General features: G+C 40.0%; 7 protein-coding genes across 10 annotated transcripts; 4 read left to right on the top strand and 3 right to left on the bottom strand.

The window, feature by feature from the left end:
- Nucleotides 1-1,870: 1,870 nt before the first annotated feature.
- Nucleotides 1,871-19,276, bottom strand: ccdc40 (coiled-coil domain 40 molecular ruler complex subunit). 2 transcript variants are annotated; one of them, XM_084930352.1, is made up of 19 exons: nt 18,887-18,927; nt 17,194-17,333; nt 16,702-16,795; nt 16,468-16,583; nt 16,209-16,292; nt 15,246-15,465; nt 14,476-14,633; nt 14,242-14,364; nt 12,127-12,248; nt 11,783-12,026; nt 11,499-11,681; nt 10,426-10,671; nt 7,938-8,151; nt 7,688-7,857; nt 7,507-7,598; nt 6,933-7,047; nt 3,999-4,187; nt 3,758-3,916; nt 1,871-3,361 (listed from the first exon to the last, which is right to left on the bottom strand). In XM_084930352.1, exons 2-19 carry the CDS (start codon nt 17,320-17,322, stop codon nt 3,122-3,124), a joined length of 2,898 nt encoding a protein of 965 aa, XP_084786478.1. In that variant the 5' UTR covers nt 17,323-17,333; nt 18,887-18,927; the 3' UTR covers nt 1,871-3,121. The 2 variants fall into 2 exon arrangements, with proteins under 2 accessions (XP_084786478.1, XP_084786479.1); XM_084930353.1 differs by having other exon boundaries at nt 17,194-19,276.
- Nucleotides 19,277-20,339: 1,063 nt separating this feature from the next.
- On the bottom strand, nt 20,340-53,842 carry LOC146384903 (testis-expressed protein 2-like). 3 transcript variants are annotated; one of them, XM_084930348.1, is made up of 13 exons: nt 53,627-53,842; nt 53,067-53,158; nt 35,574-37,098; nt 34,827-35,027; nt 34,327-34,651; nt 33,983-34,221; nt 33,475-33,639; nt 32,573-32,672; nt 26,490-26,616; nt 25,045-25,158; nt 23,744-23,953; nt 23,314-23,434; nt 20,340-22,120 (listed from the first exon to the last, which is right to left on the bottom strand). In XM_084930348.1, exons 2-13 carry the CDS (start codon nt 53,132-53,134, stop codon nt 21,971-21,973), a joined length of 3,345 nt encoding a protein of 1,114 aa, XP_084786474.1. In that variant the 5' UTR covers nt 53,135-53,158; nt 53,627-53,842; the 3' UTR covers nt 20,340-21,970. The 3 variants fall into 3 exon arrangements, with proteins under 3 accessions (XP_084786474.1, XP_084786476.1, XP_084786477.1); XM_084930350.1 differs by having other exon boundaries at nt 25,045-25,152; nt 53,627-53,841; XM_084930351.1 differs by lacking the exon at nt 53,067-53,158.
- A 212-nt stretch (nt 53,843-54,054) lies between these two features.
- Nucleotides 54,055-55,759, bottom strand: LOC146384902 (myeloid-associated differentiation marker-like). Its single transcript, XM_084930354.1, has one exon. The coding sequence runs from the start codon at nt 55,486-55,488 to the stop codon at nt 54,613-54,615; it is 876 nt and encodes a 291-aa protein (XP_084786480.1). The 5' UTR covers nt 55,489-55,759; the 3' UTR covers nt 54,055-54,612.
- A 6,579-nt stretch (nt 55,760-62,338) lies between these two features.
- LOC146384901 (perforin-1-like) lies at nt 62,339-71,529 on the top strand. Its single transcript, XM_084930347.1, has 3 exons — nt 62,339-62,574; nt 66,011-66,546; nt 67,651-71,529. The coding sequence occupies exons 2-3, from the start codon at nt 66,167-66,169 to the stop codon at nt 68,810-68,812; spliced, it is 1,542 nt and encodes a 513-aa protein (XP_084786473.1). The 5' UTR covers nt 62,339-62,574; nt 66,011-66,166; the 3' UTR covers nt 68,813-71,529.
- A 3,661-nt stretch (nt 71,530-75,190) lies between these two features.
- Nucleotides 75,191-86,701, top strand: LOC146384900 (perforin-1-like). The gene is made up of 2 exons (XM_084930346.1): nt 75,191-75,726; nt 85,531-86,701. Exons 1-2 carry the CDS (start codon nt 75,191-75,193, stop codon nt 86,699-86,701), a joined length of 1,707 nt encoding a protein of 568 aa, XP_084786472.1.
- A 464-nt stretch (nt 86,702-87,165) lies between these two features.
- On the top strand, nt 87,166-91,713 carry LOC146384899 (perforin-1-like). The gene is made up of 3 exons (XM_084929952.1): nt 87,166-87,207; nt 87,408-87,943; nt 90,321-91,713. The coding sequence occupies exons 1-3, from the start codon at nt 87,166-87,168 to the stop codon at nt 91,489-91,491; spliced, it is 1,749 nt and encodes a 582-aa protein (XP_084786078.1). The 3' UTR covers nt 91,492-91,713.
- A 16,309-nt stretch (nt 91,714-108,022) lies between these two features.
- LOC146384898 (perforin-1-like) lies at nt 108,023-111,538 on the top strand. Its single transcript, XM_084930345.1, has 3 exons — nt 108,023-109,012; nt 109,118-109,653; nt 109,868-111,538. The coding sequence occupies exons 1-3, from the start codon at nt 109,004-109,006 to the stop codon at nt 111,033-111,035; spliced, it is 1,713 nt and encodes a 570-aa protein (XP_084786471.1). The 5' UTR covers nt 108,023-109,003; the 3' UTR covers nt 111,036-111,538.
- Nucleotides 111,539-113,189: the final 1,651 nt, after the last annotated feature.

The raw sequence follows: 113,189 nt of genomic DNA, 5'->3' as shown, positions 1-113,189 counted from the left end.
CCTTATATACCAACCGTCAGGGCTCATGATATGGGCTTTTTCTGCAGCCATAAGACCTGAGCGCTTTGCAGACACTGAAGTCGTCTGTATACTCAAACCCATGCTGAAGTTTTTATACTGTGTATAACCCTCAGTTTTAACTTTACAAAGTCTGAGTGCCACAAAGTAAAAGCACATCATTGCACAGCAGTGGTTTGTATTATGGCTCAATACAAAGCTCAGTTTTTCCGTGACTAATAATAGTGACCATGGTAATTTTTCTGAAATAAATCTATTATTGTGATGAAAATCTGAACACTCTATGCATTTCTAAAGAAAACTAGCATGTTTAGAAATGCTATGTTGAAAATGTCTTGCTCTATTAAAAAAGCACTTAGGAAAGATTTGACAAAAATGTTATTGGGGGGCGTGCTAGTAATTTTGTCCTCATTGGTAGCTCAGTACGTAAAGTGGCAAAATAAAATGAAGCTGCCAGAAGATAAAACAGAATAAAATAAATTCCTGCATTAAAAGCTAAATAACAAAACTGCTTGAAATTGTTATGAGGAGACTCGTGTTCTTCAGGTGCTGCTAACCTGATGGGTGTACACATCTGTACTTGCTTTAAACATTCATGGATAAAATCACCACTTATACTGCAGGTCATGTAAAAGCTTTCTCCCTTTTAGTTTAGCTAGTGTCAGTTGGGTGTGTCTGAGCGGACACATCATTTACAAAGAAATTGAATTCTCTGTATCAGCTGCATGTTTTGCTAAACCTGTGCTATAACAGTGTGATGGTGAAATACTATAAGGTTTTCCATGTGCTTTGCAAGAGTCTGCTATTTGAGCAGCAGGTTTCACAGCATTGCAACATTACAAGGCTGGTGCTAACCTGACTTTAGGTTCTTTTCTCTGCTCTGTCACTCCAGATGGTATGTGACAGTTCTGTCCCTACTACGTTTTTGTGTCATCTTCAACTGATCTTCGACATCAACTGATAAGGAATGAGAAAAAAAAACAAAGCATGTGCACTACTGACAATAGAAAACCAAAATAAGCTTGCGTCAAGTTGCACCAAGTACTGATAATATAGCGTTTTGTGTACTTTAGGGTATGTGTACCGTGTAAAGTGGCACGTTTTCCATTTGATCAACACATTACCACGGCAGTATGAAAAATATTATATAAAAAGGTGTGACTGTGGAATATCAGGCTATTTTAAAATAAATATTTTTAAGTGGAATCCAATCTAATAGTTATGCGATATTTTATGATACATACTTAGTTATAAAGCACTTTTTTTAAAAACACAATTTTGACAAAGTGCTATACAAATCACCAAAACACTACACAAAAAATCAGCAAGAACAACAGTAATAAAAATACTACAGTAAATAAAAGCTAAGAGTGCACCACTCTCATTCGGATTTAAAAGCCAAAGAATAAAAAAGAGTTTTAAGATATATTTTAAAAAGAGGTAACAAGGGGGCTGGGCAGGGAGATCATTCCACAATTTGCGAGTGAAAAGGCTCGATCACCCCTGGTTTTTCAGAATTGTGTTAAAGATTCCACTTTACCGTCGGTGAAAGCATTAACGTGGCTGCCGTAGCCTGATGAAGTTGACTGCTACAACAAAATGTGAGAATTTCTTCCAGGACTGAGCTGAACAAAGGCAGTTCACTCCCCTGGTGATGAGTGTACTTACTGTTTCTTGAGTGTTTTTGAGTTACTGAACACTGTTTGAAGTATATATCATTTTTATAATTTCTCCAGTATGAAAGCAAGCAGAACTGAAGAATGAAAAAAAATACACAACAGAGATTTATATATTCAGATTAATATTATTATGTAATGTGGAACACATGTTTGACAAAATATCTGCAAAACTGTAAATGTAAAGTTAAAGGTTTAATGAAGAAGAGAAGGAAATGAGCTAAATACAACTGTTATGACACAGTGAACGGAAGCTGTTTCCAAGGTTGCTCAATCTGAATTCTTTGTGGGTTTTAGAGCTCAAAGACTTCAGAAATAGTTAGAAATCCTCCATCCATCATTTTCAACAATAGAAGATGAGACTATGAATACAGGAAACAACAGAGAGCTATTACTGTCAGTCTATAAGTGATGCAAGTTTGCTTTCAAACCAGTTTGTCTGTAATCAAAAGTTTAGATTTGTGACCAGGACAGCCTGGAGAACAATACTGAAGTCTACTTAAAAGAAATCTCATCTAAGAGAGTTCAAGCTGAGCTGAAGAATAAAACTGGTCACACCAAATATTGTGTTTCAACAACATCAAAACTCTATAAACTTTGACTTTGCCTTATATACTTAGATTTACTTATGTATCTTTTAACAATACCTATTTTTCATAGCAAAACATAAAGAACTAATTGGTGGCTTTAAGATATTTGCACATTACTGTATATTTGTGACACAATGGTGAATGCTCATGTTAAACATGGCCAAAGACTGAGGATGGTGTATGTAAAACTAATCACTGCCAGGCTTCAGTTTTTGTGTGTGAGTAGATATCCCCAATATGGAAGTTTGTGAGCACAGACACTTCACTCATCTGCTGTTCAAACATTCTGTTTGTAAGTTACTGCTGTACGATGCTGCAAATGTTGCCAATACCAATGCAGATACTTTGAACCTATAAAGGCAGCTTATGTAGGGCAGAGCAGTGTGTCATGGATTACCAGATGAATCGTCATCAATTTGTAAATTCAGGACATATTTTAATGATCACCAAAGTACTGTGATTTTTACTTTCCACAATAATTAGTTAATACAACAAAAAACATCTTTTTGCTTTTCAGGTATTTTGTAACTGGCTTTTTGGAGACCCGGAATTTAAATGTGCCAGTCTAAAAAGCCCTTGGGGTCAACTTTAACACAATTCAGTGGGCCACATAATTAACTTTGAGATTAGAAACTTCATTACCTTTTATTTCTTAAATTTTTTCACAAACAACATTTCAATGCATCAACAAAACCACACATCAATATGAACAAGCTGTCATCCTTCCCTGGCTGTTACTTATCTAAGCTTTCCCTTTTTTCACTCACATGTCATTCCTGTGCATTGTCCTTCCAGCGCGCACTGTCACGTCATCTTTTCCTGACTTTGGGATGTTTCCTATTCCACAGCCCGTGCATGTTCAGACAGTGCTCGTGACAGCCTGCGGAGCGCCCCCTGATGTTGGGGGAACTCCTCACATACGCGGTGCAAGATGGTGCTGATGGCATGCAAGCGCTCCGTCTGCCTCTGCAGGGCGGCTTCCACGGATTCGGGGGTGGAGAGTGCTCGATAGCTGCCTTCACACACTGTACGCAACCTCTTGGCCCGACTCTGCAGAGCCACTAGGTGTCCTAGGTTCTAGAGAGAGGGAGCGATAATGACAGAGTAATGACATATTAATCAAACAATGAGTAGTTATATTTTATTCCTGATAGGTCGGATAAGTGTGAGTATTTTCCAAGAGTGGAAACTGTGATGAGCAAGTTCTGTGTACGTGACCCAAAGAAAAACAGGTTAAACATTCTCACCACACCTTCATTAAGTTGTGCAATGGTGACAGTTTCACTTCCCATTAGACATTTGTATTGACACATACCGGGTATCATTGCTCCTTTAACAATAAAGAGTGCATCAGATTAGAAGCCAATGAAAAGTGGATCACACCCTCACTGTACATGCAACCCAGTGCAATTCAGAAGAATAACAATTTTAAAGTACAATCGCATATTCACATTCACAGTCTGTGACCCTTACCCTTTCTTTGGTATCCTGAAGATTAACAAAGTCAGAGTCGAGGATGTAACTGGTGCTGCACAGTTCTGTGAGATGAGTCTTCCTCTGCGCGATCCTGTCTCTCAAACTTTCCTTCTGTTTTTGTAGCTCCCCAATCACCTGCTCATACTCTACCACTTGCTGAAGACAAATCCTGCATGTAAGATAAATGCTCAACCTGCTCCAAGCACAAATGAATTAATGTTCCGTCAGCCTCTTTTACCTTGTGTGCTTCCCGGATCTTGCGCTGTAGGCCCTGTATAGAGAGGCTCAGGTCACCCTGTGTAGCCTGTTTGAGGGAGTTCCTCATCATGGCCTCCTTGCGCAAGACGATGGTTTCCCTTCTCGCCACTGTTGCTTCGCTTTCCCTCAGCAGGCATTCCCGTTGCCTCATTAGCTGGCTGAGTCGCACCTGCACAGACACAAACACACTTTGGGTAGAATTCACAAACATTAATCACCCTAAGAGCAAATTGTTATCCAGCGTTCTTACAACTTAGTTTTACGACTTTCAAGACAATTTTAAAAATATCACCAAATGAAATTCAAGTCCAACTTCACGTTAACCAACACTGCCTTTAAAACTACATGATATATGTAGCCTCCATGTGACAAATGTATGACCAAGATGACTTGGTAACTCCGTCAGCTCCCAAACAGACAAAAAACACACTACAAACTAGCAATAAACAACTGAACTTAAAATCTTATGAATAAAGATTTAAAAACAAAACAAAAAAACATAAACAATCACAAAGAAAGAACAATACAGTATCCACATCTGAACCAAAGAGTAAAACAGTGAAATGTGGATTATTAAATATTAGGTCTCTCTCCTCCAAGTCTCTGTTAGTACATGACTTAATAATTGATCAACAAATCGATTTACTCTGCCTTACAGAAACCTGGTTGCAGCAGGATGATTATGTTAGTTTAAATGAATCAGCACCCCCGAGTCATTCTAACTACCAGAAACCTCGAAGCACAGGCAGAGGGGGCGGTGTGGCAGCAATTTATCACACCAGCCTATTAATCAACGAAAGACCCAGACAGACTTTTAATTCATTTGAAAGCCTGATGCTTTCAAATGAATTAGGACCAATTCTGTTTACATTATACATGCTTCCCCTAGGCAGTATCATTAGAAGACATAGCATACATTTTTACTGCTATGCAGATGACACGCAGCTCTATCTGTCCATGAAGCCAGGTAACACACACCAATTAGTTAAACTGCAGGAATGTCTTAAAGACATAAAGACCTGGATGGGTGCACATATTAAACAAATATGTAAGACTGCTTTCTTCCATTTGCGCAACATCTCTAAAATTAGAAATATCCTGTCTCAGAGTGATGCTGAAAAACTAGTTCATGCATTTATTACTTCCAGGCTGGACTTCAGCTAATCCAAAATGCTGCAGCAAGAGTACTGACAGGGACAAGAAAGAGAGAGCATATTTATCCTGTATCGGCTTCCCTTCATTGGCTTCCTGTTAAATCCAGAATTGAATTCATTGTTTGTTGGGTTTTTCTCTGTATCTATTATTGTACGATCTACTGTACAATATAAAGCGCCTTGAGGCGACTGCTGTTGTGATTTGGCGCTATATAAGTAAAATTAAATTGAATTGAATTGAAGTCCAAATCAAGCATCAGAATGGGAAAGAAATGTGATTTAAATGACTTTGAACACAACAGTGAGTTCACTACCCTCAAACAGCATCTACAGATTTAATCCAAAAGAGCACCTTTGGGTTGTAGTAGAACGGGATCATAGATGTGCAGTTGGCAAATCTGCAGCACCTGTGTGATCCTATCATGTTGATGTGAACCAAAGACTCTGACAAATGTTTCTAGATTCAAAAAATTGAAGCAGTTCTGAAGGCAAAAAGGAGCAATACAATCAAAAATATTTGTATTTGTTGGGTCTATTAAAAACATTTGAAAAAATCTGCCTCCTAATGTGATCCCAGTGTTAGTTCTTTCAAAACTGAGTTTACACTGAGTTAAAGTATCTATACTTTAATTTTGCAGTTATACATTGTATGCCTCAGTAGTTCATAATGAGAAAGCAAATGAGCCATAAGATCTAACACATTTACAAAAAGCTTTAATAAGATGTATTTTTGCGGCTTTCATATCTTCCTTCACCTTGTCTCTTACAAGCAGGCACTGATTTATATTCTGAATATAATCTGAATATATCAGTATTATGTGCTGTAATCAGACACCAAACTGACAGATTTATCTGCTTCTATAGAGAAAATAACACTACTGTGAGTTTGGAGGAGCTTGAGATAATTTTTTCCCCGAGGAGGTACGAGAAATAAAAAGACTGAGCTGTTAGTTTTCACATCCGATTGGACCTGGAGCCCTTTTTTGTCTCAGATACCTTTCTTTGATGGAAACTCCTTATATATAAAATTACCCTTGCTTAGAGGTTTAACAGCCTTGAAACTATGACTGATAAAAGTGTCCACAATATAGTTCAATCTTCCTTTACAGTGATACCCATGTTGAGCAGTTAATGCTTAATTAGATCATGCTGATGAAATCATTTTAATGTTAAAGATTGTTCAGGTAATGAGTAAACTGGAAATGAATAAGACTATGTTTACTATTCATTCATTATTCATTTCTGATCATATAATTGAGCTTTTAAATATTTATTCCATCTAAAGAAGAACTGAGACTGAACTGTGGGTTAGGAGAATCGTTACACCACTACTGATGCTGTAAAGTCATATCCACATTTTGTTTCTATTCTTTAAGTTGTAAATTGGAAAATTTGCTGAACTTCATTCCTGATACATGAGCTTTTGAGGCTTTTTCCCTTGAAAACTAAAAAAACATTGCACAATACATTTGTAAGCAATAAATTATAAAAAAAATTGCTGGATGAAGAAATTAAAACTTATATTAGCAAACTTATATTTATTTAATAAAATAAATTGTCAAAAGGTTCAATAAACAGTGAATTTTCCCAAAATTTTTTTTCAAGGGTCAAAGTGATCAAATGCATTTCAAATAAAGCATATCCCACTCTTATGTGTTTATGCATTGTACATAAACAGCACATTTGCACATGGCAGGCTAAGGCTAAAATGTAGATGGCAAATCAACCTTATAGTCTGTCTGTAATCGTACTGTGTTTACCTCCATACGATGTATTTCAGCTTTCATCGTGTGGCTTTCTCCCTGCCCCACATCCATAGCTGAACGCATCTCTTTTACAAGCTGTGTCTTCTTCTCCCACAGCATGATTTGCCGCCTGTATGCCACACGTGCCAAAGAAAAAGAGAAAATACACACAATTGCAGAACAAAGTACACTATTCCATTAAAAATCAAAGTGTTTCTCTGAGTATGTGATTCTTCCGAAAATAACTCTGCATATTTAATGAAGCCCTGCAAAATTTTACCTTCATACTATGAATATGTTTCAAGTTAGAGGCATTTGAGTTACACAGGGCTGGGTTGGAATTTGGCACTAGGGCTGCCACGATTAGTCGACTAGTCACGATTATGTCGGCTATCAAAATCGCAGACAACTAATTTAATAGTCAATGCGTTGTTTGAAGCTTTGTAAGATCCTGAAAGATGCATGAATAAGTAGTAGGACTTAAGAGTTGAGAGAGAGATTTAAGAGTTGATTAGCAAATCAACTCAATAATAAATAAATTGAATATGTTTAAGTCAGAAGAAACAAGGACAAAGAGAAAGTGACTGACTCAGCTTCCACCAGACTGTTGAGGAGCCTCTCCTTTTCCTCCTGCGTCTTCTCGACTTTCATCTGCATCTTAACGGCCTCCCTCTCTGCATCCTGGTCACATTGTTTTAGATAAAGTTATATATTAATATAAAACAGAAGAAAAGAAGAAAATATAAAATGACGAAACCCGCCTGTCATGCCTTAAGTCTGTGAATGAAATCTGTCTCCATCACGGCGTTCTCCTGCTGCAGAGCCTGGCTCAGTTGTCCTTTCTTGCTGAGCAGCATGTTGAGCTTCAGCTGATCACGCTTCAGCATCTTTGAGCTCTTCTCCAGCTCAGCCTCCTCGTGGTGCTCTGATTCTATCTGACCTGAAAGGGTTAGAGTTGGTGTGAGAATGAAGTGGAGATAGTAGCATACAGGTTGTGACTTGCACGTGCGTTCTGCATACTCTCAAAGTAGAGTTTCGTCTGTTGCCATCCTGTGTACTCCGCCTGCAGTTTGAGCAGCTCCTTGCTGTTGGCTTCTATCGTTTGGGTCAGTCCCATCAGAATCCCCTGTCGCTTCATCCAAAGCTGCTGGTCGCTCTTTATATTTGCTGCCAGCTCCTCAATCTGAGCTATTATTGACTGTATCTTGATGTGCAGAGGACCGAGGTCATCATGCTGCAAATGCAGGAAAAATAAATTAAAGCTGGCAGCCTCGTTTTTGAAAACAATTCAAAATGACACTGAATTATTTTCATTCACTTTCTACTTTTAAAAGCATAATTGATCAATTGAGAAGTTCGAACTTGGCTCACGATTTCCTTCCATCCCAGATTTTAAAGGATGGGTTCGATGTAATTGGCACTGAAACCACAGCACTGAAACGGCATTGCTGAGGGTTTTCAATGATCTTCTTTTAATTACTGACTCTTGCCCTGCCATTTTAATTTTATTGGATCTGTCTGCTGCTTTTGATATGGTAGACCATAAAATTATTTTAGAGAGACTGGAACATGTTATAGGCATCAAGGATTCTGCCCTTAATTGGTTAAAAAACTGATACATGCCTTTGTGACCTCCAGATTAGATTATTGTAACTCGCTCTACTCTGGACTCCAACTTGCTCACCTCCAACGATTACAGCTCGTTCAGAATGCTGCGGCTCGTCTCACAACCGGAACTAGAAAGTTTGCCTCTATTATTCCAGTGCTCTCTGACTTACATTGGCTGCTTATTAAATTTCGTATTGATTTTAAAGTTCTGCTGCTTACTTGCGTCCTCACACTCCTCAGCCTCCCTGGGAGAGTCTATGCCAGGGTGCTGGAGAGGAGAGTCTGTCAGTTAGTCGAACCTTGGATACAGGAGGAACAATGCGGTTTTCGTGCTGGTCGTGGAACACTGGATCAGCTCTTTATCCTCTCGAGAATACTTGAGGGTGCATGGGAGTTTGCCCAACCAGTCTGCATGTGTTTTGTGGACTTGGAGAAGGCATTCGACCACGCCCCTTGAGGGGTCCTGTGGGCGGTGCTGGACAGACACCCCATAGACACCTATGGGGTGTCTGTCCCATTGCTACGGGATACAACCGTTGCAAGAGCTTGGTCCGCATTGCCGGCAATAAGTCGGACTCGTTCCTGGTGGGTGATGGGCTCCGACGGGGCTGCCCTTTGTCACCGATTCTGTTCATAATTTTTATGGACAGAATTTCTAGGCGTAGCCAAATGGCGGAAGGCTTTCCCTTGGGTGGTCTCAGGATTTCATCTCTGCTTTTTGCAGATGATGTGGTCCTGTTGGCTTCATTGGCCTCCAGCTCACCTTGGAATGGTTCGCGGGGAGTGGGAGATCGACAGACAATTGGTGCAGTGGCTGAAGCGATACGCACGCTGTACCGGTCTGTTGTGGTGAAGAGAGAGCTGAGTGTAAAAGCAAAGCTCTCAATTTATCGGTTGATCTACGCCCCTACCCTCACAAGGTGAGGGGTAGTGACCGAAAGAACGAGATCGCGAATACAAGCGGCGGAAATGGGCTTCCTCCAAAGGGTGGCTGGCCTCTCCCTTAGAGATAGGGTGAGAAGTTTGGCATTCGAGAGGGGCTCAGAGTAGAGCCGCTGCTCCTCCACATCGAAAGGAGCCAGTTGAGGTGGTTCGGGCATCTGACAAGGATGCCTCCTGGGCGCCTCCTGGGTGAGGTTTTCCAGGCATGTCCCACGGGGAGGAGGTCCGGGGGCAGACCCAGGACACGATGGAGATATTATATCTCTCGGCTGGCCTGGGAACGCCTTGGTGTTCCCCCGGACAAGCTGGAGGAGGTGGCTGGGGAGAGGGAGGTCTGGGTTTCTCTGCTTGGGCTGTTGCCCCCATGACCCGGCTCCGGATAAGTGGAAGAAAATGGATGGATGCTTACTTTGAAATGCCTAAACAACCTTGCCCATGACTATCTCATCGACCTTCTCAGTCTCTATGCTGTCAGCCATTCTTTACAATCATCTGGTCAGTTACTTCTGGCCCAGCCCAGGCACCGTCTGGGTGATCGTGCTTTTGCCTCTGTAGCATCAAACCTCTGGAATAGTCTTCCTGCTAGCATTCGTGCCTCTGACTCCATCCAATACTTTAAAGCACGCTTTAAAACTTACCTATTCAACCTGGCTTTTCCAACTCGCTAATTCTCACCGCTCCTTAATTGCTGTATCGCTACTCATTTCTCTGGATAATCATGATTTCTCCCTATCTCTACTTACTAATGTGTTTGTTTGTTTCTCTGTTTTCTCTATTTGACCTTGTTTTAATCACTTACTGTTCAGTGCAATTATTTACCGTTATTCCTTACTGTGAAGCACTTTGGTGTACCCCCTGGTTTTCAACGTGCTATATATATATAAAATTGCATTGTATTCTATTGTATTTATTTATGATCTTAGTAACAAGAAGCCACAGCTTCCCCACAGCCACTCACCCCAGTGGTGGCCGCTATTTGAGAAATCTTCTTGTTGTATCCGATGATCGTTGACTGCTTCTGCTCGATGACTCTAACAGATGAAGTAAGCTTAGCCTCAATGGCTGTGATTAACTTGTTGTACTTTGTGATCTCCTGATCAAGGGCCTCCTGAGTCAGGGCCAGGCTGTCCACTCGCTGGCTGACCAGCTGGCTCTCCAGCTTCACCGCCAACACCTCCTCCTCTGACTGCTTCAACTGGTACATCTAAAGGGGGGAAAGGAATGATGAGAAGCACATAAATCTGATATCTTCACATATTTGTTTTATTCTCTACACATTTTACATTAATTATTTGCTGCACTAGCTTATTTTCTTTTTTACATTTTTGAATCTTCCCACACTTATTGTTCAATATCTGGTTTCAGGATACGTGTGTGTTTGTATTTATATGCTAGAACAGTTTAGAATAGAATAACACTGATTTATTTGTTTATTTCTATATTGTACATATTTTACAAGATATTCTAAAAGCTCATTTTCATCTTTAGTAGATGATGTACAGAAAAGAAAAAAAGAAAAAAGCTAGGAATCAAAATGGAAAATGTAATTCTGTCACGTAAAAGCATGAACAAAAAACGTTAATATTAGTAAAATAATAATACTGAAATTGAATAAAGCTAATTTGACAATATATGAATAAATTGCATTAAAATCTCTATGGCTCTATAGTGTACATTAACCTTTATACATGTACTTATTTAACACCTGTTACTACTACTACTACTGTTACTAATCCTGTAGAGCTGTTGTTATTTGCATTATTCTGTCATTTCAAACCAAAAGACTTCATCAGTTGCTTGTGAATTCTCTCTCTTTCTTTATCTATAACGTGATACTGCTGGAGTGTGTCTTTCACTAAAACAAGCCCAAGCCAAAGACCTGGACAATATGTAGGGTATAGTGAATAACACTCTTATGATAATACTAGAGATATCAAAGAAAGGGGATTTAGTGTGAATGGTCTGAAGAGTGTTATCATAAGAGTGTTATGACAGTCTAAGCATTTCGAATACTTTCCTGCTTTTAGTTACCTTCTCTTTTTTGAGTCTGGATATCTTCTCGGTGAGCAGTTGGGAGTACTTGGCAGCGTTGTTGTGGAGGAGCTTATGCTGCATGGAGCTCATGATGTTGTTTTCCAGCTCCAGCCGTGCAGAACTCTCTTTCTCCAGATGCTTACTCTGATCGTTCACTTGAGCCTGGAGTGACCCAAATTCCTGGAGAAATTAAGGGTGAGATTAAAGAAAGACAAAAACAAAATCAGGCAGTGTAATGTTTCTAACCTTGTACCACGACTGCTCTCTGGACAAACACTGACCTTTGAGAGTCTAGCGAGGGTTCGCTCTGTCTCCTGCAGAGTGAGGAGGAATGTGCTGTAGTGGGCCTGCAGGGCCTCTTGCTGAGCCTGCTTGTCACTGATGAGCTTTCTGGTAGTGGTGCAGTCCATTTGAGACCAATTCAGCTGCAGTGTCAGTATCTCATTTTGCTCCTGCTCTGCATTGATGGACTTCTTGTAGCCATCAATGTCCTTGTCCAGCAAGATCACCTGGTGCTTGGTTTCACTGAGAAGAACAGAAAAAAAATGAATGGCTGCTCACTTTTTGCTCTGTGTTACTTTTGAATAAAAAATCAAAAACAGCTTCCCACATCCATCAGTCTCACCGGATGACTTCCTGCATCGCACCGAAGGCCTCGTCTCGTCTCCTCAACCCCATGAGGCAGCTGCTCCACTGCTGTAGCAGCTGTTTACGGGCCACCAACAGTGACTCCATCTCCATCTCAGCCTGCACAAAGATGTAAAAATGAATGACTGATGTTGTTTGACGACTGCCATAATCAGAGAATTGTTATTTCGTTCATGAGTTAGTAAACCGAGACAAAAACATAACCTGTTTGTCTTTTTCTCTCATCCAAATATTTTTGTGTTGACTGTATCCATTTACATCATTAAATCAACTAGTAAGATACACCCACCAGCCACTTCATCAGTTACAGGTAGTTCAGGTTGGACAAACTTGCCTTCAAAACAGCCTTTTTTAAAATTGTGGCACAGATTCACAGATGCTCTGTTGGACGGAGATGTGGTGACTGCTGGAGGCCATCTGACTACAGTGAACTCGTTGTCATGGTCAAGAGTCCAGTTTGAGATGTTCTGAGTTTTGTGACATGGTTCAACATCCTGTTGGAAGCAGCCATTAGAAGATGGGTAATATGTGGTTGTGGTCATAAAGGAATCAGCACCAACAAGAGTCAGGTAGGTGTGGTATTTCATCAGTGCTCAGTCGATACTGAAGGATCAAAGGTGTGCCAATAAAATATCCCCTACACCATTATACCAGCACCATCCTGAACAGCTGATACTGTGTGAATTGCCTCCACTTCCTGTTCTTATCTGAAGGGAGATTCACCCTTAGTGATTTTCTGCTGTTGTATCCCATCTGCTTCAAATCATGCCTTCAGAGGTGCTCTTTCTGCATACTTTGGTTCTAGCAAGTGTTTATTTGGCTTACTGTTGTCTTCCTATCAGCTCAAAGAAGTCTGTGTCATGATCCTGGGTCTTATGACCCAGCGGTTTCAGTTTTTGTGTTTTGTTATTTTGTATTATGGTTTGAGTCCACCTTGTTAGTTTAACGTTTTAGTCCCTAGATTGTTATGTTTAGCTATTGGTTGTCAGATTTCCTTGTGTAATTGCTCCTATGTCTCCCTCTGTATATTTGTGTTTATATAATTCTGAGCTCCTGTGCCTTGTTTCACCTCGTGTTTTGTCCCATGTTTCCCCTGCCCATGATGTCAGTCCTCTCTCCGTGCTCTCTCTCTCCCCTCCTGTCTGTGTCTCTGTGTTTTTCTGTGTTACGTTTAAGGTCTGCACCTTGGGTTAGTATTTTCAGTTCCGTATCATCCCTGTCTTGTTATGCGCAATTGTCCTCAGCTGTGCTCCCATATGTTCCCACCTCACTCATTACCTTCTGTGTATTTATGTCAGAATCACCCTCTGTTCCATGTCGCGTCATCCCTCATAGCTGTGTGTGATTCTCCCTGTGTCTCCTTGTGCATATTATAATTAGTTTTTCCCAGTTTAGTTCCGTATTGTCGTATCGCCTGTTTCCCAGCAATAAAGCTGTGCTTTTGAGTTTACTCCCTGTGAGTTTGCGTTTGGGTCCTCTCCTGCCTGCACACAGCCGAAACATGACAGTCTGGCCATTATCCTCTGATCTGTGGCATCAAACAATTTGTCTCAGACCACTGCTGCTCACAGAATATTTTCTCCTGGTTGTGCAGTATATCAGCAGTTTAAAAAAAAAAAAGACTGGCTCATGTGCTCCAACAACCATGCCACGTTCAAGGTCACTTAAATCACCTTTAAGAGACCTGTTCTGATGCACAGTTTGAACTCCAGCAGGTTGTCTTGTTCATGTCTACATACCTAAATGCAAGTACTTGAATGTGAATCCATATATCAAGGAAAATTTTCACTCAATCAGTCACTGGATAAATGAACTGGACTATTGTTTTAATGTTTTCAGTTTTACTAATCGATATAAAAGCAATATTCACATCAATGAAATATTTATTTGCTATGGGTACTATGAAAGTTGACACTTTTAATAGTGAAATCACCCACCACTAACTAGCACCTTATCTCACTAGCTCACTATTTTGCTTTTATGTCCAAAAAAGGTCTGGTGGGCAACTAATTCTTGTTAAAGCTGCAGGGATAAAGTGCTCATCTCTTCATGTAAAGATGCAGCATATAACCTTTTATGGCACAGCAGTTACCTCTGAGAGAGCCTCTTTGGCTGTCTGTGTCTCCTCTGCTTGAGCACTGGTTTTGGACTCATACATGGCTATCTGCTGCGTCAGCCTGTCCAACTCCTTTGTTAGTCGCTCCACATATAAATCCTGATGTAACAGATGAGTATTTTCGCTTAGTTAAAATTATGTTAATATACCAGATAGTGTATATATTGACAAATACAATCAAATCGTAATAATTTACATGTGAGTGTCTACCTGCTTTAATTTCTGGTCTTCTGCCTGGGTCTTCTCAGCTCTCGCTTTGCGTCTAGCGTTATTCATGGTTTTGACTTCAGAGCGCAGACCTTCACTGACTCCTTGGATGAAGATGAGATACTGTGTCATGCTGTCTAACTGTGCCTGTAGCTGGGACTCTGAGGGAGGACAGAGGAGAGAGCATAAACATAATGGCTCAAATCATAATTTCAGAAACATGAACAGATACAGATGTTGCCTTTCTGTTGCTCAAACAGTATTACATAGGCCCAACAAAGGCTGCTTTTAAAAGGGAAGGATTAAAAAATTCTGTTTATATTTATTTTAACTTCTTAACTTGCGCCATTGAACTTTTAGGGTTTCACATCCATCAGATTCTCACTTATACTAACATAAAGCCAAATGCATAAAAATAGTTGATCTTAAAGCTTCAGCTTTCTGGCTGAAACGTGTAAACCTAAGGGGTGAATATAAAGAAGTTGCATAAAGTGGAATCCTAATGTAATTGAATTTTACAGCATTTTATTTAATTTTACTGCAGGCTGAGTAACAATCATAAGTAGTACGAGTGAACTCACAGTGGAAAACAACCCCAAACAGAGAATGAAGCTTGATTCAGATGGAGGATAACAGTAGCAATAAAGTTCTCTTTAAAAAAAAAAACGTAATCGTAATGTGGTCATTGGGACAGACATCAAGAGTCATATAAAATCAAAACTAATCCTGGATCAGCACAAAGACACAACCTCTAAATGACAGTCCAGGCTCACCATTGGCTCTGGCTTCGCAGACCTTTCTGGTCATGCTGGAATGTTGACTCTTTATCTCCTCCAGCTGGTTCAGAGCCTGCTGGTGTTTGGTTTCGGCTTGTGTCTTGGTCTCATGGAGGTCATGCAGCCTGTTCTGCTGTCTGACCAGATGCTCCTGAATCCTGAAGACCTCCACACCTAATTCCTGATTGTGGCTAGCATCATCCTTCGCAACTGCATGCTGATGGAGGAGGAGAGCAGTTAGAAATCACAGAAAAATCAATAATTCTAGACGATAACCGACTTTATACATGCTTTTATGTTGGGTACTAAAATGGCTTTCCTTCATCCAGGACAAAGCCTGGTATTAAAGTACTGGTTCTACTTATTAGTGGTTGCCGGTTGGAACTGGAACTGAAAAAGATTTTATTGTATTTGTAACTTATTTCCAACATTGTAACCCTTTTGGGGACATTTTAAAAATAAATCTGTGACCTTCAAACATTATTCATTATGTGAACATTATGTGAATCCATTATGTGAACATATTCAGATAATGAGGGGAACTCTTAAAACGTTTTATACAAAGTGCTTTAAATTTCAACTCATTACATATGAAATATACTGTACTATAAATCAGTATTCGCTATATATACCATACATGACATTTAATATATTGTGTTTGTCATCATTACCCATTTGAGTGATGAAGGCTTCACACCTTAACCCTGCAACAAGTGTTTTTCTTGGAAAGGTAAACAGTTTGTGGGTGTTGCACCTTTCCTAAACACCTGTCTTATGTAATACAGAGGATGTGAAGTGTTCTGCAGTGGCCATACAGTTCTACAGCACCATCTTCTGGACATTTAAATAGAAAAGTTGCATTTGTTTGTATAGAAACTAGCTTGTTTGCTCCTGCATGTGTGAATCAGTGTATTAACTGAGCAAAGATGGAGAGAGTTTTTGGTCAGAGAAGTGGCTGACCTTTTCCCTCAGTGTCTGGTTAATCCTCTCCAGCTGTTTTCCAAGCTGGATTGTCAGAGCAGCTTGTTGTCTTCTGACCACGGGCTGCCAACAGATTAAATATAGTATCAGTAACGTCCCAGTGGAAGACAAAGATATGTAGTATTAATGCTTCACATCCATCATAATTCAATTTTCTTTCTGATGAGCACTAAGACAAAAATCTATTCATTATTTAGTAAACACTGGTCGTGTAAAGATTAAAGGTGAAGCTACAAACATGCTCAGGATCAAGAATGATCAACTCCTCTTCCTCGTCTTCTGGCAGTGGCTCATGATCCTCCATCTCCTCCGATGTGTGTGAACGGTGAGCCATCTGAGCAACATCCTCTTGCACTGAAATACAGTGAAAGGCATCATTTAACCAAAAAATAAATAATCATGTAAAAAAGGGTACATATTGCTATAGAATATATAGAAATATTATCCCACAGAGGATTAATGTGGGACTTACTTAAATTTGTGGCTGCAGGGAGGTTTTCATCCACTACAGTGAGGTCAGGGTAACGCTGGGCAGCAGGGCTCTCTGGCTGTGGCAGTGACTGAGCCTGTGAGTCCGGAGACAAACATAAAGCATGAATAGAGCTCCTTAATAGCTGCTGTGATTCAGACATTGAGAACTGTTAGACTGAAGATGTCAAACATGAACCTGCCCACCAAAGGGGCCAATCTGGTTGAGTGAGTGGTTTTGCAAAATGTAAAATTTGCAAAGAAGGAGGACACACTTCTTTAAGAATGGATTCTGTCATGAGAGTCCAAACTGCTGATTCCATTTGAGCCATATGACTAACACTACTGCAATATTTTATGCATCCAACAGTTAAGACTGTGAGTGCAGCAGCACAGCACCTGGCCAAACATCCAAACTGCATCAGTGTTCAATGACCTGTTGCTAAAATAGCAACAAAGTAAGGAAACAAAACCTCAGCAGATACACATCTCAAACCTCTTTGTAATGTGAGGCAGTCGCTCCACTGTCTTCTTCAGCGTCGTCACTTCCATCCTGCAGGTTGGGATCTGTCTCATTTCGGGGGGAGCTTTCCTCCCTTCCATCATCATCTCCTGGGTTCTGCATTGGACCTAAAACTTCACATGAAGACTTACATTTTCTCCAGGTGACTAATATGTGTATTTGCCCCAAATGTCAAAGGCTAATGGTGAGAGAGAGGGCTTTTGAGAAATTTTACGACTTTTTTCTTAGCAATGCTGAAAATATAAGAGCAAATATTTTAACTTGTGGTGCTAATCCCTTTTTTATTAGTCAGCTATTGCCACGTTTGAAGATTCTGAACATGTTTTCTTTTCTCAGATGTCATATGACATGTTTCACTTCTATAACAGATGTCCTACCTGCCATCTTGGTTTTTGATTAATAGGCTGTGGTGTTCTCTCAATTATAAATGCAAAACTGCCAAACAGTAGTCCAGTCATTCTTAAAGAAGCAAAATTTGGAAGTGGATGTCTGGAGTCTATAGTCTTTTGGCTAAACAATATCTATGAAATCTTTTAATCAGTATTAAATCTTCTCTCTTGAAACTGAAAAATGATATTCTAGTTGATACCTGTTCAGGTGGTATTTTAGTTTTAGTTCTGCTGAACTTGAGTGCTGCTTTTGACACCCCCATCATGACTTACTCTTTGAGTGCTGTGTTGGAGTCAAGTTTTGACTCTTAAATGGTTTAAATCTAATATTAAACTCAGAAATTTCTAGTTAGCACTGGATAATACACTTCTGCACCAGCATTATCACATCTACAGGTACACAGGGGTCGATTTTTTTTATGTCCACGCTCCCTCATGGTCAAATTATTTGTCAAAATAGCATCAGTCTAGATTTTGCAGCCTATTTTACCTTTGAATTGTGGAAATGTTATATAAGACTGCTCAATGAGTTTTGGATATAAAAAATACAGCGTCCTACGGTTTCTTACACTTAAATGAGTGCAAAACAGAGGTCATATTGTTGTGTGTTGCCCTTCCACTAAGGTCCGTATAGGTCTGCTTCCCTACCCTATGGAATCAGGGTGGGTCCTTCGTAATTAATAAATAATAATGATCAGAAACAATCATTATCTCTGTCAGTGCGCCCCAGGGCAGCTGTGGCTACAATGTAGCTTGCCATCACCAGTGTGTGTATGTGTGTGTGAATGGGTGAATGACTGAATGTAGTGTAAAGCGCTTTGGGGTCCTTAGGGACTAAGTAAAAGCGCTATACAAATACAGGCCATTTACCGTTTTTCATTATACACAATGAAATTAAATTAGCAAATAGATTGCACTCATTATTGATTTTTACAATTTCATGTGTTGACCAGAACTCACCTTATATATTCAAGTTTTTCTGAGCCTACTTGAAAATGAATAAAATATCAAGTGGAAATCTGAAGATTTCCGGGCTGGGCTTATGGGTAACAAATACCTTCCTTGTATTTAAAATAAGCTATGTTTCTGTATTCCTGCTAGCTTCGCGCTAAGTCCTCAACAATAGAGAGGGTTTGTGAGGATCACAATATAATAACTGTCAACCTAACTTTGGCTCTTTAATAGTCAAAAGAACAATTTAGAGTTTGCGTACCATTACCATCGTACTATATCGTACCAATGATATCATTTAATTTTGCATTTAGGATACGACTTACCACGGTAGCGTTACGGGTACAGTCGATAAAGGTTACTAGGCAACCGTAAACTTCCGTAGCTGGCGTCTGCGCAGTCTCAGTCAGACACCAGTCGCTGTGGAGTTTTAACACACAGGCAGCGCGTAGGATGTACGCGCTTATTTACGACCGCTTACAGAATAAAAGTCATTTCTAGGAGTTACTGACATGTTCAAAGCTAATTTCTTAATGCTGTGGTAACATTTTATCTCCAGCCAACAAGTGTGAGAGGCCTGGAGGAGCCTGTAAGAGAGTAGACAAATATTTAGATGCAATTTGTGGCCTCATTTTGGGCAGTGATCTTTGTTTTGATAACCACATAAATACGGTTTAAGTACTGCTTTCTATCACTTAAAGATTATATCTAGGACTATAAAATTCCTGTCTCAAACTGACTATGAGATGCATTCATCTCATTCATGGGTTTAAGTTGGTTATATTATTGCAGCACTCTATTTGAAGGACCAAATCATCAGCACAACATCTCTGGCTTATTCAAAATGCAGCAGGCAGAATCCGTACAGGTAGATGGAAATTTGACCTCATTAAGTTAGTTTTGAAGTTACTTCACTGGCTCCCAGTGCTATATATACACATTCTTCTATTAGTTCACAAAGCTCTCAATGGTTTGGCCACCCAGTATGTCTCTGACTTGCTGACTGTCAAAAACCCAGACAGGGTCTTTTAACTGTTCTCAGAATCAAATCTCAGTCTGTTGAGGGTGCTTTCAGTTTTCTGGAACAAGCAGCCTGCTGACTTGAGATCAAAAACAGACTCAAAACCTTTTTGTTCACACAGGTCTAGAGTCAATAAGTTGTTGTTGTTTCGCTTTGTTCTGTCTTTAATGTCTTCAGTGTCCGTGTTAAGCACATTCAGTCTCATGTATAAAATGTCTTGTATAAATAAAATTGCCAGAAGGAGAAAAGAAAGGAATAGGGAAGAAGTGTTCAGTGAATCAATTCCACTTCCTGTCAGTTATGATCATAACGAATTACAGTAGTCCAGCCCAGAAGTAATAAATGCATGAACAAGTTTTTCAGCATCAGAATATTTCTAAATTTAGTGATACTGTGCAAATGGAAGAAAACAGTCCTACATATTTGTTTAATATGTGCATTGAAACATATCCGTCTCTTGATGGCAACAGTTATAAAACAGTATGTAAGGACTGGAAAAAGTTACAACTAAAACTTCCAGACGTGTAAGAAAACAATGAAGCTCTTGAGTTCTTTACCTATAATACCTTTAGGTACAATAAAGAGATGGTTACAGCTCCAACTATAAGCTTTAATAAAAATCAATGTGATTTAAGTGATGAAATGAGCCCAACATCAAATTATTATTCTACTATGAAAACAAGACCCACTGCTAGAGAAGATAAACTAAGCATTTGCAACCCAAGTTGTGAGAATCCAAAGCAAAAAACAACAATAAAAAGCTTTGACAAGATTTATTTTGCTCTATAAATAAGGCAGATACACATAATCACTGGATTTGGCTTTAAAATTAAAATGTAAATTTTAAAAAGTCATGAATAATTCACAGATACAAATAACTTCATGAGCTTTACATATATCATCAAAAAATTCTCTTTTAATTCTCTTTATACCAAAAACATTGACACAAAACCTGAAACCATAACCCACTTAGACTTCCAAAATACAAGGAAAAAAAACCCCTCAACATTAACGCATGTACTGTAGTACATCTGTAAATGTCACTTCACAATGCTTTGTCAATACAAGATGTGTACCTGTGAGCAGAAAGAGCAGTCCAACTCTGGGCCTAATTAAAGGACTTTGGTTAAGATTAGAAACACAGTTAAAAAGAGCTTTTTTTTTCTTTTTTCCCCAGAAGGGTGCACATTCTTGGCAATAGGTTTATGAACCAGTCTGTACCTTAGCTTCACTGAAGTGTCCTTCTACATACAGTGTGGAGGTTAAAGTCGTTTTAAAGCACTGTCACATATCTTAATTAAAACTGTTAAGTGCATCGATAAATAAGCCACTCGGCTCTCCGTAAGCCCGATTATCAAATAGGACATGTCTAAAACGATATGCAAGGTGAGCTAGTGTTTATCATAAGAAAACCTTCATTAGTATTTGTGCAATAATTTGCATATCCCAGTCAAATTTATGCCGGGAGAAAAGACATTTCCATTCAAAAACAACTGAAGCCACAAACACCCGTACGTACATTCAGCAGACGTGTTACAGGGCTCTTACTTCTCAGACATACACTTATAGTCTCTATCATTTTAAATTCTATGTAGCATTTCTAACATTGCACTTATTTGTTGCGTACTTGTCATAAGCATTAAATTTACGTTGTGAACGACAGTTCCTACATGACGCATGTTTGCTCTTGAGCATTTCTTCCATGTTAACACGGATAACGGCATCAGTGGCATTAATAAAAAAAAAGGAAAAAGAAAAAAAGAACAGGGTTTGGCAAGTGAACGGGGTGTTCAAGATCTGGTCACAGCACAAATCAATACTGTAAGTTAACACCTGATTAAAAGTCGTTGACACAAAGCCACTTAAAGGTTTAATCTTTTCCGGTAAATAAACATCAAGTATCTGATTTATTTCGCCTGTTTCTCTAGAAAAATCTACATACATCACGCTGTGAGCACCACTTGCTCAGTCTCTAAACTAAAAAGGCCTACCATGCGCCGTCTCACTGTCTCATCACGTGCAGGCTGTAAGGTATGTGGTGAATGCTTTCACATTGACATGTTCATAGCACATTATATACTTATATGTTCTCCTCTTATTAGCTTAACCCCCTCCCGGTTTTGAGCCAAACATGACTCCCTTCATATGTCCATCCCTAAACTCTAAAAGACAAATCAATCTATCCTCTGATAAATACCACTTAAGGGAGCAGCAAGCAACAGTTTGTTTGTCATTAGTGTTTATTTGGTCGACTCTACCTTGTTCTTGTAGAATTCATAGTCTTTTCTATGGGAATGTGTTCGTATTACAGTAGCGTCAGACCTATCGACTTTGGCTCCGGTTTCCATTCTAAGACCCTGTAATAGTTAGGAAATACTGTAAACAATCATCATGGCTGGCTGGTGCTCTCCCTCTCTGGCTGGGAAGGCTCTGGGTCCACTGAGGGTCCAACTAAAGGGCCACCAGCTGTGCGTGGGTCCATGGCAGAATGCATGATCAGCAGCCACACGTCATCCATGTTTGGCATTACAAGGATTTTCTAAAAGAAGGAGAGATAATGGACAGGCAGTATTTAATATGCTTGATTCAGCGTGAAACCTAAAGTGAAGTGGTTAATTTGCCCAGTTTATTAATAAAATGCACTCATATTCCTAGTGCATTAATAGACTAGACTGAAAATGGGTGGAAAATTTGAATAATTTCTAGTCTAAGGCGCTCGGAAAAAAAGCCACTGGACTTTCTTGAACACTACGCACTTTAAGAAACTTAAAGACGTCCAGTCGCTTTCTTCCAAGCTGCTTAGACTACCACGACCTGGAGGACTGAGAACCGACACAGACAAAATAATTTCTAGTATTTCTAGTTGTTTGAATCATAAATAATCAGATTGTTTATTTAAAACAACTTGAGATGTGATGTTTTTGTGCTTTTGCAGACCCACTGTGATCTAAAAAAAAAATATATATATATACACATATCATGACGAATCAGTTATTTGGAAAACAGAGATATTGATCAAATTCCATTTAATGGATCACTCATTAAACGGAATTAATTTGACAACAAATAATACATTTTTAAAAAGGGACAAGAGCAACAGGTGTGCTTTACTTTGGCTTATATTTTCCAGTTCTGTCATCAAAATTACATCGTTTTGTTTGCCACTTGCAAAGTAGCTTGTGCATCTCAACCGTGTGTCTTGGGTCTGACTGAAACGTCTCCATTGGTAGGTGTTCAGGAAGCATCTTAGTCAGATGCATGAACCCACTGAACTGAATCCCTTTGATGTGAATTAGCAGCAGCTCCCTAACTAACATGCCAGATAAGTAAAAACCGGCAAAAAGGTAATTAAGGAGCTGAAATGTTGACTTTGTAACAATCTACAGCTAATGATGTTAACACTTGTTTTTAACCTCCACTCCATTACAAAAGTGCACGCACCCAAAAATGTGTCTCAAGTGCATCAAATCCTCTAAACACCATCTGCTGTTGTCATAATTGTGTGCATGGTCGAGGACTACAACTGCTGGCATCACTGCCTTGCTCTACACTTTACCCTACATACTAATATGCATACATACATCCATACATAGACGAAGACCATAAGCACATCAGCAAAGTGTGTCTTTTTAGCTCTACTGTACTGAACCATAAATAAATGTTGCTGTGCTCCGAAGTATGACTGTGTCAGTGACTTACAAAAATTAAAGAAAAATGTTGTGTTTACAATACCTCGAATTCCTGCTTCAGTTTTTTCTCTATCCAGTCTGTGACATGAGCCAGAGTGACTTCTCTTTCTCCCAGTTTAGGTCGTGCCTTCAGTTCCAGGTGAGGTGGTGTCCTGAAGCCATACCTGCACCAGAAAACAATCAACACCCTCACCATCACGGCTAACGACTGACATATGGCCACCACTAGAGGGCAGTAAGAGACTGTATAAAGAAATACACATTTATTTAGCTGAGTAATTCCACCTGTTCTGGGTATCCTCACAGTTTACTTAATAAACAAAGGTAGTTGGATTTAAGTTTAGGGTAAAGGTATCTGGAGTCTAAAAAAACTGTTTACAACAAATGTGTTGTTGTCATTCTGGTAAACCTGCACCTTCACTCTGTGTATTCCACAGGTTACACAGCAGGACAACAAGACTTTCTTCACATACCATATCCTGTCAGTAGGAGGAGGGGGAATGTTGACTGCCAGTGTTCCTTGGAGCTCCTGCACCTCCACCGTGAGCAGCAGCGGTGTGTTGGACACTTCTTCCATTTTCTTTTTGATGAACTCCGTCTCTGTGGCCTTCTGGAAGTATTTGGACTTTGTGATCTTGTCCACAAAGCGCATGATCTTGCTCGATTTATGTCCTCCAACAAAGCTGTATTTATTAAAAGGAAGATTTGGGTTAAACAATGCAAACTTTCCTATAGTCCAGTAATTCTATTTTTTCATTTTTATTTCTTCTATTATTTAGTTTTAGTGAAAGTTTAGTTAAGTTTTTAGTGAAATAAATACAGATGTGACAGGTGAGATTATTTTAGAATTAGTTATCAGAAATGAATTACACATACATTTTTTTAGACAGTCTCAGTTCCAATTAAATTTAACCAGTACTTTTGTAACCTGAAGTAATCTTAACACTCCTGTTTACATTTACAGTCCTTTGATTACAAAAAGCACGCCCCTTTACACTGTCGCGAAATCGATCAATGTAGAGCAGTGTCACAAACCACGGAGGCCCCAGAAAAGTGCAATCAAACGGTGAGTTTATTAACAGCCCGGAGAAAACATCAACATATGTCTTCTGACCAAAATACATGTTGTGGATACTTATAAAGCAGTGGGGTACACGCCCCCCCATGGCGTCAATGACAGATTAAAATAGGTTCCAGACATTAGTCACAGTTAATCGTACATCTTGTACATCTTTAATAGCTATAAACAGACATAGAACTTCTCTTTTCTATAACACCTTCCATACAAGGTAATAAACTTCAAGCCCTCAGGGTCTCTGGGGCTAATTATTGACTCTGGTCATCTGTTGCCAAGTAGAGTAAAATATAGTGAGACTCCAAATGAGTTAAGGCCTCAGGCCTGACACATTCCTAGATTATATGTGTTGTAAGCATGCATTGCAGTTATCCTTCTATGTTCTAGTTTCCCTCAGCATGTATCACCTGGACAGTCACGCCAGTGAAGCTTAAGACCCTTAATGAACCGAACATCAACTCAAAATAAGCACAGATATGCAATGTGTATAAAATACTTCCAACCGTACTTGTAATAAAAGTTAACATAATGGAAGGATCCTCAAATGGACATCTTCAATCAACAACTTTAATGCAATATCAATACTGTGAGAAATATTATTAAATGGAATAATGCTGTAAAGAATGTTATTAATGCAGTTATAATGATGCAGATTATATGGCAGCAATAAAAGAACTTCTGTATCTCCACAACACTCACCCCTCCGCTCCAGTCAAATCATTGGAAACATCTGAGGAGTCTTCCTCATCTGATGAACCTGCGCTGGATGACTCTTCATCACTGTCAGCCAAGCAGTAAGTTCGTGGCCTGTATCTAGAAACACATGAACAAATAAATGAGGATTGTAATGTGCTGGCGTCTAAGCATTTATTAACAAATGCAAACGGTTTTGCTTTGTGCTTTTTATCGTTTTTAATATGCCATCTATGATTACTCACATGCACACATGCTTATAACGCTGTTTTAATAAACAACTTAGTAAGTTACTAAAAAAGAAAAACAAAGCTTCACGAGAATTATTTTCACAATTTTTCAGGTGGCGTACACCTCGTTTCCTCATGAGACCTTGAAAAAAAAGCCCCCTTTCTATTATTTTTGGGAATCCCCAAACACTCATATTGTAGACCAGTGGTTTTAATTTGCACCATTTACACCAAAAGGCAATGGAAGATTTGACAGGACACCTGTATCCGTATCTGTCATGTGACATGTTCTCAGTTCTTCTTTTGATTGAACTGTGAGACAGAGGAATTTTTGACAGCCGACTTTGGTTCAGGCCCAGTGGTCTAATCACTCTCAGACGTGATGTTTAGTTTCCAAATGCCTCTTTGGCATGCTTGGCAGAATGGCCAATGTCTCCTGACAGCTGCTGAAATCCCCGAGCTGACTAAAGCCAGAAGATAGAAAGATTATTATTTTTTCTCTTGTCTTTAGATGGTGGGTTATCTGTATGGTTAGCTGAAGTTTGCTCAACACAAGAAAAGTGATCCTTTGACAGGAGTGACTGGATGAGAAATGGATGGATGGCACAGATAACTGTCAATACATGACCTTATCCTTATTTAATGTCAGAAAATCAATTATTTCTGCTGTCAGATACTTTTTACTCTTTCAAAGCTTTCTAATAACTCTTGACAGTAGTACACAACATACCAGGACTTGAAAAAAGTGGAATCTGTGCCTCCTGATTTGTATTTACATTAACATACTAACATGTTACTGCTCTGTAGTGCAAAGACGTAATCTGAGGGATGAAAATGGAGAGAGATGAAGTAAAAGCTAATGAGATTATAGCTGGTATTAGGAAATGACGATTCCCAAACTAAAGAAACTGTAACTGGAAAATGAAAGCTGATGCTGATTAAAGCACTCACCGAGGGAAGAAATGCATCCGATTAACAACCCCATATAGGCAGAATCCAAAGTTAACAGCAGGGAAAGAGAAGGGTGGGGGGGGATAGGAGACAGAAAAGACAAAACACTGAGAGAAACAGGTGAGGTACCGGACAGTGTACTAGATACTAAAGACCACAAGCGTCGTTTAAGTCCCAGGAGAAAACCCCCCCACAAAACTCTGCATTAAATCCAACAAAGGCTGTTCCAACAGGTGCACACAGTATTGTGGTGGAGATAGACTGTCTTACCCATCTTTGCCAAATTCGCCTGGGCGCAAGCTTTCTCCCTCCTTGCCCAGGCGAATGAGGTTCATCTTGGTTTCCAGGGTCATCAGGAAGGAGCCACTGTAGGTCATCTCCAGGTCAAACCACAGACCTGAGGGGGAAAAAAAAAAAAAAAAAAAAAAAAGATTATTAGGTAGGTCGATATGAGGAAAAAAATGTAAGATATGAAACTGCAAAATGTAAGATTTGCAGATCACTGTTATATTGTAAAAAATGGCTTCCCAATCCGAGTCTATTAGTGACAGTGGAAAGAAACATAATTACTAATTTTGAAGCTAAAACATTGAGAATTTTCCAGGTCACAGTCATCCTCACCACCTCTCGTCTCAGTCTTACTCTCACTATTCTCATCAAGCTGTGCTGCTCTTTCTGTGACACCTCTCATTCCCCTCCAAGCATCACTAAAGGGAACCCAACTGATTTTATTTTCTTGATCTCTCTGCTTAGATGAGAAAGACACACTGAAGCACCCCGAGAAAGAAGGGAAAAACTGGAAGACATCCTTTAAACGTAGGCGGAACAGTTGGAGAGCACACAGCCTTTCCCTAAGCCCCTGTTTGATAACAGCAGGGAGATCTGGCTGCAAAAAACAGGGCTCTCCTTTCCCTCCTCTTTTCTTGTTACCTCTGTACTACCAAATTTGCTGTAATCTGGATAGTAGAAACTTGTCGAAAATCTCCGTAGAAAGCTTGGCTTGACTGGGGCAGAGTTCTTTCCCCCCATGTTTCCCCATTTTTTTCCACCCCCAATTCTCTCCTCTTAAAACAGAGTCACATGGTCTTTGTGTGCAAAGACTTACTATAAACTTGTTAGTGTTGTTTCTCTTGGCACCACTAGAGGGCAGCAAAGTTTGAGAGATGAGGAACTGATGAACAGCAGTAGGGAGCCAAAAAGTCCACAACCTGGGTAGTTATTTAACAGCTTCGTGACAACAGCCCATCGAGAACAGGCTTTTAAATCTGAACAGGCTTTTAAATCTGAGTAAATATGCATTTAAGGACAGACGATGAATTAAGGGTCTAATCTGAAACCTTTTTCCCTACAGTGGGCTCTGGTGGGCGAGACAGCTATTGTGGGTCAACTTGGTCCCCATCAAACAAAAGTGATCTTTTTTATCCTTGACGAAACATTTTTGGGATTGAAAAAAAAAAGTGCAATGTAATTTGCATGATATATGACCTTCACAGTCATCAGTTCTATACGTGAGGGAGATTCTTGACTAATGTGTTAGACCACACTGTCCAACATCATCATTAAAAACACCAAAAAAGGAAATATCTTTTGAAAGAATAGTCTTTAATCCCTGCAACAGAGATACAGAGACTTGGAGAATCAATGTCAAGGTGCACTTAAGCTGTTCTGGAGCAGATGATGGCCCCACACCTTTACAAGTGTTCTAATAACTGGAATGTTGGTGGTTTGGTTCCTGGCTGCTCAAGTTTATGCCTTTGGCAAGATACTGACCCCTAAAGGTCCTGTAACATTGTGATGCAGGAGAATGCTCTTTTTGGTTGATGCTGGATCTGACTTTAGCACATTTCAAGCACTTTTTCTTATCACTGCAATGCAGATAACAATCAGTTATATCTCTCCTTTAAGGACTAAGTTGCAGATCTTGCACAGGTGCTCAGACGTTGGGATGGCTGACAGTTGTCTCCACTTTAATGATGGGAAAACAGAAGTCCTTGTTTGTGCTCCCGACACTTTTGTGGTAGGTAGGTAAGGTAATGGAAACTTTGTATCCTTGGTGTGCCAAGTGAAGTTCCATTGTGTCATGCTGAACTGGAGCTTGATGATCATGCCTTTATATCCATCACATTTTGATTATTGCAATTCACTGTTAATTTGTCTTAATAAAGCTTCCCTAAGTTATTCAAAATGCCAGTGGGAGGTTTCTGACTAAATCTTCTAAGTACTTACGCGTCACACTGTTGCTAATTTGGCTGCAATGGATCCCCATTAGCTTCAGGGTTTTGATCCTGGTTTTGAGTGTTAGAGCCTCTGAAGTGCTATGATTGGTCAAAAAGACCAAACATGCTGGGATGTTAATATAGGTTGTTGCTTAACAAATCATCTGTAATACAGATATTTCGGCTTTGGATACTTGTTGTTGCTGTTTAAGTATTAGTACTATCAAAATGGAAAAGTTATGATGGAAACTTGTTCAGATATTAACAAGAGCTGACATGTGGGAAAGTACACACAGGACTGAAACTGCATGCTTTGTTTTCACTGTTTTGCTGCCTTGATACCGTTGGTTTGTGTTAAATGACTAGATAATGCCATAAGTTTGCTGTGCCAGACAGAAACACAGAGTTAAAGCCGTTAAAGACAAAACCAAAAGTTGAGGGGGTGAAAAAAGGACCTGGAACAAATGAAAGTACAGAAAGTACAGAGAGTTAGTAATGTCTGACAAAACAGCTGGTTAAAAATAGACAGGAAGTCAGAAAGACTGTGAGGCTGAAAGAACAGCTTCGATCAGCTGAGCCTAGAGGGCATTGATGGACCCACCAATTTTGAGAGGTGTGAGCTGAGGCGGGTTGGGTTAGGGGCACAGAGTTTTTGTAAGTCTGGACAAAGAAGATGACCTCGGTGCAAGCAGCTGGATCAGAGCAGTGCTTCCCTAATTGGGGTGAAGCCCCACCAAACAAACTGCAAAGAAATACCTTCACATATACAGGGAGGCTACTTGTATTCTTGTGTCCATCAGAAACTGACATTAAAAAAAAATAAGCATGTAAAAACAAACATGCATGAATACAAATGTGCAGGCACGCAGATACAATTGCTTGCCAAGACATGCACACATGCACCGCTGAAAAGATTCATCGATCCATTGCACTCAGCAGGATTGTTACAGGAAGGAGCGGCATGAGACGAGATAAAGGCAGAACCTGAGCTGCCTGAAGGATTCAGCCCCTACAACACCAGTGGAAATTTCCAAAGGAAACCTAAACTGACCATTTTGATTGCAAGTTTCCTAAAAACTGAAATACCTGGCATAAAAATAAGATAAAACACTTGCCCCCGACCTCCAAGAAATATGGCTAAAACAAAAATCAAAAAAATCACAAATTTTAATTGAATGTAAGTGATATCTGTCAATTCACTTACTGTCTGTGATAAAGAAAAGAAACCTCTGGCAACCTTAGCTGTTTGGGGAGTAAGTGCAATAAAAACTGACAAAATATCAACATCATCAGTGAAAACGAGCTCCATGCGAACTGATTATGTTTAGAGAGACTTCTGATGGGTGTTTTGTCTGGAACTGAACCAAGAACTACTGTTGCCATCTCAGCTGGAGACACAATCAATTCCTGCCCTTATTATAGAGTTATGTGAGTGCTGCTGGAGTGATGAAAATGAAGCAGTGACTCATAGCGTCGGGATGAGAAAAGAGTGAGTACAGGCACAAAGAGGAAGATGAAATGAAAGGGAACGCAAGGGGAAGAGAAAACCAGGAAGAGAAATAGAAGATTGTGCATGCGAAACAGATGAAAAGAGAGATCAGTTACAGAATGTAGAATGACAAAGGTTACGTTGTACAAGGGAAAGGAAAGCTCAGTGTGCCTGCATTACTGAATAGTCACAGAAGTATTCATGTAAAAGCTGCTTGTGCTCTAGAACATGCATAGTTATGCAGAGCTAAGACCTCACATAGCTAAGCCTCGATTTATCTGGAGCACATAAAACCATAAAACCTGCTAAAGTGCCGTGAAGTACATCCTGCTTGTATGGACTGTGCTGTATATGAGAACAGAATTAAATTTCTTTAGACTTCTAAACAAAGCCTTAAGCTTTAAATAAGTTGTATTCTGTACAACAGTCTGTAGCATGCCTGCTAAAGGGTTTTTTGTTGTTTTTTGCATGAATCAAATGTTACTGTACACCAGTTCCACTCATACATCCATACAGTTAGCCGAACTCAAGACAACAATACAGGAGCTCAGGGTTATGAGCTCCAGTATTGTTGGTCAGATAATCTGGCAGCAACTCGAGGAACAGAGAAAAATGTGAGCTTTACTGAACCGACTCCTGCCCCTGCCTGACAGACTGAGTGAATAAACGGCTGTTACTGCCCAGTACAAAAAATTCTATTTTGCATGTTCTTGAATGGAGCAGTTTTTCTTTTTATAGGTGTTAGCAAAGACTTGTGTTATCTCCTCTGGGTTATTTTTTTTTTTTAAATTATAATTAGCAGCAACCACATCCAACCACAACCACAGAAGTTATACCAGGTAATGATGTGGCCCTAACTTGCATATGTTGCTGTTTCTACTGCTGCTATAAAATACTTTTAAAAAGACCTGTACTATACTACATATTATATCATCATTATATCAAATTTTTATTGTTGGACTCTAGCGCAGCAGTCAAAAATAATCCTTATTTATTTGTTCTGGGTCTTGTTGCAGCCCCTCGTTTTTCCACAGTGCAAAAAACTCTTTTAGCCCTCGATCTGGGCCAACATTCTTCTGATTGGCTCGCCTCACAACTAGAAGGACTAAACAGCAGTCGTGCTTGGATATTCCAACTCACTTGAGGCAACTCTTGTGAACTGATGCAACAAAAATTTAAATAAAGATGAAAAAGCTAAGTCGTTCCAGTTTAACTAGTTCTTTTTTGTTGTCTATAGCACCGCGTGCATCTCAGTGTGGACAGGGTTGCTTTCAGTAAAGTTAGCACAGCGTTCGCCGGTGTTGTTGTTGTTTGGATGGAGAGCGCAGTCTCAGAATTGTGAACTTATTAGTCACAGCAAAAAGTCTGGCAATGAGACCCACGGCCAATCATGAGGCAAAATGTCATTTCTGAGGTTTTTTTGTCGAACAAGCTTTAAAAATGACATTATCTAAAGTTTTGACAGTTTAAAGTCTGGAAGTTTGGACTGCAGAGGCGTCTGCCACCAAATATAAAAAGCAAAGTCATAGCAAAAAAATCTGAGTAGGAGTTTTTGTAGAAAGAAAGCTTTGACATATAGTGTCATGTTTGCTTATGAAAAACTTGTTTATGTGACCTAGAAAACTACAGTAAATAAAACTAGGCTACAGTCCGTTTGAGGTTAGTCACATTCATGTTTGACAAGAGATTACAGTGACATTTATAGTAGAGCTGATGTTCAGACAATATCAGCTATAGATAACAGCTACTCTAAGTGGTACTGAACTGTCTATATTTATAAATGGTCAAATACGCCAACAATAAATCATAAATAATGTTGCTGAATATGTCTTGATTTAAGTTGTGTTTCCATAAGTGAGATTTCCAAAACGGAGCAATTTTGCAAAAGTAAAGTTACATTTTTTTTTCAGTTTGTACCATGGAGACATCTCCAGAACTAAGAAATGAAACCAGTGTTTGAGTGCCAAACCCTGCAGTTCGTAAATGGCCACTAGAGGAAGACCCTGACAGCGAGACTCACATGGTAAAATGCCCAACTTTACAGCAGATCACAGACATGTTCACAGCATGCTACAAAATATGATTTTGCTCACCAACAGTCAACTGTCATCCTATCATTGTTAGTAAAATTGCAATATTTAATCTGTATTTTGCTTAGCGCTAATTAGCACTGTATCTTAATAACAAAGCTCACTATTGTTAGCCATTAAGTGTTAACAAAAGAAAAAAAATCCCCTGAAAGCTGGAACCCAGATCTGTGACAGCTTTATACAAGCAACACCAAACCACTTGTAACTTTATAACAAAGATTAGAAATTTACCCCTTATCTTTGTTATCTCTATAATGGGCATAGCTATCTGACTATGAATGGCCTGTGTGGAGGTGCTGTGTTTTTAAAAACACGAGATACTCGAATGTTCTCCGTGGCAAATATTGCACAATAACTAGAGTCTTCTGAGAGAGAGAGAAAAAAAAAAAGTGCACAGAGCTCATGTTTGCCAGTGCATCTTGTAGTTGTTCACTTTGTGTGTGTGTGTGTGTGTGTGTGTGTGTGTGTGTGTGTGTGTGTGTGTGTGTGTGTGTGTGTGTGTGTGTGTGTGTGTGTGTGTAAAAGTGTATTATGGTTCCAAATTGATTTCTCTCTTGCCTCGATAGTTAATGCAGGGTTTAGATGCCCTGAGGATTCTGGGAGTGGTCGAGCCCATGTCCAGTTCTGTCAGGGTGAGCTCATTCATGAAGTAAGGCAACTGAAAGACACAAGCATACAATTTGGCTGAAGATACTCTCTGAGTATACTTAGTAAGCAATAACAAAACAACAAACAAAAAACCTTGACTACAGCAGATATAGACGTTAGTGTATCATTTTCATCTAAATCAGTATCAAAATATTTTTCATGAAGTGAAATAGGTTTTGCTTGGGGGGACAGGATTAGAGTGAAACTGAGGGGCCGAGCAGCTTCTTCTACTGCACTAAACTGCATGTGGCGCTGTAGAAGGGGGGGGGGGGGGGGGGGGGGGGGTCAGGATCGAGACAGCTGAGAGGGGGTCTCCAACTTCTGTTTTGATTTCGACATATTCACACAAGCCAGTTTGCTGCATGGTGCAGCTGCAAGTTGTGGTTAGAGTGGGCGTCTAGTTCACGGAAGACGCTAGCCGGTAAACAACAATTGAACTTTCAAAATATGAGTGGATGGATGTTTGGATGGATGGTTGGAGGCGGGGAGGGTTTGAAAAAAATACAAAACAAAAACATGACTCGCAAAATATACCGAGGAGGCCCCGCCCAATAAAGTCTACATGTGCAAAATGCTGGTTAAGGGATAGAATAAATGATGCAGTGCCTCTTTCTCTCTCCCTCTCCTTGTAAACCCGGTATGGAGCTTCTGCACTGCATCACACACACACACTGACATTTGGAGTTTGTTTGTCTCTTCTCTGTGTGTGGCCAGACACCTGTTATCAACAGGAAGCTGATCATGACTCCTTTTTCTCTTGTATGCCTGTCTCGATCCTAAAGGGAAAAGGTTATGTGCTTTGTTCCACACACCCGTATTTTGCTGAGCTTCATCTGAATCTTCTTGGAGACCTGTTCAATCCAATAGGGCTCAGTCAGGAAGTCCCAGAAGAGCCGGCCTACAGTGGCATTCACCCAGGCAACCGAATCGTCCTCTTCTCCGTCGGGCTGCACCTGAGCCGATGTGGTGCTCTGAAGCTTAAAGACAGAGCAGATGAGTTACTGTAAACACCACATAAACCTTTTATCCCAAAAGGGATCGCAAAATATCACCCAATCCCCTAACAACACAACATATTGTGCCCCTCTTATTAGGAATACAAATAACTTTATTGATCTCAAAGGGGAATTCCTATGGGTACAATGTTGCAAGGATATGTACAAATGTAAAATGTATTATTATATGTCACAAAATGATCTTTTTATTGCGTATAGTCACTGTTTAGTCCAACGAGGTTACACCGCAAATGAGACAACACCTCAAAAAGGAAATTAGAGAGAAATGTGTTACGAGTATGAATGTGAAATGAGTATGTGCTACCTTCTTATCAGCTCCAGGGCTGCTCTGTGGACTCTGAAGAACAGGGCTGGCAGCTGTAGGGCTGACTGCAGACTCTTTAGGCATTAAGGAACCCATGTAGACACTGTAGTCCAGCAGAGGCTTGGTTTTGGCACTGCCCACTGTTGTGGAAGAGACTGATGAGTCTTTTGACTTGGTCTGAGATGTCAGGGCTTCATCCAGACTGCTGCGGCTGCTGTTGCGACTGTGACAGCTCAAAGCTGTGGGCCACAGCAAAAGTAACAAAGAGTTGATGAATTCCTGCTATAAGAGCATAACTATATTGTAAGAATAAATGACTTTCGGCCCTTTTAGCCCTTACTCACCCTTCTTAATTCCTACAACACTGGAACTTTTCTTCAAGCCCACCTTTAGCTTAGAGGCTGACAGAAACCGCTGGAACCACTCCTCCTTATCCCTGCCAGTCCTTCCAAATAGGTAGAGAGTCAGAATGGAAGAAGATGATGATGATGATCTCCGCTCTTGGAATGCCCCTGTTCCCTCTCCTCGCTCCCGTGTGCCCTCACTGGCCTCCATTCTTTCACCTTCTGCCTTTGACATGAAGTCATCCTGCCTGCCAAGTTCAATGCAGATAGGGTATTTTTTGTTCCAGACTCGCTTCCTGGCGAGACCCTGAGGCACGAGATACACCTGAGGGAAGAGTTTGGTTAACAAAAAAAGATAATAGCCAAACTGAAAAGTTTGATTTCTTTAAATTTCTTTTGATAACAATTTCAAAATTTATAAAAGACTTATGATACATTAAAAAAAGTTAAGCTGGAAGAATGTATAAATTCTGTTCTAATGTATGCATGTAACTACTTACTTTGCTGTATGTAAGATCATAAATCTTCTGACTGATGTAGTTAACATCAGGTTTTGGTTCATTGTGTGAGGCACGGCGGGCGATGTTGTGGTTGGGTTTAGACAGTCGAATGATGGATCCCTCCAATCGGACAAACACGGACTGCGTCAGTGTGGCATGATACGTCTCTGGGTCATAGTTCTGTATCTCATTCATCCAACCCTGCAAAGATATACTGATTTTACGTGGAGTTGATTATATTTAAGGAATGTGTTGCAAAATAGTTTTACTAGAAAAGCTATTGCTATCCTCACACACTGTATATTCTTTCCAGAATTCAAACATGAAGAAAAACCTTTTTGGAAGAGCCACAAACACAGAGACAAAATCAATCACTGTACCTGGAAAATGGAGTAAACTCTACACTTATGTAACATATTTCTACAGTGATTGAAAAGGTTACCCAAGTATCTCCATGAACCATGTGTCCTACCCACCAACTGAAAGTACAAAAGGCTTGTTGTATTCACTTTCTGTGGCTGGCTTTTAAATTGATCTGGATATAGTTCTCCTAGGATCCTTCTCTACGTTTATTTGCTGCTTTTCGCTTTGTTGTCGAGAAGAAAAAAATGATCGCACAGCTGCTGTAACTATGTACAAATCTTTCCTGAAGGAAAGAAAATATGTTGATAAATGTAGATTATGTGATTTGAAGTTTGTCTGAAACAAGCCATGTTGGCTCCTCTCTGTTGAAAGCGTTTCACTGACCTTATAGATATCTGGTTCCTTAATGTCCAACTTGGTCACATTGAGCAGCTTTCCATGCCGTCTAGGTCCCATGTTGTTCCCTCCAGAACGTTTTGGTCCTGCCAGCCACACAAAACCAATGGCTAAAAGGAATCCCAGCTCAATCCCAAGCAGCACTCCTCCAATATAACTAGGCAGAGGCAATATAAAACACCCATAGAGGAGTAGAGTAAGGATGATGAGAGTATAGTATGGAACACTAGGTAGGGGCTCAATATATTCAGATTCATCCTCGCTGCAGGGTTCAGTACTACCACTTAGTGGCACTTTAGTTAGACTACCGGTTCCAGTATTATCAGTTTTATCAACACCATCACCTTCTGTGTCTGTAAAAGTCTCAAATTCCTCATTGGACAGAATGCAATAGTCCTCTTCTGCCTGCTTTGCTAGAGCAGACATGTAAAGCAAAGATGATTTGCTGGGACTTTTAGTGGCAAAGGCAGTGCTCAGCGGGGATTCTGCTGAAGCAGAGGCCTGTCTGCTCGGGCTTTCACCCTCCCAGTCAGTTCCTTCTTCCTCCTTAATGCAGTAATTATTGTTAGTCTCCATTGGACCATTGATAGAACCAAGACTTGACAGTTCTGTGGCACTGGCAGAAAGTACCTTGGGCCGGTAAATGCTGCTGCCAACTAAGTTGCCACTCTTTTCATCCATGATCTTACTCAACAGCTGAAGCGGTTCAGAAATGGCCTCCGATAGACGACGCTTGGTGTCTTCGATTCGTGCCTCCACTTCTGAGACTTTGAAGAAGCTGCGGTTATCTGGTGATGTCAACGGTGAGGAGGGGGCAGTTTTAGAATCACTAGCTGATGACATGGCAGCAGATGATAACCGGGACTGAGCAAATTGCTTAAAGAGTTGCAGGTTAAGGCGGGATTCTGGAAGACGGTAGGATGCTGACGAAGAGGACAAATCCTGGGATGTGTCTGAAGACAAAGATTTAACGAGAGTCTTCATGAGATGCGTGTGCCTTAGTGATGGTGCGGGAATAGAGGAAACCCCATCACGTGACTCGGCATCAGAGGAGATGGACTTCGCTAGGCTTAGAAAAGGTTTGTCACTGGAGGGAAAGCTCAAAGATTTTGTAGGAGAGGAGTTTGAAGTTGAGGCTGAGGACAGAGTCTGAGTGGTAGAATTGATAGTGTGATGTCTTGAAGGGGAAGAAAGTCTGGATGTTTCAGGAATAACACCAGCTCCAGCTGCAGAGCCTGATGGCACCCCATCAAACATCTCCTCACTTGCTTCTAAGGCTGTCACGATATCTGAGTCATACATGGCAGCTGAGGGAGTGGAGACAGTTGTACAGTATAGCTCTTCTTCCTCCTCCTCTTCCTCCTTCCCAAGGGCTGAGAAGTGGATGGCAATGTTCTCCTTTGACAGAGGCCGCTGGACATGGAGCCTGGGTGTGAAGGCAGGTGGCTGTTTATCCGTGGAGTGAGTACTCTCTCCATGGCCAGGATGCCGGCTGGTCATCTCAATACTCCCACTGAAAAGAAGGTAGAGAGATTTCACTACACTACAGCAGGAACGGTCAGTCCATTAAACAATTAATAATAGTAATAAATAGAAAAATGTTGGAAATTTTTCCAAGATAAATCAGCAAAGATGGTCCTGATACAAACGCTCATTAAGTATCAAGCTGTTTTAGCTGTTCTTTCTTTAAGCACAGCTTCTTTAATTTGATTGACACTTAAACTCAAAAGCAGAAGGCTTAAAAAGTGGGTGGGTGGAGAATCCATGCTTACAGTCAGAGCTGTCTGCATGAGATGACCATTTTAAAGATATGCAATATGACAATACAAATCTTCAAATCCATGCGAAAGCTATTTAAAAGGACATGCAAACATAGGGGGTATTATTCCACAGTAGGAAGTCAGTAAGGGAGCACTTCCTTGTCAGTGCATCAGCAAATCCCACTGAGCAGTCTGAACACCAGCACAGATGGGGACTAAGAGCTGGGAGACTATGTGAACAACCAGTCAGTCCTGATCAAGCTTCTTGCGATCAGCATCGGAAGCATAGATATAGAAAATGTGCGTCTATATCTATTACTGTGTGGGTGCTCAAAGAAAAAGGAAAGAAAGAAAAGGTGTTTTACGGCTCAATCAGTTTTGTTATGTCAGACTTAAGAGGCAATCAGGCATCTTAAATTACCACCAAAACACATTTAGTGATTAGAACCAGACGTCTGACGCATTACTTGCTACCACTAACGCTTCTTTCAAATACTTAGCAAATGACTCAGCAAAAATCAAGGAGCATCCTTAGAAGTAATCACTGCCAAAGTCGATAGGCTGAAGAAGATTTTCCAAACAGTATACGTAACATGACTGACATTTTTAATGAAATATTCAATTTTATTAATACAGCGCCAAATTACAACAACAGTCGCCTCAAGGCGCTTTATATTCTAAGGTAGACACTACAATAATACATGCAGAGAAAAACCTAACAATCAAATGACCCCCTATGAGCAAGCACTTTGGTGACAGTGGGAAGGAGAAACTCCCTTTTAACAGGAAGAAACCTCCGGCCGAACCAGGCTCAGGGAGGGGCGGGGCCATCTGCTGTGACCGGTTGGGGAGAGAGAAGGAAGACAGAATAAAAGGCATGCTGTGGAAGAGAGCCATAACACAGGACTTCAAATTGACCCTATTTGGCTTTTTCTTATTTTCATATGTACCATTGTAATGGTGGTTGCTCATATCAAACAGTTTCAAATAATGAAGTCAGGGTATGTACAAGTAATCCTTTAGGACAAAAGGTTTATGCTTCAGAGTCTTTTCTTCCCTACTTTTAAACCTGCATGATATCCTATCCCTAATATCCCGAATTTGACTTTTGTAGACTTACAGGTTTGGTCTCCACCCATCGACTGTTCTAACCCTCCGTTTGTAAGGGCTAACCAATAAGAAGAAAGCTCATTTGAAGGCAGATGAGTCAAAATGGCTAATTTATGAGAGTAAATGAAACAAGGGTCTATACCGAGACTTCATATCTGGATGACCAAATTACCACTACCACCAATTCAGCCCTGAGATCCTTGCAGTTTTGCCTGTACTGGATAGAGACAGGAATAGACAGGAAAGTGGGGAGAGAAGGGGAAGACACATAGCAAAGGGCCGTGGATCAGACTTGAACCCAGGCTGTTGCAATGTGGCATATGGTCAAAAGCTCTCAAAGAAGGTGGAAACTCAGGGGAGGAGGGTCGTGTTAATCAAAGGACAGCTGGTGTTGAAACAGTGTTTTGATATGTAACCGAATAAGAATAAGTGAAACGATATTGGAGCTTACTTTGCTGGATTTTATATAGAATTTCTTTTTTTTATAAAATGACCTTCTGAGTACATGATCGGAATAAACTGAACAAAAACAAATAAGTATATGCAACTGCAGCATTGTATTGCCTTGCTACCAAATTGCCTACCAAGGGAAATTACCAGTTTAACTGTATTTGTCCTTGGAAGTTTCAGGATGGCAGCTTTATTGAAGTCATGGATCAATTTTCAGGTTTCCATATGTCAGAACTTATGGATTTAGGCCTAGTGTAACATAAAACAAGGTTATTACAGTAAAAAGAATCCACTGTAGAGATGCTTTTTTTTTTTATTACCAACACACTTACTTGTTGCTATTCAACACTTTGTATGTGGCTTATGATAAAAGTCAAATGACAACACTGACACACAATTTGCAATTACTAACACTGTAACTAATGATTACAAGTTGATACAGTGACTTGTCAGTCTAACTGCTGGCTCTTTACTTACATCCTCTGGTAGTCAAAACAGAATTATGGTAATATCCTGTTGACATTTGGCACTGGCGTCCTTGTGCTTTGTCTGGATGACAGAGGTGGAATGAATGTTGGCTCACTCATTTACAGACTCAACTTGACCACTCATTGTCACATGGGTCACGAGTGAGCTTGTTACCCAGTCAGGCAGTCTGCCAGCCACCTCTGCCCCCAGTTAGACAGCCTTCAGTCAGCAGCAACACAATGAGGCCATTTCAGTGGACTGCCAGCTGGACATGAATTTCATTTTACCATACAAGACTCTAAAGACCTGGAAGTTTTTGCCAGCAACACATTAGGATTATTGATAGTGGGTAACTATGTACTTGTTTGGGTCAGACTTGAAAGCTGGTTCTATCTCCTAATCAAGCACTATGGAAATGCAACAAACAAACAGCTCAAAAAAAAAAAAAAAAAAAAATATGTGGGCATGTGCTGTATATTTACATATTTATGATTGGCCTGTCCATCAGAGGCTGTATCTGTACACACAAACCATGGAGATTCCTGTTTGTCTTGTGTCTCCAGAGTTTTTCCTTGAGCCAATGTCCAGACTTGGTGGACAGCGAAGAATGAATAATGCCACTGATGCTGATAAAGCTAATCAGTGAAACAAGCCAGCCTCATTAACCCTCATGTTTTGCACTCATTAGCGACATGTTCACAGTTCACTTCTTTGTAAAGCAAGCATACACTGGCAAGGAGAAAATCTCCACAGAGCTATTGCATGCACTGAATGGCTATTCATAGCATTGCTTGTTTAGTGTTGTTAAAATGAACTGGAGAAAAATCACGTCACCTTAGTTCCTGTGCTGTAGCTTCATTCATATAATACCATACAAAAATCTGTACCAATAAAGGAAAATAAATCATGCTAACATGAAAACAGACACAAAAATACATACAATAAAAATAAGATTTGTATCCTTATTTATGTTAAAAAAAAAAAAAAAAATGTCACACAGTACTGACTATAATACTGAGAGGCAACTGACTGTAGTTTATAATCCTTGTCATAATCTTAACTATTAGTGTCATTTGTCTTATTTATTTGGATGCTGCAACATCTGACAGCAACAAGGAGCTTAATAAAGATAAGCCTACACTCTACAATAGTAAGCATAATTCCTTTAATGCATTATTTAAGATTCATGAGAAACTATTATCACAAATCAGTTAACCATTAAAAAAGGCGCCACCAGGTCAGAGGGCCTGGTGGCGCCAGTGTCCGGCAGCCTCGCCTCTGTCAGTGCACCCCAGGGCAGCTGTGGCTACAATGTAGCTTGCCATTGCCAGTGTGTGAATGTGTGTGTGAATGGGTGAATGACTGAATGTAGTGTGAAGCGCTTTGGGGTCCTTAGGGACTAGAAAAGCGCTATACAAAATGCAGGCCATTAAACAACTACTGTTTTTATACAGTTTTTGTGAAAATGGACAAAAAGATGTGAATAACTGCTGTGTTTATTCTATCATGAACTAACATTAAACTGACTGGTGAACTGAGGGAAATAAAGACAGCTGAATAGGTGATGTGTCAGGCAGACCTAAATGATACAGTGTGGACAATAAGATGAAGAAAGTGAAATTATGGTGAATGAATATATTTTATAAGGGAATATAAACAAGCGCAGTTAAAACTGAGGGCTGCTATCAGACTACCTGACTTCTGACCACTGAGTTCAATGAAAGTTCACAACCAGAACAAGAAATTTCACAATGTCAAAATATTGAATGTGGGAAGTCCCCAAGTGAAGCAGTAAATGCAGTCACATGATGGAAAAAAATTTGGTGCCATAAAATCTTTCTTCTTCTTCTTTTTTGGGGTTAAATGGCATAATTAATTCATCAATGATCCAACATGAGGGCTATAAAAGCGAGAATATGCCTTTCAACATTATTTATACGCCATCATGCTTGAGGAACTTTAGTTCTCTTAATGGGGACAGTTATCATAGTAGCATGACTCAGTGTGTCCAAGCACAGGACCGCCTCCAACATGACCTCACCAAAAACTTCAAATCACGCTTCATCAGCATGTCTGGAAATGCTAATGTGACTGTAAGGAAGTGGAGAAAAGCCTCCCTGGTACATGTCATGTGTCACTTACTTCACCTCTTTCTTACAACACATTCACAGTTCGATTTGCTAATTTGTTATACTCATAAGACTGTGGTTCTATCAGCTTTAGAATTTATTTTACAGCTAATAATTTAATACACTAACTTCTAGGTTTCCAGAAAGAAAAAGACTGTCCAACGTAAAGTATTACCCAGGTGAATCCAGAACAAAAGAAGTCATACTTGGCACTCGGGGAACAAAAATTATATTTCAACTGATATATACGTATTATAATCTTGTGAAGTGTGATTATTCCAAATAAAGATCAGCCAAAACAGACGCAAAGAAAGTATAAAACCTTTTTAATGCCAAACACCCACTGTTTAAAGGTCACAGTGGATACCAACACAGTGGAAAACACTGGCTTATGGGTCTTCAAGTGCCTTAACTCTGTGTGTGTGTGTGTCTGTTACCTCGCTTTATGACCTCAGTAAACTTTCATGATGAGTTTATGATCTCAGCTGCTAGTTTTAAGTCTTACTGTGAACACCCTGACGTTACATTATAGTGACTATTAGGATCCACAAGAACAATAAAGCAGGATACGCTTTAGGGCAGTCCTACAAATGTGCAATGTCTCTTGATCAGCTCTACACTTCTTACAAAATCTTCTATGTTTAATGACATGTACAGAGAGATAGCCACTAAAACATTACAGCATAAAAATAATAAAATAATAAATTAATAAATCTGACTAGTAGAATGTACAAGTATACAGAATTCTGTAGTTTTAGTGTGCTGCACAAAATCTGATTATTGTTCTCACTTCTATACACTGCAGGGTGTTTGTGTTTGTTGCAACGTCACCTTCACCCTATTTTTCAATGTGAATAAATAAATATTTAGCAAACAACAAACCATCAAGGAATGACTTGTGCATGAGTGACTAGGTTTTGAATTTTGACCTAAAGTTCCCTTTTTTCATTTTTCACATTTCAGTCACTTCTTTAATTATGTGCCTGACACCCAAAATACGGTGGAAACACCCGCGAACCTCATGTTTCCTCCCCCACGATGATCAGTATGATCAGGCACATGATGGACATCATTTTCTCAAACAATGTTTTCCCAAGTCATGGTCACCTGTTCACTTTTCTCAAAACCACTCATTTGTAACTGAGTTATAATTAAATGTTCAATTTACGTTGATTAAGTAAATTGCCTCTATGGTATATGAGAAAAAAAAAACAAGACCGAAAATGATTTTTCTGAGCATTTGAGCCTAAAATAATCTTAAATTGGGCTAACAGCAGTTCCACTGATTGCAGCTCAGTAACTTCACTACAAGAGTATTTTTGCAAGTCACCGTGCTTGATGCTCTCTGCCAGAACAGCACCACAAGCCAACCCCCTCAGAGAATCTCAAATGTCATGCTCCACTGTTTCAGATAATCAGCAGCATTAAGATGACGCTTGCTAAGGGATGGAGATGAAACTACAACGGCAAAACACACCAGTAGGAGGCATAATGAAATCCCAGAACACTTTCAAGTTGCCAGGGAAGGGATTAGAAGCAGTCCCGCTTTAAATCCAGCTGTTTATTTGCAGAGTTAATAGCTTTCCCAGTGCCGACACTCACGGCTAAGGAAAGTGTCACACCCCATAAACACTAATATCAACATTGCAGAAACAATAAGTAATGGGTACAGACATCTAATAGCTGCACACAACATTTTATGCCTAATTTTTTGTGGCAGATAATAAAAACTAATGTTGAAGTGGGAGAAATGACTCAACTCATTTCTAGAGAATGGCTCCCTGTACCTCTATAAGCCTTCTCTCACCACAGCAATATGTGAAGGTGTAAGTCTGCTCAATAACTTGCCTTTACGGTTCTGATTCTTGTGCCCTGATTTTGTACATATTTCCACAGAGAGACAAGAGAAGAACAAAGCAGAAGAGCACACATCAAACAGAGTAGTATGGCACTGATGTGGCTCAAGTTAAAACAAAAGCTTTCTGAATATTGCAGTGCGAGTATAACAACAGAAAACTACTGAGGCACCGTGTCTTCTGCTAAGATCATACCTCATGTTTATTAGACCAATATGTAGAAAAATCAGTTTAATCTTCATCAGCCTTCAATAAACACAAAATCAGACAGAATCAAATACCAGCCCCAACACATCTGGCATGGTATATAACTCATAGATGGCACTAAAAAAAATAAATAAATACTGGTCGTAGCAAGTGGTACCCCTAGGCCTCAAGGGCTGGTGTTCTGCAGGTTTTAGATGTGTGCTTGATCCAGCACAGCTGATGTAAATGGCTAAATTACCTCCTCAACATGTCTTGAAGTTCCCCAGAGGTCTGGTAATGAACCAATCATTTGACTCATCATTTGATGCTGACCCAGGGTGACATCTAAAACCTGCAGGACACTGGCCCTTGAGGCCTGGAGTTCCCCATCCCTGACCAAAGGTTTCAATTACAAAATCCTAAGTGACTTCCTTCTTCTTTATCGCATTCAAAAGATTTTATGGAAACTTGACCTCCGACCTTGACGTCTCTGAGATTCGAACTTGTCTGATATTTTTAGCAGACGCAGCTATGGCGTCAATTTGAAAGTCCTAAGTCACTTCATTCTCGAGCTTTCCCATTCACAAACCTTGGTTTTCATGCTGCCCGCCCACTTGGCAGAGTGTTATCAACACTCCGTGAGCCTTTTATGGGTCAGGGGTAAAAAAGCAGAAGCCACAAACAAGTCAAAATAGTACAAGTAACAAATACTGAAGGATCATTATAAATTCAAGAGAAAAGAAAAACATGCCAAATTTATAACATTGCATTAGCATATATAAAAGAGTAGCCCAGCAAATCCACATTAACATATCAAAAGTTTAAAACTTTAGCCGATGAAAGAAAAAAGGCAGAAAGTCTACCTCGACGCTCTGTCCTGGAAACTCATTAGTGATCAGCGACGTTACAATCCAAAATGTTTCAGTTGAAGAAACCGGTTACATGGTTCAGTGTCACTTCTAGAGTGACTGCTTTAAAAGAGGTTGGGGTCCCATGATCAGCTTGATTGTAATGTATAAGAAATGAATTTCTTCATTTTGTATGAATATTTGAGTGATAGGCTGAGATTTTACTCAATTTCTGACACAGAAAAGGACAGCTGCAGAAACCACAGACTGTTCTTATCTGTGACTGTGCGGTCGTGTCAACAAGCTGAAGGTTACAGGGATATCCACACTGGGCTTTAGGTTTAACTTTCAATGACAAAACTGACATAATTCGGACTCTTAAAGGACGGCTAAATATTCACAGAAGCACATACTATCACATTGGTGTGGGAGGATCAGGATGGCCTGCATTTGAATATGGCCTGCATTTGTATAGCGCTACATTCAGTCATTCACCCATTCACACACACATTCACACACTGGTGATGGCAAGCTAGATTGTAGCCACAGCTGCCCTGGGGCGCACTGACAGAGGTGAGGCTGCCGGACACTAGTCCAACTTTATTCAGCAAAGCATCTCGAACAGTGGGTGGGTGGGGTTTCTGTGCACGTCTACCTGAGATGCACCAATCAGGGACATGCGCTGTCACTGACATCATACAGATTTGAGAGTAAAAACAAACGAATAAATCTTTAAAATGGTGCGTTTAGAGCACTCTAAAGCCTGAGCTCTTGGTTTCCACAAACACCTTTTTGTTTCAAAACATTGGCTTGTTTAATATGGGCTTTTACAAAAGTTATTTCTCTAAAATGAGGCCATCTTTGTTTCCAAAGCACAAAAGTGGGGCATGGGAATAACAACACAAATAGCAAAAATCTTACTCTAAGCATCAACATGGAGTCATTTCAAGTGCTGGAGACAAACAATAGCAGCCCAACAAAACAGAAACTGTTCTGAAGAATGTTGAGGAACTGGTGCGACAGGCACGGACTGAAATGTTAGGCACTGGTATCACTGCAGGTACCAGCCCTCTCCGAGCACTCCTCGGCCAGCTAAAGCCACTGAAATCACACAACCAGCATAAAGCAATGAGAAAATACGATTATGCCATTGATATCTGAAGGTCAGTGTGCTCTTTTATCCTGCACAGTCAGGATAAACACAAACTACCAACAGTGATCATATTCTGCTCAGGCCTCACTCGTCACTGCTGTAAAACCTGTGATGAGCGAGGCTTCTTTAAATTCTAATGCTACAGTCGGAAAGGTGAACGAGCCTCACTCATTGGCCCTGATTAAAACCGAGAAATCAGTAGTGTGTGAAATATGACGTCCATAAATTATATTTGATTTCACCCTCTGCTAAACTCCTTCCAGGTGCAAAGTTTCTGATGGCACTTTATCAGAGAGTATGTGCCATGCTTTGAAAATATATACCATATACACTATAAAGGTTAGTATGACTGTGGTTGTGATTACTACTCATGCAGTGTGCAATCATAATGCATGATGAAACTGAATGATCCCCAAATTAAAACTATATTAACTACAGTTTTAATTTGGTTATTTATATATTCCGTCAGACACTTGGGAATTTACATAGCACCTCTAAGTGACCCATTCACACAGAATTTGTGTGCACATTAAGGGCTTTAGTCATTTCACCATTAACCCAACATGCAAATCTGTAGAAACCACACATGTACAGGACATGAAGCCTAAACCTTTTTTTTCTGAGGCAGTATTGCTAAGCAGTGCACATTTAATGTTAACTTATCCTGCACACCAGCTCCACATGACGTCAGGTTTAGACTGGCTAATAAAAGGGTCCCATTTAAACAGTTTGTTTTATGATTATATTTTTAAGCAGGTAGAATCAAATGCTCAAAGGTCTAAGCTTTATAACGACAGTATAATAAAACTTCAGTATATAGCTTCAATATATAATATATCAGTTAAGCTGTGCACACAAGACTGCCAAGCTTTTAATATGTGAGTAACAACCTTTTATAACTACAGAAAGTACAACTAGCTTACATTTTCCCATCTTTCTTTGCAAATATGCAGGCATTTTTATGACAGTTGGCACGCAATAGCTTGGTGTTATGGATCAATAGAGTGAAAGAGCACGAAGACTCATGAAGAGCATGTGACGGTCCGTCTATCGAGACTAGGAAGTAAAAAAAAAAAAAAAAAAGAAAAAGAAAAGAAAAAAGCCTGTTTTCAGCAACAAACAGAGAGAAAGGCAAAGAACAAGGCCAACAGCAGGTTTTCAGAGCACAGTGACCCCGGCGTTACACAACCACATCTACCCAGACAAATCACTATTCTCATGATTCACAAACAAAGCACTTCAAATCCAATTTATACTTGCTCCTATGTATTTCAAACCCTGCCAGTTGTTCCTGCTAAATAATGCACTCCTCACTTAACTGCTTAAGCTCATCAACAAGCCCTCATTATTTTTGAATGAGCTTCTTGGCAGCAGCGGTGACAAAACGGTAACAGATCCGCCTCTCTGCTCCAGTCACAGAGACTCGTTCAGCTACAGCCCCAACTCCCAGGAGACATGTCACCTTTTATTCTTTCAGTGTAAACTAAACATTTGTGACCTACAGCACTTTAAGTAGTTTTAAAGCTTTTGCTGCTCTTAACCTTTTTTAGCTACTAAGCAATAACCCTGAAGCAGCGAGTCACACGGGCAGTTCTTCCTGTAAAAAGCGAGACACTGATTAGAGTATGAGGATTACTGTTTTATTGCTGAAGAAGAAAACCACATCATGTTTTGTGCAAATGCTGTTAAGGCAAAGGGCTCTTTTCATAAGACCCTGACCTAGTGCTTAGTTTCTGAGAAAACTGATTAAGTAATAATGGCATGGGTCTCCTCAGGATTCAGCACAAACCCTTGTCAAATGTCAACATAATATTTTAACTAATTTTCTCAAATTATGACTGAAAAACTGATAATTTCTCAGAGTTTAAGATCATTTTAAAGCGTAAAAAGCATCCCTGAGGAGTTTTTTTCCCCCCCATCTATAAACTGGGACTGTGGGTTTTTCCTGCTTCTGATTCCATCCACCACAACTGTAAAAGGCAGCTAATCTGTCTGCAGTAATTACATTTCATGCTACTCAATGCAGTTCCATAACAGTGAGCTTCTGAGGCCCACGTGAGACATCAAACGTTGCTGAGAAGCCACTTCACAAGCCAATAAAAGATGAAACAAACTAAGGATTACAGATTGCACAGCTGCACATTTAATCAATAAAACACTGATGATTTTAAATGATTTCCAACATTTGATGCAATTAATAGAAAATGTAAAATAATGTGGTAAAAAAGAAGAACATTTTCCCTCTGAGCAGACACTGTAATTGTTGCCCACTTGCACAATGAACAGAAATAAAAAAAACTTTAGCAAAAGCCGGGGATGCTGTAATCGTGTATTTTTCAGTGCTGGTCAAAGCAATAGGAATCAGGCAAAGCAGGTCCCAGCCAAACTGTGATGACAAAAGACCACATTGTGAAACTGTGAGAGAAGTTCATTGGAGACTGAAATAGCAAATGACTGCTTGAAACTGCAAAGGAGTGGCTTTAATTTTATGAAGCTGTGCTGCTCCTCTGGGCTGACATTAAAACTGTAAATAAATTCACAGACTCTCAGAAATCTCTCTGATTTTTGCTTTCATACAATCTGTTGCCTGCAGCTTTGTGAATTTGCCTCAGTTCCAAGAGAGAAATATTTTTAGAAAAGCTATATTTAAACACCTCCCCGCCCCCTACCTTGCCCATGTCTCTCTCCTCTGGTAACAGAGGTGATTATTATGATGGCAACAGTGAACTGAGTGTTCAGTACTGTGCAAGCAGAGCACAAGTGAGGCAGAGCCTGAAATCACCGATGGCTGATAGTGTGACACATTCTCCTGATGTCCCAGTAATGGCTATTATTCCAGTAAGGGAGCGGCACCTGCTTAAGGCGTCTGCTGGCACCTGCATCAAAGATGACGGAGCTTACAAAAGGTTCCTGGCTTTACTACAGGAAAGAGCTAAAGTTAATGCCAACATAGATTTAATTCTTAGGTAGTTTATCATTTAAAAAAAAAAAAAAAAAAAAAAAAAAAAGTATCAGGGCTACATTAAGAACAAACTATTATCGATCACTTCAAGAATCAAGTCAAAATTTTGAGATTAAATTTGTAATTCTAATTCATTGTGGTGATGAGTATGTGGATGTTGAAAACATGATGCAGAAAGCCGAGTCTGGTCAAAAAGCAAACAACAACAACAAAAAACCCCACACACAAACTCAGAGGAGTGGATTCGTACAAAATGAAATGGCTGGCAGTGCACAGATGCAAGGTTATCAGTGGTTAAACCCTCATACGATAAAGAGGGTGTATGTTGTATCACAAGACGGCCAATCATTTTGTTTCACTAACTCGTCAAAACAAGGCATTTTGCACGGGGTATTGCAAATGTGGCAGTTTGTCTTGAAACAACAACGGTAATCTCCACGCTCCCCATTTCGAGCTTTTTTTCCAAGAATAATATTTAGACTTTTCTTTAACTTTGAATCTCAAAATTTTGACTTTATTCTCAAAATAATCAACCTCATGTTTTTATGTTAATGTGGCCCTAATACTCTGTCGTACAGTATAGTTGCCCTGCCATGGAAACTACTGATCAACATCACTCTTATCTACTGAAGTCTCAATGGACTTGTATAAAAATCAACAAATCACACCCCTATCTGGAATTCTTTAAGCTCAACAAAGCCTTGGAAATTGATCTGATAACAGAAAAAAAAAAAATAAGTTGCCTGTAACAGCACACTCACATGTGACAATGGGCTCGGCTTATTGCCTTTTACATTGTTGTAAAGATTACAAACTATTACAAATCTGGGCCACGGTTCATGGAGAAACACTGGTTTCCTTTAACAGAGGCCTTCACTCACTCATTGTTTAACTGAGCAAGCTGTAAATCACAATGAGAGAGTGTACCCTGTGTAAAACTGCCCCACATAGCCTTAAGTACAATAATTTCATGTCAATATTTTGTCATGTTAACTCCCAATCATCTGTCTTCTTCAAGGCTTTGTAGGTACAAATGCCACCAATAAACTTCCTGCCACTTGGCAGCTGTCTTGGAGCACATCGGGGTAGTTATTTTGTGTATGATACATAAATTATTTTTAATTCTGGTGAGTGCCAGGACATAAACATTTATGAAGAAAAATCAATCACAAGCCAAACACAGAAAACCAAAACAAAAAAATGATAAGGTTTGCTCACCTCACCCATTTTTCCGTCAAAAACCCTTTTTTTTTCTTCCTAAAAGTTTATTTTATTTCATTCAGAGAGTGTCTGTTTCTTTTTCCCTTTTAAAAAATAGTTTTATTAAAAAAAAAAAAAAAGTGTGTCTACATCTCAGCTGAAGAAAAATCTGATGTAAGAAAAATAAAAAACGAATATTCCTGATGATCGAAAAATAGATTTGGTCTGCTGAGAACTTGGAAGACAAGAAAGTGACTCAAAGCTATGAACAGGTGTCGAGTCACCAGGGTGCAGGCACATATGAGCAGCACATGCTCTTTGTCTCACAGTGAAAAATGAATAAGTCAAACTCTATTAGAGGAGCAACACTAAGGAGGTGATAAAGACACACAGCCACTACCTGTTCTACTGCATTACAACAGCATCAGAACATGTTTGGCTCGGAAAGTAAAATATCCACAACACAAACTAGTTGATGTGTGTTTTACCAGTCGGTACAGAATTCTGTTTGGGTATACATGTGGAAAAGGCTTCCATTTTGAACGGCTTTCATTCGGCAGTTTTATTTGTGACATGCTTTCTGAGACAGGAAATGAAAACGTGATCCAAATCATTTAGATATGCTGCAGACACACTCAAACCCTAAGCCTCGTTCTGTCGCTCACAGGTGTTACGGCAGCTTTTACTTCTCCTTTGGTTGCCAAAATGACACCTTTCTCTCTGCATCCTTTCAACCACATTCTGTCCTTTAGTTTCAGCACTTTCAGCATGAATTCTTCCTACAGGTGCTGTCTGTGCTGCCGAGGTCTGAGCGGCTTTTAATGTGTTTGCTGACATATGCCAAATCAGGCTTAGGATACAAAGTACCTTACTTCATACCATGTAGGCTTCAAAAACAAACAAAAAACAAAACGCCACAGGTTGTGGCTCTGGATGCTTCTCTCATGTTTACGTTCAGATTTTTCTACATTTCTGCTATTCAGGCCACCGTTATTACTTATTCAGTAAGTCACTCATCCAAGTGATTTATTGAAGAGGTTACTTGGACGAGTAGCCAGATGTTTCCCCCACAGGAAACGCTACGTTCAGATGAACAGAATCAACTTTTTGAGTTATTAAATTTAACTAAAACTAAAAAGCAGAGTTAAAAGAAACAAAAAAATAGAGTTTAGAGAGATGAAAAGTAACCAAACAATTATTCTGTAGTCACAAAATCAATGAAAGTAAAGAAAAAGTGTCTTTAGTTTTAATCTTTTACATAAAGCATTAAGAGGCTTTGGTGCACATATTTATTGAGAACATAAGCATGAATGACCTAACTGACTGCCTTGACAAAATACTTTATAATAATTATATTCTGAAATTCTTCTTAAATCATACAAGTACATCCCATACCAACTACCAATAAAATAATAAAGCTTCAATTACATAAAATTTTCTAATAAAAAAAAACTAAAATGAAATGAGAAATACCAATTTTGAAAATTAACTGAAATTAATTTAATCAGAAAAAAACCCTATATTAACTCTGATTCAGACACGACCATATCCGTTACATATATCCTTACCAGAAACAAATACAATAAAAAACATTTCTGACAATGACAGCCTACATCAGACCAAACTTTTCATGTGTTAAAACCAAAATGTTTTACATCTATCTTATTCTTTAGCTACATCTAGAATGGGTTCACTTTCTTATACAGACATATGAACATTATAACATGATGGCCACAAAAATCAACATAAACATTACGACTACAGAGTTAACTGATTTGCATAAATGCCTAAATACCCGACCAGGAAGAGAGACCTTAACGTTCACTTTTTTTGCCACCTTGAAACAGGCTTAACTGAAGTCAGCAGGAGTCTGGCTGCATTACTCGAGCTCTTTTAGAACAGCCTCATGCAAATCTTAAAGTCAAATTCCTCTGTGAATTATCGTGAATAACTGGCTCAACAACACAGCTAACTGCTACGCTTTATTTAAGATCTACTAAGAGACAATGTGGCAGTTAAGGAACAACCTGCAAAAGAGAACAATGCAAGTTTAAAGAAGTGGAAGCCTAAAGAAGATAGCATTATTGGATTACTTGCATTAAACCTGAAACTGAACATGTGTTTAAAGGAAAAGAAACATGTTCTGGTGTGCGGGCTTTTACCACAGCCTGTGGGTATTGCTTTGAATATAATTTCACGAAGCAGCAGCTTTAGTCATCTAAAAAGAATGACTACATGACTTGAAGCTTCTTGAGCACCAAAACAATAAGCTCCATGAAGAGGTTTGGATGACAACAAGTGAAATCTTATTCCTTATAACACTATGCAGCACTAGTGTTTCTTTTAGTATGAGCAATGGCTACTTGACAAAAGTAGTATTGTTCTCATATAACCTATAGAGACCACTGAGAGGAGCATAGACTTTATACAAAAGATGGAAGTAAGTTTCTTGTCTAAAAAGTGAAGTCGATGCATTTTTGCACTCTTCAGGTTGCATAAAGTAGTTAATTTGAACAGAAGTTTACAGCCTTTTGGTCTACTTTACCATGTGACTGGGAAGTTACTGTGGTATCACTCAGTTTCTGAACCTGATCCACCTCGCCTTGTCAAAACGCTAAAATCAAGGCAAGAAAATGGTCATGTTGAGGCTAACCAAGGAGTGACATGACGATGAGCTACATACGTTTTTATATAGTGTCTATGGTGACGAGTAAACCAGTTAAATGAGAAGAAAACATGCACTGCAAGTCTAAGAAGTTATTTTTAAATACAACCTTAAGTCAGTATGTGCAAAACAAAAAATAAATAAATAAAACCAAACAAAATAAAACCCAAGAAAAATGGTAAAACTCAACTTTAACTATCTGCGTTTAAAAGCATTTGCTGAAATGTAAATTTAAAGTCAGAGCTTCAGAAGGGAGCCTTGGGCTCATCTCTTTTATTTGTATGTTCGAATATAAGACTCCATGCTTGCGCAAGGCTTTTAAGGACCACGGTGCTACCAATCATCTGGTTTTGTGACAACATGTTCAGTTTTGTGAATGACAAAGCTGGGAATCCCGGCACTTTAATCCTATGTGGTAAGACAAACACACGTTTCCACTTTATCTTCAGGTCACCAATACCTGAGGCCTGCTTCTAACTCAGAGGTTTTATCTGATCCCTATTCTGTGAATGCCAGCTGTTCTGTAATACTACTCAGTTCTTCACCACTCAGAGCTATGTTTGTCCTTCCTGTCCTCCACACGCACTCTCTCTTAAGCTTTCCTCTTTCCATCTAGACTTTGGTCCCACTGAGGTAATTTGTAGCTCAGGAAACCGATCAATAATGAGTCCAAATTTACTGGCTAAGTGCTTACCTTGTATCCTCAGTGCCATTCAATCCAGCCTGGGACTTGCATCTGCCTAGAGCAGAGTCAAGTATCATATGTCCATGGTGCTCATGGGGCTTCTGAGAAACACAAGAATTAAAGGGCCAAAGATAATTATGGCTGTAAAAAATATAAACACAGAGACCTAAAATATAAAGGGAGTGTGTTCTTCGTAGCTCAGCGTTTAGCTGGTAGCCATTTGTGGATGGAATATAACCATATGGCAAAATATAGGCTTTGACAGTAGGAGTTAACATGAGGATGATACTGGGAGGTGTTATATGGACTAATATGGGTACTAACACGGACCAATGAAACCAGACTGTCTTGTGATGCAAGTAAGACAACTAGCACACGACAGCATTAACTAACACTTATTTTCACTGCCATTAGCCCAAACATGACTTAATATCCAACCATAAACAATGAGTGGACGGAAAATAATAGTTTTCCTGTTTAAAACTGAATCCCGAATTTGTTCCCAAGTCTGTTTTTAGACGAGCTTATTTCACCAAACTGGAAAAATTTGTTTCGTAATGATAGCTTACCGTTTGTGGGAGTCTCCATGTTCGCCTGGACACACACGAAAAAAGCAAAACTTCCAAACGGGCTCCAAAGATTCACGCACAGTAATGTGTGTGTATTCAGTTCCACGTACCAACTTATTTCGACCCGTCTTCTACCTCACCCTGTTGACAACGACTAAACTGCACTTAGTTCCTTAAAGAAGAATGGAAAAAAAAAACGCTGGAGTCACGGGAGGCCAGAGTAATCGAAACCGAGCAGCCGGATAACTCCATTGCAATGCGGTTTGGGATAGCCAATCGATGTTTTGATAGAGCTGCTTTGCAAGCCTGAGCTGGTGAGGCAGATGTGTAAGGTAAACAGTGTAAAATGTAAATAAGTCGGGAACACTAGTGTACAGTTTTTTTTCTGGCTTATCTTGGAGGACACAAAATTTACTAAATTGAAATAAACTCCTTTTGTAGATTATCATAAAAGAAAAAGAAAGCAAATCCATCTTTTATTTTGCCCACGGGAGTCCTGTGTGCAGGCTAATCAGTTAAAAACAAATCTAAGTGTGTGAATAACAGTCACATCTAATTAGTATTTAAGAGCTAAATGCATTAAAGAAGGATGTGATTTACAGCAGTTTTTATCTTCACAAAAAGGCGCAGCTGACACCTGCTGAAAATTAACATTCAGTGTAATGTACAGTTAAAAGTTCCCTCCTGTGATTTAAATAGTGGTACTCTGCTAATGTCGTGTTGCCATCTAGTGTTAGCAACTGGCAACTGGCCCCATTAAACTGATGGTACTGCAGGTTGTGTTAAGGTATGTAATAAAAAGAAAATTAGTCTTTCATGTATCAGTTACATTGGAAACAGTTTTATTCTGAATAACTCATTTACAGTTTGATTTGTTAAGCATCATAAGTAACTGTTTAGGAAGTTAATTATAGTTATACATTCAACATGTTATTTTCCCCATATTACACCCTTCAGAACACTTTTCACACAATATATGAGGACCTTCACATACGACCCCTGTCACACAACAGTTTGATGGAGAAAGCGAGATCCACTGTGTAAGCTAATAGTGTAATACTGGATATAACAGTTTCCATAATAACCAGCTGTTGTGTTATGGCGTTTTTGTTTTCATTCAGCTGCAGTATCTTGGTAAAACAAATCACTGTGGCCAACATGTAGAGCAGTACTCCAATTAGGGAGAAGCCAGCCAAAAATCTGTCAAAAGGCAGAAGACATCGCCCAGCAAAGTCACCTAGTATAACCACCAGTGTAATTAGAGACATGAGGATGCAGACACCATATGACACACCAGAGACCGATAGCTGCCATGCTACTCCATTACGGAGTTCATGGACCATCTCCACAACCGGAGGTATGATCATACAGCCCCCCCATAGCTGGATGATCTTGAGGAGACCCGGCATGGTGCTCATGTAGCCTCTTTGCTCATGCGCTTGGGTGCGGAGCACAATTGACTCTGAGGTATAGGCCAGGAAGGTGAGACCTGAGGCCACTGCAGCCGCCACAGGACGTGGTAGTTCCCCCTTATGATCCATCACCATCCAAGGGAAAATCACAGATGTACTGAAAGTCATCAGTGCCCCCAACACTGCCACCGTCATAGTTAGGTTCTTCCAGGATACTCGGATAAGACTGTGAAACTGGATGATGCTCAGGATGTGGATGAGCAGGGTAATGGTGAAGAAGAAGCACCAGATGAACATACAGAAGATCCTAAAGGTTCTGTTCCAAGTTGTGTTACTATGTTCCACAGAGGCCACAAGACTGAATGCTGTGCAGGTTGTTAGGACTTCCAATGTGCGCACCAGGAAAAGGGGACTGGTGAAGTCTCTGGCCTCTAGTACAATCACAGGCATTGTCACACCGTGCACTCTGAGCGATCTAGCATCCAGCAGTATATTTAGGCGTCTTGAACAATACCTCAGTCTCAGTTCCTCAAGGTTTATTTTTTTTTTATATCTTGTAGTTCAAAAGTTCAGCCAGCTTGTATAAATCCACAAATATCCGTTTAATCAGGGTTTTGAAGAATAGTCCAGTAGTGTCCATGGAAGCAGTTAACTCAACAAGATCATAATAATACAAAAAAACCTATTAAATCTTGAAATTATTTCACTGTCTTCCTTACGTTCTCCAGCACCTAAATATGTGTAAAATGAAACTTCAAAACAGCACCTCTTGGAATATATTTTGAAGCACGGTTGGTGTCAAAATAGACCTCGCCTACTTCCTTTTTGAGGTTGCAGCCGTGCACTTTCAGTCTCAGTGGAGGTAGGTGCAAATGGCCACAATAAAAAGCAAATGCAAACAGAGCAATCTTCCTCCTACCTTCAGTTCTCATGAAGCGTTGTTCCTTTTTTCTTCTTCTGAAGTAGCAGTAATAAGATAGAGCGGGAAACTGTTCTTGGTTTTTTTTTTTTATTGTTTGAAGATGTATGTCGTGCATTTGTTTTAGGACAATATTCATTGATCTGCAGAGTGATGTAGATTATTTAAGAGTTGCTTGGTGGATCTGTTTGTGGGTGTGCCCTGCTGTACTCTCAGGGGAGAATAGGCTGATATTGTAAAGAGCATCTGTTACCCCCCTGCCACTACCACCCCACCCCTCACTTTTTTGTAACATTTGGAAATAAGTTGTGTTGAGAGCTAGAAGAAAGCTGTAAACATTTTACTGCTTGATTGCATCCATGGGTGTGACTTTGTCTAGCATACACTGTAAATAGATTTACAATGTAGAATCACTGTGTGCGTGCATAATTATCTGCATGCATGTTTTCACAGGGAAGATATAAAAGTGTTCCCGTGTGTACATGTATTTATACAAGCACAAGATAATCTCTGTGGAAATAACCAATCACTTTGCCTCTGTGTTTTGCCACATGTCCTGTTTGTGTTATATATAGATGCTGTATACGCCATTTCCCCAGTTACCGCAGTCTCAAGAGCAAAAACTTTGACAGAAAGCTAAAGACACATCTGATAAGCAGCTGAGGTAATGGCTGTGATGCGTGTATCAGGGTTTTGAACACATCTGTATATAGCTTAACAATAACCCAGATCTAAGACCAAGGCTTGTCTCAGTTTCAAAGATAAGTTTCAGAAGTTCCTTTTTTAAAAATCTCTTTTTATAAAGATGTTACTGTAAAAACCCACATGATGAATGGCTTACATTTCTGATTCCTTATAGTGCCCTCATGTGGTAACAAAATGAAATGCAACTTTTTAAACTTACCACAGAATTTCAGTAATGATGGAAGGCTGTCTGTAGTTATGGATAAGCAGCAGCAGAGGGTGAACTTGTTTATAATATGAACAAAGAAAATCCACCTTAAAATTCTGAGTAATTGCACATATACAGTAGTTTATACCCTAGTAGTTTTCCATTCAATTACAAGAATTTAATAGATGGTTTTAAGACAGGGAAAATTAAAAACAGTTCAAGTTCTTACAATTTACTTGGGAAATGTGGCAGGTTTTCATCTGAAACCCTTTTGTCCTGTCATCTTTTATATACTGAATTCCCCTTTCTGTAAACTCCTGGTCATTGTGCTATCCTCAATGATGCTTGATTCATAGTGTAAGATCATTTATTAATATTAATATGTGAATGAAAACTTACAAAGAAGACTGGAAACATTAAGCTTGCTTGTTTTAAAAATGGTTGAGCCATATGAGTCTAGTGTGAAAAGTGTGACATTTTGGTTCATGTGTTGTAGCAGCTTTGCTGTTACCAAGTAGGTATATGGCAACAAAGAGAAGAACTGTGCCATTTTTATTCTGCTTAAATCTGTCAGCTGATGCATTTATTTGTTGCATTAATTGACTTATAAACTTTGCAAAGCAGAATATATGAATACCAGTCTTTATATGCTGTTATACTATTTTAGGGATGCATCTGCAAACCTGCAGCACTGACAGTGCACGGTTCCACCACATCACAGGAAGTGATGTCTCTCTTGCGATGACTGTGAGAGTTGTTTTTACTCTGAATGTTATTAGCACGATTCTCTGAAATGCCTTCACATCCCATGTAGCCTACTGAGTTTAAATAAAACCTTTACCCTCTGATCGACATTGTGATGATAACCTGAAAATTACAAATAGTACGACAATAAAAAAAGGCTTAACGTACATTTCACTACATATGTTTTTACCACGTACTTAGTACAGTATTGAGTAGTCAATCGCTAATGGCTTGTACCATTTCCTGGTGATTTTTTTTTCCTCAAATTTTGATGCCTTTTGTTTTTATGATTTCATGGTTGCGTTTAGTTTTGAGTCTTGACGGCTGTAAGTGGTTGTACAGCTAATTATTTTATTACTGAGAGGTTCTTTGATGCTTGGTGAATCATGAGAGATATTCTAGCAGCCTGAGCCTATGGTAGCATAACTAAGCGGCAGTTTAAGCTCCAACTTTAGCAAAAAGGAAATTTTAAACTCCGACAAGTAGAGCTTTTTCTGACAACCAAACTGCTTCCATTCTACTTGTAAAAACTAGCATTTGGCTAACAATTCACTGCAAAGCAAACTAATAAGATGCAGTGTTGTGATGTCTGAGTACCATTCTTTTTTACAATAAATAGTATTGTGTGCTTTTATTCCGTTGAAATCCTGAAAGTAAGTCAACATTAACATACTAAAAACTTTTACATATTGCGAACTTTGCAGTATGTTTGATCATGTGTCAGATCAGTCTTTATATTTCTTTTAATAAACTGTACTGTACTGTTTAGTCAGAAAAGTTGCAGCAACAACAAAGCACAGTTCACACTGTTAACACGGTGTAATTTTAACACTGAATGCCTAATAATTCTGTGAAATGTTTTCCAACACCATGTATTGACAGTGTAAACACCCCCACCTACCCACCCCACAGACACGCACATGCTCACTCTTACCCTCAATCCTAGTTTAGACAATTTGAACTTCATCATACTATTAAACCAATAATAGACATGAACTTTTTTTCATGATACCCTTTATTAAAATCTAGTCTGATGGATGTAGGTGGTAGTGTAAACAGCGTTCAAACGAAAAACACGAAACAAACCATAAAAGCAGACTTCATATGCACTTTTATTGTTAACTGGATGGAAATTTTCGGTACAATTCATGGCAAAAATATACACATACTGCAGTGTGCCAAGAAATCAATAAACTCACAAGGACAATGGTAATATCTCTTGACTGAATTCCTCTTCTCAATGACAAGATCATTAAAGAGCACGAGCTTTCTTTTTTGCTAAAGGTGGATTTAACTCTGAATAAGCTTTAAGCTGGAATTGTGTTAATGTTTACTGACTTCTTACCAGGAACTGCATTAGAAATGTCAAGTTGGCTTCAGTGGTTTTACTGCAGAAGAACTTAATCTTGAATTCTTAATGTGTAATAAAAAACAGTTATAACTAAAATGGTGGTTATTGATGAGACACATTTATAAGACAAATATGTGCTATAATTGATATAAATCTAATGCAAGCTTAATAAGGTTTCCCTATTCAGCTAAATTAGTCAGATTACATCAGACCACAAAGTATTGAAAACAAGATAAGCTAAAAAATAAACTAAAGAAAGATAAGCTGCATTTGAATAAAGGAAAATGGTGTAAGTACTTGGTTTATGTGGTATGAGAATAACACAGTCTGTGTTGGTTGAATACTACGGGTTGGTTGTGTATTGTTTAAGACCCTGAAATGTGTGTTACCGTTAGGGCATCTTATATATTCTAACTCAAATCGTGATGTTCTCTGTAGTCTAATCAAATAGTTTTTGAGCCTAATTCTAACCAGGCAGTGATTAAAAATGAAACAGTAGGTGAAACAGAAAACGAACTGCGGTCTCCAGCTTCACACTTTGGCCACTGTACCTGGTCACCTATGGCTATTTTAGGCCTTTGTTGGGTACTTGGTGGCTCCGGGGTGTCTGACTGAGTGTTTAGGTGTGATTGGTGAGCTGTTTCCTTGGGGGATGTGGCCAGGGGTGGCTTGGGCCTCTTTGTCATGTGGTGGGGGCTCTGCTAGGTGTTGGGTGGTACTCGGGGTCTGGGACCCCATCCTCAGCTCGTGCTGAGGTGGCCGTTCTCTGGCGGGGGTTGGCTGGGATGGACACACGGTTGTCATCGGGAAGTGTGGCCTCAGATCTTCAGCTCTCTTGACTGTCCTCGGTCTCCTCTCTTTGTTTCGGCCTTTAGGTGCTGCGTATCGTTTGAGTGTGCTTTGTTACCGATGCAGCAGTTGGAGTCCTAGCATATCTGTTTGCTTCATCCTTGACTCCCCCCCCCACACACACACACATACTGTTGTCTCTCTTTTTTCCTGGTCCTTTTCTTCTTCCATTCCTCCACTCCAGCAATATTATGAATTATAAAATGAAATAAATGAATGAAACAAAAACATCAACAAGAGGAACCTACAGAGAGTCTACTGTGCTCCTCTTGGGAAAGCAAACATGTTTGGCACAACAAAGCATTCGGACCATTATTCTGCTTGCTTCTGAGCAAGACAGGTTTAAAAAAAGAAAAAAAACAAGGGTAGCTAGGAATAATAAAATAATAAATGGGCAACCTGGGCGAGATGAAGACAAACATTTAGAGGTGCTGACAAGAACACACAGGCTCCTGGTTTGATGCTAGCATCTCTCAGATGACTCTTGGATCACTGACAAAAATAAGCATGAATAAACTCATATTTAAAAAAACAAGTTGTTCCTGTATTATGGTTTCTACGGAAACTGCGAAAAACAACAGCTACAACAGGAATCAAAAATTGCACATTTATTTAGTACAGCAGCATGCATAAGACTCTCTAGTCCAATCAACATCATATAAATCTCTGGGAGTAACAATCAAGGCAACCTCACTAATCAAGGTGTGATGTGGCTGTGAGAGCCACAGCACACACAACTGACTGGCACACACACACACACACACACACACAACAAAAACAAAACTTTTTTTAAAAAGTGAGAGGCAAGTTGGGGCAATAGTCCAGCTGACTACCTTTACTTTCTGCTGTCATGCAAAAGCGCTATACTGGCTGAAACTGAACTAAACTTTGTGTGTATAGTCTTTTCGACTGATCTAGAATTAAGCTGCATATCTGAGCCCTAGTCTTTTAAATGTCCCAATTCCTAATTAATGTAGCAGAGAAGTAGGTAGACGTTTCATAGCTTGCCGAGAGAGAGTGCAAGCGCAGACGTTTTATGTTGGAGACTCGGAGTGGTCCGTCAGTAACGTGATTCCCAGGAACGGTGCTCCTCGCGGACAGTCAGTTTACTTTACCGCTGTTTAGACCTTACCGGTGTGACGTATTTACTAAAACGCGCACGAAAGAGTTTACGTGTAAATACGCGCGTCACTTCAGTCGTTAGATAATCAGTCCATTTTAATGCTGTTAGGTTGCTCATTTAGTGGAGTCCTACGGTAAAATACATTAAAACAGCAGAATATTTAACATTACAGTTTAAAAACCCTACGCAGATCTAATTAAAAAGTTAATCCACGCACACACAGGCGGGCTCTCGATCAGCGCCCTGCAGCCAGTCAGAAATAAGGTAAACGAAAACATCTGCAGCGAAAAATTCAAATCGCAAAAATTGTTACAAGCGTGATACCGGAATTACAGATATTTTTAAGAACACGTGAGTGTTGGTTTTTATGAGCAGCGACTGTGTGTGTGTGTGTGTGTGCAGTGGCGGTCCTAGCTTGTTTGGCGCCCTGGGCGAACACTCCCTCTGGCGTGAACAGAACAAATCAACAATTGACAATGACTAATTAATATTAAAATCTGTAACATAATGTATTGTTTGGAGTTTAGTCTGTTACTGTTGCTATTTTTACCATTTCTTTTTGGAGCAACTGTAACTCACATAATTTCCTTAGGGATTAATAAAGTATTCTGATTCTGATTGTTTCAGGATGACCTGCCATTATCCAATGACACATCTGCTTACCTGTATCTTTTGCTCCTTTCTCCTCCTCTTCTTTTCTCTTTTTTCTAAACTGAGGACCTGATGGCTTTGAACTTTTCTTGTCCATCTTCCATTGGTTTTAATTTTGCACTCCAGTATGAACACCCATCCCTCAACTCGAGGATCACCACAAAAAATCTAACAGACCTACACCTTAGTTCACAGATTCACTTTGTGTAGGGTGCATTTCTGAGATTTCACACAACCCAGGATTCAAATCATGAATACATAATGGACTTGGATTTACAACATTATAAATGAAATGTGCTCTATTTGGAAGCAGCAGGCCCCCCCTCCCCTTTCCACGGCTTGTGTGTGAGACTTTAAATCATCAAACTGTAAATTTTAAATTGTTATTGATCCCTTTACCCCTGGTCCTAAAGTGTATATTTATTTTCTTACTCTTCTTATATATATATATTGTTTGTTTACTTGCACTGCTGTAACTGGAGCCTTGTTGTCTCGTCTCTCTATATACTGGACTGTATGTAGCGGAGATGACAATAAAGTTTACTTTGACTTCGGCAGCGAGCAGGCGCACCGAGGGCTCTTGCGCTCACTTTTCGTGTATAGAATTTCAAAAAAACATCGGTGCAAATTACAAGTCTGTATTATAATATCCGCTGTTTTCGTGTTTGTTGGTTTGTTTTTATTTTGTTTTATTGCGAGTCGGTTATTAGATGCTGCTCCAGCCGGTCAGAGAATCCCCCGCCCCCTCCTCTCTGCGCCGAGAGCAGCAGGCGCACCTCGCGTACGCCCTTACTCCCAGCAAATGGGCGATAGAAAACCGATCGGTGCTTATGCCATTCCCAATATGCGCTGGTTTGTGTGAGTTACTTGCTCTTCCCAGCTGAAAATGCCTGCGCGCTCCCAGAGACACAGCGGTATGCTCGTTTGAAATTAATCAAAGGGATGTGCTTTTTTATGCCACTAGCAAATGGTCTTGATTCTGTCTTGATGCGTGCTCAATCATCCAGGTAAGGAAATCCCCCAAAAGTTGAATTTGTCCATCTGGACGAAGCATTTTCAGTGACAGAAACGTGTGCCTAACGGCAAGGCACTAAGTGCCAAGTGCCTCTTCAGTCTCAAGTGACTGCAGGTTTCCCCAACCTTATAAGGAGTACCTTTACATAACGACTGAAACTAGCACCACTGGCTAACAATGGGCTGTGAAGTCAGTTTCTTCATTGATCAGCAGCCACTGATCACAGACCATACCCTGCAGTTTTAGTTTAGTGCAGGATAAACAGGTTAGTCTGCTGTACTGTGATGGGTTTAAAGTAAAGAACAATGTGTAACTGGTGCACAGTGGCTGTGGTTTTATGGTCAGAGTTAGGTACAGAAAGAGTAGCAGAGATTCATATGAACTATAGCTGATAATGCTTAGATCCATCGGCTGAATTCCACCTGCATACCAACTTTATACAGTCTAGTCTCAGAGTCTAAGAAGGCTAACATGTCATTTTTCATATCCTTCCTAGTGAAGTTGATGTGTTGGTCCACCGAATTAATATTATCTGTGAATTGCAGTACATCCCGAGATTTGATTTTTTACCCAGGTGTCATCCACATACCTGAACCAATGACTTGATGGTGTTCCAGGGTAGGATAACAAAGCCCTCTTTTCCACTTCTTCCATGTACAAGTTGGCCACAATAGGTGAAACTGAGGAACCCATGGCACACCCATGTTTCTGCCTGTAGTACTGACACTTGTATGTGACATTGGAGGGATTCGGACACAGTTCCAAGAGCAAACACATTTGGTTGGTGCTGAAAGTGGTCCTGTTTCTGTAATCTCTTACAAACTACCTCCACTGCTTCAGTGACTGGAACACAAGTGAACAGACATGTAACATCATACAAGACCAATATTTCATCTGCCTCCATAATGATATCACTTCCCTTCTCAACAAAATCCAAGGTGTTCTGGTTGTGGTGTTTAGAGCTGCCTACCAGCAGGTTGAAGATCCAAGACAGAAACTTGGGTGACCAAGTTGATCACGAAGACAATTGGTCTTAAAGGTACACCCTGTTTATGTATCTTCGGTAAACCATACAGACTTGGTGTAGCTTCCCCTGGGTATAGCCTGTGGTATGAGGTCTGGTCCATAGTATGCTGCTATCACCTTCTTCCTGTAACCACCTCCTGGGTCTTGTTTCAGGGGCTCATATTTTTGTCACTGAGCAGTGATAACATTTTCTCATGATAGCCTTTCTGGTTTGGCAAAACCGTACACCTACTCTTGTCTGCCAGAAGGATGATAATGTTATTGTCATTACTAAGTGATGTGAGTGCCTACCTCTCCTCCATGCTGATGTCGGATGCTTTCGTCCGCAGTTGCTCTGCTTCCATGTCTGCAATTTTGTTGCTGTTTCTGTGCCTGTGATCAGTTCCACTAGCTGGATTTATCTTGGTGTCACAGCAAAGTTCAATCCTTTTGCAAGGATGTTTTTCTCTGCTTGGGTGAATTGTTTGTCAGACAAATTTTTCACCCACTTGTCCCCATCCTCAGTGTGGCATACTTCTCTCTTTCGTCCTCTGAGGACACACTCTGTATTTTGCTTTGGTTTCCACCACACAGCAAGTAAGTCAAATTTCCTTTGTTGCCTGGTCTTAAACTTTTCATGCTGTGCTAGACGAGTTTCCTCAGTGATTTCAAACACCTTTTGAAGGGTATTCTCATCTATAGACATGCATAAGGTTGGAGAAACCTGCAGTCAGCTGAGACTGAAGAAGTCACTTGGATGAGTGACAAAGTTCTCATATTTTGGCTAAAAAATTTTCTGCTAATTATTGTTGCCCCATAACTGACTAGACCTAGATTCTAGTACAGATGAAGAAGTGGCGTTTTGATTGTGCCTTGTTATTGTTGCACATTTAATAAATAAACTTTTCTCCTTAGTAAGATTTTATTATCTAAAATTTGTAATTCTGTATAATACATTTTATACAATATATTCTTAAAATAGTTTGTAAGAAATTATTATATAATTTTGCTGACAAAAGCAAAGCTGTCATGGGGCTCTGCAGGCCGGTCAAAAACGACACCCTTACTACTTCCATAGGAATGCAAGGTAAGTAACGGCCAGGTGCTGATAACCCAGTGCACTTGATTAACTGATTATCAGCATGTCTGGCCACGTGTATAGAAGCAGAGGTTTTGGCAGTTTGGGCTGGTCTGCAGCATTCAGGTGTATATTAACACAATGGCCCAATCTTCCTAGGAGTGGATGTTCTAGCAAATTTGCTTGGGTGATGATTTGTGCTTGTTTTGCATCCACAGCATTCAGGCGTCTTGCAATCACTGAATCGACCATGAACTTATTTGTATACCAAAGTTAGTCTGACACCTAAATCCACCGAAACTTGGTCTTGCAGCAGGACAATAATCCAAAGCACAGTTTGGCTGAAAAAAAAAAGAATCAAGGCCCAGTTCAGAACTCAGAGGACTGAAATGCTGTTGAGTGCTGCAATATCTGCATAACTGCAAGATATTGCTGGTAAGGAGGATTTCACAATGGGTGTACTTAACCTTTGTTTTATTTCAATAATGTGTAAAGAGCAATAGTTTCCACACACATTAAATATGTGTGAAGGAAGTAAAACTGGTGCGCATATGACGTTGACTTTTTATATGTTCAGTATAAAAACTCAACGTCTTCATCTGTACAACAGTCTAGATCAGATCATAGACTGTACTAACCAAAGCCTGCGGTCAACTGTCATAGTAAGACCACCAAGTCCTTTGTTTCTTTAAGAATGATTACATGCAGGGTTAACAAGTTTAATAGCCTTTTATCTATAAAATTGTTGTTTGCATGCCCACACTTTATGAACATGGAGAAATTAGATTTTTTTTTAAAGATATCTTAGCAGCATTTGTTTTCTGGAATTTTTTTAGGACAGTAAAGTCTGTCTAAATGTTTTCAAAGTGTACTCAACTTCTCACCAGATTAAGAAAAGAAAACATTTTTTGTCTTTTTTTTCCTTTTATATTACATTGTTTTGCAGTGGTCTACTTTAACATTTCTCTTCGTCTCTTTTTGTATCTTTACTGTGCTAAATAAGAACTGGTACTTCACTTTAGTATGCACAGGTACAATAGAAAATCACAGTAAACACAACTTTACCACTGTTTGTTTTAATTTTAAAAGCTGCCAATGTAGAGTGAGGTAGGTACTGAGGTAGGATATAGGTTGACCACATCAAACTGTTACCTGCATTTATAGACATGCTTACATAGACACAAAAGTTTAACTGTGTGATTTCTGGTTTCACATACATCTCCACTGAGAAATGACAAATTATTTGGGGGTGAAGTGAACATTTGAAAAATAGTCTATTATATTGGTCATTTTTTTATATTTAAAGTTTAATCATCATTTAATCTCTTCTCATTGTTCCATACAGATGGCAAAGCTGTGGCACGCCCTGCTCCTGTGTTGAGCATGGAGTCCCCTGTGCCTTCCATCCAGTGTGAGCTTCACTGGTACACCACAGGAGTGTGAAAAGGCTCACTTTGTCCCTGGTTACAACTTGGGTGGTGAAGGCTTTGACATTGTGACGATGGAGAGAAAAGGTGCCTATGTGATCGACACTGAAACATGGAAGATTGGAAATGGTAACTGTAGGATGTACCGTAACCGTTACATGAATGGAGAGAAACAGAAGGTCCCCGTTGCTGTGGTGGACTGGAGGACCCTGCCCAAGTGCAGTTTGAAGGTCTCCAGTGTGGTCTATGATTCTGTTGAAACTCTTGTCAGTGACTCGACATCATCTGTATCCAACAACTGGACAATTGGCCTTGACATCCCGGTAGATCTTTCAGCAAAGGTTGGGGTTGGCTTAGGAGGTTCTCACTCAAGAGATTCTACCTTTGCCATGAAAAAGTCGAAACAAGACCGCTACACCTTCTTACACCATTCGGTCAACTGTAAATTCTATGGGTGAGTATGTTATTTATGGAAGCCTTTTTCCAAAACTCGAAATTTTGAGAAATTTAACTCGAAATTTCAAGTTAGCTTTGCCAATCAGTAATCTACGTGGAATGCGCACTCAAAACTGGATCGCAACAAATTGGCGCTTTCGAGAGTATGTTTGCTGATAGTCACACCATGTGATTCAGCTAATAACACAAGGATTTCATAATTTGTGAAGCCACACTGAAAATAATCAGCAATTTGTGCATTCAGGACTGACTGTAATACTGGTAGCTTAGCTGTAGCATTTGTAGCTGAGGGCTTCAGCTTCCGGGTAACAAGGAAATGACGTCATTCACGTAGATTACTGATTGGCAGTGCTAGCTTGAAGTTTGGAGTAAATAACTCCAAATTTTGAGAAAAGTAAGTCAAAATTTCAAGCTACTTTTATTCTAAATTTCGAGAAAATAACTCTAAATTTCAATAAAATAACTCTCTAACTAATTTTGTGTTATGGACACTTTTTTTTTTTAGTGACAGAAATGCGCTTTTTTTTTTATAATAACAATTTTTATTTCATTTGAATTTATGTGGCATCAAACAGATTTTCAATTATGTGTCACATATAGCCTATTTTAATTTTAAGTATGTAAACCATTACAGAAAAAAACTTAGCCCTATTATATATAGAAAATGTTCACAGTTATTGAAGCACATCGTTAAGTTTGAGTTTTCCCTGTTTCTGTGTTTGGATTAATTATTGTTCCTCAATATGGCTGGCAATGGTTAATGTATTTGGCAGTAATATGATGTAAAACGGATGATGAACATCTAGTTGACATGAACTCAATATGCAAACTTATCATAATGATTTTTAAGACAATGCTTCCTGGTGCAATATACTGTGAAAAGCTCACAATGATGCCCTCCTGCTCCCAGTCTGTATACTTTGCTAAGCCATCCACTGGATCAGATTGGCCAGTGAGTCATATGTTTGACAACACTGTTTCTTAATAGTTATTATTAATCCCAGCCATTTCCTCTGGGATTAATAAAGTATTATGATTTGACTTAAAGGAAACAAAATCTAAGGTGATTCACTTTTCTGTGATATGCTTTTCTGTTCCACAGCTACAGACTGGCAACAAGTCCTCCTTTGAGTCAAGAATTTAAGTCGGCTTTGGATATTCCCCCTTATTCGTCTGAAACTGCACCATTATATCACAATCTGATTGACACTTATGGAACACATTACATCACACAAGTGTCTCTTGGAGGTGAAATTAAAGCAACCACTGCTGTCAGGACCTGCATGGCTACAATGAATGGACTAACAGATACTGATGTTAGTGACTGTTTGTCAGTTGAAGCTTCAGCTTCTTTTGCAAATTCTGCCAGTATTAATGCCACAATTGACCACTGTCAGAGAAAGAAAAACAAGTTGGGGTCTAATGAAACTTTCAGCAGTTCATTTAATGAGCGACGCACAGAAGCCATTGGTGGAGATATTGATGGAGGTGATATCCTCTTTGCAGGCCAATCTGACCCCTCGGTCTATAAAAACTGGCTCATTTCTCTTAAAACTATCCCTGATGTGGTCCAATACAACTTAAAACCCCTACACACCATACTGCCATTAAATCACCCTGCCAGGGCGGGACTGAAGCGAGAAGTGGAGCAGTACATTAAGAAAAATGCAGTGCTGAAGAAATGTTCAGAAACCTGTAAGATTGGGCACCGATCAAACGCAAGAGATCCTTGTGCTTGTGTCTGCAACAGTAACCAGAATGTCAAGTCAAACTGCTGTCCTGGTGGGAAAGGTCTTGCAACCTTAAAGGTGTTCAAACTTTATGCAAAGGGTCTGTATGGTGATGACTGGAGTCAAACAGATGGTTCAGTGGAGGTGACATATGGTGATCAGAAAAAGCGCACTGATATTATAAGTAATGATGACAACCCTAGATGGAGAGAAACATTTGAGTTTGGAACCATCACCATCAACATGAAAGATAAACTTACATTTGCTGTGTATGATGAGGACAGTTACTGGAACAGTGATCTGTTAGGCGAGTGTTCATTTGATCTGCGAGCAGGGAAGGTGAGCGACAGCTGCATGCTGAATCATGGGACCTTCTTCTTTTCCTACATCGTAGAGTGTGCACCAAGTCTTAGTGGGAACCAGTGTCAGGAGTATATCCCCTCGCCCATGAGTCCGTCTTTGGCTGAGGTTTTCCACACCAGAAATGGGGTTCTTCTTGGAAAGATGGGGAATAAGTATGAGAAGCCATTTTAAACCAAATGTCATTGTTAGGAAATGAGTCAGGGGGAGATGATTATGTACTGGATATCTGTTTGCTTAGGTTTTTGCTTTTTATTGCAGCTAAAATATTTACATTTATTTGTTCAGTGGGTGTAATGCATGAAGAAGTCATGACAAAGAACAGTTGCCCCAGTTTGTTTTAGGTGTGAAGGAAGTAAAACTAGCACACGCCTTTGTGGGTTTTAAAGTAGTTAAAAACAAAATCTGTGACAACAGCAGACTCAAGTCTCCACTTCTAGATCAGTTAGTAAAGCATAGGTCGAATAATAGATCTATGCTGCTCTATCGATCAGAGCCTGCTGTTCACCGTCAGTGTAGTACTACAAAATGCTTTGTCAATTTTAAAACATTTCTTGAGTTGCACAATTGTTCACACGTGCGTCTCCAGTGAGTAATGTGTGAAAAGGTTTAGAGCTGCAGTGCATGTGTGAAAAGTTCTTTAATGTATTGGGAAAAAGTTGAGAATGTTTAACTTTTGTTATTTTTGTTTTTTTATCAATGTCATTTCATATCTTCTCATTCTTAAATGGTTCCATACAGATGGCAAAGCTGCAGCACCTCCTGCTTCTGTGCAGGGCTGTCTGGTTAGAATGTAAACTGCATCTGTCATGTTCATATCTATTCAAGTTTCAGACATTGCATTTTATATCCAGACTACCCTGCTTCTTCTGTATTACACTTTCACGTACTGCAAATTTGTAACTGTGTAGCTCATATAAGTTACAACTGTCCACTTTATTTGTGTCTTGCAGAGTACGGTACATAAACTCAGGACATGGCTGATCAATACAAGCATCATTCCATACTTTCTGTGTTGGAGTTTACTGCAGACTAACCATACAGTTTGAGTTTGTTTTTAGAATTTGTATCTTTTTACTTATTCTCTATGTCAGAGTACAGTATCCTGCCATTTGCACTATGTCTGAACCTGGAGCTTTATAATTTGTCTCTTTGCATACATTTAGATGGCAGAGATGACAATAAAGTTCACTTTGACTTTTACAGGGAGTGCAGAATTATTAGGCAAATGAGTATTTTGTCCACATCATCCTCTTCATGCATGTTGTCTTACTCCAAGCTGTATAGGCTCGAAAGCCTACTACCAATTAAGCATATTAGGTGATGTGCATCTCTGTAATGAGAAGGGGTGTGGTCTAATGACATCAACACCCTATATCAGGTGTGCATAATTATTAGGCAACTTCCTTTCCTTTGGCAAAATGGGTCAAAAGAAGGACTTGACAGGCTCAGAAAAGTCAAAAATAGTGAGATATCTTGCAGAGGGATGCAGCAGTCTCAAAATTGCAAAGCTTCTGAAGCGTGATCATTGAACAATCAAGCGTTTCATTCAAAATAGTCAACAGGGTCGCAAGAAGCGTGTGGAAAAACCAAGGCGCAAAATAACTGCCCATGAACTGAGAAAAGTCAAGCGTGCAGCTGCCAAGATGCCACTTGCCACCAGTTTGGCCATATTTCAGAGCTGCAACATCACTGGAGTGCCCAAAAGCACAAGGTGTGCAATACTCAGAGACATGGCCAAGGTAAGAAAGGCTGAAAGACGACCACCACTGAACAAGACACACAAGCTGAAACGTCAAGACTGGGCCAAGAAATATCTCAAGACTGATTTTTCTAAGGTTTTATGGACTGATGAAATGAGAGTGAGTCTTGATGGGCCAGATGGATGGGCCCGTGGCTGGATTGGTAAAGGGCAGAGAGCTCCAGTCCGACTCAGACGCCAGCAAGGTGGCGGTGGAGTACTGGTTTGGGCTGGTATCATCAAAGATGAGCTTGTGGGGCCTTTTCGGGTTGAGGATGGAGTCAAGCTCAACTCCCAGTCCTACTGCCAGTTTCTGGAAGACACCTTCTTCAAGCAGTGGTACAGGAAGAAGTCTGCATCCTTCAAGAAAAACATGATTTTCATGCAGGACAATGCTCCATCACACGCGTCCAAGTACTCCACAGCGTGGCTGGCAAGAAAGGGTATAAAAGAAGAAAAACTAATGACATGGCCACCTTGTTCACCTGATCTGAACCCCATTGGGAACCTGTGGTCCATCATCAAATGTGAGATTTACAAGGAGGGAAAACAGTACACCTCTCTGAACAGTGTCTGGGAGGCCGTGGTTGCTGCTGCACGCAATGTTGATGGTGAACAGATCAAAACACTGACAGAATCCATGGATGGCAGGCTTTTGAGTGTCCTTGCAAAGAAAGGTGGCTATATTGGTCGCTGATTTGTTTTTGTTTTGTTTTTGAATGTCAGAAATGTATATTTATGAATGTGGAGATGTTATATTGGTTTCACTGGTAAAAATAAATAATTATTTATGCACAGTAATAGTCACCTGCACACACAGATATCACAGATAAAATAGCTAAAACTAAAAACAAACTAAAAACTACTTCCAAAAACATTCAGCTTTGATATTAATGAGTTTTTTGGGTTCATTGAGAACATGGTTGTTGTTCAATAATAAAATTATTCCTCAAAAATACAACTTGCCTAATAATTCTGCACTCCCTGTACTTCATGGGTCACATACAACCCAGTGTGAATTTATGCGGGATAGAGCAGTCGAACTATAACAAAAAACTATTTAAAAAAAAAAAAACTTCTTTAAGTGCAAAGAAGTACTATTGCTGAAAACTTTGACATTTAATAAATGATACTTTATAAAGCAAATGAATATATTTGAGTTCTTCCTGTTTCTTTTTGGATAATGTGTTTGTCAGTAAGAAGGATGTAAAGCTGATGATGAGATTCACTCATGATGTGATCTTATAATGACTTGCAAGATCATTCTTCCTGGTTTCAAAACAATGAGAAGCAAAAACTGCTGCCCTCCTTCTCTGAAACTGTCCACTTTACAAAGCCAGCAGTTGGCCTGTGGGTCAAATGTTTGAAACTTATTATGGAAATATGAAGTAAATCCATTCACATGTGAACCAGTTGTGTTTGTGAGGTTTTAATTAGCCTTTGTAAAGGGGCCAAACAATAATACAGAGTACAACAGCAGTCTGCATGGCTTTTTACAAAGGTAAATAACAATCATAAAATCATTTAGAAACACAATTTATCTACATGGTCACAGAATACAGTCAGAACATTCAGTGCAAAATGTAACTTATACATTTAATTATATTTTGTGTTAAAGGGCTTCTGTGGCCTTTGTTGCTCAGCTTTAACTATATGAGTCCTTCCCATCACCTCAGTTGCACCAGACTGTTATCTGTGTAGGCTAAACCTATTTCATGCAGAGGGCCTCACAATATCCGATTTTCACTGCACATTAATTCATTTGTGCAGGTCAACTTACTGTAACATCAACAGAAAAGTATAGTAAAGAAGTAAATTAAAAACAATAACTATACAAGAATATGCCATATTGCGAGTGAATGGAATCTGGTAGGAAAGTTATCCAAACCACATAACACACACATCTGGGAATATCCACAAGACCCCGAAACACACGCACACACCGGTGTCAGGTTGAGGTGAGCAACAGCCTTTTTATTTGTGACAACATGGACGGCGGTTTTTTAGCCTTTCAGTTCAGCACGCAGACACACTGGATGGCTGCCACCGACTTCTTTCCTGCACACCTGTTCTTCCCGCCTCCGCACCGCCCTGCGACCTCACTTCGTCACCCCTCCTCTGCAGCAGGCCAGAGACCACGCCTCCGCCACACCAGCAAAACTAATCTTTGATTATCTAAATATTATATGTTATGTTATATAGTAGAAGAGCAGGTAGACGTGTCATGACCTGCTGCAACCAGAGACGTGTTTATGACAGATTTGGAGAGATCCGTCAGTTTATTCCTGCGTTCATTATTTCATTGCTGTTCACGGCAGGTTAATGTGATTCTCAGCCCGTTACGGACAGTCGGCTGCTGGCCGTTGAGGTTACCTCAGTCTAGATTTTAATGGTAGTAAATTCTAAACCAGTTTACGTTTAAATACACGTATCACGTCACAGGTTAAAAAGAAGAAGAAGTAAAAAAGTGTTCGATAGATAATCATTTAATTCTAACGCGGTTAGGTCATGACTAATCTAATTTAAAAGCCTCTTGTCACCTCTCGAGGCACTGACCTACTTTAACGACCCGCAAAGTTCTGAGCAAGTTGCAGTGGTGACGGTGGGAGGACCTGCGGACACTTTCAGATAGGAAACTTGGTTGAGCTTTACACTTACGTGAGGCTCGGATTAATAATTAGTTTTAAAAGATGAAACTTAGATGTTTCAAAGTCTGATATTCTATGTTTGTAAAAGAGTATGATGTCTCTATTTCCTGTCAATCTTTCTTGTTCTTTGCCTATATGGATAACTGTTTGTGGATTGCTAAGAATGTGTAGTGCTGAGTTTGAGGTACTTTGATGAGCAATTCTCATATGTTGGCTAAATGCTTTTCTGCTAAACACTGTTTCCCCAAGACTCACAAAACGTTTTTTTCTGAGACTAATAAAGAACTTCAGTTTTGATTGTGCCCTACTGTTGTTGCAGACTTCATACCTAACCATAGCTAATAATTATATAAATATGCATGAGCCACAACTCCTCCACAATGGTGTTAAGGATCATTAAAGCCATATATGAAACGATTACTGCAAGAATTTGCTGCTCAAAGTGGTTTTACAAGGGGTGTACATATTCTTTTCCACAGGATTTTGTACACTCCTGAGAACATTTTCTTTCTCACATGACTGTCTTCACTTACTGGAACATATTAACAAGCCACAACAAAACAGTTTCCCCATGTGTGATCTTGGTGTGAACCAGGTAAAACACGTCTTTGTGGGATTGTGGGTTTTAAATTTGTGAGGTATAAAGGAGCGTGGTGCAACCTAAACTTCACTCTTTCATCTTTACTACCCTCTAGGTAAGATAATAGAAGGTACTGACCAAAGCTTTCTGACAGCTGTCAAGGTAAGACCAACAAGTCCTTTGTTCCATATGATTGTCTTTTTGCCGTTTGTTTAATACTTTAGTGTAGTGGCTCTGTAAACATAGGTCATGCTCCAGTGGAGGTGCACGAAGTCACTGCATGACCAGTAGAAACTAGATAAGATGGTAAATGTAACAAAACTATGCAAAACAAGAGTTTTTTTTTAATTCAACTCCGTACAGTTAATTTTGTTATCGTGAAATATTATATGTTCTTAGTTGTTTACAAGGAGTAACATAGCCAAATATTGAGTGGTGTCCAAAAAATGACACGGGCTTTATAGATAACTGCAAAACTTTTTATGTTTTGTTATTAGAGACAGAATCCATCCCACTTGGAGGGAGCAACTCTTATTTCTAGAAATGTGGCTTATCCAGGGGAACACCAAAGTGTTCTGAGGCCGGCCGAGAGATATAATCTCCCTCACAGTCCCTGTTAGTAAATTATTTACTAGTTGATCATCATATTTATTTACTTATAATTTACATCATATTTAGCTCCTCAGAATTTGAAAGCCTTGAATCAGAAGTACTTGGCTTGCTGGTGTAGCTCTTGTACTCACATCTTAAAGCAGATAACCCATTAGCTGGAGAGGAGATGGTGTCTGAGTAATTTAGAAGGTCTACAACAAATTTGGGTCTAATAAAGGTTATCTTATCTTATCTTATCTTATTTACGCTGGAAAAAGAGTTTCTTGCTTTATAAAATAAAACCCCCTGTAAAGCTACACCTTGCCATTCATCACTGATTAACGAAAATAAGAACAACCCCAGGTTTCTCTTCAGCACTGTCGCCAGGCTGACATGGTGACTGCTTCTTCACTCTTGAGGATTCATGTACATTAGAATATCAAAGTAGACAAAGCTGCCTGGATAGAGTGAGGAAGAAGCAGGATATATGTTGACAGCTCGCTAGCTATGAATTCAAATGTTACCTGCACATACTTCACATGAGCAAAATCAAATGTAGTCAAAAAAGATAGGAACTTTGGGTGAGGTATAGTGGATATTTTCGGTGTTTAAGTTTACACTGGGGGGCAGCATGGTGGTTAGAACTGTTGTCTCATAGCAAGAAGGTCCATCAGTCCAGGGTCCGTGTGGAGTTTGCATGTTCTCCCCATGTTTGCGTAGGTTCTCTCTGGGTACTCCAGCTTCCTTCTACAGTCCAAAGACATGCAGTTAGTGGGGATAAGTTAATTGGTAGCTCTAAATTACTTATGGGTTTGAATATGAGTGTGAATGGTTGTCTGTGTCTATGTGTTAGCCCTGTGAGAGACTGGCGACCTGTCCAGGGTGTACCCTGCCTCTCACCCTAAGAAACGTGGAATGGAATTTTGCACTGTTTAACTTTCCTTTTGTTCATGTAATTTAATCTCCTCTCATTGTTAAATGATTCCATTCAGATGGCAAAGCTGTGGCACCTCCTGCTCCTGTGTTGGGCATGGAGTCCCCTGTGCCTTCCTTCCAGTGTGAGCTTCATTGGTACACCACAGGAGTGTGAAAAGGCTCACTTTGCCCCTGGTTACAACTTGGGTGGTGAAGGCTTTGACATTGTGACGATGAAGAGAAAAGGTGCCTATGTGATCGACACTGAAACATGGAAGATTGGAAATGGTAGCTGTAGGATGTACCATAATGGCTACATGAATGGAGAGAAGCAGAAGGTCCCTGTTGCTGTGGTGGACTGGAGAACCCTGCCCAAGTGCAGTTTGAAGGTCTCCAGTGTGGTCTATGATTCTGTTGAAACTCTTGTTAATGACTCGACATCATCTGTATCCAACAACTGGAAAATTGGCCTTGACATCCCGGTAGATCCTTCAGTAACAGTTGGGGTTGGCTTAGGAGGTTCTCACTCAAGAGATTCTACCTTTGCCATGAAAAAGTCAAAGCAAGACCGCTACACCTTCTTACACCATTCTATCAACTGTCATTACTATGGGTGAGTATGTCTGTGGATATTTTTCTTATTTGATTAATTTGCTGATAATTTTTATTCATTTATTTTTTAGGTATTTCTTTTTTAGTTTAGCATCAAGAGTGATTTAAAACGTCACTGAAGTATTTATTACACTTACTGCAGTGGTGTCAAACATTTCCCCCCCACATGGTCACCCAGAACACATACATACAGATCTGGAGTGTTCTCGAATAATCAAATCATTTTATATATTTTTTTAATATATGTTTTTATGTGTTGTATGATGTGAAAAGTAAGGCTAATTTTTAAAAATCGATTTTCACCTTTCAAATCGATTTTAGTTTGAATAATGCGATATCGATTCATTAAACCCTGAATCGATTTTTAAATATTAATGTATTTTGCCAGAAACGCCAGAATCTCAGGTTAAAGCTCACAAAAGTGGTTTAACAACTGCCAAATAGCTAAAACAGGTGAAACATCTTCAAGCAACTTAAAGAAGTGCGGTGTTTTTCTTTCCAAGCTCCTTAGACTTCAGAAAGTTACACACACATAATAGGGGCGATAGCTTGTATAGCACACTGTATATTTCATACATAACATCTTCTCCCCACTAAGGTAAGCGACCGCGGCACTACCCACAAAAATATTTCACTTAACCTAAATGGTACTTTTTTCTTTTCTTTTCTTTTCTTTTCTTTTCTTTTCTTTTCTTTTCTTTTCTTTTCTTTTCTTTTTTTACAACACGGTAATAAGCGGGTGGCTTAGTGACCCTCACTGGGTAATGTCTAACAATTTCTGTAACCTGTATACTGCAGTCTTACACGCCTCTCTGCAGCTTCTCTCCTCCTGCTACCCCCCCAAAAACCCATCTCCATAGAGACTGTGTCAGCTTCCAAAAAGACAAAAAACAAACTAAAAACCAGCAACAAACAACTTAAACATAAACAATCAAAAAGAAAGAACAATACAGTATCCACATCTGAACCAAAGAGTAAAACAGTGAAATGTGGATTATTAAATATTAGGTCTCTCTCCTCCAAGTCTCTGTTAGTACATGACTTAATAATTGATCAACAAATTGATTTACTCTGCCTTACAGAAACCTGGTTGCAGCAGGATGATTATGTTAGTTTAAATGAATCAACACCCCCGAGTCATTCTAACTACCAGAAACCTCGAAGCACAGGCCGAGGGGGCGGTGTGGCAGCAATTTTTCACACCAGCCTATTAATTAATGAAAGACCAAGACAGACTTTTAATTCATTTGAAAGCCTGATGCTTAACATTGTCCACCCCAGCTGTGAAACTCAGAAACCAGTCTTACTTGTTATCATCTATCGTCCACCTGGGCCTTACACAGAGTTTCTGTCTGATTTCTCAGACTTTATATCTAATTTAGTTCTGAGCTCAAATAAAATAATTATTGTGGGTGATTTTAACATCCATGTAGATGCTAAAAATGACAGCCTCAACATGGCATTTAGTCTGTTATTAGACTCAATCGGCTTCTCTCAAAATGTAAAAGAACCCACCCACCACTTTAATCACACTCTAGATCTTGTTTTAACATATGGCATAGAAACTGAACATTTAACAGTGTTTCCTGAAAACCCTCTCCTGTCTGATCATTTCCTGATAACATTTACATTTATAATAATTGATTACACAGCGGTGGAGAGTAGATTTTATCAAAGTAGATGTCTTTCTGAAAGCGCTGTAACTAAGTTTAAGAATATAATCCACCCACTGTTATCATCTTCAATGCCCTGTACCAACACAGAGCAGAGCAGCTATCTGAACGCTACCCCAACAGAGGTCGATTATCTTGTTAATAATTTCACCTCCTCACTACGTACGACTCTGGATACTGTAGCTCCAGTGAAAACTAAGGTCTCTAATCAGAAGTACCTGACTCCGTGGTATAATTCTCAAACACGTACCCTAAAGCAGATGACTCGTAATCTGGAGAGGAAATGGCGTGTCACAAATTTAGAGGATCATCATTCAGCCTGGAGAAATAGTTTGCTGCTTTATAAGAAAGCCCTCCGCAAAGCCAGAACATCTTACTATTCATCACTGATTGAAGAAAATAAGAACAACCCCAGGTTTCTCTTCAGCACTGTAGCCAGGCTGACAAACAGTCAGAGCTCTGTTGAGCCAACCATCCCTTTAACGTTAACTAGTAATGACTTCATGAACTTCTTCACAAATAAAATTTTTATCATTAGAGAAAAAATTACCAGTAATCATCCCACAGATGTAATATTATCTACAGCTACTCTTAGTACCATTGATGTTAAGTTAGACTCTTTTTCTCCAATTGATCTTTCTGAGTTAACTTCAATAATTACTTCCTCCAAACCATCAACGTGTCTTTTAGACCCCATTCCTACAAAACTGCTCAAAGAAGTCCTGCCATTAATTAATTCTTCGATCTTAAATATGATCAACCTATCTCTAATAATCGGCTATGTACCACAGGCCTTCAAGCTGGCTGTAGTTAAACCTTTACTCAAAAAGCCATCTCTAGACCCAGCAGTCTTAGCTAATTATAGGCCAATCTCCAACCTTCCTTTCATATCAAAAATCCTTGAAAGAGTAGTTGTCAAACAGCTAACAGATCATCTGCAGAGGAATGGTTTATTTGAAGAGTTTCAGTCAGGTTTCAGAGCTCATCACAGCACAGAAACAGCTTTAGTGAAGGTTACAAATGATCTTCTTATGGCCTCTGACAGTGGACTCATCTCTGTGCTTGTCCTGCTAGACCTCAGTGCAGCGTTCGATACTGTTGACCATAATATCCTATTAGAGCGATTAGAACATGCTGTAGGTATTACAGGTACTGCACTGCAGTGGTTTGTATCATATCTATCTAATAGACTCCAATTTGTGCATGTAAATGGAGAGTCCTCTTCACACACTGAGGTTAATTATGGAGTTCCACAGGGTTCAGTGCTAGGACCAATTCTGTTTACATTATACATGCTTCCCTTAGGCAGCATCATTAGAAGACATAGCATACATTTTCACTGCTATGCAGATGACACCCAGCTCTATCTGTCCATGAAGCCAGATAACACACACCAATTAGTTAAACTGCAGGAATGTCTTAAAGACATAAAGACCTGGATGGCCGCTAACTTTCTGCTTCTTAATTCAGATAAAACTGAGGTTATTGTACTCGGCCCTGAAAATCTTAGAAATATGGTATCTAACCAGATTCATACTCTGGATGGCATTACCTTGGCCTCCAGTAACGCTGTGAGGAACCTTGGAGTCATTTTTGACCAGGACATGTCCTTCAACGCACATATTAAACAAATATGTAAGACTGCTTTCTTCCATTTGCGCATCTCTAAAATTACATCTCTAAAATTAGAAATATCCTGTCTCAGAGTGACGCTGAAAAACTAGTTCATGCATTTATTACTTCCAGGCTCGACTACTGTAATTCATTATTATCAGGATGTCCAAAAAACTCACTGAAAAGCCTTCAGCTAATCCAAAATGCTGCAGCAAGAGTCCTGACAGGGACTAGAAGGAGAGAGCATATTTCTCCTGTTTTGGCTTCCCTTCATTGGCTTCCTGTTAAGTCCAGAATTGAATTCAAAATCCTGCTCCTCACATACAAGGTCTTAAATAATCAGGCCCCATCTTATCTTAATGACCTTGTAGTACCATATCACCCTATTAGAGCACTTCGCTCTCGCTCTGCAGGCCTACTTGTTGTTCCTAGAGTATTTAAAAGTAGAATGGGAGGCAGAGCCTTCAGTTTTCAGGCCCCTCTTCTGTGGAACCAGCTTCCAGTTTGGATTCAGGAGACAGACACTATCTCTACTTTTAAGATTAGGCTTAAAACTTTCCTTGTTGCTAAAGCATATAGTTAGGGCTGGACCAGGTGACCCTGAATCCTCCCTTAGTTATGCTGCAATAGACGTAGGCTGCCGGGGGATTCCCATGATGCATTGAGTTTTTCCTTTCCAGTCACCTTTCTCACTCACTATGTATTAATAGACCTCTCTGCATTGAATCATATCTGTTATTAACCTCTGTCTCTCTTCCACAGCATGTCTTTTATCCTGTCTTCCTTCTCTCACCCCAACCGGTCGCAGCAGATGGCCCCGCCCCTCCCTGAGCCTGGTTCTGCCGGAGGTTTCTTCCTGTTAAAAGGGAGTTTTTCCTTCCCACTGTTGCCAAAGTGCTTGCTCATAGGGGGTCATATGATTGTTGGGTTTTTCTCTGTATCTATGAAGCGCCTTGAGGCGACTTTTGTTGTGATTTGGCGCTATATAAATAAAATTGAATTGAATTGAATTGAATATACACTCAGTGTTTCAATAGACTGGTGTGTTTCTGGAGGTATTGTGGTCCGCAGAACTTGTTCAACAGTCTTTTCCTGATGAGATGTACCAGGGTGGAGCAAGGTGTCACTATCACTCTGGGCTGGTGACATTTAGAATAGAATAGAATAGAAACTTTATTGTCATTGCACATGTCACAAGTACAAGGCAACGAAATGCAGTTTGCATCTATCGAGAAAGTGTTTTAGCAATAATATAGATATATTACAAAAATGGGTCTATTATAAGTATGAGGGTACAAAATATGGGTCTATTATGGGTATGTTACAATGTACACGGTATGAAGGTATGTTATGAATATGCTATAACTATAAGTATGTACAGGCTGTAGTGAGTGTACAAGCTATGTACAGGCTATGAACAGGGTATAAATATGAAAACTATACAGAAATATGAACTATACAAGTTATAAACAGTTGTAAACAGTTGTAGAACTATAATTATTATTGTACAGAATGATTGTCTGTACAGAATTTACAGTAGTGCAGTTTAGATCAGTGAGATATGTGGCTAATTTCTACAGAGGTTATATAAAGTGCTAGTGGTTGTGAGTGGTGGTTCAGTCCATGTTATTATTGTGTGTATGATGGTACAGTTGGCCATTTGTTTGTTTTTGTCCATTGTGTGTTCAGTAATGGGTGGTTGTGGGTGTGTGCATGTTCAGTCCATGAGTTTAATGTGGGTCAGATGTCAGGAGGCAGAGTTCAGGAGTCTGACAGCTGTAGGGAAGAAGCTGTACTGGTACCTGGTGGTCTTAGTCCGGTGACTCCTGTTGCACCTCGCAGAGGGCAGGAGGGTGAAGACTGCCTGTCAGAGGATCCAGTGCAACCTGCTGAGATACTGGCTCAGGACATGTCAGCATCTGATCCACATGACGTTTCCACACTCCTTGTGCTCCCACATTCACTTTGTATGACACTGGCCCAATCTTTTCCAATATGACACCGTGCGTCCACTTGTTCTCTCCTTTCCTATAATCACACACCAAGACCGGCTTGCCAACAGTGAACCGTCTGTCCCTGGAGTGTTGTTGTCGGCACTGTTGTTGAGCATCCTGTGACGCACTGCTCCAGCCACACTGAGCTTCAGAAAATCCAGGCGAGAGTGCAGCTTGTGTCCTATGAACAACATAGCTGGCGTTTCTTGTTGCATGGGGGTGTTGCGGTACGTCAAGAGGAACGTGTCAAGTCGTTGCTGCACAGGTGCTGTATCCCTGGAAGCTTTCAATGCATGCTTGAATGTCTGCACAAAACGCTCAGCCAAACCATTAGTGGCAGGATGGTATGGCGCAGAGCGGATATGTTTGACTCCATTAGCTTTCAGGAACACCCTGAATTACTCAGAACAGAACTGTGGTCCGTTATCACTCACCAGGATGTGAGGAATACCATAGCAACTAAAAAGGCCCCGGAGCACTTGTATGGTTTTACCAACCGTGGTGCGATCCGTAATATGCACCTTGGGCCACTTGGAATGTGCATCCACCACAACCAGGTACATATGACCCGCAAAATCCACATGGATCCATTCCCACAGACAGGAAGGACACAACCAAGGGTGCAAGGGCACTAACCCAGGCTCTTTTTGCAAACGCTGACAAGAGTGGCAGGCTTTAACTTGAAGCTCAATTTGCGCATCAATGCCAGGCCACCAAACATAACTGTGAGCTAAGCTCGTCATCTTCACCACCCCTGGATGTGCTGTGTGGAGCTCTTTTCGGATATCAGAGTGCAGCTTAGGTGGCACAACCACTCCCACGCCCCACATGAGGCATCTCTGCTGTATAAGGAGTTTCTGTCTGCGCAGCAGATAGGGTGACAGCTCATGATCTGCATCTTTTGCAGCTGGGAAACGTCCAGTTGTTACCATTTCCAGGACACGAGACAAAGTGACATCAGACACAGTGTCACGTCTGATCTCACCAACACTGACTCGTAATGTGTCCAGTTGAGATGCGTAGAATACCTTTACTGCTCCCCATTTCTCTTTATGTGCAAGAGGCAAAGGTAAACGTGAGAGTCCGTCAACATTGGCATGATGCACACCTTCCTGGTACTGCAAGGTGTAATTATGTACTGGCAGAAGGAGTGCCCAATACTGCATTCGCGCTGCTACTATTGATGGTGTACCTTTCAGTGGACAGTGAATGGACAGTGAATGGAGGTCAGTGGGCGATGATCAGTGAGTAAGGTGAACTTGTTACCATGGAGATACTGGTGAAACTTGCATACTCCTAAAACTATCGCCAACGCCTCCTCAATCTGAGCACAGTTTTGTTCGGTTTTTTGAGACTTCGTGAAGCATAAGCAATTGGCCTTTCTTGGCCATCAGGCATGACGTGTGAGAGCACGGTTCCAACTCCATATGGTGAAGCGTCACACGCCAGGCGGAGAGGCAGTTCAGGATTATAGTGGGCGAGTATTTCCGGTGATGCCAGATGTTCTTTAGCTTTCTGGAAAGCTGACTCATAGGCTGATGTCCACTGCCATTTCCTCTCTTTACTGAGCAGCTCCTTCAGTGGTTTGAGGACTGTAGCTAAATCAGGTATGAAACATCCATAATAGTTGAGCATTCCCAGAAAAGAATGTAACTGGCTGACATCACCTGGTGCTGGAGTTTTCATAATGGCTCATACATTTTCTGGTGATTTGTGTAACCCTGCCCCATCAATTATGTGGGCCAGGTATTCCACTGACACCTGGAAAAACAGCTACTTCTCCTGTTTGAGATGCAGGCCGTAGTCCTCTAGCCTGCTCAAAACTGCCTCGAGGGTTTTTAGGTGTGTCATTTTGTCAGGACCACTGACAAGGATGTCATCCAGATAACAATGGGTATATGGCAGTCCTAGAAACACTTGATCCATAGTCTTCTGAAACAACACTGGTGATGCCACTCCAAAATGTAAATGATTGAAACGGAACAGCCCTTTTTTGAGTCAAAATAGTCTGCAGCTTCTTAGACTCCTCTTCTACCTCCATCTGTAGAAAGGCATTTGCTAAGCCCAGCTTACTGAAATGCTGACATGGTGGACAGAATTTGGCTACATTATCAGGCCTAAGAATCAATCTGGCTTTAATTCCTTTCATTGACCCTAACTCCTTAGAGAAAACAGCTGAGTGATTCATTAGCACAGCCCCCAGATTGTCATTTCCACTTTGCTCTCTGGCATGAACGTCTTTCAAGTTCAGTTTAATAACTCTCAACCACTCCCTACCAAACAGTGGTGGGGCATCCACCTTTACAAGGATAGTGTTGCACATTGCTTGTTCAGTTCAACTTGCACCTTAATGACCCCTTCTGGTGCCAGCGGTTCCCCAGTGTATGTCTTCAGTATGATGTCAGTGGGTTGCAGCAACAACTGACTCAGCATACTTTTGTACTGTTCTCATGGGAGCAAAGACACACCACCCCCTGTATCCAGCTCCATCTTCATTTTCTTCCCGTTAACTACAGGCATCAGGGAGATAAGTGAATCCCTCTCTTTTCGAGACAATGAATACAGTTCCAACTCACTATCAGTGTCAGATCTGATTCCTTCACTTTCACTTTCCTCACCAGCAACATGATGAATTCTTCTCTTTTTGTCCTTAACTCTGTGTTTAACTGCATTACCTTTCAGTTCAGGTTTTCCGTCTTTCTCTTTCCTGTTCCAATCTTGGCTGCTTCTGGCTCTACCTTTACGCATGCGTTTCGTGTGGCCTTTCCTCCCCAACTGGTGACAGTCACGGTCCTTGTACCAGCAGTCATCATCAGTATGATTCATTTTCCCACAGCGATGGCATCCATCACCTTTTTGCGACAGCACCGTGTTCACTTTAAGAGAACCACTTAACTGCTGAATTCACGTGTTGCTGTCTCTGCCAACATGGCATAGTCAACTGCTTTGCTGAACGTGAGATCCTTTTCTGTCAAAAGATGCTTCTCCACAGTTTCACACTTTAATCCACAAACAAATCTGTCCCGTAGAGCATCTTCCAGATACACACCAAACTCACAATGTTCTGACAGTCTTTTCAACACCACCACATACTGTGCGACTGTTTCCTGTTCCCCCTGATTCCTCTTGTGGAACTTTGCAAAACTCCCACAATATTGTCATACTGCAGGCTTGTTTGGAGCTACCAGGTTATGCAGCAGACCATACGCTTTAGGACCCATCACCCAGCAGCACTGGCACTCGTTTCTCAGACTGAATGTCATTAGCCAGGATGCAATGCTCAAAACGTTCAATATATGTTGCCCACTGCTTACCAGCATCATCAAAGGGATCCATCTGCCCAATCATTCCAGCCATGATGCATCCGCTGTCTACAGCCAACACTGTCGTTTCTGACTCGTTGTAGAAAAAGCAGCTCACCGAATCCACAGCTCGGAAGTCCTTTCACCATGCTATTGTTCGTTTTCCATCCACACTTGGCCACGCAGTCAGTGCATGCACAGTAGACGGCCAAGTCTTCCAGACTTCACAGCACATAACAGGGCGTGGTGCCCACTACTGGTGATAGCTTGTATAGCACACAATATATTTTGGCTCATACATAACAAATTCCCTCTTGCTGTTTTGCTTCCACCAGGAAAAAAATCACACTTCCTGGATGGCTTTCTCTCACTCTGTACTTCAAGACCAGTTTGCCATTAAAAATCTCTGTTTTCTGCATTACTCTGTTATGCACCAGTCTACCGTCTATTCAGTGCTTTCAGCCAAGAAAGCCTAATTTCTGCTGTTCAATAGCGAAGAAATATAAGCTTTTGCAATAATAATGACAAAACCGAATAAAACCTCTGTAACTTTGCTCTGCTTGACTTCAGCAGCATCAGATAATGTTCATATGTTGCACATTACCTGATCTACTGGAGAATATTTTTAAGGTGCGTATCTGCAAAAAAAGTCAGGATAGGAAAAACTCATTCATATTTTTCTGTTTTATCTTCACTTACTTTGACACAAAGGTATCTGCTGTGATGATTACACCTCTGATGTGGTCTCACAAGTGTCAGCTTTGTTTTTAGACATAGATATAATAATATGGATATGTACTGATAAATGGTCAGAAATGAAATATTTCTGAATGTTTGAGTCAAAATTGAATTGAATTGGAATCGAATCAGTTATAGAAATCGAAATCGATAACCAGCCCTAGTGAAAAGCATTCACCATGTTACCAAACAGCTGATAATGTTACAGTTTTTCATTCTATGGCTTAACCATTATTAATTGGTGTAGATAGTCATGAGTAATGTGTTTGTCAGCAGGATTTAAAACGGATGATGAGTTTCCTGTTCAGTTGAAAGTATTATTTTCAAGTTATTCTTAGCAGTTTTCCATTTTGAAAAGCCATACAGCGGACCAGATCTTTGGTTGGCCAGATCTGGCCCGTGAGTCAAATGTTTGACATCTCTCTGTTGCTGATAGTTGGAATCAATTTGAATTAACTTATTTATATGCTTTTCTGTTCCACAGCTACAGACTGGCAACAAGTCCTCCACTGAGTCAGGAATTCCAGTCGACTGTGGACTCCATTCCCACTTATTCCTCTAAAACTGCACCATTATATCACAATCTGATTGACACTTATGGAACACATTACATCACACAAGTGTCTCTTGGAGGTGAAATTAAAGCAACCACTGCTGTCAGGACCTGCATGGCTACAATGAATGGACTAACAGATACTGATGTTAGTGACTGTTTGTCAGTTGAAGCTTCAGCTACTTTTGCAAATTCTGCCCGTATTAAAGCAGAGTATGAACACTGTCAGAGAAAGAAAAAGAAGTTGGGGTCTAATCAAAGTTTCAGCAGTTCATTTAATGAACGACACACAGAAGCCATTGGTGGAGATATTGATGGAGGTGATATCATCTTTGTAGGTCAATCTGACCCCTCGGTCTATAAAAACTGGCTCATTTCTCTTAAAACTATCCCTGATGTGGTCCAATACAACTTAAAACCCCTACACACCATACTGCCATTAAATCATCCTGCCAGGGCGGGACTGAAGCGAGAAGTGGAGCAGTACATTAAGAAAAATGCAGTGCTGAAGAAATGTTCAGAAACCTGTAAGATTGGGCACCGATCAAACGTAAGAGATCCTTGTGCTTGTGTCTGCAACAGTAACCAGAACATCAAGTCAAACTGCTGTCCTGCTGGGAAAGGTTTTGCAACCCTAAAGGTGTTCAAACTTTATTCAGAGGGTCTGTATGGTGACAAGTGGACTCAGACAGATGGTTCAGTGGAGGTGACATATTGTGATCAGAAAAAGCGCACTGATATTATAAGTAATGATGACAACCCTAAATGGAGAGAAACATTTGAGTTTGGAACCATCACCATCAACATGAAAAACAAACTTACATTTGCTGTGTATGATGAGGACAGTTACTGGAACAGTGATCTGTTAGGCGAGTGTTCATTTGATCTGCGAGCAGGGAAGGTGAGCGACAGCTGCATGCTGAATCATGGGACTTTCTTCTTTTCCTACATCGTAGAGTGTGCACCAAGTCTTAGTGGGAACCAGTGTCAGGAGTATATCCCCTCGGCCATGAGTCCGTCTTTGGCTGAGGTTTTCCACACCAGAAATGGGGTTCTTCTTGGAAAGATGGGGAATAAGTATGAGGAGTCAGAAAATGTGTAATATTTCAATGCTAAATGTCACTGATGAGCGATGAGTCAATGGGAGAATAAGGATTTGACCATCTGCTGAATATCTATGTGCTTGTATTTCATGGCATTCTGTCTTTGACTTTTATGTGCAAAAATATTTTTTGAACTCAAACATGCTTGTGAGAACTCAAAAATGTAATGCACTTCTTATGCTTCGTTTCCATATTAGTTAAAAAATCTAGCAATAAAGCATCAGCAAAGACAACATGTGTGTTTCATTTAATTATTCAAAAAATAATGTGTTACTGTTTATTAGGTTTCTGTAATGCATCAAGAGGTTATCACAAGCTACAGTTGCCCCATGTGCTTGAGGTGTGAGGGGAAATAAAACTAGTGCACATTGTTGCTGTGGGTGTGAGAGCACTTAAAAATAAAATCTGTGAAAAGAGCACAATGAAGTCTCCACTTCTACATCAGTACTTTAGCATACTTCAGATGACAGAAGCTATTGATCTGAGCTGGCTGTCAACTGTCAGGGTAAGACGACAAAATTATTTCTTGTCTAAAGAAATTTCTTGACTTGAGCATTTGTTGTACATTTCTGGTTAATTTCTGGTCTCACTGCTGTTCATGTGTGAAAACTACTTTTCTGTATTAGAAAAAATGAAATATAGAAAAACTTATACATATAAAAAAAGTCATTTATCCTCCTCTCATTGTTAAATGATTCCATTCAGATGGCAAGGCTGTGGCACCTCCTGCTCCTGTGTTGGGCATGGAGTCCCTTGTGCCTTCCTTCCAGTGTGAGCTTCATTGGTACACCACAGGAGTGTGAAAAGGCTCACTTTGTCCCTGGTTACAACTTGGGTGGTGAAGGCTTTGACATTGTGACGATGGAGAGAAAAGGTGCCTATGTGATCGACACTGAAACATGGAAGATTGGAAATGGTAGCTGTAGGATGTACCGTAATGGCTACATGAATGGAGAGAAGCAGAAGGTCCCTGTTGCTGTGGTGGACTGGAGAACCCTGCCCAAGTGCAGTTTGAAGGTCTCCAGTGTGGTCTATGATTCTGTTGAAACTCTAGTCAATGACTCGACATCATCTGTATCCAACAACTGGAAAATTGGCCTTGACATCCCGGTAGATCCTTCAGTAACAGTTGGGGTTGGCTTTGGAGGTTCTCACTCAAGAGATTCCACCTTTGCTATGAAAAAGTCAAAACAAGACCGCTACACCTTCTTACACCATTCGATCAACTGTAAATTCTATAGGTGAGTATGTCAGGGGATATTTGTCTTCTTTTTTTTTAATTTACTGAGAATTTTTGTTTTATTTGATTTTACAGCAGAGGTGTCAAACAATTCGTAATTATATGCCCAGTGATGGGGAGTAACGGAATACATGTACCGCCGTTACGTATTTAAAATACAAAATATGAGTAACTGTATTCCGTTCCAGTTACCGTTTAAAAGGTGGTATTCAGAATACAGTCACTTTGTTGAAATAAATGGAGTACACGCAGGTCTTAGCCTGTTTCATGTGTTAGGCTGTGCCCTATTTTTGGTAATTCCACACTGGTGGAAACCCAAACAAAACACACATTAAGAGGCTCTATTGCTTGTGTGTTGAATCAGCCCCCCCCATCATCTTTAAGTGACCGAGACAGGACTCATCACCACATTCTCATATCATCCTGACCCTTCTGGCCTCGCTAAAGCACAAGACACTTTAACGCCCTTCCCACGCAATGTACACAAGCTGTAAATTTTCACATTGTTTTATTTTATTTCTATTTATATAATTTACATAACTCACCCACTTGCTGCACATAATGTCATCTTTGTATATACTCATTCACTGTATATAAAGTTCTGTCTGTCCCTCTTTTTTTTTTCTTTGCACAGTCGAGGAGCGTATCAGGTCACATTTCACTGCGTGTTATACCTGTATAACCATGCACGTGACAAATAAAGAATCTTGAATCTTGAAAATCTTCTTGTGTCTCAACCCCGTGCCCCATGTCACCCCTACTTGCGGCCCGCATAATGTCATGAAGACATATTTTTAAAAATCATTATTCAAAAAAGTATTTAATATTAAGGCAATAGGCAGAGTGTTACAGGCATAGCCCTAAAGAATGTAGCCTTATGGGCAGTGTAGTTCGCGCTGCAGGGAGAATGGACTGCCATACCCGTTATGTGTCTGTGAGCGCGAGGGAGAGAGGAAAAAGGAGAGTCAAAAAGTAAGAGCTGTCACCGACCAGAAACGGGAGATGGAAGCATGTAAATATAATAATAACCACTGCAGCCAAGAAGAGTGCCCGACGAGCGCAGTTGTAAGTAAGCTATTAAGACTCGACTGTACACTGTGTTCGTGTTTTCCTCCGAAACAATAAGTTCCGTTGAAGCAGCCTTTCAACGCCTCTCTCTGTCTCTCGCTAGCAAAGTTGACCCAGACAAGAAAGTAAAGCTAGTTTTCGGTTACGAGCCTGACACGAACCCGACGTATTAGCCAGAAGTCCCTTTACTGCGGTTGAGGCGCGGACCTGTTCTATATACGCGCGGAATAGTTTTCTATACGAGCTGCAAAAAGTGCAGCCTTACCTAATGCCCACCCTACTGTTACTCATTTTATATTAACATTTAAAAATCTAGCTGGTATTGGTATGGCGAGTAACCTGCAGTGACAGTAATAAATCACACAGCAATAGGACATTCATGTAGTTGTAAAAAGCATGATAATATATTAAGTAATCCAAAGTATTCAGAATATGTTACTCTCATTGAGTAACGTAAAGGAATATGTTACAAAATATACTTTGGGGCATGTATTCTGTGGAATACATTTTAAAGGTGACCTTCCCAGTACAGTATGTGCCATATATAACCCAATTTCACTTTATGTGGCGTGGAGCAGCCAAACCATCACATAAAAAAATATTAAAAACATCTTTAAATGTAAAGAAATTATATACTGAAAATTTTCACATTCATTGTATCATACTTTTACTAATCAGATCATTAAGTCTGAGTTTTTCCTGTTTCTGTCTGTAGCTTAATTATTGTTCCTCAGTATTGCTGGCCGTGGTTAATGCATTTTTCAGTAAGACGATGTAAAACTGATTGTGGCGTGGGTGTGGTCTCTGGCCAGCTGCAGAGGAGGGGTGACGCAGTGAACTCCCGGGGCGGCGCAGGGGCGGGGTGAACAGGTGTGCTGGGATCTGACAGTGATTGTGTCTCTTTATATGTTGGCAGTGACAGTCGGAGGAGGAGGGCGGACGTGACAGCAGAGAGAGAGCTGGAGTGTCTGTGTCCCAGTAAACCACAGTGTTAAATAAAAGTTCTGCTGTCGTCAAATTCGCTCCGGCTTATGTTTCTTGGGGCCAACGTTACACTGATGATTTTCCTGTAGTTAAGATTGAGTAAAGATGCAATCTTTTCATAATGATTTTAAAAAAATGCTTCCTGGTGCAAAACACTGGGTCAGATTCACCTGTGGGTCATATGTTTGACACACCTGTTTCTCAACAGTTTGCTGCCATTTCCTTAGTATTGTGATTCTGTTTTGAATTAATAGAAAGAAAATCTAAAGTGATTCAAATAAAATGGTTCAGACATTAATGCATTTATATGCTTTTCTGTTCCACAGCTACAGACTGGCAACAAGTCCTCCACTGAGTCAGGAATTCCAGTCGGCTGTGGACTCCATTCCCACTTATTCCTCTAAAACTGCACCATTATATCACAATCTGATTGACACTTATGGAACACATTACATCACACAAGTGTCTCTTGGAGGTGAAATTAAAGCAACCACTGCTGTCAGGACCTGCATGGCTACAATGAATGGACTAACAGATACTGATGTTAGTGACTGTTTGTCAGTTGAAGCTTCAGCTACTTTTGCAAATTCTGCCCGTATTAAAGCAGAGTATGAACACTGTCAGAGAAAGAAAAAGAAGTTAGGGTCTAATCAAAGTTTCAGCAGTTCATTTAATGAGCGACACACAGAAGCCATTGGTGGAGATATTGATGGAGGTGATATCCTCTTTGCAGGCCAATCTGACCCCTCGGTCTATAAAAACTGGCTCATTTCTCTTAAAAGTATCCCTGATGTGGTCCAATACAACTTAAAACCCCTACACACCATACTGCCATTAAATCATCCTGCCAGGGCAGGACTGAAGCGAGAAGTGGAGCAGAACATTAAGAAAAATGCAGTGCTGAAGAAATGTTCAGAAACCTGTAAGATTGGGCACCGATCAAACGCAAGAGATCCTTGTGCTTGTGTCTGCAACAGTAACCAGAACATCAAGTCAAACTGCTGTCCTGCTGGGAAAGGTTTTGCAACCTTAAAGGTGTTCAAACTTTATGCAAAGTGTCTGTATGGTGACAAGTGGACTGAGACAGATGGTTCAGTGGAGGTGACATATGGTGATCAGAAAAAGCGCACTGATATTATAAGTAATGATGACAACCCTAGATGGAGAGAAACATTTGAGTTTGGAACCATCACCATCAACATGAAAGATAAACTTACATTTGCTGTGTATGATGAGGACAGTTACTGGAACAGTGATCTGTTAGGCGAGTGTTCATTTGATCTGCGAGCAGGGAAGGTGAGTGACAGCTGCATGCTGGATCATGGGACCTTCTTCTTTTCCTACATCGTAGAGTGTGCACCAAGTCTTAGTGGGAACCAGTGTCAGGAGTATATCCCCTCGCCCATGAGTCCGTCTTTGGCTGAGGTTTTCCACACCAGAAATGGGGTTCTTCTTGGAAAGATGGGGAATAAGTGTGACAGGCCAGAAAACATGTGAGTTTAATGCTGTCAGTGATGAGCGATGAGTCAATGGGAGAATAAGGATTTGACCATCTGCTGAATATCTATGTGCTTGTACTTCATGGCATTCTGTCTTTGACTTTTATATGCAAAAATATTTTTTTTAATTCAGCCATGCTTGTGGGCAATGTAAGCCACTCTCTATGCTTCTTTTCCATAGTCGTTCAAAAATCTAGCAATAAAGCATCAGCAAAGACAATGCGTGTGTGTCATTTGAGTAATTAAAAAAATTGTCATGGTCCAAGGTGTTTTTGGCTGCCTGTTTTTGTGTTTTTGTACTTTTGGACTGTCATTGTTTGTTATTGTGTAGTTCCTGGTTTCTTTGTCTTGAGCTTTGCTTCCTAATTTAATCTTTTATATTTCTAGTTCCTAATTAGTTGTTCATTTAGTCTTTTACCTTTTGTGCTCTGTCTTCGTCACTGGCCTCCTGGTTGCCTTCCAGATCCCCATTGAGTGCACCGCCAGCATGAGGTCGTCCTGCAGAGCTCCTTCGTCTGCATGGCTGTCCACACTGTTGGCTCCATCTCCTTTGGCCACTAATAAAGGAACTAATAAAGGTTAATAAGAGAAGACTATAAGCTACTGGCATACATGAAACAACTATCTGAAGTAATCGTATATTAAAAATATACAAAATTTCATAGTAATATTTAAATTAAATTTACATTATAAGTAGAATTATGTGTTGAGGAATAAGGGAATTCCAATATACATGGACTGGTTCTTATATAGCACTTTACTACTCTTCTGAGCACTCAAAGCGCTTCACACAACTTGTGCATTCACCCATTCACACAATTTTCTTAGTGCTTTCTAACTAACATTCACACTCCAGATGGATGCATCGGAGAGCAATTTGGGGTTAGTACCTTGCCCAAGACTAGGGGAAGCCAGGAATTGAACCACCAACCTTCTGATCAGTAGATGACCTGCTCTATCGCCCGAGCTACACCGTATATAACAAAGACAAAGACATCCAAACAACCTCCCTGAGCGAGATCGTTTTCACATAAAAATAAAACTAATGGACTTACATACTTTTTATTGCAAGTTTATATTGGTAACTGTTTATTCAGTTTCTGTAATGCATCAAGAGGTTATCACAAATTACAGTGGCTCTATGTGTTTTATGTGTGAGGGGAAATTAACTAGTGCACATTGTTGCTGTGGGTGTTAGAGAAGTTAAAAATACAATCTGTGAAAAGAGCACAAGGAAGTCTCCACTTCTACATCAGTACTATAGCATACTTCAGACGATGGAAGGTACTGATCTGAGCTGGCTGTCATGGTAAGACGACAGAGTTGCTTCTTGTTTAAAGACTTTCCTTGACTTGAGCATTTTTTGTACATTAATAGTCTCACATGTATTTTCAGTAAGTAATGCCTGAAAAGGTTTAGGGCTGCAGTGTGAGATGTGTAAGAATGTTTAACTTTTGTTTTTTTATCCATGTCATTTCATATCTTCTCATTGCCATACAGATGGCAAAGCTGCAGCACCTCCTGCTTCTGTGCAGGGCTGTCTGCTTAGAATGTAAACTGCATCTGTAATGTTCATATCATTTCATATCTATTCAAGTTTCAGACATTGTATTTTATATCCAGACTACGCTGCTTCTTCTGTATTACACTTTCACGTACTGCAAATTTGTAACTGTGTAGCTCATATAAGTTACAACTGTCCACTTCATTTGTGTCTTGCAGAGTACGGTACATAAACTCAGGACATGGCTGATCAATACAAGCATCATTCCATACTTTCTGTGTTGGGAGTTTACTGCAGACTAACCATACAGTTTGAGTTTGTATTGATATTTTGTATCTTTGTTTGTTTGTACTTATTCTCTATGTCAGAGTACAGTATCCTGCCATTTGCACTATGTGTAAACCTGGAGCTTTATAATTTGTCTCTTTGCATACATTTACATGGCTGAGATGACAATAAAGTTCACTTTGAGTTTTACTTCATGGGTCACATACAACCCAGTGTGAATTTAAGTGGGATCAAACTGTTGAATTACAACAAAAAACTATTTTAATAAAAGTACTATTGCTGAAAACTTTGACATTTAATAAATGATACTTTATAAAGCAAATGAATATATTTGAGTTCTTCCTGTTTCTTTTTGGATAATGTGTTTGTCAGTAAGAAGGATGTAAAGCTGATGATGAGATTCCCTCATGATGTGATCTTATAATGACTTGCAAGATCATTCTTCCTGGTTTCAAAACAATGAGAAGCAAAAACTGCTGCCCTCCTTCTCTGAAACTGTCCACTTTAAAAAGCCAGCAGTTGGCCTGTGGGTCAAATGTTTGAAACTTATTATGGAAATGTGAAATAAATCCATTCATAGGTGAACCAGTTGTGTTTGTGAGGTTTTAATTAGCCTTTGTAAAGGGGCCAAACAATAATACAGAGTACAACAGCAGTCTGCATGGCTTTTTACAAAGGTAAATAACAATCATAAAATCATTTAGAAACACAATTTATCTACATGGTCACAGAATACAGTCAGAACATTCAGTGCAAAATGTAACTTATACATTTAATTATATTTTGTGTTAAAGGGCTTCTGTGGCCTTTGTTGCTCAGCTTTAACTATATGAGTCCTTCCCATCACCTCAGTTGCACCAGACTGTTATCTGTGTAGGCTAAACCTATTTGATGCAGAGGGCCTCACAATATGCGATTTTCACTGCACATCGAAACATTAGTAGTTGAAAGGTCAACTTACTGTAACATCAACAGAAAAAAGTAAATGAAAACTAATAACGATAAAAAAAAAATGTTCCAAAAGCTATGTACATGTTAAACTAAGATTTATTTAAAAAAATATATATTATATTTTAAAAATTTCGAGTGAATGCTCGTTTTCCCACTATGTTCATCTTGTAGGAAAGTTATCCAAATGACATAACACACATCTGAGAACATCCAGCAAACCAATCTCTGGTTATCAGAATATTTTATGTTATATTATATAGTAGAGAAACAGGGAGACGTTTCATGACTTGCTGCAACCAGAGACATGTTTAATGGTGGAGACACGAAGAGGTCCGTCAGTTTATTCCTGCTTGTTATATTATGGTTAACGTGACTCTGAGCCCGTTACGGACAGTCGGCTGCTGAGTTTACCCTGGTTTAGATTTTAGTGGTAGTAAAATCTAAACTAGTTAATGTGTAAATACACGTATCATGTCAGAGGCTAAATAAAAAAAGAGAAGAAGACAAAAAAAGTGTGTGATAGATAATCAGACCATCTTAACGCAGTTAGGTTGCTATTTTAGCGCAGTCCTACGAACAAAGTACAGAAGACTATTTATATAACAGTTTAAAACATGATGTAAAGCTAATTTAAAAGCCGACCTTCTTTAAAGACCCGCAAAGTACAGACAGGAAACCTTGGTTGTACTTCACACTTACGTGAGGCGATGATTAATAATTATTTTTAAAAGATGAGACTTAGATCAGATGTTTCCTGTCTATATATTTTGGCTAAATGCCTTTTCACTAATCACTGTTAAGGAACTTGAGTTTTGATTGTGCCCCACTCTTGTTGCAGATTGTTGCAGACCTAACCCTAGCTAATAATTATATAAATATGCAGTCACATGCATGCAGCCTTCAGAGCTGGGGATGAGGTGAGCCTAAGAACAGCAAGGGCAAAACTGTCACGTGGCATCAGAGAGGCAAAATGGCAGAACTCCAGGAGGATTTCTCAAAGCTTCAGTGACAGCAGAGACACTCGGAGGCTGTGGCAAGGGATACAGACCATCAAAGGCTACAAGCCCACTTGGCTACAAGCAGACTGTGGACAGAAGACTCCACCCCCCCCTACCGATCAAGTGGTGACACTATCCCATGACAGTGTGTCGAGATCCCTTGCCAGGATCAATACATGCAAAGCCCCAGGCCCTGACAACATCCCAGGACGAGCACTGAGGGACTATGCTGCGGAACTCACAGATATCTTCACAGACATCTTTAATACGTCACTGAGTCAGGCTGTCGTTCCCACGTTCCTCAAAGTCTCCACCATCATTCCTGTACCAAAGAAGTTATCTCCCTCCTGCTTTAATGACGACCGTCCGGTCGCACTCACCTCCATCATTATGAAGTGCTTTGAAAGGTTAGTCATGCTTCAAATAAAGACATCTCTTCCCCCCAACCTGGATCCATTCATTTCACATACCTGTCAAACCACTCAACCGATGATGCGATTTCAACTGCCCTTCACTCAGCCCTCACACATCTGGACACTAGAGACTCATACCTTGGAATGCTGTTCATAGACTTCAGTTCAGCATTCAACACCATCATTTCCCAGCAACTCATTCACAAACTGGATCTGCTGGGGATCAGCACCTCGCTGTGTAACTGGCTGCTGGATTTCCTGACAGAAAGACACCTCCAGCACAAGAACACTGAATACAGGGGCTCCCCAAGGATGTGTGTTTAGCCCCCTGCTCTTCACTCTCCTGACCCATGACTGCACACCATCACACAGCTCCAGCCTTTTCATCAAGTTTGCAGATGACACAACTGTGGTAAGTCACATCAGCAACAACGATGAGACCTGCTACAGGAGTGAAGTTAACCATCTGGCAGCAACAGCAACCTGTCCCTGAATGTGGAGAAGACTAAGGAGATCCTCATAGACTTCAGGAGAACTCACACCCTGCATACCCCACTAACCATCAATGGTGCTGCTGTGGAGAGGGTAAGCAGCACCACGTTCCTGAACTCCTCCTCTTGCTGTTTAGATGTCCTGCCAACAAGTTTTTTCAAAAAGTCTCAAAGACTTTGGAGTCAGACCTGTTACAGATCGTCAACCTTTCTTTAATGTCAGGTGTGTTTCCAGAACCACTAAAACCTGCTGTAATTAAACCTATACTGAAAAAGGACAATCTTGACAGGACACAAATGAACAACTACAGGCCGATCTCAAATCTCCCATTTCTAAGTAAGATCATTGAAAAAGCAGTTTCTCAACAGCTCAATTACTTCTTAACACAGAATAACTGCTATGATGCCTTCCAGTCAGGTTTTAGACAGAACCACAGCACTGAAACCACTCTGACCAAAGTGTTTAATGATATATGTCTGAATATAGACAGTGGAAAAATGTCAGTCTTAGTTTTACCACAACATATTACTCAAACGACTGAAGAACTGGGCAGGTTTTTCAGGAACTGTACTAAACTGGTTCAAAACATACTTAGAAAACAGGACATACTTTGTATCAATAGGTAACTTCACATCTGAGCAGACAAGTATCCCATGTGGAGTTCCCCAAGGTTCCATCTTGGAACCTCTTCTGTTTAACATTTACATGCTCCCACTTTCACAGATTATAAAGAACAACAAAACAAACTATCATAGCTATGCAGATGACACACAAATATATATCACAATGTCAACAGGAGACCGAGGCCCTGTACAGGCTCTTGGTAAATGCACTGAGGAAATTAATAACTGGTTGTGCCACAATTTTCTCCAGCTAAACAAAAAAAATAAATAAATAAATAAAAGGAAGTAACAGTCTTTGGAGCCAAAGAAAAACAATTACGGGTCACTAGAGAACCTCAATCTATACACCTAAAAACCACAAACCAGGCGAGAAATTTGGGTGTAGTGATGGACGCAGACCTAAACTTAGAAAAACACATTAAGACAATAACAAAATCATCTTACTATCACCTCAAGAATATTTCAAGGATAAAAGATCTGATGTCACAACAGGACCTGGAAAAACTAGTCCATGCATTCATCTTTAGCAGGCTTGATTACTGTAACAGCATCTTTACAGGTCTACCTAAAAAATCAGTCAGACAACTACAGCTCATTCAGAACTCTGCTGCTCGAGTCCTCACTAAGACCAAAAAAGTGGACCACATCAGTCCAGCTCTGAGGTCTTTACACTGGCTGCCTGTCCGTCAGAGGATAGACTTTAAAGTTCTGATGCTGGTCTATAAAGCTCTGAATGGTTTAGGACCAAAATACATCAGTGACCTCCTGACCCAGTATGAACCTTCCAGATCCCTCAGGTCATCTGGATCCGGTTTTTTTATCAGTTCCCAGAGTCAGAACCAGACACGGAGAAGCTGCATTCAGCTTTTATGCTCCATATATCTGGAACAAACTCCCAGAAAGCCTGAGATCAGCTGAAACACTCAGTTTATTTAAATCCAGGTTGCAGACTCACCTGTTCTGCATTTGAATAAAGCACCAAATCCACACTGTTTTACTTTTAAGCTTAACATTTAAAACGTACTCTTTTTTTTTTTTTTAAATTTTTAATCATGCTTTTTATTTGTTTCTGTTTTTTAATGTCTCTGTAAAGCACGTTGAATCACCTTGCTGTTGAATTGTGCTATAAATAAACTTGCCTTGCCTTGCCTGGGTGCACACATCTCAGAAGATCTCTCCTGGTCAAAAAATACTGCATCACTGGTCAGTAAAGTCCAACAGCAACTCTACTTCCTCCGCAAACTGAGGAGAGCAAGAGCCTCAACCCCTACAACCTTCTACAGAGGCACCATTGAGAGCATCCTAACCAGCTGCATCACTGTGTGGTATGGCTCCTTCACTGGGTCCTGCTGAAAAAAAGTTACAACGGGTAGTGAGAGCAGCGGAGAGGATCGTGGGTACTTCTCTTCCCTCCCTCCAGGACATCTACTGCACCCGCCTCATCTGGAAAGCCCTCTGCATCACAGGTGACTTCACTCATATGTCCAATAGTTTCTTCAGTTTGCTGATATTAGGAAGGAGACTGAAGAGCCTCCGGGCCAGAACAAGCAGACTGAAAGACAGCTTCCTCCATCAGTCAGGATGCTGAATTCACTCCCCTGCTCTCGCACTCATGATCTCCAGACCTGCATTCACTTATTTCCTCTGAACCCCCCCATCCCCCCCAAACATTCGACTCTGACCCACCATCATTGCCCTTTCACTGACTGCCCCACTCCCACTGCACATGCACTTGCCCACAATCACTATGATTGCGTTGGACACTACTGTTTAAATAATTAAGTATTGTATTGTGTTGTACATAAGACTTTTATTTTATTTTATTTTTTTTACTTTTTTATCTTTATATTTTTAGTGTACACTCAGGGCCATGGGAGCATTGCTATTTCAAATTCTGTGTATGACTGTACATATGGTCTTTGACAATAAAGCTGACTTTGACTTTTGACCCTGACTATATGTGTGTGTGGGTATATACATGATAAAAAATTTTCAAGGCTCCAACGTGAGCTAGAATTCTTTTAAAATGATGTGAAGGACCATTAAAGCCATATATGAAACAATTACTGCAAGAATTTGCTGCTAAATGTGGTTGTACATATTTCTTTCCACAGAATTTTGTACACTTCTCAGAACATTTTCTTTCTCAAATGACTGTATGTATATTTTTACTTCACTTACTATTATGTATTAACAAGCCATAAAAAGACAGCTTCCCCATGTGTGAAATGGGTGTGAAAGAAGTAAAACACATCATTGCTGGATTGTGGGTGTTAAAATCGTAAGGTATAAAAGAGCGTGGTGCAACTAAAACTTCACTCTTTCATCTTCTCTACCCTCTAGGTAAGATAATAGAAGGTACTGACCAAAGCTTTCTGACAGCTGTCAAGGTAAGACCAACAAGTCCTTTGTTCCATATGATTGTCTTTTTGCCCTTTGGTTAATACTTTAGTGTAGTGGCTCTGAAAATATTGGTCATGCTCCAGTGGAGGTGCATGAAATCACTGCATGACCAGTAGAAACTAGATAAGATGGTTAATGTAACAAAACTATGCAAAACAAGAGTTATTTCAAAATTCAACTGCTTACAGTTTATTTTGTAATCGTGAAATATTATATGTTCTTAGTTGTTTAAAAGTAGAGTAACATGTTTAGCCAAATATTCTAACTAAATTGCTGGCTGCCTGAGTGATGTTCAAAAATATGATGTGGGCTTTAAAGATAAATGCAAAACATTTTACGTTTTGTTATTAGATTCCCCCACCTGAGCTGTATTTGTACTGACATTAGATTACACACAGGTGCACTCTATTTAGTCATTAGCACTCATCAGGCAATGTCTATGGGCAACTGACTGCACTCAGACCAAAGGGGGCTGAATAATTACGCACACCCCACTTTTCAGTTGTTTATTTGTAAAAAATGTTTGGAATCATGTATGATTTTCGTTCCACTTCTCACGTGTGCACCACTTTGTGTTGGTCTTTCATGTGGAATTCCAATAAAATTGATTCATGTTTGTGGCTGTAATGTGACAAAATGTGAAAAAGTTCAATACTTTTGCAAGCCACTGTATATGTTGACAGCTCGCTAGCTATAAATTCACCAAAGTGTTACCTGCACATACTTCACATAAGCAAATCAAATGCAATCAGAAATGATAAGAACTTTGGGTGAGGTATATTGGATATTTTGGGTATTTAAGTTTACACTGGGGGGCAACATGGTGACATGGTGGTTAACACCGTTGCTTCACAGGAATAAGGTCCCGAGTTGAATTCCACCATCAGTCCAGGGTCTTTCTGTGTGCTGTTTGCATGTTCTCCCCATGTTTGCGTAGGTTCTTTCTGGGTACTTCCTCCTACAGTCCAAAGACATGCAGCTAGTGGGGATAAGTTAATTGGTAACTCTAAATGGTGCATAGGTTTGAATATGAGTGTGAATGGTTGTCTGTGTCTGTGTGTTAGCCCTGTGACAGACTGGCGACCTGTCCAGGGTGTACCCTGCCTCTCGCCCTAAGAAAGCTGGAATGGAATTTTGCACTGTTTAACTTCCCTTTTGTTCATGTAATTGAATCTCCTCTCATTGTTAAATGATTCCATTCAGATGGCAAAGCTTTGGCACCTCCTGCTCCTGTGTTGGGCATGGAGTCCCCTGTGCCTTCCATCCAGCGTGAGCTTCATTGGTACACCACAGGAGTGTGAAAAGGCTCACTTTGTCCCTGGTTACAACTTGGGCGGCGAAGGCTTTGACATTGTGACGATGGAGAGAAAAGGTGCCTATCTTAAAGAAGTCCAGACGCTTTTCTTTGCAAGCTCCTTTGACTACGATGACCTGGATGACTGAGAACCTTCACAGACAAAAGGTGCCTATGTCATCGACACTGAAACATCGAAGATTGGAAATGGCACTTGTAAGATGTACCAGAACAGCTACATGAATGGAGAGAAGCAGAAGGTCCCTGCTGCTGGACTGGAGAACCCTCCCCCAATGCAATCTGAAAGTCTCCAGCACGGTCTATGAGTCGGTTGAAAGTCTTGTCAATGATTCTACAGCATCGGTGTAGGAGTACATCCCTTCTCCTATGAGCTCCTCTTTGGCTGACGTTTTCTACTCCAGAAACTGAGTCCTTCTTGGAACGTCAGGGGAGAAGTATGGCGAGTCAGTCAGTGTAAGAGCAGCTGTTGATGTGAAATGAGTTGATGACTAAATAACAATCTGATTTTATGCTGAATATCTTAGGTTAATATGCTGGTTTGATATGTAAGATGACCTGATGTGCAAAAATTATTATTACTTTTAAAATAGGTCAGCTGTTCAAGAGTCTGATAGCAGTGGGGAAGACGGAGTTGTTAAGTCGAGATGTTCTAGATTTCACACTTCTAAACCTTCGTCCCGAGGGCAGAAGTGTGAATAGTCTGTGTTGGGGGTGTGTGGGGTCTTTGAACCTGCAGAGGATCTTGGCCGACATACTAAATTTCCTCAGCCTCCTCAGGAAATGCAGCCGCTGCTGAGAAGTATAAACTTATTTCACTAAAACTTTTATTTATTTACATAGTGCCAACTTACAGATGAAGTCCCTGCAAGATTATTGAAAAAATGCCTATGAGCAGCACTTGGTGATAGTGGAGAATGAATAAGTCCATTTGAGCATGGGGAGAGCTCCAGTAGAACAAGAGTCAGGGACGTGTTCAAGTGAGGAAAAAGCTAAGAGAAAGAAAAGATGAAAAAAGAAAAATGACACACAGCAAATGTGACAAACCACAAACAGTATAGCTACAGAGATAAAGGCATGGCGAGAAAAGCACCAGAGGGGGTGGAGGGGTGAATAGCACCTTACAACCAGAAAAACAACCAGAGCGCTATTTTGTTGATCCAGTTGCCAGTTTGGGTTCAAACCATCCTTTGTCATTCAGCTCACCCTCAAACATATCTTAGTCATGTTGCTATAGACTCAGGCTGCCTGAGGACTTCCATTGATCTATTAGCATTAAATTCTTCTGCATTCATCACTTTTTGTCCTGCTGTGTTTACATGCCACTACTGCACGCCATTAACTTGTATCTAAACTTTGCCATAGTTTGTGTTTTCCTCTCTTTTCCATTGGTTGTTTGTGCTTTCTATTCCCTGGCCTTCTGCACCATTCATAGCAGATCTTCCTGTTAAAAGGATGTAAACACCAGTAAAGACTCGAGTGTTGCCAGCACTAAAATTTGTAACATCACTTAGCATTGCAAGTCACGTGGTTTATTTACAATTCTTGTTCCACTGCCCTGTGATCTCCACCTGTTCTCCCGCTCATCGAGGTCTCGGCATAACTGAAATAGAGAGACCACAATTACTGGTTTTCAGCTGCCCTGCCAGCCTTCTTGGCACGGTCCCTCGAGCCCGCAAACCACACCTCCATCACAAAGGGATTTCTTCTTTCTTACTATCGCCAAGTGTTTGACTCACAGGGAATCATCTGATCACTGTGATTCTCTCTATCTAATATGGTATGTGTTTTTTTTTTAACCTTATAATATAAAAAAAAAACTTAAGATGACTCATGTCAATTAGTTGAATGGCTTCAGTCAAATTGATTCATATATTAAGTCTGCACATATTACCTGTGTTTGGTGACCCATTGTGGTCATATTATAAAAGAAAATGTGGCAGTTCAAATGAGCTCCTGTAATTTTAATAATGTTTTTAGAAAATGAAGCAGAATATTTTACCCTCACATGGCAGCAGGAAAAATCCAATTTTGTTGATGCAGTCGGCAGTCATCACTTTGTCTTGCAAAGTTTGCACAAACAGATATATAAAATATACAGTATGTGTCATATCATTTAGTTAACATTTGGCTGTGATCAAATACTCACCTATTTCTTTTTAATTTTTTTTACATTTGAAAAAAATTATAACTTTATTTAACTAAAAACAAAGTTACTATTCTTAAAAAGCCAGGAAAAGTTATATTTGTCAATTCTTTGCACTAGGCTTGTAATGCATGTGCCATAACTGAGAAATAAGATCAGCATAAAGTGCAAATTTATATCAACACCGCCACCTGCTGGACACTCATTAAAGTAACAAGATGAGAAGATGATTTTCCCTTTACGTACACTGCATTGACAAAAATACTCACTTGTCTGCCTTCACACACATATGAACTTGGGTGACATCCTGTTCTTAATCCATAGGGTTTAATATGATGTCACCCTTTCCACCTGTAACAGATTCAACTTTTCTGGAGAGATTTAGGAGGAATTTATGTGTTTATGGGAATTTTTCACCATTCTAAACTAAAAATACTCCCGATAGAACTCTCAGGTCAGCTGATAAGTTGCTTCTAGTTGTTCCTAGAAGCAGGCTAAAAAACAGAGGAGATCGGGCCTTTGCGATTGCTGCGCCCAAACTTTGGAACAGTCTGCCTCTTGAAATTGGGATCTCTCCAACCCTTATATGTGCTTATAAATAAATTGATTGATTGATTCTTCAATAAGTGCATTTGTGAGGTCACACACTGATGTTACAGAAGGCCTGGCTTGCAGTCCACTCCACTCTAATTCCACTCAAAGGTGTTCTGTTGGGTTGAGGTCAGGACTCTTTGCAGGTCAGTCAGTTTCTTCCAAACCAACCATCATCCATGTCTTTATGGACCTTGTTTGGTCCACTGGTGCTCAATCATGTTGGAACAGGAAAGGGCCAACCCCAAACTGTTCCAACAAAGTTGGGAGCATGAATTTGTCCAAAATGTCTTGGTATGCTGGAGAATTAAGAGTTTCTTTCACTGGAACTAATGAACTAAGCCAACCTGTAAATAAACACAATTTGGTCAAATTATTTTACATTTACTCATATTTGAAAAACAAAAATAAAACTCATAGGAGTCTTTAATCTCCTTAAACCTCCAAAGTCAAAACAAGATACAAAACAAGTACATCCTCACATAGTGACAGTGGGTATTTTTTTTAACAGCATAACAAAATTTAGTCCCCATTGTTTAAAAGTATTAAACATTCTATTAAACAAAACAATATATAAGATACAGAAAAGCAAAGTTATAAATTTCCCAACATCAGGATAAAGGATCTAAAAGGTTAAAACCTTTTAGTTGGTTATTGCCATTTACATATTCATCATATCAGCCTGGAGCATGCAAGAGCCTATAGCAATGAGTTTTTCTATTACAGCAGAGAAATATTGTAATAATACTAATATTATTGAAGTTTTCACAAAATGTTTGTAAAGCCTTTACTTTTTAGACAATTCTTATTAAGTCACTAGTTATATAAGAGTTTCTTAATCTTATTTTCAAGAAGTAAAAAGCCAAAGAGCTGAAAATAGACACGTACATGTAACTCAGTAAAGAGTATTTTTCCTCCCTATATTTTTTGATAAGTAAGTATGAAGCAGCTTGAAAGTAAAATACTCAAGTGTAATACCTTTGAACTGTTCTGGAGTCATTCTGCCTAGTGACGCTCCACCACTTCCCAGGACAACATGCTTAACATTTTTGAAACTTGGCATCATTTGACCTGCGATTTTATTACATTGTTTTCAATTATATGCCCCTCGTTAATGCACATTCTAGAAGCATTGTTTCCTGTCTTGAAATTTATGCACATGGAAAAACAAACAAACAAATAAACAAGTGTGTTCCTCATGTGGGACTCCTGTGAAGTCCACACTGTCTGATGAGTATCGAACACTGTCATTTTTGCATAAACAAGAAAACACAGATGAAAACTTTTGCAAAAGACTTTAACTGTGCAACACATTTGCAAAGCATCAACTAAATGCAGGACTAATTTTCAACTGAACGGCGCTCTGTGAACATAAACAGCGTGTTTAAGAACTTGTAAGGGTGGGGTGTGAAGTGTTGGTGTGAATTCTTGCTCTTGCATCTGTTTATTTAATATTCATTGTTATAATAACATCTGCTCAGCCCAGTTACCTCTGGACAGAAGTCCTGAGTGTCTCTCCGTTCAAAGGGTCCGAGTCTCTGATTTGAGGGCTATTACTACAATACGTTAACAGAAACTTATTTAAGCTGATTACGGCACTAACTACCTCCATCTGAATGCCTAACCAACTGTGAGCTAGCTGACGCACCCCACAAAACACCAATGTTTCTTTTATCCGGGATATATAAAAATATGCTTTCCTATTGTACTTCATAAACATGACAAGCAGGTTTATATTTCAAAATTCTTTGTACATATCCTGGTAGGCATGTTGGAATTTCCTTGTGCCTGAATGCGTCTGTATTTTTTTATCAAACATTAGTTACAGTAAGAGCTCCAGTAGAACAAGAGTGACGCCAGACCACCAACCTCTGACTCTCTCCCCCACCGATGTAGGAGCGGTGCTGAGCAGGATCAATGTCCACAAGGCTGCAGGCCCTGATGGCATCCCCGGGCGTGTTCTCAAAGCGTGTTCTGGGGAGCTTGCAGGAGTGCTGACAGACATATTCAACCTGTCCTTGGCCCATGCTGTGGTACCGGCCTGCTTCAAATCCACCTCCATCGTCCCGATACCCAAAAACTCCAACCCATCTTGCCTCAATGACTACCGCCCAGTAGCACTCACCCCCATCATCACTAAGTGCTTAGAGCAGCTGGTCCTAGCACACTTCAAATCCTGTCTCCCCCCCACCCTGGACCCCCACCAATTCGCATACCGCCAGAACAGGAGCACAGAGGATGCAGTCTCCATCGCACTGCACTCTGTCCTCTCGCACCTGGACAACAACAACACCTACGCCAGAATGCTGTTTATAGACTTCAGTTCAGCGTTCAATACAATCCTCCCCTCACAACTCATCAGGAAACTGACAGACCTGGGCATCAGTTCCCTCATCTGCAAATGGTTACTGGACTTCCTGACCAACCGCCCCCAACATGTCCGGCTGGATAACTGCTGCTCATCTACCATCACAATGAACACCGGTGTACCACAAGGCTGTGTGATGAGCCCTTTCCTCTACTCCCTCTTCACCCACGACTGCAGACCTGCTGATGGTTCCAACACCATCATTAAGTTTGCAGATGACACCACGGTGATTGGCCTCATCAGTGACAACGATGAGGCCGCCTACAGGGAGGAGGTGGATCGTCTGGCTGAGTGGTGTGACACAAACAACCTGCTGCTTAACACCGAGAAGACCAAGGAGCTCATCGTGGACTACAGGAGGAATGCTGACCCACATCCACCCATCCACATTAAGGGGACGGCTGTGGAGCGTGTGAGCAGCTTCAAGTTCCTGGGAGTCCACATCTCTGAGGATCTCACCTGGACGACCAACTGCTCCAAGCTGGTCAAGAAGGCTCACCAGCGCCTCTTCTTCTTGAGGACTCTGAGGAAGAACCACCTGTCCTCAGACATCCTGGTGAACTTCTATCGTTGCACCATCGAGAGCATCCTGACCAACTGTATAACAGTCTGGTACGGGAACTGCTCTGCCTCGGACCCGAAGGCGTTGCAGAGGGTCGTGAAAACTGCCCAGCGCATCGCCGGAGCACCACTTCCTGCCATAAAAGACATCTACAGGAAGCGGTGTCTGAAAAGGGCTGGGAAAATCATCAGAGACCCCAGTCACCCATCACATGGACTCTTCACCCTCCTGCCCTCTGGGAGGCGCTACAGGAGCCTCCGGACTAAGACCACCAGGTACCGGAACAGCTTCTTCCCCACAGCTGTCAGACTCCTGAACTCTGCCTCCTGACATCTGACCCACGTTAACACATGGACTGAACATACACACACCCACAATGGACAACTGTACCCTCAAACACACAATAATAACATGGACTGAACCACCACTCACAACCACTAGCACTTTATATAGCCTCTGTAGAAATTATCCACATATCTCACTTATCTTAACTGCACTACTGTATAGCTCTGTAAATAATCATTCTGTACATACGATAATTTTTAACCCTACAACTGTTTACAACTTGCATAGTTCCCATTTCTGTATAACTGTATATCTCAGATTTCTGTAAAGTTATTTATTTCATATTCTGTATAGTTTTTCATATTTATATCCTGTTCATAGCCTGTACATAGCTTGTACTCACTACAGCCTGTACATACTTATAGTTATAGAATATTCACAACATACTTCATACCGTGTACATTATAACATACCATAATAGACCCATTTCTGTAATATACTTACATATCTATATTATGCTAATATATATTGTAATATATCTATATCACTAAAGCACTTCTGGATGGATGCAAACTGCATTTCGTTGCCCTGTACCTGTGCATGTGCAATGACAATAAAGTTGAATTCTATTCTATTCTATTCTAGTCAGGGACGTGTTCAAGTGAGGAAAAAGCTAAGAGAAAGAAAAGATGAAAAAAGAAAAATGACACACAGCAAATGTGACAAACCACAAACAGTATAGCTACAGAGATAAAGGCATGGCGAGAAAAGCACCAGAGGGGGTGGAGGGGTGAATAGCACCTTACAACCAGAAAAACAACCAGAGCGCTATTTTGTTGATCCAGTTGCCAGTTTGGGTTCAAACCATCCTTTGTCATTCAGCTCACCCTCAAACATATCTTAGTCATGTTGCTATAGACTCAGGCTGCCTGAGGACTTCCATTGATCTATTAGCATTAAAGAAAAGAAATGATAACACTCATCTGTGTGTAAGCTATTAATATCCTTTCAAAATTACATTATAAGAAATTGTATCAAATTGCAACAGAGTTCTGGCAGCTGGGCTTGCCAGCAATAAACTCTGTTTTCATGGTTTGCACAACAGGTTTGCAAGGGTGTTGCTGTGTTGTCAAGAAAATATAAGTTTTATAGTATGGTGCTGTTAGCCATTGAATTTCAGTGAGTCTTTGCATTAACCAAAGGGGAAAAACCATTTACAATGCAGCACTGTTCAGAATTCAAAATAGTACATTTACAATTAGATTTACAACTTAACATTCACTTTTGCTTCCAGGATGATAAATTGCTTGAATCCTTGTTTCTAGATATATATATAAAAATTAATGTTATAAAACATTTAGAATAGAATAATCCTTTAATTGTCCCACAAGGGGAAATTTGGTTGTAACAGCAGCCAAAAAGACAAATATACAAACAAACAGTACACAGGACACGGAACAGAAACATACACAATTTTTCTTACATATTTACATTAAGGACAATGGTTACTATAAACAGAGAGTACTGTACAGTTACTAAATTAAATAAAAATAATTACAGGTAAGAGGCAAACCAGGTTGTAGTGCGAATTGGTTAATTAACTAACTTATTGCAGTTACAGCATTGATGTAAACATCTATGTTTGTTGGGAGCAGTTCAGATTGTACAGTCTGACAGCTGCAGGGAGGAAGGACCTGCGGAAACGCTCCTTCATGCATCTAGGATGCAGCAGTCTGTCACTGAAGCAGCTCTGCAGTTCAGCAACATCTACATGCATGGGGTGGGAGACTCTGTCCATCAGAGATGTTATTTTGGCCAGAGTCCTTCTGTCTCCCACCACCTGCACTGGTTCCAGGGTGCATCCCAGAACAGAGCTGGCCTTCCTGATGAGTTTATCCAGCCTCTTCCTCTCAGCTGCCGATAAACTGCTGCTCCAACATACCACACTGTAAAAAATGACAGATGCCACCACAGAGTCATAGAAGGTCTTTAAAAGTGCTCCCTGTACTCCAAATGACCTCAGCCGCCTCAGCAGGTAGAGTCTGCTCTGACCTTTCCTGTAAAGAGCATCAGTGTTGTGGCTCCAGCCCAGTTTATTATTCAGGTGAACACCCAGGTACCTAGGTTAAATGTAATAACTATTTTAAAGAATATATAACCAAAAACTATTGACAGCAACTTAAAAGGAGGAGGTCAAACATGAAGATCAAATACACAAAACATAATCATCAACATCATCATAATTTTCTTTACGCTTGACACTTCAGGTATTGCGTGATAATGTTCCAACCTCTAATTCTTGTCTCTGTTTGACCCTCTGGCTATTTATTTATTTGTCTTTAACAAGTCGCCTTCTCTCTTCTTCTAGTTCTTAGCAGAAGTTTAATTAATTATCGTCAACGCCTAATGGAGGGTGTGTGAGGTGTGTAAAAATGTGTGAACAAAACTGATTCAATATAAAACTTGTGAGAAATTTGTTGGAACCTAGTGTTAAATACCCTTTCAAGACTCCACCTCCTGGACACTAATATCTCAAGCTGTCCATTTTGAGGCATCAAACAGAACTTCCTGTTAATGCTGATGGTAAGAGACCCAAAACCTTCATTCTGGCTTTGAATTTCCCAAGATTTTAACTTGTATTTCCTTTTATTATTTTTCCTTCTATTGTTCTTTATTTCCTTCATATAGATGGCAAGGCTGTGGCACATCCTGCTCCTGTGCTGGGCATGGAGCCCTCTGTGCTTTTCATCCAGTGTGAGCTTCATTGGTACACCAGAGGAGTGTGAAAAGGCTCACTTTGTCCCTGGTTACAACTTGGGCGGCGAAGGCTTTGACATTGTGACGATGGAAAGAAAAGGCGCCTATGTCATCGACACTGAAACGTGGAAACTTCAAGATGGCACTTGCAGAATGTACAGAAACAGCTACGTGAATCAGGTAAAACAGAAGGTCCCTGTCGCAGTGCTGGACTGGAGAACCCTGCCCAAGTGCAGTTTATCAGTCTCCAGTACACTCCATGATTCTGCTGAAACGCTTGCTAATGATTCCACATCATCTGTGTCCAATGACTGGAAAGTTGGCCTTGATATTCCTGTTTCTGGTAGCGTTGGACTTGGGGTTGGTTTTGGAGGCTCCCACTCCAAAGAATCTACCTTCGCCATGCAAAAGTCAAAACAAGATCGCTACACTTTCTTTCGCCATTCTGTCAAGTGTAACTACTACAGGTGAGTATTTGAACAGAATTAATTCAATTCCTAAAAACTACAAATAGTAAATAGTCCTATATATGCAAATCTTTCTATGTTATTCCAGTAGTTATGTTATTTGCAGACAGACAAACTCATCCACAGTATTTTATCATATGGGTAAAATTTTATTACCTATATTATATTATTGCTTACATTTTTTAATTTTTTGTTTTATTTCTGTCCTTTACAGTTACAGACTAAAAGCAAATCCTCCACTGAGTCATGATTTTGAATCAGTTGTGAAGGCCCTTCCTTATTATTCATCTGCAACCAAGCATTTATACCGGAATTTGGTTGAGACATATGGCACACATTACATCACACAAGTGTATCTAGGAGGAGAAATGAAGGCCGTCACTTCCATCAAGACTTGTCAGGCGGCCATGAATGGCCTGTCAGCTACAGATGTCAACGACTGTCTCACAGTGGAGGCCTCAGTTAGTTTCATGAGCTCTGCCAGCATTAAAACCATGAACAAACATTGTGAGGCAATGAAAAGGAAGTTAAACCATGGGCAAAGTTTCAGCAGTACATTTAGTGAGCGATTCACAAACATCATTGGCGGACACATTAACGGAGCTGATATCCTCTTTCAAGGGCAATCAACATCCGTTATGAGGGACTGGGTCAAGTCTCTTGAATCCATACCTGATGTGGTCCGATACAATATAAAGCCCATGCACATGATTCTGCCAAGCAGCCATTATGCCATTGCAGGACTGAAGCTAGAGGTGGAGCAGTACATTAAGAAAAACGCATTGATGAAAAAATGTTCCGAAACCTGTAAGATTGGATCCAGATCCAGCAGAAGAGATCCTTGCGCTTGTGTCTGTAATGGTAATAAAAATATCAAGTCGAACTGCTGTCCTGCTGGGAAAGGTTTTGCAACCTTAAAGGTGTTCAAACTTTATGCAAAGGGTCTGTATGGTGACAAGTGGACTCAGACAGATGGTTCAGTGGAGGTGACATATGGTGATCAGAAAAAGCGCACTGATATTATAAGTAATGATGACAACCCTAAATGGAGAGAAACATTTGAATTTGGAACCATCACCATCAACATGAAAGATAAACTTACATTTGCTGTGTATGATGAGGACAGTTACTGGAACGGTGATCTGTTAGGCGAGTGTTCATTTGATCTGCGAGCAGGGAAGGTGAGCGACAGCTGCATGCTGGATCATGGGACCTTCTTCTTTTCCTACATCGTAGAGTGTGCACCAAGTCTTAGTGGGAACCAGTGTCAGGAGTATATCCCCTCGCCCATGAGTCCGTCTTTGGCTGAGGTTTTCCACACCAGAAATGGGGTTCTTCTTGGAAAGATGGGGAATAAGTGTGACAGGCCAGAAAACATGTGAGTTTAATGCTGTCAGTGATGTAAGATGAGTCAATGGGAGAATAAGGATTTGACCATCTGCTGAATATCTATGTGCTTGTACTTCATGGCATTCTGTCTTTGACTTTTATATGCAAAAATATTTTTTTTAATTCAGCCATGCTTGTGGGCAATGTAAGCCACTCTCTATGCTTCTTTTCCATAGTCGTTCAAAAATCTAGCAATAAAGCATCAGCAAAGACAATGCGTGTGTGTCATTTGAGTAATTAAAAAAATTGGCATGGTCTAAGGTGTTTTTGGCTGCCTGTTTTTGTGTTTTTGGACTTTTGGACCGTCATTTTTTGTTATTGTGTAGTTCCTGGTTTCTTTGTCTTGAGCTTTGCTTCCTAATTTAATCTTTTATATTTCTAGTTCCTAATTAGTTGTTCATTTAGTCTTTTACCTTTTGTGCTCTGTCTTCGTCACTGGCCTCCTGGTTGCCTTCCAGATCCCCATTGAGTGCACCGCCAGCATGAGGTCGTCCTGCAGAGCTCCTTCGTCTGCATGGCTGTCCGTTGGCTCCGTCTCCTTTGGCCACTAATAAAGGAACTAATAAAGGTTAATAAGAGAAGACTATAAGCTACTGGCATACATGAAACAACTATCTGAAGTAATCGTATATTAAAAATATACAAAATTTCATAGTAATATTTAAATTAAATTTACATTATAAGTAGAATTATGTGTTGAGGAACTCCAATATACATGGACTGGTTCTTATATAGCGCTTTACTACTCTTCTGAGCACTCAAAGCGCTTCACACAACTTGTGCATTCACCCATTCGCACAATTTTCTTAGTGCTTTCTAACTAACATTCACACTCCAGATGGATGCATCGGAGAGCAATTTGGGGTTAGTATCTTGCCCAAGACTAGGGGAAGCCAGGAATTGAACCACCAACCTTCTGATCAGTAGATGACCTGCTCTATCGCCCGAGCTACACCGTATATAACAAAGACAAAGACATCCAAACAACCTCCCTGAGCGAGATCGTTTTCACATAAAAATAAAACTAATGGACTTACATACTTTTTATTGCAAGTTTATATTGGTAACTGTTTATTCAGTTTCTGTAATGCATCAAGAGGTTATCACAAATTACAGTGGCTCTATGTGTTTTATGTGTGAGGGGAAATTAACTAGTGCACATTGTTGCTGTGGGTGTTAGAGAAGTTAAAAATACAATCTGTGAAAAGAGCACAAGGAAGTCTCCACTTCTACATCAGTACTATAGCATACTTCAGACGATGGAAGGTACTGATCTGAGCTGGCTGTCAGGGTAAGACGACAGAGTTACTTCTTGTTTAAAGACTTTCCTTGACTTGAGCATTTTTTGTACATTAATAGTCTCACATGTATTTTCAGTAAGTAATGCCTGAAAAGGTTTAGGGCTGCAGTGTGAGATGTGTAAGAATGTTTAACTTTTGTTTTTTTATCCATGTCATTTCATATCTTCTCATTGCCATACAGATGGCAAAGCTGCAGCACCTCCTGCTTCTGTGCAGGGCTGTCTGCTTAGAATGTAAACTGCATCTGTAATGTTCATATCATTTCATATCTATTCAAGTTTCAGACATTGTATTTTATATCCAGACTACGCTGCTTCTTCTGTATTACACTTTCACGTACTGCAAATTTGTAACTGTGTAGCTCATATAAGTTACAACTGTCCACTTCATTTGTGTCTTGCAGAGTACTGTACATAAACTCAGGACATGGCTGATCAATACAAGCATCATTCCATACTTTCTGTGTTGGGAGTTTACTGCAGACTAACCATACAGTTTGAGTTTGTATTGATATTTTGTATCTTTGTCTGTTTGTACTTATTCTCTATGTCAGAGTACAGTATCCTGCCATTTGCACTATGTGTAAACCTGGAGCTTTATAATTTGTCTCTTTGCATACATTTACATGGCTGAGATGACAATAAAGTTCACTTTGAGTTTTACTTCATGGGTCACATACAACCCAGTGTGAATTTAAGTGGGATCAAACTGTTGAATTACAACAAAAAACTATTTTAATAAAAGTACTATTGCTGAAAACTTTGACATTTAATAAATGATACTTTATAAAGCAAATGAATATATTTGAGTTCTTCCTGTTTCTTTTTGGATAATGTGTTTGTCAGT

Source organism: Perissodus microlepis, chromosome 6, assembly GCF_051167445.1.
Source record: "Perissodus microlepis isolate ML-2025 ecotype Zambia chromosome 6, ASM5116744v1, whole genome shotgun sequence".
Lineage (NCBI taxonomy): Eukaryota > Metazoa > Chordata > Actinopteri > Cichliformes > Cichlidae > Perissodus > Perissodus microlepis.
This window is presented reverse-complemented; position numbering and strand designations above follow the sequence as displayed.

Bases quoted from the DNA above. Each gene is read 5' to 3' on its own strand.
- ccdc40 (XM_084930353.1), bottom strand. From the start codon at position 17,322: ATGCAGAACCCAGGAGATGATGATGGAAGGGAGGAAAGCTCCCCCCGA. The intron at 7,048-7,506 runs GTCAGTCACTTT...TGTGGCATACAG, and splicing joins AACAGTCTGGTGGAAGCTGA to GCGGCAAATCATGCTGTGGG. The intron at 3,362-3,757 runs GTAAGGGTCACA...CCCTCTCTCTAG, and splicing joins TTCAGGATACCAAAGAAAGG to AACCTAGGACACCTAGTGGC.
- LOC146384903 (XM_084930348.1), bottom strand. From the start codon at position 53,134: ATGATACTTGACTCTGCTCTAGGCAGATGCAAGTCCCAGGCTGGATTG. The intron at 25,159-26,489 runs GTAAGACAGTCT...ATGTGTTTCTAG, and splicing joins GGCGAATTTGGCAAAGATGG to ATACAGGCCACGAACTTACT. The intron at 23,435-23,743 runs GTATGTGAAGAA...TTTCTGGTGCAG, and splicing joins CCTCCTACTGACAGGATATG to GTATGGCTTCAGGACACCAC.
- LOC146384902 (XM_084930354.1), bottom strand. From the start codon at position 55,488: ATGCCTGTGATTGTACTAGAGGCCAGAGACTTCACCAGTCCCCTTTTC.
- LOC146384901 (XM_084930347.1), top strand. From the start codon at position 66,167: ATGGAGAGAAAAGGTGCCTATGTGATCGACACTGAAACATGGAAGATT. The intron at 66,547-67,650 runs GTGAGTATGTTA...TCTGTTCCACAG, and splicing joins GTCAACTGTAAATTCTATGG to CTACAGACTGGCAACAAGTC.
- LOC146384900 (XM_084930346.1), top strand. From the start codon at position 75,191: ATGGCAAAGCTGTGGCACCTCCTGCTCCTGTGTTGGGCATGGAGTCCC. The intron at 75,727-85,530 runs GTGAGTATGTCT...TCTGTTCCACAG, and splicing joins ATCAACTGTCATTACTATGG to CTACAGACTGGCAACAAGTC.
- LOC146384899 (XM_084929952.1), top strand. From the start codon at position 87,166: ATGACAGAAGCTATTGATCTGAGCTGGCTGTCAACTGTCAGG. The intron at 87,208-87,407 runs GTAAGACGACAA...GATTCCATTCAG, and splicing joins GCTGGCTGTCAACTGTCAGG to ATGGCAAGGCTGTGGCACCT. The intron at 87,944-90,320 runs GTGAGTATGTCA...TCTGTTCCACAG, and splicing joins ATCAACTGTAAATTCTATAG to CTACAGACTGGCAACAAGTC.
- LOC146384898 (XM_084930345.1), top strand. The intron at 109,654-109,867 runs GTGAGTATTTGA...TGTCCTTTACAG, and splicing joins GTCAAGTGTAACTACTACAG to TTACAGACTAAAAGCAAATC.